Source organism: Equus caballus, chromosome 2, assembly GCF_041296265.1.
Source record: "Equus caballus isolate H_3958 breed thoroughbred chromosome 2, TB-T2T, whole genome shotgun sequence".
Lineage (NCBI taxonomy): Eukaryota > Metazoa > Chordata > Mammalia > Perissodactyla > Equidae > Equus > Equus caballus.
In genome coordinates, this window is record NC_091685.1 from 48,716,984 (window position 1) to 48,856,053 (window position 139,070).

Below are 139,070 nucleotides of genomic sequence, written 5' to 3' on the forward strand. Positions count from 1 at the left end.
AAAGCTGAAACTATGCAGCCTCAAGAAACCGTGCAAGAGGCCGGCCCGGTGGCACAGTGGTTAAATTCGCACGTTCTGCTTCTGCGGCCTGGGGTCCACCGGTTCAGATCCCCGGTGCAGACATGGCACTGCTCAGCAAGACATGCTGTGGCAGATGTCACACATATAAAGTAGAGGAAGATGGGCACAGATGTTAGCTCAGGGCCAGTCTTCCTCAGCAAAAAAAAGGAGGATTGGCAGCAGATGTTAGCTCAGGGCTAATCTTCCTAAAAAAAAAAAAAGGAGCCGTGCAAGGGGGTCCGACCCAGTGGCCTAGTGGGTAAGTTGCCGTGCTCTGCTTGGGTGGCCCGGGGCTATGCCTGGTTCGGATCCTGGGTGCAGACCTAGCAGCACTCGTCAAGCTACACTGAGGCGGCGTCCCACATAGCACAACTAGAAAGACCTACAACTAAAACACATAACTATGTACTTGGAGGCTTGGGGGAGAAGGAGGAAAAATGAAATCTGAAAAAAAAAAAGAAACCGTGCAAGGACATCTCGATGAAACTTTCACGACTTCGGGGCTGGCGGAGTTCTTTAAAAGGATGGAAAAAGCGACCGCTCTGAATGAAATTGTTGACAACTTGGACCGTGTTAAAATTTAAAACTTCTGTTCATCAAAAGGCATCGTTAAGAGAATGAAAAGGCGAGATAGAGGGAGAAAATATTCAATAAAGAATTCTTATCAAGAACGTATAGCAAATGCCCACAAATCAACAAGAAAAAGGCATAGAAAGTGGCAAAAGCAGCGAAGAGACAGACTTCTCACAAAAGAAGTTACCGACGGCCAGCAGCTTGGTTATTATTAAGGAAACATGAATGAAAACTGCAGTGAGATAGAGTCAGCTGGAGCCCCAGACACCTAGAGAAAGAGACGATCGGAGGTGTTGGTGAGGACGCTGGGCACGTGGGAGTCACCCGAGTGAGTCTGGGGAGTGGAGCGGGTGCACGGCCCCTGGGAAGACTGCTGGGCAGAAACTAAAGCTGGGCAAACACACCCTGACCCAAAGGCTCCAGAATCGCATCCATGGGTTTGCCAAAAGAAATCTTCCAGAATGTTCATGACATCACTGTTTGTAGTACCGTTGTCCTCCCTTATCCGCAGGGGTCCATCCCAAAGCCCCCGTGGATGCCTGAAACCGTGATAGTGCTGAACTCCAAATAGACTGTTTTTTCCTATGTATACATACTCACGACAAAGTTTAACTTATAGATTAGGCACAGTAAGAGATTAACAACAATAACTAATAACAAAGTTGGCTTTGGGGCCATTATTAAGTAAAACAAGGGTGACTTGAACACAGCACTGCAACGCTTGACAGTTGATCTGATAACCCAGACATCTACTACGTGACTAACGAGTGGTGGTATCTACGGCTTGGATGCGCTGGACAAAGGGGTGAGTCACGTCCCCGGTGGGCTGGAGCAGGAAGGTGTGAGATTTCATCGTGCTACCCAGAACAGGGCACAATTTAAAACTCATTAATTATTTCTGGAATTTTCCATTTAACCTTTTCAGACAGAGGTTGACCTCGGGGAACTGAAGCCGTGATGAGCGAGACCATGGACGAGGAAGGATGACTGCAGTGCAGAACGGGAGTGACCCAGGTCTTCACCCACAGGAGGCAGCGATGCGCACATTAGCATGGGGACCCTCCGTGCTGAAGCTGGCCACACAGCCCTCAGGCGCCTGGCTCCAGGGCGTGATGAGGAAGGGAGCAGACCGAGATAACAGAAGATACACATTGTGGTCGCTGCCACCGGTTGCTGGCACAGAGCTCCTAAAACCCTTGTAAATCCCTGAGTGACAGGAGCACTCAGAGCATCTTTTGTGCTGATGAGGTGACTCTGGTGGCTCCTGGATTGGGGCTGGTCACCAGAAAGACCATCCATGATTAGAAGCTCTGAATCTTCAGCCCCACCCCCATTCTCCCGAGCAGGGAGAAGGGCTGGACAGGGAATTGATGACCCACCCCGTCTGGGTGTGAAGCCTGCAGGAGCTCCCAACAGTGCCGGCTCAGAGAGCTATGGGCTCTTCACTCCTTCAAAATAAACTGCTAAATGCAAGTAAATGTTCCCCTGAGGCCTGTGAGTCATTCTGGCAAATTACTGAAGGCAAAGTAGGGGAAGGTCATGGGGGCCTCTGGTTTGTAGCCAAGCTCGGAAGTGGTGGTCACCTGGGGACCTGCTACTTGTGATTGGCTTCTGAAGTGGGGCAGACCGTGTCAGCACTGAATTAAAGTGTAAGACGCCCAACCCGTGTCAGAGAATTGCTCGGTGTGGGAAAACCCCACGAATCTGATGCCCATAAGTGTTCTGTGTGTGCAGTGAAGGAGACTCGCAGGAGAAAACACAGGAGGGAAAACTGGGTTTTCTTTATACACAGACGCAGAAAGTGTCGTAGGGCGCAATTCCGGTGGCAGGCCAGGCGGCTGGGGTAGCAGACAGCAGCAGGCCTCGTCCTTCCCCGGGGTCTGGCTCTCTCACCTTGTGTCTATTTTTGCCCTCCCTGCACGCATTACACTGAACAGTTTACCAGGAATTGAAACGCCGTGCCTCATTGTCCTCCTCCACTGTCATCCTCACAGCCTCGGCCCTTGCTCTCCCCCCTGCCGAATCCTGTCCCTCAGATCCTCAGGCCTTTTGGTCCAAGGCCCCTCCCTGGAGAAGTTTCCAGCCCCTTGAGGCTGCCCCCTCTCTCCACTCTCCTTATTTCTTACAATGTGACGCTGTTGGAAATGATATTATTTACCTGTTTATTCAGATATTTGCTATCTCTCTACTCCCTCCTCGTGTCCCCCAGCAGGGAGGCCCAAGAAGTGTGTGTCACAGTGACCTACCCAGGGATGGGCACCACCAGCCCCAAGGTCAGGATGGCCTGGAGCATGGCTAACAGCAGGGGCTTTGAGACCCAACTCTGTCACTTACTGTCTGTGTGCCTGTGCACAAGTCACTCACCCTCTCTGTGCCTCACCAACTTCAACTGTGAAGGAAGGGTCCTCCAGGCACCCTTCTCAGGATGAACGCACTTTTGGAAAAGTGCTCAGGGGAAACGCGTGGGAGGAGCCTGTGAGGAGCTGCTGTTCTTGAGGCCAAGTTGCCCCTGACTGTCTCCTCTGCGTGACAGGTTCACCTCTAGTGGCGGTAGCAGACCCCTTTTCCTGGAGGGACAGACCCTGCATTGGCACCCCCATCTTGGGCCCTGTCCACAGGAGCCCAGGTTGGAGAGGTGGTGGTGGAGAGAGACCCACTTTCCTCCCTGGCCCCTCCCAACCCTTTCCAGAGGCCCAGGGCCCAGCCCCTTTGGGGTGCCCTCCACCGAGAGCCCTCAATGCCCCTACTTGCACCCTAGGCCCCACTGGCAGGCTCAGCAATGCTGCCAGGGAGGGGCTAGTGAGCCCCTTGAGGTCAGACCAGGGAGGTGCAAGGTTGTACCCAGGTTGGCAGCAGCCCACTCCCAAAGGACCTCTAGGGACATTCTGGAACAGTCCTTTCGCAGCTCATCACTCTGTAACTCCCTCTGGTCCCCACAGGCCACAGGGTAAAGTTCTAAGACCCAGAGGGGCTGTTCTGGTCTTGGGGGGCTGCCAGCAGGCAGGTGGCAGTAGCGGTGGGCATGAGGTCTCACAGCGGGTGGGCGGGGCCACTTACAAGGAAAGGGCAGCCGGCGGGGACACGGTGTGCACGGTGGCGAAAGGGAGGCCATGCAGTCCTGACTGCTGGTCAGCATTCTCTGGCAGGCGTCTGACCTGACAGGAAGGCGTCCCTCACATAGCTGGAGGCCCCTCAAATACCATCTATTTGTGGCCTGGACCCTGACGGCTGGCAGGAGCCATGTGACCACAGAGACAAGGTATTTTTGGCAGTGGGGGTGGGGCCCGCGTGGGAGCCCAGCACCATGCCCCTCCGGGACAGGCAGCTTGGATGCCCAGCTCCGCTGCCCCGGCTGGCTGCGGGGTCCCAGGTACGACATGGTCAGCCCCTCTTTCCCACCTTAAGGGGTCCCAAAGGCGGACAGCCCCCATAGGGACCTCCCCAAGGGCCAGGGAGGAAGGCAAAGTTCAGTGGGTCAGGAAGCCACGGTCTCAAGCCATCTCTATGTTAGGACTGGCCTGGCCAGAGTGGCCTCCTACCTCCCTGGGTCCAGCAGTAGCTGACAAAAGGCTGAAGGGCAGCTCCCCATAGGGTCAGCTGTGGCCGCCCTGGTTCAATGAGATGGGAGTGGAGGGGCTTTGCCAGCTGGGCAGGCCAGGGTCAGGGCACAGGTCCCGGGGATAGCCCTGGGGGCCGATGAGAATCAAGAAGGTCATATCTGGTCTGTGACCTCCTGCCGAGGCAGGCAGAGCCAGGCTCTTCCCAGTGACCCCTGAGTGGGCTCTGGTCTGCATCACTGTGACCTTGATGAGCTCAGAGGAAGCCCAGCAGCCTGCCCCAGCCAAGGTTGGTGGAAGGTCATCACCAGAGGCTGGTCATCTGGACACTGTGGCCCCTCCCCCATGGCCAGCTGCCACCTGGGGCATGCTGGGACAGGCCAGGGTTGCCCATTGCCCAGGTGAACTAACTCCTCGTGGGTGGTCCTTGAAATGGGCTTTGCTGTGTAAAGTTGGCCTCAGTACAGACAACTCTGGAGGAAAGTTGGAGGAGGTGAGGCTGACTCAGCAGGACAGAAATGCTCCATGATGTGAAGGAAGCCACTTCTGGGGGCTAAATTCAAGCACAAGAAGGCCTGTTTTGCAGCCTACTTCACTAATCTAAAACCTATCTGATGGTAGGCACGTACAACCTGTCGTTATATAAAGTTATCGCCTGGGGTCGGCTGGAAGCAGGGCCGGTGGGAGGTGCCTTTTCTCTCCTGGAGGAAGAATCAGGTCTGGAAGCAGCACAGCTCCCTCCAGGGTTCTTTCAGGACCAGGTTCTCCAGCTTCTTTCTGCTCCGCTTTCTTTCAGGACAGAGATGAAGTGCCAGCCCCGGAGCCAGGGAGGTGGGGGCACCCAAGGGGGCGGGTGGCAGTGCGTGCTGGCCGATGCCCGGGGCCTGGGTCCGTGAAGGCTGGATGCTCTGCTGCTCAGGTGCCTCTGCTGACCCGAGATGGAGAACTTCCAGTACAGTGTCCAACTGAGCGACCAGGACTGGGCTGAGTTCTCGGCCACTGCCGAAGAGTGTGGCCTCCTGCAGGCCGGCCTGGCCTCTGGGGATGAGCTCTTGTCCAGTGACATTGACCAAGGGGACAGCAGTGGCAGCAGTCCCCCTGGGCCCCCGCCCCTTCTCCAGGGGCAGCCGGCTTCTAGGGAGAGGGGCTGGCCTGGTCTCGAGGAGGAGGACAAAGTGGCCACTCGGCAGCTGGTCAGCAGGTCTTGGCATGAGCCCACCTTGGCCCCGGAGCCCGGTCAGCAGACGCCCAGCACGTCCGCACAGCCAGAAGCTCAGCTGTCCCTCAGCTCTGGTGCCACCCCTCCTGGCCAGAGCGCATCCCTCCTTGGGCCAGAGTCTTCCAGACAGGAGATGCAGAGGCTTCTGCAAGGGCCGGCCCCCCGGGGCCCTGCCCCTAGTCCCCCTGGGGAGCCCCCCCAGAGCCCCGAGTCTCCTGGCCGCAGCACTGCCCCCCAGAGGCCTCCTGGAAGCCCTGGAGCCCCACCCCGCAGCCCCAGCCGAAAGAAGAGGCGCCCTGCAGGCACCAAGGTGGGTGGGCGCTCGGGGGCCGCCGGCTCTGCTCCCACCCAGCCGGGCTGCCTGCTGCTCACGGAGCCCAGGCCTGAGGAGGGTCTCGGCCTGGCTGGGTCCAGGGGGAAGGGTCTCTCAACTGGGATAGCAGAGTGTACAGCAGGAGCTGGGCAGGACGAACTGGGGTCAGAGTCTGCAGGAACCCCTGAGCAGGTGACCAAGCAAGGGCCAGGTTTGGATCTGTCTACACCTGTTCCTACAACTCAGCAAGGTACAGACCTGCTCAGAATGACCCCCAGAGCTGGGGTACACACTGTGACCACATCTGCCCATAAAGCTCGTCTAGACGTCTCAATGGTTAAGTCAGATGTGGCTCTGTCTACACCTGTCTCCAAGCCTCAACCTGACACAACTCTGTCTACATCGGCCTCCAAGCCTCAACCCAAGATGCCTCTGTCTACACCAGCCTCCAAGTCTCAACTAGACACAACTCTGTCTACACTTGCCTCCAAGCCTCAACTCGACATGCCTCTGTCTACACCGGCCTCCAAACTTCAACCTGACACAACTCTGTCTACACCAGCCTCCAAGCCTCAACCTGACACGCCTCTGTCTACACTTGCCTCCAAGCCTAGACTGGATGTGGACCTGCCTACACCAGGTCCAGTGGTCAAGCCAGAGGTGGATTCATCCACACCTGTCTCAAAGGCTATACCATGCACAGCTCTGCCTCCCCTTGTGTCCAAGGCCCAGTGTGATGTGGATGTGTCTATACCTGCTGCCCTTCCCCAGGCTGAGCCTGATGTGGTGGAGGTTGCCCCAGCGGTAGAACTGGGTTTGACCCCTGTTGTGTCTCCAGGAGGGCAGCGAGAGAGGCCCAGAGGGGAGCCTCCAGCAGGTGCCCCTGGACATCGCTCAGGGGAGCCCCCCATAGGGCCTGTCCAAAGCGCCAAAAAGAAGAAAGTGCGATTCTCCATGGCTGTGTCCAGTCCCTCCGAGGAGCCAGGGTTAGGAGAGGCCTTGGGCCCACCCTCACCAGCCACAGCCCGGTCCTCAGCCCCCAGGATGGCAGCTGGGGGCCGCGGGGGGCCTGGAGCCTGGGACGCTGTGGCAGTTGGGCCCCGGCCCCTCCAGCCTCGGGTCCTCAAGCTTCTGCCTCCCCCGGCCTCCTCTGCCTTGGAGTGGCCCGAGCCCAGGAGCTGCTTTGCAGTGACCCTCCCAGAGGCCTATGAGTTCTTTTTTTGTGACACGATTGAGGAAGAGGACGAAGATACTGTAGAGGCAGCAGAGGCTGGCCAGGCTGCAGCTGAAGTCCAGTGGCCGGACGTGTGCGAGTTCTTCTTCCAGGACTTGCAAGCCCAGAGGTCGGAGCACCCAGTGGGGCGCTCCTTGGCCCCACCCCCTCCGGCCAAGCCTATGCCAGCTCCTCCACCTGGAGACCCCATGCCCATCTCCATCCCTGAGGCCTATGATCACTTCCTTGGGGAGGACAGGGTAGACAGCATGCTGGGACCGGCTGCCCTTCTCCAGTTGCAGGCCACAGAGAACCCCAGGTCGGTCCCCCATGGAGTGGGCCCTGGAACCCCACCAGAGCCCTGCCCAGCCACAGCAGAGCAGCTCAACCTGGCAGTCAGGCAAGCAGGTATGTGTGGCATGGGCCCTATGGCCTGTCCAGGTCCTGGGAACACACTGTCCAGAGAGTTCAGCCAGGAGGGCTATTGGGGAAGGGCAGGCCAGGACCCTGGGTCATGAGCCAGTAGGGGGGCCTTGGGGATGCTCTGGGAAGGAACGACCTGCTTCCAGCCATCCCAGGACACAGTCCAGGTGGGGCAGACCAGGCCAGGCATCGTGCCCATTCAGGGGTTTGACTCTGCACTCACCACCACTGTGTTTAGGTCTGATGACAGCAGCACCTGCCCCCAGCCTCTGGCAGGGCAGGTGTCAGGGTGGTTCCTGCTCAGCCTTGCTGCCCGCTGGGTCAGGCAGTCAATAGACTTCATCTTACATTCCCTTTAGAAGATATTTTACAAACGGTGCCCCAGAGGCAATTTGCCGAAGGTGGCCTGACTCAACTATGCCACACATCACCTTGTGTCTTGGGACAGAGTATCATGGGGAAGGGGTGACTCAGACAGCCTGTCCCGGGGCAGGCGTGTCCCAGGATAGACATGTCCTGGGATAGACATGTCCTCAGGCAGGCATGTCCTGGGGCAGCCATGTCCCAGAATAGATGTGTCCCCAGGCAGGCGTGTTCCAAGATAGACACGTCCCGGGATAGATGTGTCCCTGGGCAGGCATGTCGCAGGGCAGCCATGTCCCAGGATAGACATGTCCCCGGGCAGGCATGTCTGAGTGGAGCAGCCGGAGCTCAGGGTGTACTTCTCTTTTCTAGGGGAGCCCTGGGGTCCCCTCACCTCGTTTACCTTCAGCCAGAACGACATGTGCCTAGTGTTTGTGGCCTTTGCTACCTGGGCTGTGCGAACATCGGATCTGCATACCCCAGACGCCTGGAAAACAGGTTTGGGGGCTCTGGGGGAGGAGGGACAGTGGTGTCCAGTCTCACCAGCTGGGCCAGCAGGGATGAGCGTACATGGGGAGGCACAGGTTTCTCTCCGACATTGCTTTCCCATTGCTGACTCCCATGCCCCGCCAATCTCCTCCTGCCCTTTGAGGGCTGGGCCATACGGGTAGAAGGTGGTGACCAGGCTGGAGTGGAGCTGGCACTCAGGGGCCTGTGCTTCTCCTGCAGTCTTGCTGGCCAACATTGGCACCATCTCTGCCATCCGATACTTCCGTGGTCAGGTGCGGAGGGGGCGCCGCAGCCCGAACCGCAGTCGCAGCCCCAGCCCCAGCTCCAGTTCCAGCTCCTAGGACCCAGTCTTGGCCCAGGAAGACGCAGGATGAGGAAACGGCCACAGGTGCTCAGGGCAGGCGCTGCCCTCAGGCCTTGCACTTTGACCTCTGTTCTCCACCATCTAGGAAGGAGCCAGCATCCTTGGTCTTGGCTCCTTTGGACTCCACCGAGGGTCCAGCCAGTGGCTGAGGCCAAGGCTATACCCCACACCCGGAGAGGGGAAGGTTCTGGAAGGCTGGGCGAGAAGGGGCTGAGCAGGGAGCTGGTTAGTAAGGTGGCCAGGGTAGCAAATCAGAGCACAGGATGTCCAGTGATGCCTGAATTTCAGACATGTAGTATTTGAGCCGTATTTACACTAAGATATTTGCGGTTTATCTGAAATCAAATTTGACTGGGTGCCCTGTATTTTACCAGCTTATCTAGTCAGGGGGTGAGGGCAGGGCACTGGAAATTAGGGGGTCAGAGCAGCAGCAAGACCCTGCTGGAGACCTGGGCAGGGGCAAGGGTGATGAGGCTGGGTGGGCTTGAGGCTGGGGGGGCAGGTCCCAGGGACTCTCTGCCCCATTTAGAAGTGGGCTGGACTGGTGAGGGCCTCTGAGGCCTCCCTGGTCCCTGAGCCCCAAGGGCCTGTGGCCAAGGCCTCCTTGGCTCCTGCCTGAGACAGTGAACAGGGGCCTACAGGGGCCTATGGGAAGGGGCTCCAGAGGCCCCTGCAGGGCGGGGGTCTATAGGGCAGAGCCTGGACAAGGTGCAAGGGCAGAGTGCAATGGTGTCAGGTAGAGGGACTGGACCTGGGATTGTCCCGGGGCTGAGAGGAGCCGGAGATGGGGTAGGTAGGTGGGCAGGGGACTGGTGGTGGCAGAGCAGCGGGGGTGCTGGGGGGGCATGCATGGGGTCCTCAGGACGACGGGAGACTCCAGGCTGCTAAGTGGAGAACGCATGGATACAGCACCAATAAATCTCCTTCTCTTTCTTGTTCAGTCTCTTGTCAGTTCCTCCCCACCAGCCCCATCCCACTCGCACACCTAGGCAACTCTCCTGCCTCTCCTGATGATGTCTCAGACCTCGTGGACCTCTGACCCTCAAGCTCTCTGACTTCACATACTCTGACCCTCATTAACCTGATTTTCTCAGCCCTCTGACCTCCTGCTCCTAGGTGAAGCCCCCATCAAGTCCCTTCCCTTATTCCTTCCTGGGGAGCAGGCCAAGGTCCGGCCCCTCTGGGCATCCTTTCCTGATCTGTGGTCCAGTCACTTGGGCCAGGGCATCCTCAGGATGACGCCCTTCTCCTGGCCCATCCAGAGCTCAGGAAAACTCCATGTTCTGGGGACCTTCCACCCTGCTGGGGCCAGAGCCTGATGTGGTACTGGACGGGGGGTTGGTCAGCCTGCGGCCCTGCTGCAGACCCCCGTCCAGGTTGACACTGGCAGATGGTCCCGAGAAGCGGCCTGCCCGGCCATCAGATCCACTGGATGAGCCCCTCCTCAGCCTCAGGCGCCCCGCGGGGCCACCGCCGGTGGGAGGGAGAAGGAACCTTGTCCCAGATGTTGTCATAGCTTCTGGGGGGACGGCCATCTGGTGGGGAGGGCAGACAGACATGTGCCTTCAGGAAGCAATACCCAGGGGTCCCCAGAAAGAGGCAGGAGCCCTCGCTTACCTGGGGGAGGCGGCAGGGGGCCCAGCGACGCTTCTCTTGCAGGGGAGGCCTGGGGACACAACCACAAGTCTGAGAGCCAAGCACCGGGGGCCCCTGAGCCTTCCCTCGTGCCCCCCGCTGCCCCTTCCTGCCCACTGCTCCCTGTCCTTGGCCTGTGCCCACTCCATCCTCCCATTTCCATCTCTCCTGCAGGGTTCCGGGAGGCCCCCCCCGCCATTTTCCCTCCCCCCAAGAAGCCCTGTCCAGGGTGCGGGCTGCTACTCACAAACTGAGGGGAGTCTGGGGGCTGGGACCCCCGGCCCTTGATGGAGCCTCGGTGCCGCTGAGGGGCTCGGGACTGCAGGGCACCCTTCTCAGAGTGTCCAGCACTGGGCTCAGAGACAGGCACGGACACGGGGACAGATGGGAACAGGGCAGAGGGCTCAGGGCCGAGCGAGTTCTGCATCACACTGAGGAACTGTGGGGAAAGTGGTGGTGACCCAGGCCCTGCGCCAGGGCCTCCATGGAGCTGGGGGACCCCCGCTCCAGAGCCCCACAGCCTCTCATCGTGGCCTGAACCAGCCCAGGCTTCGGGCACCTCCAGCCCCTTCTGTCACCCTCATGACTGACCTCGTCCAAGTCCTGGACGTCTGTGATTTTGTGGTGGGAGGTGGCAGGTGGCGTGTAGGGATCAACGTAGAGTGGGGAGTGTGGTGACTCCAGGGGGTGGTCTGGGGCCACAGGGCCGCCCTCCAGGCCCGCTCTGCTCAGCTGCAGGAAAGCAGAGGAGACAGGTTTCCTGGAGCTGCACATGCCGTCCTCCCTTCTCCATGCAAGAGGCTTCTGCATGGCTCCAGGACCACCTGGGCCCAAGACACAGAGGCCAAGGAGGGAGGACGGGAGGGTGAGCCAGGCCCGGAACCGGTTCAGCGCGCTGGGCCCACCTTGGTCAGGTCCAGGTGCAGTGGGGTGGCTGGACTGGGCCCCTCGCCCCGAACCTTGCTCCTGGGTGAGCGGCTGCTGCCGCCCCGTCTCAGCTCTGCCCTCTGTCTGACCATGCTGGTGCAGCTGGGATTGATCTGGTCCTGTAGAGACCAAGAACCTTCCAGAAAGTTCCCTGGGGCCCTCTCCCACACAACCTTCTGAGGCTGCACCAAGCTCCCGCCAGCCTGACTCCCCTCCCCTGAGGACCTAGGGTCCCTCTTGGGATGGGGTGCCATGGGGACCCAGGCTCCCCAGCACAAACTCGCTTCCTGCCCCCGTCCCTTTCCCTCGCCCATTCCCTTCCTCCAGACACTCACGGGTGCAGACTGGGCAGGGCAGCCTGTGGTGGACGGCACTGAGGACTCGGGGAGGGAGTGGCTGGTGCGGGTGGAGGGGGGCACCGGGCACCCAGAGTTCCAGCTGGTCTGTCCATCTGAGGTGAGAGAGCCTCGGCCGCCGCCCATGACCTGGGCAACGCAGAGGTGGGTGAGCAGGATGGCAGGACCCTCTCCACACCTACCCGTGCCCAGACCCACCCTTCTGTCCTCCTGTGGCTACACTGCCTGGAGCCTGAGCTGTGGGGCGGCCCCCTACACTGACCCTCACCTGTGTGGGCGTCTGCAGCCCCAGGAAGCTCTCCAGGCCTGGTGCAGCGGGGGCCGCCTCCCTGCGGGAGATGGCCTGCAGGCAGAGCAGCCAGTGGCTGTAGTCCTCGTAGCTGGCACACAGCACGCGGATGGTGTTGATGAGGCGCCCTGCACACAGATGCTGTGAGGGGCCAGGTGGGCAGGGCGCCCTGGGGAGGCCCCACTGAAGAGCTGGCACCCTCCAGGCTTGTGCCTCCCTCCCAGCCCCGCCACAGCCCACCTTCAATCAGGAAGGAGCGGATCTGCTTCTCTCTCTCCTCCAGGTTGATGTGGACGGCTCTGAGTGGGAGTTCCCCCTGTGAGGAGCAAGCAGCAGGGAGGATGGGGCCTCTGTTCCAGGGGGCAGCCAGGCAGCAGGCCCGCTTGGAGAGACAGGCCCCTCTCAGGGCACTGAGAGCCAGCACACGAGAGCCGCCCAGGAGCGGCCGTGCCCCCGCCACCTGCCCCCGTGATGGTCTGGCTGGTGGCTGAGGACCCTCTGGGATGACACAGGGCACCAGGCAAGGGCCCCTCCTTCCCCACGTCAGAGCTGAGACCAGACTGACCAGGGAAGCGGGCCTGATGGGTGTGGCCAGCATGCCTCTGTTCCAACAGGCCCCGAAATACAGGTTCCTCCTGACCCAATGCCCCCTCCCACCCCCACACATAGGGTGCCTCCCTGGGGCGGGTCCACAGTGGGGAAGACCCACCTTAAAGGAAAGCCCATCTGCTTCCTCAGAGAAAATGGCCAGGGAAGTCGGGTACAGGACCAGCAGCCGGTCCCACTGCTCCTGTGAGGGGGTCAAAGGGCAGAGTGGGGACATCTGCTACCTGCACCCCTCCGCTGCCTCCTCACCCCCATCTTCTCCCCTACCTCCTCACCCCTCCCCTATCTCCTCACCCCCATCTCCTCCCCCATCTCCTTACCCCTCCCCCACCTCCTCACCCCTCCCTCATCTCCTCACCCCTCCCCCACCTTCTCACCCCTCCCCCATCTCCTTACCCCTCCCCCACCTCCTCAACCCTCCCCTATCTCCTCACCTCATCTCCTCCCCCATCTCCTTACCCCTCCCCCACCTCCTCAACCCTCCCCCATCTCCTCCCCCATCTCCTTACCCCTCCTCCACCTCCTCAACCCTCCCCTATCTCCTCACCCCATCTCCTCCCCCAACTCCTCACTCTTGCCCCACCTCCTCACCCCTCCCTCATCTCTTCACCCCTTCTCCATCCCCCCCTCCACCCCCCTGCCCTCACCTTCTCTCACCCCTGTGTCCCGCCCCACCTGTGAGGGCAGATGCTGCAGCTTGACTCTCGAGGCGCAGATGGCGCTGCCTGCCACTTGGCGTCCTGAGGCCGTCCGCAGCTGAGTCAGCCTGCGCTGCAGAGTCCAGGGAAGCTCGTCCTCCGGGGGGTCCTGGTAAAGGGGGGTCAGGGCAGGCTGGAGAGGGTGGGGATGGGAAGGGGGTGGGGTCCCAGCACTGACCTGTGGTGGCGCTGAGTGACAGTGCTGCAGTCCTCCCACAAGGGCCATCTGCTTCTCCAGGTGGTAGAGCCAGCGGCCCAGCTCCGCCTGGCTGGGGCAGAGCACCAGGAGGGGGGCGGGCAGCGGGCCTGCGGGCGGGTGGCAGCAGAGGGGGCTGGGCCAGCAGCCCACAGGCAAGGCCCCTCCCAGGGGCTCCTCCTGACCCCGGACCCAGGTCACACACAGTTCTGGAGATCCCCACCCACTGCCCTCACCCAGTGTGATAAGTGCACGTGTGCCCATTGGAGCCAAGACCCCTAATGCGCTCAGGGTCCTGCCAGTGTCCCAGAGCCTGGCCAGAGGCCAAGGTCACTGAGCAGCCCTGGCTTTCTCACCCTCCCAGGGGCCTGGTCCACTCATGCTGCCCACATACCTGTGATCTGGAAGGCATGCTCTCTGGACCCCTCTAGTGGGCAGACCCTCAGCTCCATCAGTGGTAGCAGCCCCTGCCAGGGCACAGCAAGGAGGGTAGGGCTGGGACACTCTCAGTGGGAGGTGGCCGCTCCCTCTCCTCCCGCCTCCTCCCTGCGCCCATCCCCTCACCTGGAAAGTGAGCCCTTTGGAGCCATGGGCCTGGAAGTAGAGGTGCGAGGGGAACAGCTCCAGGTAGCAGTCGCTGGTGTCCTGGAGGAGAGCAGGCGGCGTCTGAGGGGCTGGGGGCAGGCCTCAGGCTGGTGCCTCAGCACTCCTCACCCGGCCAGCCCCCACCTGGCTGTGCTGAAATCGCAGCTGGACCTTGGCGTAGTGCACAACCTTGCCCAGGTTCCTCACGGGCACCCTCCGCCGTCCTTTCTTGAACACAGTCAGGAACGGCTGCTCCAGGTTTTCTCGCTGGCTCTCCAGGCTTGGGATATCCTGCAGGGAGCAGAACTCAGAGGAGAGGGCCTGACTTGGGGCCGGCAGCCCCGAGCCTGGACATACCTGCCAGTCACACAAGACACAGATTAAGAACACACACACCCCATCATGCATGCCTACGGAACCTACACACTCACGCACGCACGCACACATGCACGGCTTCCCTGCCATCAGAGCGATGTGGTCTGGTGGTGGACACAGTGAGGCGAGGTCTGGACTCCGCGGAGAGTCACCCATGTTTCTGCCACTTCCTGAGCTGTGTCCCCTTGTCCCAGTTACTCAACCTCCCGAGACCCGTGGGCCAGGGGGGTTTCCAGGCCTCTGAGTGAGGCTCGCTCGAAACCCTCGGGTGCCTCGAGCTGCTGGTGGATGTTTAACATCTGGTTCTACAAAAGGAAGGCATACATACTCCCGCCACAGCCCATTTCAAGCTACTGACGTGATGTCAGTGGATGTGGAACTGGGGAGAGATGCAGCGATCGGTTCTCGAGAGTTGGTGCTAGCCCCCAGCCTCACCACGTGCCCTGTGACCTTGCTCACAGTGACGGCCAGGGTCCTGGTGGCCCTCCCCTCACAGCAGGTACACGTCTGTCCTCGCTCTTGTTGTTCCCTCGGCCTGGAACATTCAGCCCAAACTCCCTTCTCACCCTTCGGGGCTTGGCTCAGACCTGACCTCCTCGGTAAGGTCCTGTCTGGGTACCTTCTGACCTCCCACCTTCCCTGAGCCCTCGGCACATGTTTCCTCCTTAGCGACAGCCACATCTAACTTATTATATCTTCCACTTGTCTTGCCATCTGGCTCTGTCACAGGAATGGGAACACAATGAGAACAGGGTCTTTGTCTGTTTTTCCCACTGCTGTGTCCCCAGGGCCTAGAGCAGGCCTGGGATGTCTGCAGAAAGAGGGAGGGTCGGCGCCTGCAAGCCCTTGACCAATCCTGGTCCAGAGAGCCCTCTACAAAGAGGGGCTGAGTCATCAGATTGGAGTCAACAGGGACGGGTGCTGACCTGGGGCTGAGGGGCCGAGGTCGAGGGACTGAGTTGGGGAGAGGGCCACGCTCCCTGTGGGAGCTGGCTCGGGCTACCTCTCGGGCTGCTGTGCTCTGGCCAAGCTTAGCCGCCCCTTGGGCAAGCCCAGGAATGTGAACAGACCGACACACAGCTTCCTGGCCTCCCTGCCTCTGGGTGGGGCCTCCTGTACCCACACCCAGGGCAGGGATGACGCCGGAACGGGACCATGAAAAATAGGCCACGGAGCAGGACAGGCCAAGCAGCTGGCCCTGTGGGCCAGGCTCAGCCTTAGGGAGGAAGGGCCCAGGGAGGGGCCTGCTCAGAGCCGTGGCAGGGCTGGCTCATGTGTGGGTGCAGAACCCTCCATAGGGCAGGGCCCATGAGAGCTGGCTCCTCCCCCGGCCCCACCTCCCAAGGTTCAGCATGTCTGGCACCCCCTCTAGCCACCATGCACTGGCAGGAGAGGACCATCAGGGCCACCATGCCTCAGGGAACCCCACCAAGGTCACATGATATGTCCTGGGCCTGGACAGATGGAGTTGAGGTCTGAGATACGGCCACATGGAAGGAGTGCATCCTGGCCTGGCCAAGCCAGGCCCTGAACGGAAGTGCTCTGTCCATGTCTCTGAGGAAGCATGGTTTCTGAAGCCAGCATTGGCCCACAGGGAACCCTGCGACCTCAGAGAGCAGAAGAAGGGTCAGGCCCACCAGTCCTTCCCAGCCTGATGGGAACACATTGGAAAAGTGGGCTCTGAAGCCCACACCAGCTGCTAGGCCTCAAGAGGAGGGTGTGAGGACCAAGAAATAGAGGGGGGGAAGCCCTGGCCCAAGCTACTGGCACAGAGTCACAGGTGTTCCTCCTCTGTCCTCTCCAGATGCTCCTGGGGTAAGAAATTGGGGGATCATTTCCCTCACATCCTGGGGCCTCCATACATAGTGGAGCCTGGCCTTGATCCAACGCCAGCCATGTTGGGAATAGGGCTGGCTGTCTCTCTCTCAGCTAACCCTTAGCCCCACAGTGAAGGGCAGGGCAGTTGCGTGGTATTCAGCTCAGAGGTGGCCTAGCATGTGCTTGGGAGCCACGTCCTTGCTGTGTGGACTTGGCAAGGAGACATAGCAGATTGCTGTGAGATGAAGCACAGGACATACCAAGGAGACACCACCTGGGAGAAACTGAGGCCTGGAGTACGTGAGAGGCTGGCTCACTGTTTACCTGAGCCTCTCACTCTCTCAGAGTGACAAGGTGGGTGAGGGTTCACAGCCACACTGCCTGCATGACACCAGTGCCCACACAGCAACAACACAGACAGGCGTGTGCCTGGTCCCGGGGATCGGGCAGACACCAGGGCTCATGGCTCACAGGGATGGCTCTGAATGTATGGCTTGGCCATGGCACCCCCTCCGGTGCAATAGAGAGACTCCTGGAGGCCCCGCCCGTGGCCCGCCCCTGCCGGCTGCTCGCTCACCCCACTGACTCAGTGTTGGGTCTCAGTTTCGCTCTCTGCTCAGACTTTCAGCCAGATGAGCTCCCCAGGGCGGGGCAGTGTCTACTTCCTCACCTTGTTCTGGATTTGACTCCCCCCAGCTGCCAGGGGAAGACCTTGAGCTGAGCGAAGACAGGACACACACATGCAGTCACATACAGACCACCGCCACCGCACCCCTGCAAGTGAGCTCGTCACTTGAGCTGGGACACGCCCACCCACCAGCTCACCGTCCCAGGGATGTAGCAGAAGATCTTGTCGGCAGTGGTGTCCCCGTCGGGACCGGCCTCGGTGCCAAACAAGCCAGTCAGCTTCCTCGCGCCATCCTCTCTGGGGACAAGGGAGGGGGGCTCACAGCCTGGCCCCCAAGACAAGTTGAGGGCGACCCTGTGACCCAGAGGCCAAGGCTGAGCCCCTGCCCCCCTCACCTATTTCCCTTCAGTGAAGGCTTTCTGGAGAAGGAGGCCCGGAGCCTCCGAGGTGCCTGAGGGACACAGGGGCTGTTCCCCATGGCGTTGGCGGCAGCAGTGGTGGCTGGCCAAGCTGAACAGGTCGACGTCTGGGTCCCTCTGTTCTGAGCCTCCTGCCCCCGCCTCCCGGGGCGGGGCTCTGGGAAATTGCCCTGTATCCAGGAGCCGGGCAAAGGCGGAGCCTTTCCAAGGAGGGACCTGGCCCTACCTGAGCCGGGTCTTTCAGTTCTTGCCCGAGTCCTCCACACATGCAGTCCAGCCTGGGGGACAGGGGGGAAGTACCCCCCACAGCCCAGTCAAGAGCCCCCCACTCAGCCTCCAGTCTACAGGAGGGCCCTTGAAGGCCTGGCCTGTGAGTGCACTCCCTGCCTACACGTAGGCTGGGGGGTGCCTGGGGCTGGAGGTTGGTGAGCCGAGGGACCCCCTTCCAGGCCTCCCCTATGTGAGGACACATCCTGTTTCCACGTATATGCCAGTCTCTGAGTCACCAGTGACTGTAAGGGGGTGTGCCTGCTCTCAGCCACGGAAGCAGGAGTTTGCAACATCGGGGAAGGGGAAGCCAGGACCCTCTCCCAGTCCTCCCCTGCCCCAGTCCAATCCTCATCTCCAGCTGTCAAGGTCCCCGAGGCCTACCCAGAATCAGGAAGGAGACCACAACCCTCCCAGGTACACCCAGGCCATCACGGTGAGGTGAGAGGATGCTGTGCAGGCCCCCCTCCCCAGAGCCTGAGGTGAGCCAGGGGCCACAGGAGCCTCTCAGGATCAGGCTGACGGTGAACCATGCTCCTGGTTGGCACTTGTTGAGGACGTCGCCAGTTCCGCCCCACCTGGACACGATGGTGCTGCCTCAAAGCGCTCAAATGCCAACGCAGTGCCTGAGCCCAGCTGCAGACCCACCCCCAGGCCGGCCCGCTCCACCCAGACAGCACCCTGAAAGGCAGAGATGGATGCTCAGCCTCAGGCCCACAGAGCCCAAGAAACGTGTTTATTGTTCAAGTCGACTCATATTGCTGTGTGTGGTCTGTGGCACACGTGTGCCCAGCTCAGTGCAGGATCCAGAAAAGACACTACCCCACAGGAAGGAAGCCCAATTTGTGCCCTCCCTGGGAGCGTGCCTGGCTGGGGGAGGAAAAGGCGGTGTGCAAAGTACAGGCTGGGGGGGGTCTGTATCTGATTAGAAAGCCCCCCCACTAACCCTGGCTGCTCTGCATCTGACCCGTGATCCCCCAGACCTGCAGAGGCAGAGTTGGCCCAAATGTCCACCCCCATTGCTCCCTGGAGCCCCCAGCGGATGGTAGGACACCCTGAAGGGCAACTTGCTCCCAGAGACACAGACACTTCGACTAAACGTATAAACTGGGAGCTGCAGCGCTGCTCATCCACCAATAAATAATGAATAAATAAACGAATAAATAAATAAACGGCACACAGAGAAACTAACGCTGAGGAATGAACACAAACGGGTGGCCTCAACAGACAAAGACGTGGACAGACGGTGCAGGACGCCCCAGGTGGGGCCACCCCTTGGGGCTTAAGGCATGTGGAAGGCCGCGGGGTCGGCCTCTGTGCAGTCCCTGCCGTAGGTCAGAGGCTGGTGGACGACACGGACAGCGTGGGCGAAGAGGGCGGCGGGAAGTTGAGCAGCTCAAGCACCGCCACACCCACGCTGCTGCGCCGCGTGAACATGCAGGCGGCAGCCACCCACTTGTTGGTCCTCGGGTTGTACTTCTCAATGGAGTTGAGGCTGGAGCTACCGTCGTTGCCCCCCACGGCGTACAACCAGCCGTCCATGGCCACCAGGTCATGCGTGCTCCTGGAGACGGGTGGTCAGTCGGGCATGAGCCACGGGGCGGGGCCACCAGGGCGTGGGAAGAGTATCTGGGGGCGGGGCCACCAGGCGTGGGCGGAGCCTCTGGGGGCGAGGCCACGGGGAGGGGGGGGCGTGGGGGGAGGAGCCTCTGGGGACCAGAGTTGGGAAAGCCTAGAAGTAGAGGGCAGGGGAGGGAGGTGTGGGCACACCACACAGGGGTGAAGCTGTGGGACACATCTGTCAGTGTGTGTAGAGGGGAACGGCGACAGGGGACACAGCAGGCCAGTGGGGTGGGGACTGGCGCACCTTCGGATGTTCATGGGTGCCACACTCTCCCAGGCACCAGCCTTGGGGCTATATCTCTCCACCGAGTTGAGACAGCTGGTGCCATCATTGCCGCCAGCCACATAGAGGGCCCCCTCCAGCACTGCCACACCCGCGGAGCTGCGCCGGCTCAGCATGGAGGCCACAGGTGTCCACGCGTTCACCTGCAGTCAAGAGCATGGGCTAGGGGCAGACCCATCACAACCTCCCTCCACCTCCACAGTGTAGACCCCTACTCCAGGGTGGGGTGTCTGTGGGACTTGGGTGGCCAGAGTGGTGCCCTCAAGCAGCTCTTGGGAGGCACTGTGATAGTGGTGTGTTTCGCACCTGGGGCTCGTACTTCTCCACGGAGGCCAGGTGTGATGAGCTGTCGTAACCACCTACGGCGTACAGGTTCCCATCTGCAGGGAGGCAACATGCCCATGGTGCACCTGCTGGGGTGGGGTGTCGGGGGGGGCAGGCAGGGGTGGGCACTACATGAAGCAGGCCCTGTCACCCACCGAGCATGGCTACACGCACATATCGTCTCCGGGTGCTCATGGCGGCGATGGATGTCCATGTTCCCGTCAGGGGGTCATAGCGCTCAGCACTGTGGACACCAGGACCGCCGCTGACCTTGAGCTCTGGCAGAAAGGCTGTCCTGGCCCCAAGACCTGCCCTCCCCATGGAATGACTAAAATCCCGCACTGGGCAGTCATGGAGACTGACTTGAGTCCCCCTGGAGCAGGAAGCAGGGCCTACTAGATGGGCACCATCCACCTGGGCCCAGCCCTGGACTGGTGGGAAGGATCCCAGAGAGAAAAAGAGGGGGCAGTAGGGACTCTGGTGACGTGAGTCAGGTGGCATCCCCCTTTGCTCCCCTCAGGTGTGACCTCTGCTGCCCTGATGCAGCCATACCTGTTGCTGAGACAACCCCGAAAGGCCACCCGGCCCTGACCCCAGCCACTACCTGTTGAGGCAGGAGGCCCCATCGTAGCCACCAGCTGCATACAGGAGCCCGTGCAGGGCAGCCACACCCAGGCAGCTGCGCCTTGTGCCCATGCACACCTCTGGCTGCCAGGTGTTGGTCACAGGGTCGTACGACTCTACAGTGGCCAGGTCTGAAGTCCCATCGTAACTAGGGGAGGGATCCGCTGCCGGTCAGGGCTGGCCCAGAGAGAACACGCCAAGCCCCTGACCCAAGACCATCCTCCACGCTTACCCGCCCACAGCGTACAGCCTGTTCCCAACTGCTGCCACGCCCACTCGGGCCCGGCGCGTGGACATGGAAGCCACCACGTGCCAGCGGTCAGTGCGTGTGTCATATGCTTCACAGTCCCCATGGATGGCAAATAGGCTCCCACCACCTAGAGAGGGGGAGGTGACAAGGCAGGAGGAGGGACCCAGGGAGGCAATGGGCTGGTGGGTGTTGGCACAGCTCGAGGTCAAGGGAAAGGGGACTCTAAGGGTGGGTGGGGACAGGGATTGGCAAGTGGGTCACACTGCACAGGGTCCTCCATGGGGGGACAGAGTAGAGGTGTGGGGTGGGTACCAGACGTGACCAGCACAGGGTAGGTGAGCTCTTGCTGGGCTTGCGGAGAAAAAATGCAGGGCAGGGACGTGGGGGAACTGGACGTGAGGGGACAGGACAGGTGGGCGTACCCACAGCAAAGAGCACGGGGCCAGCACCCTCGCAGCGCCGGGGCCGCGTGCGACTCGTGCCCAGGACGCCCCTCTGTTCGGGCAGCAGGTGGAACTTGAGGGCCTCGATGAGCAGGTCCTTGCAGTCAGGGTGGTGCCTCACCAGGCTCTCGGCATCCACGTGGCCCAGTAGGAAGTCCCGGCTCAGCAGGGGCAGGCGCACACACTTCATCAGCTGAGGGGGGGACGGGGGGTGGGCACGGTCAGGCAGCAGGTGGCACCCATGGGCACATGTTGCCCCGGCCTGAGATGACCCTAGGACACCCTGAACCCTCCTTGAGACATGTGCTCATATCACCCCTGTGGGGGGTCTCTGAACACAGAGAGGCCCAGGTGCACCCAGGCCCTCAGCCATGGTATCCCCTCCCGGACACCACAGGCCCCCCAGGGCCTGGCCTCACCCGAGGGACATGCTGCCTCCGAGCATCCACGTCATGCTTGACCCAGCTCAGGACGGCACGGTAGACATCCTCCTCCGAAGGCACGTTCAGGCTGTCACTGGAGACCAGTTCCAGCACCTGGGGGTGGGGACCCTCAGACCTGAGATTTGGGCAGGACCCTGAGGGCCCATGGAGCCCTGAAGGTGCCTGGGAGGGACAGTCCAACAAGGGGCCCAGTGTTTCTATGAGGGAGCCAAGCAGGGTCAGGAGCCTCAGATCTGGTTCTTGGGGGCCTAGTCCAGAGCAGCCCTGGGGACGTGGAACCAGGAATTCAGGGTTGAAAGCAGGGATGTGGTCAGGACAGAATGAGGTCAGGACAGGATGGGGTTAAGAGTCGAAAGTGAAGGCCTGGGTACAGTCAGAAAATAGGGAAAGGGTAGAGGGACCCAGGGGATGGATGGTGGGGCTGGAACATGGGTCAGAGGCTGGGAATAAGGACTGAAGAGCAAAGGGCCAGGTCTTAAGGGCCCAGGGGATGGGGGCCAGGGGCTGAGGGCTGGGTCAGGGTCCAGGCTATGCCCCGGCTGGCACGTTACCTGCTTCAGCGGCAACAGCATGAACTCCTCGGTCTTGGCCACGTCCACGAAGTGCTGCAGCACGTACCTGTGTGCCGCCTTGAGTAGGTCGCTGCACGAGTGTGTGTCGGCGAAGCCCCGGATGCCCAGGCAGTTGGAGGGATCGAGCTGACTGAGCAGGAACTTGCAGCAGGCATCACGGACGCCATTCAGCTGCAAGAGGCTGGCGGCCGGGAGCAGAGTCTGTGGGTCGATGTGCGAAAGAGGGCCAGGGGAGCAGGGACAGAGAAATGTGATATAAGGAACTGAGGGAACAAAGAGAGGCACAGGGGGACGCTAGGGACATAGGGAGAGCTGAGGCACAGGGCCCAGTGGGGAATGGGACTGAGGGACAAGGCAGCTCACCTGCACATTGCCTTCGCCCACCACGATCTCAGCCGTGTATGCAAACTGCACCAGCTGGTCCAAGGCCTGGGGGTCGATGTCATGCAGAGTCACGTGCGTCTGGCGGCTCTCACTCATCTCATCTGTGGGGACAGCGGTCAGGGTGGTGCCCACCTGGGAAATCCGTAGAGCCCCCAAGTGCCCAGACTGGATGGAATGGTACTTGCTTGTGAACATGGCGTGGAAATAGGGGCTGCAGGAGGCCAGCACCACCTTATGCGCCCGGATCTCCTTGGCAGCCACGTGCAGGACGATGTCACACAAAAGGCCGCGCTGCCGCATGCGGCTCATGGCCACGAAGGCATCGTGGTAGTGCCGCTTGGAGTTGTGGGACACAGTGTGGCCCTCGCGGCTCAGCAGCTGCACTGCACCCTCCATGGGGGCAGTGGGCCGGGCCTGCCGCGGACGTGCACGCTCTGCCTCTGGGCTGCAGACAAGCAGTACCAGGTCAGGGTGCACTGTGCAGGGAGCTGCCCACCCACCCTAGACCTTGGGCAGGGCCAGCACTGGTCACCCCTCCCCAGTGGCCCAGACCTGGCTTCAATCAAGGACCAGCTCTCCAGGACCGCCTCTGTCACCTGGGCTCCACCCCAATCTGCTCCTTCTGTGTCCAGGGAGCCTCCCTGGAGTCAAGAAGACTCCTGCAAAAAGCACCTGCTCCCGGCACAAAGCGGGAAGATGCACCTGGTGCCCAGGGTTGGACCTGTACAGCTTCCTCTGCCACTAGCCCTCCCCAGCCGCACACTCCCCTCTGCCCAAGCACCCCCATAAGAGCCAGGCCCCCCTCTGCCTGCGACTCTCATTAAGAACCAGGCTTCCTCTGCCCTCCTCTGTCCATCGCTGGCCACCCTTCCCGCACCCCCGTGGGAGTCCCGTTTCCTCAGCACGGATTGGGCACACAAGAAGTACACGAAGTGAAACTGGTCAGTGCTGTCCCAAGGCTCTGAAAGGGACCCCTAGACCCACCAGCAGAACTGACCTCACTCGACCCTCTGGAGTGGCGCCCCCGCCCCGCCCCCGCCCCCGCCCCCGTCCCCGGCTCATTCTGAAGACAAGCCTCCCGAGCCCTGACCAGAGCAGCCGGGATTCAAGGGCGGCGGGAGGGGGCAGAGCCTCCGAGAGCAGCCGTCTCTGGACACCCTGCCCCGGGTCCGCTGTGTGCGGGGACCAGCGAAGGGGGCTGGACCCTCCACGGGCGGACGGAGCCTGCGGAGCGCCGAGGCTGCCTACTCCGGGCAGCCCGCCAGGGTCGGCGCGCGCCCTCCCTCCCTCCCTCCCTCCCTCCTTCCCGGACCTACTCGGCCCCCGGCCGGGTTCACGGTCCCCAGTCTCCCAGCCCACTCACGCCGGCGGCTGCGGCTGTGGCTGGGGCGGCGGCGGCGGAGGCGCCTCGGGCCCGGGCCCCGGGCTGCCGTGCTCCGGGCTCTGCGTCCTGCCGGCCGGGCGCTCGCTGCGCGGCTGCATGGGCTCGGCCACCGGACCCGCCGCCGCTCCGCGGAGGACGCACAGATGACCGGACGCACGGACGGCTGGAGGGCTGCTCGGCGGTGGCGGCCTGCTCGGCGTCCCCTGCTCCCGCCGCCTGCCCGCAGCCGCTGTTTCTCGGCGCCGCCCGCCCCGCCTCCTGCGCTCCCCCGCGGCTTCGGGGACGCAGCGTAGGCCACGGATCCTCCGCCGGCGCCCCGCCTTTCTCCTCCACCCGGAAGCCCCCGGGTCCCGCCTTCCGACTATCTCCAGAAAGCCTCCAGGACCTGCCGGCCCCGCCAGCTTATTCAGGAAGTGCACCCTCGACACACCGAGAGCCCCGGGGCCTCGCACGTGCTGCCCCTGGGACCTGAGCCAGCCCTGCCTGGGGCCTGAGCCAGCTCCAGGGCCGCAAGCGGCTCTGCCTCTCTGTGGCCCTCGGGCGGGCCCCTTTGCTCTTCGGGCCTTTGCTGGGTTTGCGCCTTGAATCCTACAAGTATAACACCTACAATTACCAGGCCTTGAGCTGGACGCTGGCTGCCGGGGCAGCGGGAAGCACACAGCTTGGGGACCTGCCCAGAGTGTCGCCGGCGCCCTGGGGGCTGTGGGGTCTCCTATTGTGGGTTCAGGCCCGAGGACCCTCGCCCTTAGGCAGGTGGGGCAAGGGAAGTAGGGCATAGGCTGGCTTCCCCACCTCCCTCCTTCCTTCCCCAGGGCAACCTTCCAGCCTCCGGGCCTTTGCACATGCTGGCAGTCCCCACCTAGCCCCGTGTTGTGGACCTAGGCAGATGTGTTCGTAGGTGAATTTCCAAGAGAGGACTCGCTGGACTGAGTATCAAGGATAGCACTTTCAGGCAGCTTTGGCCAAAGTGGCTTCAATATCAGCCCCAGTTTTGCGCGCTGCCTGCCCCCTGCCCCCGCACAGGTGTGGTGGGACCGTCCCGTGACGTGGGGACAGCTCTCGTCTCGCTGACGCTCCTTTGATGGGGCGAGGCCACCTGGCCAGCAGGGCGTCGTTCGTCCTTGGGAACTGCCCACGTGGCCTCGCCATCTGTTTTCTTTGGCGTTTCTTCCTAGACGGCTGGCTTTTTGTTACTGGTCTGCAGAAGCTCCCTGGACAGCAGGCCTGTCTGCTGCATGATCCCCCCCAGAAGCGCGTCGTTCGTCGTCCATGCGCTGATGTCCTCACAGGCACGTGTTTATGGAGGCCGGGGCAGCTGTGGGCCCAGCCTGTCTTCCCCGAGGTCGGTACTGTTATTACTGCCTCTTACAGAGAAGGACACGGATTTGTGAGCGGCAAGTCCTGCCGATGCTCGAACTCTGTCGCCCGGCGCGCAGCAGCGGCGTGCGGGAGCCCGGACAGAAGCCGCCGCGCAGAGGGTGTGAACGCGCCCTCCCGCCTGCATGCCGCCGGGGCCGCGGTGGGAGAACCGCAGAGCCGCCCGGCGGGGCGCGGCGGGGCGGGGCCGGCCCAGAGGAAGTGCGACTGCCGCGCGGCCTTCTGGGACCGGAAGTGCGGCGCACGCTGCGGTCGGCGGGCGAGGCGGCGGGCATGGCGGCGGCGCGGGGCCGCAAGCGGTGAGTGGGGTCTTGGCGGCCGGCCGCTGGCGCGCCGGTGTCCGAGGGGCGCTCGCGCCTTCCCGGGGCCCGGGTGGCGGGGTTCGGCGCACGCGCCGGCGGGGCCGTGACCGCGTCGTGCCCGCAGGCGGCTGGCGGAGCTGACCGTGGACGAGTTCTTGGCCTCGGGCTTTGACTCTGAGTCCGAGTCCGAGTCCGAAGGAACCCCGGACGCGGAGCCACGGGCGGGGCGCGGAGCCGGGCGGAGCCGGGACGGGCCGGGCGGGAGCCCTGCGGCCAGGTGAGCGAGCGTCTCCCGCGCGGCGTGTAAGCCCCCCTCGGCGTCGCGCTCGCCCCACGAGCGTGCCGGCTGCCCTGGGGTTTCGGGACCTCCGACCCTCCCCAGACCCTTCGCGTATCCGGTCGTGGTTCGACGTTTACTGCGCGCCTGCTCTGTGCTGAGTCTTTTCGGCGGGGTGCTCACGTCGGTGAGTGATACGAAGGCCGTTTTCTGGGCTGGGAGAGCTGGCTCGGCCGCGGATGAATCGCAGGGTGTGGTGTCTTAGAAAAGATAGGCGCTGGAGGCAGAAAGGAAAAACAGAAGGGGCTCGAGAACTAGAGGCACAGCTGATGGTCTCTGTTGTGTTCAGTGGAGTGGAGAAGGCGTTCTGGGGAGGTGATAAGTGAGCAAAGGCCTGAGGGAGTCAGTCACGCAGATGGGTGAGGAAGTGTTCTGATGTTTCAGGTGGTGGGAGCCAGCCTTATACAGAGGTGAGTGTGGCTGTGGCAGGAGTGGTGGGGAGAGTAGCAGGAGGTGAACCCGGAGAGGTGATGACGGGGCCAGATCTTATAGACTATAGGCCATTTGTGAGACATCCTAGTACAGCTGGGAGTTATGATGTTCTCTAGCAGTGAATTAAAGTCACGTGGCACATAAGATGAAGGTTATTTGCATTGCTGTGTTGAGAGTAGGTTGGCTGCAGCGATGGAGATAGGAAGAGACCACTATGGTGACTGAGAGAATGGAGCTGTGGTGCTGATTTGAGAGGAGGCGTGAGGGGTTTTGAAAGTGCTGCTGATGCCCATGACACATTGCATGCTGGGTTTGAGAGAGAGGTTCACTTTTCATCTGAGTGTTTGGAGGGGTGGAGTTACCAACAATAGAGCAGAGAGGAGGCAGACCTAGTTTGGGGTTCCCCACATTCAGTGTTGTGTGTGTTGGGTTTGGAATGCACACGTTGAAAGGTGTTTAGAGAGGCTGTTGGACGTGTGAGTGGGGGAGAGAAAGATCTGCTGAAAACCTATCCCCTGGAAATCCCCTTGCCTTGCTTGTTGGTAGCAGTTGTGGAGGGAGCAGACTGAGCCCCATAGCTTCTCTGAGGAGGCCAGCTAGCTGGCGGCGTGAGGGACAGGAAACCTCACACCCCCTCACCTCCCGCTGGTTGTGCCTGTCCATCGGACTTGATGACCTTCACCTTCTCAGCCGGCGTCAAGGCTGTGCATCTGAGCACAAGGACCAGCTCTCTCGGCTGAAGGACAGAGACCCCGAGTTCTACAAGTTCCTGCAGGAGAACGACCAGAGCCTGCTGAACTTTAGCGATTCAGACAGCTCTGAGGACGAAGAGGAGCAGCTCCACTCCCTGCCAGATGTGCTGGAAGTGAGGCCTGAGCAGAGCTGGGCTGGGGCGGGGGGCACACTTGTGGTCTCTCCATCCTGCTCCACCGTGGTCCTCTGTGTGTCTGGTGCAGGAAGCAAGTGAAGAGGGAAACGAGGAGGGTGAGGATGGGTTCCGCAGAGGATCACAGGGGAAGAAGAGGGATTTTGCTCCTGTGACTCTTGCCATGGTTGAGAGATGGAAGCAGGCAGCAAAGGTGAGAAGTGGCATGGAGTGCGCAGTTGGACACACCCCTCCTTTAGGAGTCTACCCTTGCCTCATTTCAGTTACCTGGGGCTGTGCAGGTGGGAGGAGGCAGGTGGCAGGGTATCCTCTCTGAGCACTGGCACTGGAGTTTCCTTTAGAACGAATGAATCTCACTTGGTTTTTCCTGCATGCTAGGAGGATCCAGGGCTGTAAGACTCCTTCAGTAACAGATTCTAGGGTCTCTGTTTGCTCCTTTTTTCTCAGTTTCTCTCTTGGGTTCCCTGCTCCCCCAAGTCTCTTGTGGGGAGGATGTGGCCTCTGTGCCTTTGCTGGTTAGTGGAGTCAGGGCCCTTCTTCTCAGGTCTTGCAGTGGCTTCTTCAGGGAGAGGACAGAAAGAGAGAACTCCAGATATCACCTGGAGCTGGCTATTGTCCAGATCCAGAACCCTCCGCTCCTCCCCCATGGTCCCTGAGCTAGGCTCCCTGTCCTTCCAGGAGGATTCCAGACTCTGTGTTTTTGTTCCCAACACGTGGTGCAGTAACGCTGCCCCCACCTGTGCTCTGTGTCTGAGAATGTGGGCAAGGGGTGCCTTTTTCTCATAGAGCAGGTTCCTGGAGCCCTGGCTGCTCTCGCTCTGTCTAGCACAAGCAACTGCACCCCTAACATTCTGGGTTCTCTTGCCCCTTTAGCAGCACCTTACTCCAAAGTTGTTCCATGAAGTTGTGCAGGCGTTCCGAGCAGCTGTGGCCACCACCCAAGGAGACCAGGAACGTGCTGAGGCCAGCAAATTCCAGGTTACTGACAGTGCCGGTGAGCTTGGGTGAGGGGCCCTGGGATGCAGGCTCTCTGTTGCATTTTCTGTTGTGTGAATGCCATCCGTGGTCCCCTCACTGCAGTGTTCAACGCTCTCGTCACCTTCTGCATCAGAGATCTGTTGAGCTGCCTCCAGAAGCTGCTCTTGGAAAGAGCCCCAAAGGACAACAGCAGGTGAGAGGGAAGGTGAGGTGGCGGCATGGTCAGGGCCCTGTGCTGGGGAAGGCAGAGGCCTGGTGACCTGGCGGCCCCTCTAGACCCAGCCGCACAGAGGGATGTTGAGAGCAGAGCCAGGCTCTTTGTGGGGTCCTGGGAGAGGCTGGGCTCAGGGCTAGTTTGTTTCTGCAAAGGGAAATTCTCTGCCTAGAATGTCTCAGGCCGGAGAGTGTGTGCTTGGCTTTGCTTCCCGGTTGTTCCAGGTCAGCATTCTCTCCATTTTCTTCCTCTTTGGATGACTAAGTCTTGTCCACTCTCTTTGCTCTTTGCTCTGTGGCTGGAATGTGTGTCTCTGGGTACAAGCCTTGTTGGTCTGGGTTTGAGAACTATACCTTCCACATCAGAGGTGGATTGAGCAGAGAAGGCCGTGGAAGGTCTTTAGAAGGGAGAGTAGAGCAGCAGAACTTTGGTAGAAGGGGAGCTGTATTGGGGCTGGGGGGCTGTGCAGCCACGTGGCCTGGAGGCAGTAAGGGCCTGGAGGGTCGCACCCAACCCACACCTTCCAAAGGAATAAAGGAGGCTTCAGGGAGGGGTTCTCCTGTGGGAGGTGGGAGTTCCTGGGCCTGGTGGTGGCATCAGGGCTGCACTAATGGATCAGGGGGTGCAGCCCTGTCTGAAGCGGGCAGGGAAGCTGACAGATGGGTGAGAGTGCAGGGGACTGGCAGTGAGTCAGCGGGCAGCAGACGTGCGCAGGGTGAATGGAGCCGGTGCTGGCCAGGTGTGTGCTCTCGTGTGAAGGGGCTGCTGCACTGGGGACAGCAGTCGTCAGGAAGGGCGGCGGGCCTTGGGAGAGAGTGAACAGCTGCTGCTGGGGCGGGGTGAGCTGGCTGCAGGTGCCTAGCAGCTGGTGTCAGTAGATGGGCAGACTTTCCAGGGCCCCTGCCTTTGTCCTTTCGTGCACGTCAGCAGAGTTTGATGAGCACTGCTGTGTGCTGGGTTCTCTGAACGCTGGGGGCGACGCCTTCGAGAAACTTCCAGGCACATCAGCTGCTATCATCAGCTCTTGCAGTTTTTCAAGAGGTCAGAGTCTGGATTAAGTGGTGAAACTAAGTTGTAAGTTGGATGACTTGGTTTTTTTAAGAAAACCTCCTTGTGACGGTGGTTAGCAGTGCTGGTGTTAGACCTCGGGCTCTGTAGTGCCGACTGAGGAGTGTGGGTGCCTGACAGTATGGGTGCCTGACGTGGGACCAGGAGGAGGTTTATGTCTGAGAGAGGGAGGTGGAGGCGGGGAGTTCTCTGGGGGCTTCCCGGGAAGTGACCTGCCCTGGGCTCAGACAGGGAGGACAGTTGCTCTCGGTCCTCTGGCCAGGATGGATGGCCCGTGGGAGGGCCTGGTGCTGCTCCTCCTCAGGCGTTGATTTAGGCCACCCTTGAGAGGGTCTTGGGGCAACCCTCATGTCAGTCCAACAGTAAGGCGCCCCTGAGTTTTTCGTGGGGAGAGATGGGGGGTCTCCCCAGAGGGCCCATGTGCCCATGTGTCCTGGGCACTGCACGGATGGGACATGGCTCAGGACACACTCCTGCCTCCTTGCGGCCTCATGTCCAAGCTGCAGGGGCTCACTGGATGGGGTGGGTGCGGTCTCTGCAGGGTGCTGCAGCCGTCCAGTAGCCCACTGTGGGGGAAGCTCCGCCTGGACGTCAAGGCTTACCTCAGCTCGGTCATACAGGTGCGGTTCTGAGGGGGAGGGTCATGTCCAGTAGTCCAGCCTTTCCTTGTATCCTGGATGTGAGTGGGTTTTGACCTCACTGAGCTCTCCTTCCTTAGCTGGTGGCCTGCGTGGCAGAGGCAACAGTGGCAGCAGCCGTCCTTCAGCATGTCAGCAGTGCTGTGCCCTACTACCTGACCTTCCCCAAGCAGTGCCGCGTGTTGCTCAAGGTGGGCAGCCCTCACTGTGTTGGCATGATTGGGGTGCACATGGCCACCCCAAACATGTCCCCCTCCTAGCCAGAGTGGAGAGGGAAGGGGAGGCATTTGTGCCCGCCTTGCCCTCAGGACGGCACAGCCGGTCATGTGAGGACAAACTCCCTCGGGCAGACATTTTCTGACGTTTTTGACAAGAGCCACGCTTGTCATCGTCACGTGACGTGCGCTGATGCACGCGCCCATAACGACAGAGCACCGCCCTGCTGGGTGAGGTGTTCTGTCTGGCACTCTGGCTTCTCCCTGAGCGAGTTCTAAGTCTTGCCGCTCCCCCCCACCCCCCGAGGTGCTTTGGGAAGGGCTGCGCTCAGCAGTGACCACAGGAGCCTCGGGGTGGCTTGGGGAGACAGGGACGGGCAGTGACGGCTGCCTTCTGCAGAGGATGGTGGTCTTGTGGAGCACGGGCGAGGAGACACTGCGAGTACTGGCCTTCCTTGTCCTCATCAGAGTCTGCCGGCACAAGAAGGACACCTTCCTGAGCCCCGTCCTCAAGGTAGGTGGGCTGGGGTCCCCTGCCTGTGGTGCCCCCAGGTCTGTGTCTGTCAGAGTCTGGGTCGAAAGTCTCAGCCCGAGGGCCAGCAGGCTGCTTTGTGGTCGGTGCCCCTTGCTGGCTCTGTGGCCCTGAGCAGTCCCAGGCCCTCGTCATGGTTCCTCCCTGAGAAGTGGGGGACAGTGACAGGGATGGGAGCCCTTGACCCCCCTGGGGCTCCATGGGGACTGCTCCACACAGCTCTCCCCTCCATGGGCGAGGACACTGGTTGTGGAGAGAGACAGGGACCCCGCTGCCTGGCCCCAAGCCTGGGGTGGCCTGCCCTGCACAGGGACCCTCTGGAACCCCCTGCATAGGCCTGGCATGCAGCAGGGGCTTCCGACCCCTCCCTCCCAGTCCCTCCAGGGTCTCCTTGACTGTTCCCGAAGTTATTTCTGTGGCAGCTCACCCTTCCCCTGGTACCCAGCCTTCCCTAAGAGATCCCTCTCCTCTGCACTGCAGACTGTGCCCAAGGTTGGGGGGCACACGTTGGGGCTGAGCAGCAGTGGGGGCCAAGGTGCTGGTACCACGCAGGGGGAGGGGGCTGCAGTAGACATGGCCGGGCTGAGGTACTTGCTGAGGCTGCGGCTCCGAGGGGAAGGCCCAGGTGTCTGGCGGTGGTGGTCTATAGGGCCCTGGGAGCTCAGGAGTGGTTCTGACTAGGGTCTTCCTGCAGCAAATGTACATCACGTACGTGAGGAACTGCAAGTTCACCTCCCCCAGCGCCCTGCCCCTTATCAACTTCATGCAGCGGACTCTGACCGAGTTGTTTGCCCTGGACACCAGCGTTGCCTACCAGCATGCCTTCCTCTACATCCGCCAGCTTGCCATCCACCTGCGCAACGCAATGACCACGTGCAAGAAGGTGTGCAGTTGGGCTTGGGGGCAGTGAGCAGCCCAGGAGCCCCACCCGACCAAGGACCTGGGGCCTCCTGGAAGCCCCGTCTCTTGGGAAAGACAACTCAGCACTTTGGTGGGATCAGGGTCATTGCTGGTGGGGGCTGTGGGAGTAGGTGGAGGATGGGGGCAAATCAGAGGACCTTGAGGGGCTGGGGGGGGCGTGGGGGGCACAGTGCTGCTGCTGGCTGGGACCCTGTGCACACGGTGAGTGAGGTGGGCTGAGTCCTCCTGGGACCCCTGGCCTGATCTGTACGTGGACTCCACTTTGTGCCCAGGAGACATACCAGTCAGTGTACAACTGGCAATTTGTGCACTGCCTCTACCTGTGGTGTCGTGCCCTCAGCACCATCTGTCCCAGCGAAGCCCTCCAGCCATTGATCTACCCTCTCTCCCAGGTTGTCATCGGCTGCATCAAGTGAGCAGGGACGGGCGGGGCCACCTGAGGGCTAAAGGAGGTTGGGGCCAGGATCCCACGGGGCTGTCCTGGGGTCAGGGTTAGGGGAGGCCAAAGTTACACAGGAAGCCTCCTGGAGGACCAGGAGGGTCTGGGCAGTGCCTCTGGTGTCTGGGGCCTCCAGGGTTTGGGGTCTGTGACTTGGCAGCATCTGAGGTGAGCAGGGACCTGGAGTGGGGCTGTCTGTGGCCCATGCCCAGCAGGGGGAACGCCCTGCGCTCGTGGGCAGCAGGCTTCTCAGTTGCGTGTGGTGTAAACTCTTCCCCAGCGCCTTGGTCCCAGGACGTGGCACATATACATTCTGGGGATGCTGGGTAGGGGGCCGTGTGCAGTGTGAAGGAATTGGGGTTCTTGGACAGAGTGGGTCTGGTGTGGTGTGCCACATTTTGGGTGTGAATGGTCAGCGTTGTCTCCAGGGGCAGAGAATGCAGGAGCCGCATGTGGTCAGGTTGCTGCCTCTGTTAGCCAGGAGGGGGCACCCCGTCCTCCTGACGGGGGAACCCTGAAAGCTGGGAGCAAGGAGGAAAGAAGGGCTTGACCTAACAACCTTGCCACATTAAATTGAAATTAAGTTACAAGTTGGGAGGGGTGTTCCCTACCCCCAGAAACTGACGAGGAGGCAGGTCCTTCAGCCTGGGACTCCAGTTGGGGCCTTCGTCCTGCCCTGTTCTCTCAGAGGACTCTGATGGGGTGGGTCTGACCCCTGACACAAGTGACAGGGAGGTGCCCTGCTGAGCTTGGAGCCCTGTGGGTAAGGAGGGGTCTCTGAGGCTGGGGCTCTGCTGACTCCTGCCTTCCCGTGCCCCCAGGCTGGTCCCCACTGCCCGCTTCTATCCGCTCCGCATGCACTGTGTGCGCGCCCTGACTCTGCTCTCGGAGAGCACTGGCACCTTTATCCCGGTGCTGCCCTTCATCCTAGAGGTGAGCGGGGTGCATGCCGGGGTGGGTGTCCTGGAAGCACTTCCTGCTGCTCGTGGACCATCGCCCCTTGACACAGGTTGACTCCTGAGTGCTGGCTCCTCATCTTTAGAGCACAGGTTTGGGGAGGGTGTTGCTCTGCTCAGCGCCTTGCTGCCTGCCCAAGCTGGTGGTGCATGTCAGTAGGTGAGAGAGGTGACAAGGATGAGGACAGCTGCCCTGCGGGGCCAGCCTGACAGTGGTAGGGCACAGACTTGAGTTGGTGTTTGCCCAAGATCAGAGTGAGCAGGAGAGCTGGGTCAGAAGCCTAGGTGTGATTCCGAAGCTGTTCTCTGCACCCCTGTTGTGTGTGTGTGTAAATGTGTACGTGTGTGCATCTGTGTGTCTGCACGTGCACGTAGCTCAGGTAGGGAAAGGCTGCCATCTAAAGCCCAGAAATCCACTGGGATTTCACGTCCCCCATTAGAGGGGCTTTAGCCCCCCGACCCTGAACTGCCTAGGGCAGTGTCCCAGCTGACCAGGGCTGAGGTCTGCCCCTTTACCAAGCAGAGGAGGGAGGGGAGACCCAGGGTATTCCAGCTCTGATTACCTGAGGCAGGGACACTGCAGTTTCATGCTCTTACAAACGTCCTTTGGAGACAATCCACTCCCCGGTCGTGTCCTCCGACCCAGGTTTGTGGCCCTTGGCTTGGTGCCCCAATCCCACCCTGCCAGCAGTTCCTGGCATCTGTCTGTCCTCTCTGCCTATGGTCTCAAGGTATCTTGCCCTTTCTTCCTTCATTTTTGTGTGGCCCTCGTCCTGAGCCATGCCTTGGCTTGCTGCAGCTGCACCCCACATATCCCTCTCACCCAGGGGTGCAGGTCTCTCCTCTCTGGAGAAAACAAACCACAGAGGTGGAAGCAAAGCTCTCTGCCTCCGGGAGTCCCTGCCCTTCCCTCTCTGGGTAAGAAAGGGGTTCAGAGCTGCCCTGTGTGGGGTCAGGCCCCCTCGCCATTCCTGGGCTGAGCCAGGCTGGAGAGAGGGCAGTGTCCTCTTGGGAAGCGCTTCTTTGTTGGCTCCATCATGGCTGTTTGTCATCTGGAGCTGGCTGAGCTCAGCTGTGAAGCATCCTCCCCACTCTGCTGGGCCTTCCCTGTTAGGCCTCCCCAGTGTCGGCCACCCATCCACCTCAGGGATGCACCCTGGATCACCCCTGTGTGTAAGTGGTGGGGAGGGGTCCCCTGGCTGAGAGGCCAGACACGGCTCTGGCTCTGCTCCCCCTGGCAGCCCGCAGCCTTCGGACCTAGGGGTCAACTTCTCCGAGTGGCCAAGGCTGATGTGCGCAGCCTGTGGTCTCTCCAGAGAATGCAGGAGGGGGAGCTGCCCAGGCCGTCACCTGAGACCCTGTGTCCCTTGGTCTGTTAGCCCCAGACGTGCAGTCTTGGGGTTGGACCAGGCCGTGGGGACACGACCCTGGGTGAGGATGTTGCAGTGATGGTGGCCCTGTATAGGAAGGACCCCTTGTTTCCAGACACTGGTCCTTAGGGCTTCCTGACCCAGTTTTAGGAGAGGAGGGGATCAGTAGCAGTGCATGTGTGTGCTCTCTTGGTTCTGCCCTTATTGACCAGGGCCCAACTTTGGGACCAAGGGACTTTCTTGGGTGCCAGAGCTCTGGAAGGCAAGCAGACTTACTTGAGGGGTGGGATCTCCGGGGCTGCGGCATTGGCACTGCATCTGGCTGCTTGCCCCTGGTCTCAAGATGGGTCTCCAAGGATCCATGGATGGGGTGTGGGGTGCAGTGGGGTGAGGGGTACAGTGGGGCAGGGGGTACAGTAGGATGTGGGGTGCAGTGGGGCGTGGCCTCCAGCCGGGCGCAGTGGTGGCGGCTGGGCTGACAGTCATGGCCTTGGGGGCAGGTTTTCCAGCAGGTTGACTTCAACAGGAGGCCAGGGCGCATGAGCTCCAAGCCCATCAACTTCGCCGTGATCCTGAAACTGTCCAAGCTTAACCTGCAGGAGAAGGCATACCGGGTGAGGCTGGCCTCCAAGCTTACTGGGAAGGGACTGAAGGGAATGGCCTGAGTGGGATCATGGGCAGGGTCAGAGGGCACTGAGATCAGCATGCTGGGTGACTTGAGGCAGATGAGCATGGACAGGAAGGGGGCTCACCACCCTCTGGAGTTTAAGCATGGACTGGGTCTCCCAGGGCCTCCTTGGTCCCAGCCCTGGTGAGCCTGAGTGTGGCTTCTGGGGAGGTTGTGGCTCACATCCTCTTGGCCCCACCCGTGAGAGCGAGTGTACGTGTCAGAGAGGTGTCTGAGCTCCCCTCCCCTGCTAGTGCCCTGATGCCGCCCCACTTGCTGCCTCAGGATGGCCTGGTGGAACAGCTATACGACCTCACGCTGGAGTACCTGCACAGCCAGGCCCACAGCATCGCGTTCCCTGAGCTGGCGCTGCCCGCCATCCTGCAGGTATGTGCCACTGCCCGGCTCCCCATCCCTGCCCAGATCCCTTGGTGGTGTCTTCCAATGGGTTCAGCTCCCCATTTACACAGGCCAGAGGGAGGCAGCTTTGTCACAGCCACACAGGGCCCACAGCAGAGCCTGGCCAGCATAGGGGTTCTGTGTTGCCACCATCGGGGAGCTAGATCCCTGGGGCCAAGGTATAGGGGGTACGAGCATAGTAGGGTGGAGCCTGAGATGTGGGGCTGTCCTGGGCAACTCAACAAGGACCCCAGGACCTGCCAGGCCCTCCCGAGGCCTGCTACAGCCTGGGGACCAGACCAGCCATGAGGTCTTTCCTGGGGGGAGTCGGGACTGAGCAGGCTCGTCCCAGGCCTGCATCCCTGGATTGGGCTGGTCTCCTGCCTGCATGCTTCCCCAGGTGGTCCTGGGTGTGGGTGGGAGGTAGGGCAGGCTCCCAGTGGCAGGAAACCCTGGCACCCCCACCCCCAGACCTCACCTCACCTTTCTTTCAGGTGGTATGGGGGTCTTTTCTCTCAGGAGTCTGTTCTGGGCCCCTGAGGGGGGTCGATTTGCTTTCAGCCTGGATGTTTCCCATCTCAGGCAGGCCTGTGTCTCTCATGGGTGGAGCGCAGGGGTGGGCACCACCTGGCTCTGTCGGGCCCTAGTGGGCCGATCAGCCCCACCAGTTAGGCCTGCCTGGTGAGGGGGTGGGTGGGGTGCTGCTCACACCTGTGTTGCACCTGGCTCAGAGGCCTATCCAGCAGGTGCATGTGTGTGCACGTGCAAGGCTCTATTTCTGGGCTTAAAGTCCTAGGGATCATGGTCTGAGACAGGTGTCAGCAAATTTTTTTGGTAAAGAGCCAAATGGTGAATATCTTAAGCTTTGCAGTCACATAGTTTCTCTCACAACTCCTTTAGTTTCCTGTCGAAATACGAAAAGACCCCTAGAAATAGGTAAACGAATGAGCACGGCTATGTCAGTACAGCTTTATTTACAGAGACAGGCAACCAGAGGAGTTTGGCCCTGGGAGTAGATCCGTGCTGCTCTACTGCCGCTGCCCCTGTTCCTCCGCCTGGCCCATGGGGCGAGCCCTCCCTAGGCGTGCACCCTGTGTCAGCTCTCCAAGGGCTGGTCATAGAGGCCCTGCAGCGCTCCCCCGCCCCCGTCCCCCAGCCCCAGCCTGTGGACTTGGCTCTGAGCCCGTGGACCCATGACCCTGACCTCCCTGTGGTCACCTGGGTTTCCCAGGCCTGCGCTGATCCTGGGGTGTAGAGCAGCCCTGTGCCTGGAGCTAGGTGGAGCTCCCTTCCTTCTGCAGCTAAAGTCCTTTCTCCGGGAGTGCAAAGTGGCCAACTATTGCCGGCAGGTGCGCCAGCTGCTTGAGAAGGTGCAGGAGAACGTAGAGTTCATCCACAGCCAGCGCCAGAGGGTCTCCTTTGGTGTGTCTGAACAGCACGCAGCGGTCAGTTGGGAGCTGGTGTCTGGGCCCTGGGAGGCAGCACTGCCTGAAGGCACCCATCAGTGTGCGTGTGGGGTTTGGGGGTTTGCACAGGGTGGGGTGTGACCTGAGTTTGCACACAGGATGCCTGGGAGAAGCAGACCCGTGAGGAGGGAACACCACTCACCAAGTACTACAGCCAGTGGCGGAAGCTGAGGGACCGAGAGATCCAGCTGGAGATCAGCGGAAAAGAGCGGGTATGGCTGCGGGAGGTTGGGGCATGGGCATGACTGGCTGGCTTACTCTGAGACTCAGACCTCGCCCCCTGCTCTGCCTTCAAGATTTGGGCAGGGAAGAGGGCTGTTGGGGAGGGTCCAGTCCCAGGGACGATGGCAGCAGGGGTGGCTGGGGCTGTCCCCAGCTGCAGCCTGTCCTGGTGCTACCTCTGCTCTGAGGAGCAGATGTTGTGCAGAACTGGGTGGAATCAGGGGCTTCTCCCATGACCCCCAGGAGGAGAGGCCCGAGGGCTGTGCTGGGGCGCAGAGGCTGCTTCCCCTCCTCAGGCCTGAGGGCTGGGGGCTTCCGGGGAGCGAGTGGCTAGACTGACCTTGTTGCCCAGGCCAGCCTGTGGACACCAGGAGGGCAGGCGGGAAGGGGCAGGAAGCCTAGGTCTGGCCAGTGCTTTCGGGATAGCATGACCCGAGGAGACAGCTTCATGCTGAGTAGCATGCTTGTGACTTTCTGCATCCCTGTCATGGTATCTTTATGGGTCAGTTGTCTGTCCTAGGAGTGATGGCCAAAGATTCAGGAATAGAAAGGTGGCGGTCTGCAGCTGGGCCTCCAGCCAGTGGCTGTGGCGGCACTTAGTGGCCAGTGTGTGGCTGGCAGGGCGGCCATCCAGGAATCCCACCCAGTGGTACTGACCAAGAGTCAGCTAGAGAAAGGGGCCAAGCTGGGCCCTTGCATGGGGCGTGCTAAGAGGCGAGGCCTAAAGTAGGGGAATGGGGTGTTGGTCTGGGTGGAGCCTGTCTTGGGGAAGATGAATGAGGGAAGAGACGCGTCTGCAGTCAGGCCCAGTCAGGCCTGGCTGTAGGGTGGGCCTTGAGGTGGAAGGTGGGCCCTCAGGGCTGCCTGCCCACCCTCACCTGCTCTGGGTCTGGGTCCTTCCAGTTGGAAGACTTGAACTTCCCAGAGATAAAGCGGCGGAAGGTGGGGGACAGGAAGGATGAGGACAGGGAAGAATTCAAGGATCTCTTTGACCTGGACAGTGATGAGGACGATGATACTACGGACTTCTCAGAGAGAGGTGGGGGCCTGCACGTCAGCTGTCCTGTCTGCTGGGCTCCTGTCATGAGCTCCGTCTAACCCTTCCCCTGCCACCTTGCTTGCTTTGGGGGTTGGATTTCCTTTGGGTCCTGGAATGGGAGCCTTGTCTTCCCCACTTCTTTTGGGGCAGTTTTGAACTCTCTCTCCTTGTACAAAGGAGGCTTGAGGGGCGGGTGGGTGCAGGGCTGTGAGCCTGGCTCACTGTCCTGCCTTAGCTGCCCCCACTGTGCATTTGCTGGTGGGCCTGCTCCCATGGGCTCTTCTTGGTCCCCAGGGACGCCTGGGTCCCCAAGACCTCGGCAGAGGGTAGAGGAGGAGGAGGAGGAGGAGGAGGAGGATGGCAGCAGGAGTGGTCCAGAGGAAGCCAGTGACTCAGAGGGTGAGTGGTTCCTGGAGGTGCGGGGGCTCTGAGCCCATGTGTCCGAGAGCCTAAGGCTGTCGTGGGCTCGGGTGGGTGGGCAGGGCCATCAGGAGGATGGCTCTGAGCCAGGTCCACTCCCCTCCCTGGGGATGCCAGGCCAGCTGCTCCACTCCCCCTGGCTCTGGCAGGCAGCAATAGTGGCACCAATAAATTAATTAGTGCTGTGATTAATTAGTGATGAGTAACCTCCAAGGCTGGCTTCTTCCTGATAAAGCAGGATTTATGTAGCCTACGTCTTTCCCTGCAGATGGAGGCCCAGACGCAGAGGCGGGGCTGGACCCCAGGGAGCTGTGGCAACTGGCCCAGGGGCCGGAGGACGAGCTGCAGGATCTTCTGCTCTCCGAGGAGGACTGAGGGCCACCTGGGGCTGCTGTGCAGTGTCCCCGCCTTGCGGGCAGGGCAGTCAGCATGCAGCTTCCTGGCTGGGCTGGCTGGCACTGAGCCCAGAAGCCCTGAGGTCACCGAGTATGCAGGGGGGAAGGGCAGCTGTTGGTGGACGGGGCTTTATTCTTACAACATGAAAGACCATAACATACCGAGCCCTGTGTGGATCTCTGGAGTGGCCGCCGTAGGGTTGGAAACCTGTACTGTAGAGCTTGCCTTCCACTGTACCCCAGAGCTGCTGGTGGGGTACTGTTGCCAACCCTGTGGGGGACCTGGTGACCCCTTGCCTGAAGTCAGGTCACGGAAAACCTCACAGAGCAGTCCCAATGCCAGAGGGAGCCAGCAGGCCTGGCCAGGGCATGACGTGCTGCCTCTGCCTCCTTTGTCTTTGGTTTGTCTGCAGCTGCCCAGGATGCAGAGCTCCTGTGCCCAGGCTCGGGTGCCTAGGCAGTCGGTACTGGGCTCTACAGTCACCCCCAGAAAGCCTTTGGAAAGTCATTTCTTTCAAGTTGCAAGTTTTCACTGTAAAAATTCGTGGTTTTGCATCCAAAATCAAAAGGAAAACAAGTTGTGGAAGGAGGAGGTTGCCGCTGGTGTGGCTGGCACTGAGGGCGGGGATCTGAGTGTCCACCCGGCTCAGCACAGGGGCTGGGAGGGGTCTACAGGCCCTGGGAGCAGAGCCAGGGTTCCATTTTCTTGTTTGGGGGAGGCTCCCGCAGGGGAGTGCTCGCCCCCACAGGGGGAGGGGGCTGTTGCTGGGGACAGGGGCTGTTCCCCAGGCATCAGTTCCTGCTCTGGGGCCCGCAATGGGGGCGGCTGTAGCGGCAAAGCCACTGGGCAGCTGGCCATGTAGAAAACGCGGCCCAGGCGCCTGGCCACCTGTGGAGAGACAAGCCAGGTAGGCCTTAGCCCCTGAGAGCTTGATGCTGCCCCTCCATTGTTTGGGGACCACCACTCCCGTGGGTGCTCACCTGGGCCCGGATCTTGAGAGCAGGCCCCAGCTTCAGCCCCATGGTTGTCAGGAGATGCTCCTCAGTCAGCAGGGGCAGGGTCTCTCCATCAATGCCCTGTTCTCTGAAGACCTGGATGGAGGTGATATGGGCCTGAGGCCAGGAACAGTGCTTGCCCACCTGCTGGGTACCCTGCAGCCCAGGGAAGGCTGGGTGTCCTGGAGTGACTCCAGGCTTTCCAGAGAGCAGGATCAAGGAGCTGTTGGTGCAGCTTACAGGGAAAACATTCAACCAAAAGAAAGATACCTGTTTTGCCAGGCATATACCAGTGTTGAAGGCAGAAACCCTGGTGTGGCAGAGAAGCAGGAGGAGCATGCCCCTGTGTCCGTCCCCTCCCCAGTTTTCAAAGAGAAATCGGGGGTGGGAAGAGGCACTAGGGGAGCTGAAAACCATCTTGGGCAGATGCCCCCTCACCGGTGCGTATTCTCCACAGCCAGACAGGCCCCCCACAAAGCTGCAGACATCCTCCACTGTCCACTTGCTGACATCCTCCGGGGCTGTCGCCTCCCCATCCGTGAAGAGTCCCCCCATGGTGCCTGGCAGGGGATGGGGCTTGTTATTAGGACTCTGACCTGCTCTTTCCTATGCTCCCGCCCTGTCTGCTGACCTCTGCTTGCCCTAATTGCTCAGAAATGTTGGATCAATGACTGAGAGGCATTTTTCTCCCCATGGATGCCCTCCCTAAGACCTGGGGTGGGGCGGGGACAGGGACTGGGTCTCCTTCTACCTCATGGAGGGATCTAAAGCATGGAGTGCGGTGCCCACCTATGTGGAAGTAGGGGCTGACGGCGTAGGGTAAGCCCAGGGGCAGTGGAGGGGGCAGCATGGACCCTGAGAGAAGCCCCTTCCCCTCAGAGCTGGCCCCTCCAGCTGGGGCTTGGCCTGGGGTGGGGCCCCGGCCCCCAGCAGCCACCATCTCAGGATCTTCTCCGTCTGAGTCCTTGGGGGGCTCATCTTCAGAACCATCTGGTGCCCAGAGCCCAGTCCCGGTGGTCTCCTTGGACTCACTGGGCCTGGCTGAGGCAAGGCTGGGGCCCCCCTTCCCAGGGGCCCGGCGGGCAGGCTCCCGGGGCGGGGTGGGGGGCCCGGGGCCTGGGGGGCCCTGGGGGGGCAGGGCCAGCAGCGGCGCGGAGCTGTGTCTCAGCACCAGCATGGCGCCGCGTCGCTGCAGCTCCTCGGTGCCCTCGGGCGGGCGCAGCGAGGCCTCGGGCGCCAGCAGCTGCGGCCGGTGCGCGCTCTCCAGCTCCTTCTGACGCAGCAGCTCCGCCGACATCTCCAGCCTGGCCCGGGGAGAGCGGGCCAAAGAGGGTCAGCCGGCTGGCAGTGCCGCCTCCGCCCCACCGTCCCCGCGGTACCTACCGCGCCAGGTTCTGCTTGCGCAGGAGCTCCTGCTGCCGGGCGAGCATCTCCGCCTGGGCAGGGGGCAGGAAGCCGTAACCTGGTGGGAAGGGGATAGACCACGAGGCCAGGTGGCCGAGTGGTCCAGGGCCACCCAAGCCCACCCTGGCTGGTCCTTGGCTTCAACAGGGGCGGGACGGATCCTCCGGGAGCACTCTTGGATGCAGGGTCGGTCACGGGCAAACCCGGATGGCCCCGTACGAACGGCCCCCCAGGACACAAAGGGCTCGCGCACCCGCCTGCTCCTCACCTGGGGTCTGGCACAGAGCCGAGGGCACCCCCAAAAAGGGGGGCCTGAGGTGGGGGCCCAGGGCGATGTGCGGAGCATTCTGGGGCGACAGCAAGGGGGGCGGTTGCGACAGCTCCCTGCGGGCGGACGGCCGCGCGGTGAGCTGCCCTCCATTCCCGAAACGCCCCGCCCCCGCGCCGCCGCCTCCGCTAATTGCCGCCCCGCGGGCGGTCGATGCGCCGCTGTCACGGCTCCGGGTCGCCCCCCCGCCCCCGCCGGCGGCGCCAATTAATCTCGGCGGCGGCGCGGAGGCGCTGACCCGGCGGGCGGCGGAGACGGCAGCGGTAATTACCGCGCGGCGCCGGGCCCCCTCCCGCCGCCGCCCCGCGGACCCCGCGCGCCGGGGGCGGGCCGCAATTAGCCGCAGGCTGGGGGCGGCGAGGCGGCTGCAAACGCTCCGGGGCGGGGGCGACCGCAGGAGGGCCGCGAGCCGGCGCAGCCCTGCCGGCCTCCCAGCTCGCTCACCCTTCGGCCTGTGCAGGTCGACCAGCCCCCTCCCCTCCTCCGGGTCTCCAACCCGTCTGTGTCGCCATCGGCGCGTATGAATCCGTGCTGCGGCGGTGCCCTCCCCGCCCCCGCTCCTCCGACTTCGGGGTTTTCCGACCTCGCGCTGCTCGCCTCTTCTGCTCTCTCCGCACCACCCTATTCACGGTCTCCCCCAATCTGCCTCAAGCCCCCTCACCTACCTGGTGGAGGAGCAAAGCCCTCAGCTGTCTCAGGGCCACCTGGATTCAAGTGGCCCCACAGTTGCTCAATGGAGACGGGAGTCGCCCTAACACCCCGCCGAAAGGCGGTCACCCCACACATTCCCACCCCAGGAATGTTCTCCTGGACCTCTGCCCAGCTCACTGGGCATGGACGCAGGGCCAAGTACAGTGCCTGGCACACTCCAGTGCTGTACCCACACGGCCTTGTGGCTGTGACTGGGGAGGGCAGTGTGCACCAGTAAAGGTGCCTGATAGGTGTGGAGGTGCAGGCTGTGCACACGGCCTGCAGGAACCAGGTAACAGATCTGCCCACCCCAGCTCTGTGCCCCAGAAACGAGCATAGGGAATATGGGATCCTCTTTGAAATGCAGGCACCCCAGTACCTCTCTGAGAAGGACGGGGCGCCAGCTGGGGTGGTGCCCTCTCGGTGCTGAGCCAGGCCCTGCTTCCGACGCTGACCTGCTGTGGATGAGGGCAGGTGGACTTCCAGGCCACTAGGGCTCCTCACAGCGGCTGCTGCCACCTCCTGCCGGACCCTCAGAAGATCTGCCAGGGTGGGGGGATGACACACAACAACAGTGACCCAGAGGCCAGGCTCCTCCTGGGCTCTCACTCCCTCCATCCTGGTGAGCATAGCACACTGGCCAAGGGAACCAAGACCAAGTGCCGGTGAGCACACATCCTACACCGACCCTGCTGGTTGGTCACCGGGACAAAGATGAGTAGATGGCCAAAGGCAGGGGTGACACAAATCAGTACTGTGCTGGAGAATGCTGGGCATGGGGCTGGGGGACCAGGAAGCATCTGAAAGGGATATGGGGATGGAAGGAAGGAAAAGGATGGAGGAAGGGAAAGGCCCACAGGCAGGGGAGTCTGGTGGGGCAGGAGTGTTGACATTGACTGGAGTTCACAGGGCACCGGAGGGTAGGCTGCAGGAGCCTTGAGGGGAGGGGGTCGTGCTAAGGCCCAAGAGTGGGGCGCAGGCCTGCTCCTGGAGGCAGTGTGACCAAGGTCCAGGGGTTGGAGTGAGTCTTGAACCCTTCCTGACGCTGCCCACATGACCCTCTCCTAGGTAGTCTGCGGTGGGCTCCATGCGTCCAAGGCACTCTGCTCCCCATTCCTTCCCTTCATCCTGCCCAGGGCCGGGCCTCTGAGTCCCCCCGCAGCACCCCACTTGTGCAGGCTCCGCGCCGTGCCTGTTTATAAATTAATTACCCGAAAAGCGGAGGTGGGTCCTGCCCGGGCCGGGTGCCAGCCCGCAGAGCCCAGCCGGCGCGGCCGCCTGCCTCCATCCCCGCGGGGCCCCGCGCCCCCGCCCGCCCGGCGGCCGCGGTTATTTACAGTCGGCTCTGCGGCGGGGGCGGCGGCGCGCGGCCTGATTGACAGCCTGGCTCCCGCGGCTCCTGGCGGCCGGCACCCCCTCCCCCGCGCAGGCCAGCGAGCCGCCCGAGGCAGGGCAGGGAAAGCAATTAAAAGGAAGGTTTTTAAATTATTAACATTTGGTGAATTATTCAGGCTCTCGGTGCCTGACTGCCCTGGGGGACAGTGCCTGGTGTAAGGAGAGGAAGTCCTGCCCCTTCCCAGCACCACCCCCCTCCTGCCGGAAAAGCCGAGCTCCCCTTGCACGAGGGCTGAGGTCTGCGAGGCCAGGGTACAGCCTGGCAGGGCACCAGCGTCTGCCCCAAGTGCTGTGAGAGGTGGCATGGACAGATGTAGGGAGCCTGTCCAGAGGGCGGGGAGTGGGGCGAGGGCTGCTCCTGAGGGCCTAGTGGCCAAATCTCAACTGCTGCCCATCCTGCCTTCTGGACCTTCCCTAGTGGACACGTTCTGGGGCTGATGCTGCCCTCCTCCTGGCCCCTCCCACCTGGAGACCCAGGCTCTCCCGGCCAGGGGCTTGCGGCACACTTGCACAGACGGGTGAGTCACACACTGGGCCCTGATGCAGCTGGGGCCTGGTGCACACACCAGGCATCCATGGGGACCCGTGTGTCCAGGAGAGGGGCAGCAGGGCCTGGTTAGATCCCACCTCCTACCCTCACTTGGGCTCACATGACTCAGTTTCCTCACCTGTGAAAGGACACTGCCCAAATGTGGGCAGTGAGGGGTGGCCTTGCTGGGAAAGTGTGGGAGACGGTTGGGGTGGGGCTGCAGGGGACCTGCTGGTGGGGGACCCTCCAGATCCTCAGGCAGAAGGAAGAGTAGAGTCATGCCTCGTCGCCCACCCACAAGAGGCCCGTGGACCCACATCCAACCCGGCCTTGGTGTCAGCAGCCAAGACCCCAGGGCCTCTTTCCAGATGGAACAGAGGCCTCCAGAGACAGGAAGAGCCCAGCGCATGTGGGTGGACACTGGGTGAGGGGATTGTGCGGGGGTGTTCGTGGGGGCACATACCGTGGCTGGGCAGGCCCAGGTGGTAGAGACGCTGGGGGTCCTCAAAGGTGCTGGCCTCACTCAGGGTGGACACGAGCCGGCGGTAGTGGTCCTCGGGGGCCATGCTGGGCCCTAGTTCTGGCAGCAGCAGAGTCTCTGTGTGGGGGGAACCGTGGTGGGGGGGCTTTTTCTCCAGATATTGCCGAGGGGGAGACACAGGGCCTCTGCTCTTAGAACCTGCCACTGGGGCTGACCTTGCCCTAAACTGTTGCCTTCTCTCCTCCAGTGACTTGTCCCCCCACCCCGGGGTTGGGCTCCCACCTTGGGGGGACTTGCTTCGGGCCTTCTTCTCCAAAGGACAGTCACTGCTGATGTGGGGGGAGCGGCCCAGCCTCTTGCCCAACAAGTCGCCTGGGGGAGGGAAGAGTGAGCTGGACCCTGTGTCTCAGGGCCTGGAGGGGATGCAGGCTGGCAGACACCCAGCCCAGGCCCACCTCAACACCAGCCTCAGTCCCTGCCCAGCCCCAGCTCAGCCCAGAGCCACACCACATTGCTCAGCAGTGCCCATGGGTCCTGGCCAGGGCAAGGCCTTGCGCAGCCGGGGTCCCAGGCCTTCAGCCAGAGGACATCATGCTGCATTTGGAACAGTCCTGACCCAGGGCTCTGGGTCGTGTGTGTGCGCATGCAGATGTGATGGCAGATTGGTGGTAACAGCCTCAGGCGGCAACTCAGGACTCCACAAGTGCCCTCTGCCCTCCCAGCCAAATTAAGAAGCCTCCTCAGTATCCTGCAGGAGAGGAATGAAAGGCTTTTGATTTGACTGGAATGCACCTTCTCTTCCCAGGACAGGGGTGAGGACTAGCAGTCAGGGTCCCATGCCAGGGCACCCCAAACCTCTTCCTGCTCAGGGAAGTCCCCAGGGTGCAAGCCCCCGAGGTCAGGTGCACCTGCCACATCCATCTCTCCTCGGCCTCTCCACCCAGGCTACACCCCTCGCTGTCCCCAGGAGGCCCGAGCCAGCACCCCAGTCTTGCTTCACATACCTGCCCACCTGCCTAGCGGGCTCTGGGCTCCTGAGGGCATCCCTGAACAGCCTCGCCCACTGTTTACAGCCCTGCACACAGCCTGCCATTGCAGTTGGGGACCCAGGCCCCACCCCACCCCTCTCCTGAAGCCCTCTTAGGTCCCACATCCAAACCACACTCAACCGTCTCCCCGAGCCAGCCCCTCTCCATCCCAGCCCCTTGCTCCCCAAAGCCAGGCTCCCTCCTGAGCCCAAGGCCTGGGGGTCCCTACGGAACAGCTCAGCAGTTGTCCTGATCTCCTGGGCCCACCACAGTGCTGGCCTCCAGGCCAGACCCGTTGCCTCTGGGCCCCTATTCTATCCTCACAAGGTCATCTGGGTAGGTGGAGTGAGGGGCCGCCCCCTCTGTGACCCAGGCCCACTCTGACACCTCGGTGAAGGGGGCTCCGGAGAAGCCCTGCCGTCAGCTCCACAGCCTAATTCCTTTTTCTTATTCCCTTAATCTGTCATTTTTATCAGGCCAGGGAAGTGCGGCAGCCGATCAATCTCCACTTTACAGCTGACAGAATGGTGCTAATAACTTATTGATCTCGGCCACCTCGCTGCCACAGGCCTGGGCCCAGCGGCCCAGCCCCAGGCCCTGCCCTGAGAGGGACGAGGTCCCCACTGCCCAGAGACCTGGCAGGAGAGGCAGGGGGCACAACCAGCATGAGGCCCTTGAGGAGTCCAAAGTCGCCCCAACAGCCTCAGGGCATCAGGGCTCAGCCTCTGTGATGCTGGGCTGTGCCAGGCCTGGAGGTGGGTCTGGGCTGGGTCTATGCCTGTTGCCCACGCCCGGACCTGCACGTGCCCCTCAGGATTTAGCAGATAACTCAGGGATCTCCCTGCCCTGCAAGCTGTTTCCCATTTTCTGCAGGGGGACCTCCCTCTCCCCTGGAAGGGGGACCTGAGGGGAGACCCAGCCCTGTGGGAGCAGTGAAGACCTGCCACGGGGTCTGCGTTACCAGTCCCTGATGAGGCCACACTCACTCGCAGACACACCTGGGGCAGCCACAAGCAGACACAGTCATCAGACACCTGCACAGACCACGTGAGCCCCTCAGTCCTCCCTCCTCCCAGGGTTGTGAGAAAAGGACTGATACGTGGCTTCTGGGGAAGGAGGTGACCCAGGACCGACAGGAATGCATGGAAGCCGATGGGGGACTCTGATGGAACCCAGACACAGCACACACGCGACCCTTTGCTGAGCACGTGTGACTCCTGATGTGCCTGCAGGCTGCCCCGCATCTCAGCATAAAGCGCAAGTGAGGGCGCCCAGACACAATGCGCCAGTGAGCCCTGGCCGCGCAGAGGCCCAGATCACGTGGCCTCTGGTGGCAGCTGGGTGCACACGTCTGCTTCCACACGCACACTCGTGCCTGTGTCCCAGGAGGAGGTCCCTGTGTGCAGGCAGCCGGGGCAAGGCCTGCTGGCTCGGAATATCTCAATCACTGCAGGGCTCCCACGGCTCTGCCGATCGATGGGACAATTAGATTTTATCAGCTGCCTGCTCTGCTGCCTCTAACAGGCTCCAGAAGCAGCCCCCCACACCCACCCACACAGGCCTTTCCAGGCATTGGCACACCTGGAGGCACTAATGGGGGTGCTTAGGGGTCCCGGGACAGTAGCCAGTCAGTCCCCAGGCCAGCATTCCTGAGAGCTGCAGCCACTGCCGGAAACTTCCCTGCCCAGGGTCCACAGGACAGGAGGGACCCCCTCCACCAACTCCTTTCGCCCCTGTCCCTTCAGCCAAAGCTCAGCTGTGCCCCACCATATGCAGTGGTGCCTCGTGGCCAAGTCCTCCCAGGACAGCCTGAGTCCCCAGGCTGCCCCCTCCCTCTGAGCTTCTGCTGCCTCCAGGAGCCGCCCCTCTGCAGTGACCCCAGGAGCTCCTGGCCAGCACTCTCCTGCTCCACTCCTGCGGAGGTCCAGTCCTTCTCTCAGGGCATGGACCCCTTCCCTCCTGGAACGCCTTGCTCCGTGGGGTTGGTGGGCACTCCCCTGCACACAGAGCACATCCCTGCCCTCGAGTGAGCCCTGGGTGTGCATTTCTGAGTCTCAGTGAGGCATGCACATCCCTGACCATCCTGCCTTCATCTGCCCCTGTGAAGAAGGGGTGGTAGTGCCCTAGGCCTCTTCAAGCCCACCCCAGCAGCAGCCACCGTGGAGCCACCGCCTCCGCCTCCTGTCTGCCTGGCTGGCCGGGATTAACACAATTACCATCACATGGAGCCCTGGGGGACAGCCGGCCTCGCCACCTCCCGCCTCCTCCACTGGCCTCCCTGGCTGCCCGCCAAGGCTGCTGGGGGTGGCGGCATCCAGAGCCACTGAGCAGAGACATCAGGAGGGTGGCGGGGCGGGCTGTCCTCAGGCTGAGCTGCCACAGCCTGGCAGCCCTGTCATGACCCCCGACCCCCTGATGCCCCTGGCTCCTCACCTGTGGCTCCCAGGCCGACCTCCACGCCACCTCTCTGGAACTCACAGCGGCTCTGATGCTCGGGCATAACGAGCTGGCGGCTTCGGTGCACACTGGATATGAGGGTGGAAAGGTCGCTGTCCTGGCTGCAGCAAAGCAAGACAGGGAAGGTGAGACCTTGTGAGGCCATGTGTTCAGCCCTGGGCACAGCAAGCGCCTGACCACCCTCGAGCTGTGGGCACGCATGGCACCTGGGGACAGCACCTAAGCATGGCAATGCCTTGTGCACATCTCTGCTTGCCAAATGTCTGCTGGCACAGGGGCCTTGCACTCAGACCCACACTGCTCCAGGGAGGGCATGTGTGGACCCAGGGCCTGGCTCAGTCTTGCCATGCTCTCTCCATGGTGGCCAGTGACTGTGTCCCTGCTCCCCACCTCGGAGGGCAGCCAGGCACCCACCAGGGTGGGGTGCCTGCTCCTGGGGGACAGGCGCCCAGAGGACACACTGTCACACGTACCCCACACTTACTACTGCACCAGCCAGCTGCTTCAGTGAGAACATTGCATGCGCTATTTCAATGAACACTTGCAACCACCCATGGACCCCCAATTTCTTTAAATAAGGAAACCGAGGTTCAAAGTCCCACACAAAGAGATGTGCACATGCAGGGACACAAATGCAGGCACACTCAGGGACACACAGGCACACGCAGGGACACACGTGAGCACACTAAAGGACACACATGGGCACACGCAGGGACACAGGCACACGCAGGGACACACACGAGAACACTCAGGGATACACGTGGGCACATGCAGGGACACGTGGGCACACTCAGACACACATGAGCACATGCAGGGACACACGCCAGCACACTAAGGGACATATGTGGGCACATGCAGGGACACGCTCAGGAATACATGTGCAGGAACACATGAGAGCACACTCAGGGACACACATGAGCACACGCAGGCACACACAGGGCCACACATGGGCACATGCAAGCACACTCAGGGACACACAGGTGGGCACACACAAGGAGACGTGCAAGCACAGTTAGGGACACGCGTGAGCACAGTCAGGGACACACATGTGGGCACACATGCCTGGGCACACGCAGCACCTGCAGACGCACAGACACAGACACCGCAGGCTGGGCCTGCTCCCCTGGTGTGCTCATGACACTGTGCTCTCCCCAAGGCTCCCAGGCGCGTGTGGGCCTGGAATAAACATGGACCTAACTCTTTTGTTCCCTCATCTCTCCTCCTGCTCAATCACAGAACCCGAGAGAGAAGGGGGAGGAGAAAACCCCAGAGTGACTGGATATAAACGGACCCCCAAGCATTTGCTCTTGGGGTTCTGAGAGCCTCTCCCTTAGTGGTCACAGAGAAGGGTCACCCGCCACTTTGCAGACCAGTCTGGAGGGACAGGAAATCAGGACAGGACAGAGGAAGAGCAGAGAGGGAGCCGGGAGCCTCACCCTCCCCCCCAGCTCCCTGGCCCACCTGTACACCAGCAGCCTCCCAGCTCAGCTGCTGCATGGGGACCTCCATGGACTGACCTGGGAACTGACCCTCAACCTCACTAAATAGCCCCAGCCCCCCGGCCGGGGTGGCTGGAGCAGGCTAATCCAGGGCTGGTCCCTAAGCAGATCAGTTTCAGCACCAAAGACTCCAGGGCTGGGCTCTAGAGCCTTCTGGGAGACCCAGACGCGGCTCCCTCCCCCTGTCCCCAGAGGAGGGAAGGCACCCCCTGCAAACAGGAAGGCAGGTGGGGTGGCAGTAAGTACTTTACGGGATTAGTCGGCAGCCTCTCTCATCCTCTCTATCATCCTCATCAATGCGGGGCTGTCTGAGAGAACTGCTGTCCTCAGCACCAGGGAGGGCCGGGCCCAAGAGGCAGGGCCACTATGCCGCGGAGCCTCCCTGAGGGGACCCCCCCTCTGCTGTCCCCAGGACTCCCACAGAAGGTGGAGGCAGAGCAGTGAGGACAAGCCCATCAGTCTGCTCCCTGTGACCCTCAGCCTGGTGCCCACAGGGACCTCGTCTGCCCCACGCCCACCACGGCCATCAGCTGTCACTCCCTGGCTGGTCACTGAGGCCCTCGGGTGGTGCTGCAACTGTGGAGGTGACACCTGGTGGGAATCGGGACACCACATGTCCACCACACCTCAGCTCTCTGCCTTGGGGGTTCACCCCACTGGCCCCAAGACAGCCTGGCTCAGCTCTAGAGAACTGGTCCTGGTCACCTGGTCGATCACTGAACAAATTATGCCAGGTTTTATGTAAAGAACAGAAAGAAAGTTTGCACACACCAGACTGAAAAGGCCTGAGCCCCCTGCCTGGCGTCCTAGCGTGAGGTTCTCGCAGCCATGAAAACACCCTCTCCACCCCGCTATGCACAAGGGACGAAGCCCACGAGGGTCTTGCGAGCTCTCTGTGGTGCCATGGAGTGAGAATACAGAACAGGAGGTGAGGGGAGAGCCGGGGGACCAAGGAGACACGAGGCGGCAGGGAAGGGGCTGCATGGAGGAGGGTGTGCTGGGAGGCCAGAGGGAGAGGGCCTGGAACGCTGAGACTGGGCCCTCAGACTCCAGCTCCCCTTGAGGACCCCTGGCCTCCTCCAGGCTCCCTCAGCGACTGTCACTCTGTCCATCTCCTGGCCAGCTCAGGGCCGCAGGAGGGCAGGGACCATGTCTCTTGCCAGCTGCCCGGGGTGCACAAGGCTGAACGGGGAGCTCCATGCAGGCAGGCAGTCCACTGCAGAGCCAGACAGACGGAGGGACAGGGACAAACGGACAGATGGATGATGGACAGATGGATGGACAGACAGATGAAGACTGAGGAATGGAGTCAGACAGACAAATGGAGAATGACAGATGGGGATGGACAGATGGATGGAGAGTGAGAGATGATGACAGACACAGACAGGCACTAGTGGACAGAGAGATGGAGAGACAGAGTGGATAGAAACAACAGGAGGACAGATGGACAGAGCCTGAAGGACAGACAGGAGACTAGAGACAGAAGGACAGACGGACTGGGCCTAAAGGAGCCAGGAAGAGACAAAGAGAGAGCCAGGACGGGGGCAGTGTGAGGCAGCTGGGCTCTGCGCCCCCGCAGCCCTCCCTGGCCAGACGCCAGGGTCTGCTTTGCAGGCAGGGCAGATGGGCTGCCGTCTCCCACTGGTAAAACCCAGGAAATCATGCGGGTGCCTCTCCAGCCCGTGCAGGACCCAAGCAGCCCACTGCACACGGACCTGGCCTCTCACAGGGGCACCTGTGTCTGGACGCCGAGACCCTATCCTCTCCCCACGCTGGGTCAAGGGGTCTGCATGCAGGAGGAGTCACTCCTGGAGCAGAAGAGCAGCCCTGGGCTTCCCGACAGATTGATCCTGTAGCTTCCCAAGTAAAAGGCTCATAAAGTGTCGTCAATGTTCACGACAGTTCATAAAAATGATCAGTTGAGTGGGAGGCTTCAAAATGAGGTGGAAATAAGTTTAAAGATATTTTCATTGTAATTCTGCTCCAGGACGCAAGTGTTCTCAGAGATGTAAACAACACCACACCTGGCACACAGCCAGGGTGGCCCCTCAGCTCTGGCCACAGGAAGCCAGGCCTGCACTGCTGGAGCCCTCCTGTGCCTTCCCCAGAGGCCATGGGGTACCGCTTGACCCCATTGACCGGAAACCACAGCCTGGGCTCCACCCACAGACCGAGCACCCCCTGTCCCTCTGGAACTGAGAACTTAGGTCTCCCCAACACCCCCAAACCCTCATCAAGTTCCCTCACTTTTATCTCCTTCCTACGTCTTGGATTCCCGGCCCCCTCAACCTTCGTCCAGTTTCCACATCCTGAATCGCCATGGACTGGCACAAATGCCCAACCTCCTGGCTGGTGCCTCTAGAGGACCTTTTCAAAACAAAATGTGGTCACTCCCCTGTTCCAGAACTTTTGGTGGCTCCCCACTGCCTGGAGGACAATGACCAAGAGGCTCAGCATTCAATGCCCTTTAGCACCCAGTTGATCCAGACCTGCCAGTGTCCCCTCCTCCTCCCCTTCCACATCCCCTTCCCTCCTTCCTGCATGTCTTTGCAGACATCCCTTTCCCCTAGTGAACTTCCATGCATCCTTCAAGATCCCACTCATTCATCACCACTCTCATATCCTGATGGGTCTCCAGGAGGGTGGGAGGGACAGGTCACGGCCTCATCTTTGGGCAGATGGATTCACATGGCCAGTTCCATGGGGGGGGGTTTGGCTCCAGAGTTGGGCTGCCCAGAACCCACACCTGTGCTACTGCCAAGGCCTGGGCAGTCGACAGATAGACAGACTAGGAGAGGAGGAGGGAGGGAGGCTGGAGAGATTCAGCAGCAGATCCAGCGGAAGCAGAGCCCACAGGTACGCCCCGCCCCGCACCGCCTGTGGGGAGACGCCTGGCGCAGGCCAGCCCTACCTGCAGGACGTCTCCCTGAAGGAGATGTTCACGTCCCAGTGGGTGTGGACTCTGAAAGGAGAGAAGCAGAGGGTCAGTGTGGCCTCCAGGACCTGGTGCCTGGACAGCAGGGCATGTGTGTGGCATGCCCCTCATCTGCCCCAAAGCGCTGGCCCTGAGGGAATGGGTCTGGCTCAGACCTGTCTCCAGCGCCATCTGGTACCAGCTCACCGGCCAGTGGCTGCCACCAGGACAGGCCCTGGGCGGGAGCCAGCTCCTGGCCTCGCCAGACAAATGAGTCGGGAAGGACAGAACTGAGGCTGGTTACAGTGGACCCAGAGGAGCCCCCACGTTGTGCTGGGGGTGGGGGCTGCAGCTTCCTCTGCACATCACTCGCACTGATGGATGCCAATTCCTAGTCACTAGGGCTGCTCCGGAACCAGGTCAGGGAGTGAGGCCTACAGTTGCCATCAGCACCAAGGGTCAGGTGTCAGCCCCTGTGTCCCAGCTACTGCCAGCCTACCTCCCAAAAGTGACCATCACACAACAGAGGCAGGAGGGACACTGGGCTGAGAAGTCAAGCACAGAAGCAGCTCTGCCCTGTGTCCGTGTCCTCACCCACAGCAGAGTCCCCGAAAAGACCCAGGAGCTGAGGGAGGGCGGTCAGAAGCTGTGTGGTGCTTCACATTAGCAAGTGGGGGTGTGGGGGCTGGGAACTGGGGGTCTTGGGGGTACGGGGCGGTTACTTTAGAACAGGAGATATTGGAACACGTTATAAGACTAAGCGGGAAGAGAAAAGACCTAGAAATTGTAGGGATGCAATAACGTGCTGAATGGACAGACCGACAGATGGGCACATAGATGAGCAGATCGATGGAGGGAAGGACAAAGAGGTAAGTGGACAGAGGGAGGGTGGGAGGTCAGGAAGGGTGGCCCTAAGCCTGGAAGGGACAATGAGCAGGCAGGAGAGCTGCCACCTGCCAACAAGAATGAGCACAGTGTCCAGCAGGCCGGTCCCACGTGGGTCTGCCCAGCTCCCCTCTCCCTGCCTGGCTGTGGCAGGACCAGGCTCTTCCTCCCGGGATCCCCGACTGCCCTCTTCCTTGAGTCCCTGGGCTGAGCCCCTTCCTTCCTCATCCCTGGCAGCTCCATCCCTCCTCGGCACCTTCCCCACAGGGAGCCACATCGACCCTTTCCTGGCCCCTCTGGTCTTGGCAGGGCCGCTAGTGGTACCCGCTCCTCAACAATGGTGATCTGGCCCTGGCGCGACCCTCGGTCCCCAAGTGGGGGCAAGGTGTGTACGCACTCTGGTCCTGCAATAGGGAGTGGGCTGGGCCGTCCCCGGAGGTCCAGTTTGTTTCAGCTGTTGGCATCCCCCGAGGCAGGACAAGCTAAACTCAGGCCCACTGCCCCACCAGGCTTTGCCTTCAGCTGCTTGGAGACCCCCGTCTTGCTGTCTCCACTGTGCCAGAGCTCGTGTGGCCCCCACCCCACAGTCGGCAGAAGTACCTTCTCTTCATGATACGGACATGCGGGTCGTCCTCCTGCTTCAGGCCCGGCCGCCGCCCACAGGCCGGGCCACTCCCGTCACTGTCACCATCACTGACCGAGAAGCTGGGGGTCAGCTCCTTCTTTAGGATCCGCACAGGGGATGGAGCAACTGTCCTCTTGTCTGCCAGCCGCCCCCGGTTCTGGGCAGGGTGGGAGGAGAGAAAGGTTAGGCCAAGCCAGGCTCCTCAACCTCCTGGGCGGCTTCCACCCCAATCCCGACTCCCCTGCAGGGCCCAGGTGACAGAAGCCCTTGGAGCAACTGCTAAGACCAAACAGGCGCAGTCACCAGCCATTCATCCCTGCTCGCTTTCCCTGCCTCCAGCCTCCAAGACAGGCCCAGGGTTGGCAGGAGCCACAGCGGCCAGAGGCAGGGAGAGGATGTGCAGGTCAGGGGCCCCTCCACAGACTGCTTTCCTTGCTCCACACCCCCCGGATGGGGCTGAGGTGGGGGTGGCCCTGGCCAGACTGCCATGGGCACGGCCACATCTACATTCTGCACTCCAGTCCAGGCCCCTCCACAGGCACTAGGCCTGAGTGTGGGGACGCCCACCTGGAGGCAGACCCGGGCTTTCCCAGGTCCCGTGAGTCCCAAGGGGCCTGCAGGATGCAGCATGGCTGTGCATCCTGTCCCCGATTCCAAGGCAGTCACTGTGCACTGGTGTCTGCCTGGCCATCCCCCTCAGGTTCTGTGTGGGCCTAATCTGTCAGTGCCAGGCAGAGCTCAGCTAGGGGTGGTTTGAAGGTGGGAGCCTGGGCCTGAGCCTGCTGACCCCTTGCAAACTGCGGGCCTGGGGTCCACAGGTCACCTGGCAAGGAGCCCTGGCCAGCCCAGACCCTTTGTCCCATGGGCCTTGGTGGGCTTGCCCTCTGGGTCAGGAGCTGAGAAATTCAGTTTTTCCAAAGGTCCACCACCCCTTCCCTGTGCTCACAGTGAGGGCAGAGTGTGGGCAATGAGGCAGGGCACACAGGCGGGCAGCTCTGGGACTGAGAAAGGAGAACAGAGAGGGAAGGCGTGTCCCACACACAGACGCGCAGGGCACTGCACACAGAGCTGGTGTGTGCTCAGGGCTCATGCACACACACCGGTGGGCACACTCAGTGCTTGTGTATACAGGCAAGGTTCTCTCTAGTGTGTCCAGGCTTCTCCGCCCAGGGGAGGAGAGAAAGTGATTGATTGTTTTCTGATGGGCATGAGACTTTCTCTCATTTAACGACAGGTTACTGGCTCAGGGAGGTGGCACGGCCTGGGGATTACCTAATTCTCTCTCATCTTTTCAGTTAACTGGGCCTCCTTGGACCCCTCCTCTCCTGTTGCCAGTACAACTTGCCCCCACCACACCCATGAGCTTGAGGAGGAAGGTGTCAGGGAGCGTCTTGCCTCTCCCGGACCACGTCATCCTGGACCCAAAGGGCAGCTGTGCAGCCACCGCAGGCCTGTCTTCCAGAAGAAAGGTCCTTTCAGACTCAGATCACTGTCACCTCCACACGCACAGCCCACTCCAACCCCAAAATTGGGCAGTACCCCCGACGGGGCCAGAGAGCCTTGGTCTTCTTCGCGTCAGGTCTGGGAATCCCAGTCCTGGCCCCACCCTGGGTCTGGGAGCCACAGTCCCTCCCCAGGCTTCAGGAACCATAGGTCCCCCATACCGGCCCTCACGAATGCACCCAGGCCACCCTCTATTTTCCTCCCTGCAACATACACTCAGTGGGATGGAGTGGGCAGCACTGGGGCAGGTGGGGTGTGGTGGGGCAGTGGAGTCTGAGGGCAGGCCTGAGGGGGCCGGCTTTGTGACCCCTTCTAAGACCCTGGCCCTGACCCTGTGCTATTCCAGCAAGAGTAGAGCGTGGCGAGGCTGCAGGTTTGACAGCCCATCTGGTCTCCCTGCCTCTCTGTGCCAGCCAGTGGGCTCTGGGGAGTGTCTCCAGCAGCCCCTGCCCATCTGGAGTGTGCTCTGCTGGGAAGTCTCACTCAGAGCTGCCCTTCTCTAGCCTGCTGTAGCCCAAGCACCGGGATCTTTCTCTTTCCTTTCTGTTTTAATTCAACCATTCTCTTCAGAAGAAAAGGAAACGCTTCTCCCTCTGTTTCTCATCTGTGGGTCGGGGAAGAGGAGAGGGAAATGCCGCTTAGGATGAGGCCAGACCAGCTATATGGCCTGGGCTGGCTCCTGGGGGTGCTCCCGTGGGAGGAGGGGCTGAGGAAGAGGGACCAAGATGGGCAGCCCAGAACCCGGCCAAGGGCAGGGACCACACAGGCCTCCCACGCACACCTGAGACCTCGGCCGCTCAGCCGTGCTCAGCAGCACACAGACTCAAGGGCTGGGTGCTGAGCCCGCCCCGAGCCAAGCTGGCTCCTTGGACAGCAAGGGTGGTACGTGGAGGCCAGCTTGCATGGCTGCATGACCCCTGTGCCATGTGCACACCCCTGGAGTATCTGTGCCATGAAGCGTGCACATACCTGTGGACCTGGCTGTGGGGGGTGGGTGCTGGAAAGACAAGGGTGTCTGTGGGGCTCCTTCCTAAGGGACAGCCCTGGGAGGGACCCGGCTCAGGAGAGGCAGGCCCAGGTCTGAGCCATCCCTCATGCAGGGCAGGGACCTGGGAGCCCCAGACAGCAAGCAGCTCTGGGCTGTGGCCCCATCCCTGTCTGAGCCCCATACCCAAGCAGTGTCCTACAGGGGATGGATGCTAGGCTCAGGCTGCCTGCCTCCCCACTCCTGTGGATGACCTCCAGAACAGGGAGGATTGGGAGAGGCAGGGCCCCTCCCCACCAACAGAAACCCCAGGCCAGCCTAGAGGGTCTAGAGAGTGCCCAGGGGACCCCTCTCTGGCCCCAGCTGCTTGAGAAGGTGCAGAAATGGAGATGGAGCTGGGCCTCCTGCCTAGGAAAGTATGGTGGCAGTGGGCAGGAGACGGCTGTTTGTGCACACACACACACTGTCTGGGAGCCCTTGTGCACAGGCGTGCCTGTGCGTGCGATGAGCTCATGTCAGATGGTGTGTGGAGTGGGCTCATGGGTGAGGTGTGGCTGGATCCCCTTCCCCTGCTCAACTTCATGTCTGTCTTCACAGGTGTGTCTGTGTCTTTCCTCACGGTCCAAGAGGAACCCAGGACACCCTTTCCTGAGCCCTACCACCAGTCCAAAGTAAACAAGCCCAAGGCAGGTGCCTCCAGGCCTCTTAGGCCCAACTGTCCCTCTGCCTCTCCCACCCCTTCTTGTCAGAGGGGGCTGCTGAGTGGTGCCAGGATTAGCAGCAGCAATCCCAACCACCACCAGGAGCCACAGCCCTAATTGGCTCTCCCCCAGGGGCTCAAAATTGGTTGCTCTCAAGATGCAATTTCCTTTTCTGATCAATCCTCCAACCATACTGCGTGGAGGGCAGGCACCCTGATTTCTCCTGCTCCCCTAGGCCAGTGAAGGCGTGAATGGATGTCTACACTGGGTTGGGGGGCCCATACCAGCCTCCAGCTCCAGCTCTTTTTTTTTTTTTCTGCTTTACCTTCCCAACCCCCCCGGTACATAGTTGTATATCTTAGTTGTATATCTAGTTGTGGGATGTGGGACGCTGCCTCAACGTGGCCTGACGAGCGGTGCCATGTCTGCACGCAGGATGCGAACGCTGGGCCACCGCAGCGGAGCGCGCGAACTTAACCACTCGGCCACAGAGCCGGCCCCTCCAGCTCTCTTGATACCAGAGGCTCACACTGCACAGATCCTGCCCCTGACTGTGTTGCATCCCGACACTCCTGGACATCCAGGGCCTCACCTAGCAGGACTCCAGCCTCGGTACCCCACAGACGCACACCACTCTCCTCTGGGCCTGAGACCACCCCAGAACGCACATCCAGGCCAGCCAACCCTGTCAGACCCCAGAATAAGCCTTACCCTAGAACTGGCCCCTCTCCCGAGCTGGGCCCCACGACACGCTGACCCTCAGACCCGTGGCAGGGCAGAGTGACACTGTCCGGAGAGGAGACTTTCACTCCCGGGCTGTTCCCAAGGCTTCAGGAGAAGCAGCTCCAAGGCTCCAGGACGGGAAGACCTGGGCCCGCATCCAAGGGAGAAGAGCTCTGGGTGACCCCGATTCCCACCCAAAGCAAAGTCTCAAATTTGCCCTTCGAGGGCTCCCTGCACCCTGCAGGGTTGAGGTTAGGACTGTGGATCCTGGAAGACACGGACACAAGCTGCCGGGGAACAAGAGGGGCCCCGAAAGCCCAGCTTTCCCGCACATCTCACCACAGGGGAGGATATCCGACAGCCCGGACAGTCGCAGATCGGAGGGTGCACTTGCAGAATCCCCTTGGACATAAGCGTCTTCAGACTTTTCCCTGCGAGGAGAGCGAGGCGGGACCGGTGAGGGAGCAGGGCCGAGCACGCTTCCGGGGCGCAGTCAACTGCAAGGCCGGTCTCCCCTCCTGGCAGGTGTATGAACGCCCACCTCGTCCAACCTCTGAACCCACCACCCGGCCCTGCCGCCCACCCCACCGTCGCGGACGCCGCGGGGATCTGCAGAGCTCTGAAACTCGAGATCCGGGCGAGCGCCCTCCCATGACGACAGGCGGCCTCCTCCCCGCCCCCTGCGCCCCTCCTCCCGCGCTCCACCCTCGCCAAGCCGGTCCGCGGGAATCCGGAGCAGGGCAGAGGAAGGTCGAGCCTGGCCGCAGGTGAGCGGCGCCGTCAGGACCCGGGACTGCGCCTGACCCCGCAGCGGAAAGACGGCAGCCACCGTGGAGCCGCGAACCCCAAAGTCGAGCGCGACTGCATCCCTAACTTTCTAACTACCCCACACCCCCAAGCCTGGCGCTCACCACGCCTCCCCCACGTGCCGGCTCAGGAACCCGCAGGTCGCTCGGGTGTAGCCAGACTCCTGCCGGGGCCCAAGCACGTTGCTCCTAGCCGGGCAGCTGCTCCGGCTCCGCGCGCGCCCCCGCCCTGACGCGCGCCTCCGCGGCCCCCACCTGCTTAGCCTGCCCTACGCCTTCCCCTTCCCTCCAGCAGCCCGCACCCGCACTCCGGCCGCACGTGTGCCCCTCTACTCCCGCCAGAACCGCGCCCGGGGAGGGGAGTGTCCCGCCCAGCTGGCCTCCCGCCTGCTCTCTCTCCCGAGTTCCCGTAAACTTCCTCTCAGCCTCAAGGTCCAGGAATCCCGCAAAGACCTTCCGAGCGGAAGGAGCTGCCAGCTCGTGCGCGGCCGGGAGTCCAGGGCACCGCGGCCCGAGCTAGCGGGATGGTGGAGGTCGAGGGCGGTTTGCCCAGGTCCACCACGACGACCGTGCTGCGGAGGACGGGGGGCGGAGGGGGGTGGTGTTCCCTGTGGTAGTCCCGGAGTCACAGCGCCCTCTCTGGGCGGAAATGGAGTCTCCCAGAAGGCAGAATGAGGGGGGTCCGGACCCACGGGTCCTCGGGGAGCGGAGGGGAGGGACGGTAGCGGCCCGCGCCCCCACCTCGGCCGCACCTTTGTGGCGGATGCTGCGCTTCCAGTCCTTGGCCGTCTCGCGGCCGCTGACGAACTGGAACTCGTTGGGTGTGAGCCACTCGCCGCGGTGGCGGATGGACGGACCCTTGCTGCCCTGGCAGAGTTTGCGCACGTAGAGCAGCGCGCGGTTGGCGCCGCACTCCACCTCGATACACGGCTCCCCGTTGTCCAGCAGCGGCTGGAAATCCGGTGCTGCGGCCGCAGTGGCTGAGAAGCGCTCGAGGGCCAGAGGGTCCCGGGGCAGGTGGAGGTGCGGGGCGGCCTCGTGCAGGCTCAGGTAGGCGCGTGGGGCGCGGAGCGGCGGAGCCAACAGCGCCTCGTAGCCGGCGGTCGCGGCGGGTAGCGAAGCGGCCGGGGGCAGAGCGGCCGCGGCGGGCAGTGGCGTCAGGTAGCCGGGCAGCGGCGGCAGTGGCAGCGCGGCCAGGGTCGGGTGGAAGGTGGCTAGAGCCAGGGCCAGGTCTTCACGACCTGGGAGCTCCTTCTTGACCGCCGGCATGGCGGGCCGGTGGTCCTGCAGCCTGGCTCTCCGCCGCCGGCGCAACTTGTTCTGGCCCCGGCTAGAGTTGGATCTCGAGGGCGGGGGCCCGGGAGGCGCCTGGCCGCACGCCCGCACTACCCGCTACTGCGCCCCAGCGTCCGCCGCCGCGCCGCCCGCCGGGCCACCTCGGACCGCTGCCCGGCCGGCTGGCCGGGCCTCGGCTCCCCGAGACATTGTGCTGCCGGAGCTGCTATCGATCCCCGATCGACCTGCCTAGCGCCGCAGCTCGAGGGCCCGGGGGCTCCACGGGGCGCCGGGCCACCTGCGCCCGCGCCCCCTGGGGCGGCCCCGCGCCCCGCTCGCTGGTCCGCCCGCCGGGCCGAGCCGGGCAGTGAGGAGCCGTGGAGTCTCCGGCCTGGCGCCCCGCCCCGCCCGGGGGTCCCACGCCCGCCCCGCCCCGTCGCCCGGGCCGAGCACCCGCGTAACTGGCGCGCGCCCGCCGGCGGGGACTTGGGAGACTCCCGCCGCCACCGCCGCCGCCACAACTTGGCCCATTTAAACGGCCCCGGCGCGGCGGGCGGGCGGGCGCGGGCTCCGGCAGGGGGTGTGTGACGGCCGACTGGGCTCGCGTGGGGGCGGCGGCGCGGGACTGCACCCTTGCCCTGTTCCAGATAGGAAGAAGGGAGACCCAGTGGGCGGCCGGACTCTAGCGAGACGCGGCGCACGGACTGCGCCATTGTTGAGGGAGTCACTGAGTGCAACTGAGTCCGGGACTCCACATGGGCGTGGGCAGACCCAGGACCAGGAGTGGGCTCCTTGCGGAGGAGGGATCCGGGGTCCGGTGGGCCCATTTTCCTGGTGTGTGTGTGTGTGTGTGTGTGTGTGCACTGGCGGCTTTGGGTGCGTGGTGGGCATCCGCGTCTGGGCTGGCGTGGGTGGCCTCTGCATCCGCAGGGTGTGAGGCTGCGCGTTTGTGGTGTGTGGTCTCAGCACATATGTTAGGGGCGGGGGTCCTGTTCTGTGAATAACAACCAAAACAATTGTGCCATTTATTACCACCTTACTGTGCAGTTTACCCGCCTTAGTTCACCTGGTCGTCCCACTCAGACTTTTTCTTATTATCCCCATTTTATAGATAAAGAAAGTGAGACGGAGAGAGGTCAAGTAACTCTCTCTTTAAAACACACAGGCGTTTCAAATCCAGGCGGTCTGACTCCAGGACAAGCAGTAATCTGAGCCTTGGTGTGGGGCAAGAAGGTGGATTCACCCAGTCTCGGTGAATCCAGGGGAACAGGGGCTATGGCAGGAGGGGTAGCTGAATGCGGGATTGTGCCCTTGAGCACACTTCCGTTCTCTACTGCTAGCAAGACTGGGGAAGAGGGACCTGCTACATCCATGTCCACCTCCATGCCTTGGAGGAGAGGTCAGCCCTGGCCCAGGGCTGGAATGAGGGCAGCTCGTCCCCTGGTGATCAGCCCACACCTCCCTGTACATCAGCATGTGGGCCTTGCTGGGGGTGGAGTTAGGAAGAGAAACTGAGGAATCCAGTGGCTTTGGTTATAGCTGGCAAGACAGGCTTGTCTTTCTGTGGTGTGTCATTTTGGACAAGCTAGAAAGTAGCCTCAGATCCCAGCCCAGAACCCAGACCCCCACCCCTGCGCCTCTGAGATGCACCTGGTAGGGCATCCTTGTGGCATCTCCCTGACCAGGGGTTGGAGCTGGGTCAGAGGAGGGCTTGCGACTTCTGCAAGGGAGGGGCTGGGAGTGAGGGAACACGCCGCCCCACCTACCTCCTTCCAGCACCAGCACCAGCCAGGGATGGGGCTGGCTCTGGCAACCACGGTGTTTTGTCTCGCTGACACACTGCTCACCTCAATCTCAGCCGAGGCGCAGTGGTCTGTTGGGGTTTAAGGGGCCAGCTGGGAATGTGAGCATGAGTGACCCCTCCTTACTTCACCACCCTCAGCCCCATTGTCCCATCCACAGCCTGGACACCTGTGCATACCTAACCCCAGATGTGACAGCTGAGGAGGGAGGGTGCCTCTGTGTCTGGTGGGTGCAGGAGGCTGTCTCTGCCTGAGAGGAAGGCCACGGAAGGGCTGTCACATGAAGCGTGGCCGCAGCTCAGCTGGAAAAGTTCCCAGGGCTCAGCTGGAGGCCCAGTGGGATGGGCCTGTGTGCCCACTGTCTGGCCACCTCCCCTGACCCTGCTGCCGAAAACCATGCCCCTCCACCCACCCTCTCATGGTCAGGGCACCTGTCTGCTGAGCCTCAGGCCTCCGAACCCCTGACCTGCAGACTATGGTGTGGGGGGAGGCTGGTGAAACACATCTCTGGATCTGAGAAGGTGCCACGTGGCTCACGGCCAGGCCTCTCCTCTGACCTCAGCTTGTGGACAGGGCCTTCCTTCCCTTCTGTGGGACCGCCCATCATTCACCCCGGACTCTTCTGTCACTCACATGCCCACAGGGGCAAGGAGGGGCGTGCTGGGCCCCTACTCTGGCTTTCAGGGGAGCGTCCAGCTGGCAAGGATCTCCATGCTGTTATCTGGCTCCACCTCTCTTTGGAGGGCCAGGGTGTCTTCCTGAAAGGTGCCTGACTGGGTCCAAAGCTCTCTGCAGGACCCCCTGTCCTTGGAGGGCCACTCCCTGACTCCCAGGAGACCTCTTTCCAGGGGCTGGCCAGGGTCTTGGCCAAGCAGGGCAGTTCAGTCCCACCCTCCCCCCAACCTGTTTTCTTCTCTTCACGGAAAATAGACACCTCTGCCCACGGCCCACAGAGCCACTTTCCCATGAGGACCAGACATCTGCCTTGATCTGTGGACATCATACCCTTCCCATGAGGATCTGTCCATTTCTTCCCGCCTGTCCACCTGTGTCCTGGTCTGGCGCCCGGGCCCGCATATTCCTCTGCACTTCTCAGACTAGAGCCAGAGACCAGAGGGACATAATTTTGGCGCTAGAATAAGTCCCTGCCTGGCGCTCAGGCCTGGGCTCCTCCGGGGACGCAGCCCCTCCTCCGCCTGCGGAGGCTCCGCCCTCGCCGCCCGCCCGGTTCGGCGGCGGCGGCGGCGGCGGCGCCGTCGCTGCTCGGGGTCCCCCCCTGCTCGGGGCCCTCGCCGCTGGGCCGAGGCCGGAGCCGCCGCCGCCGCTGCCGCCGCCGCCGCCAGGGAGGGGGAGGGGTGGGGTCATAAATAACTGCGGGGCGGCCGCCAGCGTGCAGACGGTGACCCGAGACGTCCCCAGGGAGCGCGGGGGCGGCCCGCAGACCCTGCTGCCCCTGGCCCAGGCTCGGCCAGCCTTGACCGCCCCCGCTGGGGCTGCTCGATCCCGTCCACAACTGACGCTCCTGCCGGAACCCTCCCTCCCATCCTGGAGTGCCTGCCTACCCCTCTCCGGACTTGTGCCTTAGAGCCCCCTTTTCATCCATTCTTTCATCAATCAGTCATTTATGGAGCACCAGATGTGTTATGACCACAGAAAGAGAAATCCAGAGGTGAGGTTGGAAGGAGAGAGTGCAGAGGAAAGTGGTATGTCCCTCAGACCACAGATGCAGAGTCTTCCTGTGCTCACCCAGGGTGGCTGAGGGGTGGGAGAGCAGGCCCAGATGCCCAGACACAGGGACATGTGGGACCCACAGGTGTGGGCACAGCTGACAGCCATGAGGAAGCACACCCATGTGCACACATACGTGTGCCCACATGAGCACAGACAGCAACCCACATGTGTGCTCACACACATACACTCCCACGTGCATACAGCAGCTCCCAAAGCTGCACAGACAGGACAGGTGCACACACAGATGACATCTTCACCACGGATACACATAGACAGTATGTGTGCTAACTTACAGCACAGCCAAGACTAAAGACACCACTGAGACCTGTGCACCACACACACAGGCACACAGGCCTGCAGCAGGAGCACCAGGTGGATGCAGCTGTCATGTCCAAGGCAGCGTGTCTGGGGCAGGGGTCTGATTTGCAGCACTGTTAATGAAGAAGGGTTAACCTGGGTCACAGTTTAGCGGTCAACCAGCGGGGGCTCCCTCAGACACCCCTGAAGGGTGGCCAGAGCCCCCAGGGATGTGTCCGCTCCTGGCTCCAGAACAACACAGGAGGGGCTGCCCTGCTGCCGTGTGCCTTCCTTTTGTTGGCCATGGGCTGACTGTAGGCCATGCCCTCTCTCAGGAGAGGAGAAGGTGTTTCTGAGGCCAGTCTGTTCACTGACCTTAACTTATGCCATTTAAAGGAGCAAAGAGATAGGGCCTGGGATCAACCTCACACCCCTTGTGGGAGTGCAGACTGGGTGCACACACTGCCAGACTAAATTATGTGTGCCATGGTATTCACCTGCTATGTCACACATATGCTGACACACATCTCAGACGCAAGCACAGTGACACACAAGTGCTCAACACCCCACAGGGTGCGCTGGGTGCACTCTGATGCCATCACAGAGGAAGTTGTTGGTCTGGCAACATGAGTAGGAATCTTGGCTGCCACTGGCTCTGCGTGCCTCCGCTCTCCCTGCCCCCCGCCCCCGCCCCGGAGGAGTGAAGATGCTCCTCGCTGGCATCACTGAGGGCAGAGAGCAGCCTCTGCCTCAGGGCAGCCTGCTGGGTGCTATCACCTGTGTGGGCCTGGGCTGTGCTGGAGGAGGCCAAAGAAGGCGGTAGAGAGGGTGCACTTGGCAGAGGCCTGAGACTCAGGTCCTCCTGGCTGGCCTCTGTCCTTCTCGGGACCGTGGTTTCCCCATCTGAAAATGAGAGAGGGGCTCAAAAATCTGTGGAGTCCCTTTGGTCTAGAGCAGAGCAGTCAGCGTGCAGTGTAGCTGCAGGTGCCCTGGTCAGTACAGTGAGGTGAAACTGGCACATCTTCCATGTTTCCTCCATAAATGGGTTCAGAGTGCAGGAGCTGCAGGGTTCCCTCCTCAAGGTGGGGAGAAGCAAAGGGAAGGAATAAGGTCTTCCAGGGCCCCTGGGAGCAAGAGAATCTGTCCCAATGAATGGGCATGAGGGCTGGTCCCACCCCTTCCTCTCCCTGCAGACACTGCCGTCCTGTGACCTGGACCTGGCCTGGGGTGTGGGGGAGAGGCTCAGGGGATGGGAGGACCCCTGGATGCAACTGCTGCCCTGCTGGGTGGACGTGGTGCCAAGGGCCTGTGCAGTCCTCATTCCTCATGGCACAAGCCACCGCAGCACCGCCATCACCCCGCCTTTCAGGCGGCAGGTCAAGGAGATGAGCAGAGCTGAGTAGCAGAGCTGGGGCCCAGCACGCAGCTTCGGGCTTCAGTCCCATTACAAACCCTGTCCCAGCAACGTGCCAGCAGGGTCTGAGGGTGCGGGAAGAGCAGATCCTGACCTGGATGGAAGGATGTGCGCTCACATGTGCCCATGATGTGTACCCATGACAAGCGTGCACACACATGCCTGTGACCTGCTCCCTTGCATGTGCCCGTGACGTGTGCTCACATGTGCCTGTGACATGTTGAAGGGATGCCCGTGTGCTCTTGCGGGTCTGTATTTTCCTCCTCCTGAGACCACAGTCCTGCTGTCTGTATCGGCTCACACTCAGTGCAGACCTCACACAAAGGCCTCTGGACCATGCTCCTCACTGTGGGGTCTGGGCCCTGGAGGGTCACTCTCAACCGTGCTGGTCACGTGCTCATTCTGTATGTTTACCTGTCATGACCTGGGCAGACCTGTGAGCACTCAGAACCCATCACAGACCCTCAAGAAACACCAGGCTATGCTGTCCTCGGAGCTGCAGGGCAGCGCTCAGGCCCCCATGGGGCAGTGGGAGTGGGTGTTGGGGAGCAGTGGGCTCAGGCGGTCTCTCTGCCAGGACCGTGAGGTGGAAGTTGAAGGAGAAGAGGGGACACCCAGGAGGGGACCTTGGAGGCAGAGCGAAGCTGGAGCTGAGGGGCTGGTTGGGGAGGGCTGGGGGTAAGGGGTGTAAGGAGTCCAGACTGGCCCTGGAAGTGACTGTTTATAAGTGGGACTTCCTGCCAAATGTGAGCCCCCTGCAAGCTGGATTTCTGTTTGTTCCCTGACATACTCTCCTGTCAGCATTTGAGGGCTGCACATGGGAGGCCATCCCAGTGCCGCCCACTCTCAGCCCAGCTTGGCCTCCCTGGCCTGGGGCAGCTCCATCCCTGCTCGCCTCTTTTCCCTGTATCTGTCCACTGGGCTTCCCTCCCATCCCCAGAAACTTCTTAAGAATTTGGCCACAGGCATCCTCTTCATTAGAGAGAGAGAGAGAGTTCAGGAGCCTGGGAGAATCTCCTGGCAGGGCCCAGCGTGGGCGTCCTTGATTCTAGCAGGTGTTGCCCAGACTGAGGTGAGGCTGGAGTCCAAGGACAGTTGTGGTCTTCTGCTCTGAGGTCCCTGCTGGTGACACAAGGGTAGTACAGGGGACCCGTGATGGATCCCATGGGGCCGGGGACAGGCAGGGCTTGCACCTGCTCCTGCAGGAAGAAGTGGGGACAGACCCGTAGAGAGGCCTCCAAGATGCTGTACCCAGTACAGGCCATGCCTGCCGAGGCCTCCTGACACCCATCCCATGTTCCTCCATGAAGTGCCTTCTCTGTGTCACACAGGGGTCTTGGGGCATTTTGTTCTCCGGGGCCTTGGAGAGCAGAACTCAGTCACAGAGGGGGCCAATGTGAAGCCTTGAAATAAAAACAGCCAGAGTTCCCTGGAAGCAGCCTCTGCTCTCTTCTGGGTAGTGAGCTCCTTGTCCAGAACCCGCCCTGGAGGGCCTGACACTGATGGCGAGGGTGCAGCGGCCCAGGCGCGGGTCCCAGCGCACACCTGGAGCCCAGCACACATGCACTTGCGCCTGCCCCGCTGTGGAACAGCAACGTGCACACAGCACAATGGGAACATGCACATGGGTGGATGACATGGAACATAGCCTTCACACATGCCCCTGGCTGTTCCTCAGGGCTCCTCACGGCCAGTGAGGGGGCCAGGGGTCCTGAGGAGCCTCACGTGAACCCCAGTTGCTCTGGATTCTCGTCCATTTTTCCTTATTTAATGAAACTTGCGCCCTGACAGAATTCACAGGGTTCCACTGTGCAGGTGGCTGTGTGTTTTAGGGTCTCATGCACCATACCCCAGGAGGATTGCGGCTCTGTACCTGCCTGCTCCCAGGGGAGGGGAGGGTGGTCTGGGTCTCCCTCACAGAGTCCCACCATCAGGGTCACTTTGTCAGCATTGATTTATGATGTCAGGGATTTTCAGAAGTAGCCAACTGAAGTGGACAATGAGTTTTATTGTTTCCTACCACAATTCTGGCCCAGACTGGCTTTCTGAGGTCATAGACTTAGCCTGACCCCATCCAATACCAAGTCCTAGACTCCCATTGCCAATGGGCCCATCCCTCTGAGGGCAGGTTGAGTCAGCAACATCCCTATGGGGTGCACTGACATTTTTGTGGGTGTTGTCTGGGTGTGACAGTTCCTTTACTACTATGACTGGCTCAGCCCTCCGTGGGGCCATCTAGTCTTCTGTACTGCTGTCTGTGGTGTCACAATAGGACTGCCCTGTATGTTGTGCTGTGAAAGCAGGAACTCTGTGATGCACAAACCTCTGGAGTTGTGCACGGTGCCCCAGCTGCAGCCCCAGAAGTGGGGGGCTGAAGGGCACAGCCTGGTATTGGTTGGGACCCTGAGTGGAGCCCATGTGCAGAGGCTGGACCTGAACCTGCACCAGCAGGGGAGGGCAGCAGTTCCAGGGCTCTGTCCAAGGCCATAACCTGGTGCTTTCCCCAGGGCATTTAACAAAGTCCCGGGTTGGCCCTGGGGGACTTCCCACTTGCAGACTGGGGAACTGTGCAGACTGCTTGGAGGCCCCTGAGAAGTGGGAGAAGAGGCAGCTCACAGGACTGGGGCTGGTCTAAGGGTATTTCTACCTCTGCATAGAGGAGTGTGGGCATCCTCAAATGTGGGGTCCTCATGCCCTGAACAGGACAAGATCCGACCTTTGGTGCTCTGTGTACACGCAGATGCCAAGAGATGTCAGCGTGCTACAGACTCTCCTCAAAGAAGAACATACAGACCATCCCCCTGGACTTGTAGTCTTGCCAAAATCTGAGAGTTTGCCCCATGTCAGCAGCTGAGTAACTATGTCAGAGGCCCAGGGTGTATGTGTGGGCTCCTGAGCCCCAGAGGCCTCAGAGACATGACAGGTTGATTTGTAACTGGTAAAGGGCAAAGCTAGGGCTCAGGCTGGGTCATCTCATCTTCCATCCAGGAACATGGCCCTCAGCAAACTTGTCAGCTTCTGCTTGATGCTGATGTTCTGCTTCCTATTTCTGTCCTAGTCTGGCCTCGACACATTGAGATTTTTCTTAGTGCTTCCAGTTGGTGCCTTTCTGTATATTAGATGAGCTGCACCCACGGGCACATGCCCTGAGACCCTCTTCTCGGATCAGCTTCCCATTCCCTTACTTGTCAGTCCTTCCTTCAGGATCCTCTTCTGTCTCACCCATCCCTCAAGCATAGGCTGGCTGGATAGGGCATGGGTGGGTGGATGGGTGGGTTCCACCCTAGGCACTCTTCTTTTTGTGTGTACTTCTGTGGTTTTCTTTACAGATTGTGACCCCGAATCTCTAGCTTGAAGGGTCTACAGCCTGCTGTGTGTGTCTACCTCACAGTCCTTGGACCCCTTTTCTCACCACATTGTCATCGCCATCTGGCTTTCAGTCACCCAGAGAGTTGGGACTGCCCTAGACTCCTCCCCATTAACCAGGCAGCAAGCTCATCTGTGCTCCCTCCTAGATCCTCTCACTCCTGTGATGTCACCCACCATGACTTCCGTGACATCCCCAGACTCTGCCCCTGCTCACCAGAGCCTGCTTGCACGGCTGGCCTCCCTGTTCTCCAGGGGCTCCTTGGGGACCGTCCAGGCCCTCTGCCCTCCAGGCCCTGCGTCTGCCCCAGGGCCAACATTTGATCTCCCTGTCCTCCCTCAGTGTCTATGCGTAGCCCAATGGTTGCCTCTGCCCAGGAGTCCTGCCCACTGTTAGGTTCCGTGGCTGCCCAGGCCCATTGCCACTCGGGTGGCACCTCCTGCCCTTGTGGGCCCCTTCTTCCATTAAAAATTTTGAAATTACATTTTACAACTATGTTGGTATGGCATGAATATAATCAATACTAGATTCATTATTTGTTATTATTATATTCTTTTTTCCTTCTGATTTTAAAGGATATTAAAATCAGGGGGTCCAGGTGCTGTGCCTGCCACTCAGGTTGGCCCTGCTGCCACCTACCTATCTTCAAGACTCACAGCAGCATCACCCTTTCAAGAAGCCTCCCAGGATCTCCCTCCTTTCCTGTAGGGCCCCCTGTGCCCCCAGAACCTCAGCTCATACCCTGGCCCCATGGGTGTCCTGCTGTGCTGCCAAGGCCCTGGGCAGGCCAGTGTGCTCAGAGACGCTCCAGTTGAACTGAACTCCGTGTGGGTGTGGAAGAGGGCACTGGTTCAGAGGGGCCAGGCAGACCCCACTCAGAGGGTGGCTTCCCTGAGAGGCAATGCCTGCAGACTGTTCTGGAAGTGGGGCTGGAAGTGTGGTCAGCAGGTGAAGGTGGTCTTGATAAAGATTAAGTTTTTGAAGAGAGACTTGACCTCCAGGGAGGGGCGGCAAGACCTGCGGGCATGTTCTGTGAGGGTGGCAGGAGCTCCACCCCGTGTGGCCTGTAGCTGCCAAGACCTCCCGTGTCTGCTTTGGGGACTCTGAGGGGAGGTCTGCACCGCCAAGTAGAGCTGGACCAGGCTACCGCATCTCTGGAGCTCCCTCCCTCTGGGCCCCTCTCCTTGAGCCCTTTGGTCCCAGAATTCTCAGGCAGGTCCAACTGCTTCCCCCCAACCCCTGAATCCCACAGTCCTGTCCAGCCCTGTCCAGGCTCCCAAAGGTCCACCACGGAGGGAGGGGCATCCATGGACACACATCTGGGTGCACACAGGGTCTTTGTCTTGATCCTTGAGTGCCTAGCATGGGGGTCCAGCTATGGCTGCTTACTCTGGTGCTGTGGGGATGGGGCTCTAGGGGCAGTTACAGCCCAGGGCCAGGGGATGCCCAGGTACCTGGGGCCTGCCCATGATGATGGGGGGGATTCAGATCCCTGGGCCCCATCAGGCCCCTCTGAACAGTACAGGAGGATCCGGCGCAGAGACCTCCCCCAGCCCCGCACTGCCTGCAGCACTGAGGCCAGGACCTAATAAAACACCCACCTCATGGGAGACAGCTTTATCTTGTTGATCGGAAGTCTGCCAGTCCAATTTATGATGGAACATAAGCTCTCCAAATCTGAATTTATGCGCTGTAGTATAACGAGAGGTCAATGAGATTAAAAGTGGGCTCATGAGAGGACCATAGCAGCCCACTCCTCAGCTCTGCCACGGGAAACCTCCCTGCCCAAGTCCCTGGGCCCAAGGGAGGCCACGACACAGCCCAGCAGCAGGACAGGAGAAGGGAAGGCAGGGGAGAGCAGCCTGTGAGGCAGGGACAGGAGGGTGGCAGAAGCAGAGGGAGTGGGGCAGGGGCCAGGCCTTGGGCAGCTGGCCTGAACCATCGGCTGCAGGAGGCGGATGCCTGGGGAGAAGAACGAGGACAGGGAGGCAGCAGAGTTTTCCCTCAGGGACAAGGGGCTTTCTCCCACCTCCCAAGCCCTAGGCCAGCCCCTGGCTCTGAGAACAGGACCCGTTGTCTAATGAGGTTGCAGTGGGCACACATAGACCCAGGTCTTCCAGCTCAGCCCACCTCCCTGGCCCCCCCGACCCAACCCCCCTGTCTTCATCACCTGCTGGAGTCCTGGGGGAAGGGGAGGGGGGGGTTGTGCTCTGTCCAGGTGGGGGCCTGGGCACCTGGTCAGCTTGAGGCTGGCTGTCTAAGCTTACGCTAGACCCTGACTTCAGAATTTATACAAATAAACGAAATGAAAAGTGCTGGCAGCCCTGATCTGATTACAGAGTCATTCATTCTCTGGTCGTTAATAATTTGTGCAATGAGGGATTGCAGCCATTGGAGTGAGGAGGAGGCTGTGGCCCAGCCTTCCCTCGGCGCCGGGGCGCGGGAGCTGGAAACATAAATTATTAGTTTCTTATCGCTCAGCATGCCATCGCTCATGCTGCCAGGGGCTTGGCAGGAGCCGGCGGCAATCCTGCCGCCTACCTGGGCCTGGCTCTCGGCTGCTGCTTGTTGTGGGGACTCTGGGTGAGGCCCCTCATTGTCCCTACCCCAGCCCTTCAGTGGCAGGACACCCGGAACCTCAGCCTCAGCTGGTGCTGAGGCCAGTTCTGGTGCTGGGGAACTTTGGGGCCTTAGCTTTTGTGCTCTGAGCCTCAGACCCTCTCCCTCCGGACCCCCCCCCCCCATAAGTGAAGCCAAACCACTGGAGGTTGGTAAGGAACCGCATATGCTTGACCCATGGTACTTGCTCAATAAGGGCAGCAGTCATTATCATCAACACAACAGAGGCCCACAGACCGCTCCAGCCCAAACCCTTTACCAGGGGAAAGGAAAGGTCTCTGTCTGGGTTTGTGTCAACTCCTCCGCGTGTGTCTTTGCCTCCCTGGGTGGGACTCAGAGCAAGCACCTGTACCTCAGTGTACACACCAGCAGGCACGGCACCCATTCCCTGGCTCACTCTGTCTTCCTGCATCCAGCACTGGGCTCCTGGTCCGGTGGGCAGGCATCCAGCAAACAGGCTAGACATGGGGTTGGTGCTGACAGAGGTGCCCAGTGCCCGAGCTGCAGCAGGTGGGGCTGGGTGAGAGTGGCTGGGAGCATGTGCTGTCGCCCCAGGCTGTGCACCTGCACCCCCAGGTGGGGGCTGAACACAAAGGCCCAGAGCCCAAGTGGTGATTAAGCACTTACAATAATTACAGAAATGAGCACCCTCAGGCAGGGCTCCTGCCCTGCCTGCCCCACCCCAAACTGGGCAGGCCAAGGCCAGGTTGAGAAATTGGGGTGGGGGCTCTAGACTGTCCTGGACGGAGGATGCAGAAGGAAGCAGGGCACTGGCGCTGGTCTCTGCCTCCTCCAGCCAGCGTTGTTGGACCCGAGCTCTCTGAGGTGCCTCCCAGTCTCAGCTTCCTTCCTGGGGCACTGGGGTTACCCTCAGCCTACCTTGAACCCCGCAAGTTGGTGAGACCTGGTGCTCAGGGGTGTGCAGCAAGAGTGTTTAAGGCCGCATGCCCAGGGCACTGCACCCACCACTTCATGGCTGTGTGGCTTTGGGAAGACCTTTAACCCCTCTGAGCCTCAATCTATAAAATGGGAATGAGAATTAAAGACAAAACTAATATGAACTGAGCCCCACTGGGTGCCGGGTCTGTGTAGGATGGGATGGAGATGGCTCATCTCACAGCTGCATGTGTGCTGGCACCTCTGCAGGCCTGGGTCTGAGCCCTAGCCCTCTGCTCAGAGGGGTCGCTCTCTGTCCGCATCAAGCTTTCCGCCTTCTTCCTGTGACTGACTGCTTCTCAGCAGCACTCATCTTTGTGCAGAATGCCCCTGCCTAACACATTCGATCTGTCCTCTGGCTTCTTGAGCTCCTAAGCACAGCAGGACTGAATGCACCCACCTCACCTCCCAGTCATTTCTGGGTCAGCATCAATTGACCCATTTCCTTCCCATTATAGGTTGTATTTTCCTCCTTCCTCGTATGCCTGGTGACTTTCCAATGGGTGAACAAGACTGTGAGCCTTTTTGGGTGCCGAATATTTTCCTAAACTTTCTCCCACTTTGCTCTGGACCCAAGAAGGCACTGGGAAAGCAGTTCAGTTGCATCAGGTCTTGCTGGGAGGACCGGAGCAGCGTTTAGTGGAGGCTGATTTTGTCCACTTCACTGTGGCAAGACCCACTTGTGCTCTGCCACAGTGAGGTAAGTCTCCCGCCTGGCTGTTGGCCAGCATTGTCACAGCCCTGTGTAAGCTTGGGACAGGACTCCCTCCCATCCTCTTGGGGGTCCTTCCCCGGCCTTCAGCATGTTCCTCGCACACACGTGCTGATCCATGCACCACAGATCCCGGGGCTCTGTCCTCTCTGATGCTCTGTCCTACGAACTCCAGCCGCCTTGGCTTCCCAGGACGCCCAGCTCCGTCTCTCCCCTCGGGGGGCCCCTCAACCCGCCTGGGTCCCCTGGCTGCACCACAGCTGGAAACTCTTGAGGCAGTGAGCTGGGGCCATCTGAGGGCTCCCCGTCCTTCGTCACCTGACGTCCAGCGTCTTGAGGACTGTTGTCTCCTGGATCTTGTCTGGGGTTTGTTTCTGGCGGGAGGGTAAGTCTGGCTGCTGTGTCCTGTCAGAGCATCTGTCCCACGAGTGTACTCGCGATGTGCCTGCACCTGGTGCAGGGCATAAAGGAGGCTCTCGGCCCATGTTTTCTGAGCATGCCTGGGCTGCTCTTGTGACCTGGGCCCTGCAGACTGTACAACCTGCTGCACAACAGATGCTTGGCCCCGTCACTTGCCATTCCACTGCAGCCTAGTGCAGGCTGGGACATTCTGAAATTCAGCCTGGGGAGGGGGCATCAGAGGGGCCTCCATGGCCTGGGAGCTACAGCTCCTTGTTGCACCCCCAGCCTGGCCTACACTGGCCACTTCCACCTCCAGGACCTCAGGCCAATCCCTGCTGCCCAGGGCGGCTGGTTGCTTTACTGTGGGACCAACAGATCAGGGAAGGGGGGGTGGGCCACAGCACATCGTCTGTGGAGGTACCCCCCATGCCGGGAGCAACAGGAGCTGGGAGAGGAGGCTGATCCACTCTGGGGAGAGCCTGGTGGGTCCTGGACCAGAGGTCCATCCCTCAGCAGAGAAGGCTTTGTTACCAGAGCCCCAGTGAGAGGATGCTGCCCCTGGAAGAGGCAATTTAATCTTGGAAAACCCTTGGGAGAGGAGCGAGGGCATAAAGATGCTGGGTGTGTTTTATTACCTGGACATGCACTCCGCAGACTGTGTGAGCAGCAACCTTGGTCCTACGTACACATGTGTGTGCCACACAAGGGCACACATTTGCTAACATGTGTGCACACGTGAGACACAGGCAGGCTTGGCAGCATCTGGCTTTGGCTTGGAGTGGACATTGTCTGAAACATAGGTGGATTCAGATCTCGGCCTGTCACTGCCCAGGGGTTCCAAAGATAGAGTGTTGTTGACGTGGGGAGCTCGGGGGAACACTCCAGGGCTGGCCCTCTGGCCAAAGGAGCAGCCTGGGCGTGGTACTTGGAGGAGGCAGACATCTGACCTGCAGACAGACTGGTGCCTTGGCTCCCAGCTCTGCAGATGGATGGGCAGATGGTGTCAGGAATGGGGTGTCCCAGCGCAGGGTGGAGGGGCAGGAGGCAGATGGAGTGGAGGGGAGTGAGGGCACCAGAGTCTTGGTCTCGAATTGGGCTGTTTCTTCTGTTTGGGGGACAGGTGGGAGCCAGGCATTCTTTGTGTGGCAGCTGAAACTTTTTCCCAGAGAGGACCTGGGAAAAGGGCCAGTTCAGAATGGCACCCACCTTGAGTACAGCCAGCAGCAGGGAAGAGCCTCTGGGAACCCCAGCTGGAGGCCCATTTCGGGGAAGATGCACCCCCCAGACACCCCTAGGGGGCTTGGAGGCCAGTGTTACTCCTGGGGGGTGGCCTCCCTCTCCACCAGGCACTGTCCTCAAAGGCAGCGGTTTTGGGAACCTCAGTGCCCAAATAACACAGACGCCACAGACGCTGGACCCTGGCATTCTCTCAGGCCCCGTGCTGTTTCTTAGGTGAGCCCCCACCCCTGTCCCATGCTTGCTCTCCTGTTAGAGTCTCAGGCCTCCCTCAACCTGACTGGCCACAGCCCTCCTGCTGTTTCTCCACTGGCCTCTCCTGCACTGCCCAGGCATCTGACCTGTCATTTCCCGACTCGTTAACTCCATGGCTCAGCTGCCCACGGTGGGGAGCACATATTCATCATTTCTCCCTGATTCATTCAACTGCGCCAGGCACAGTGTGGCACATCCAGGGACAAAGGCGAGTGGTTCACGCAGCCCTTCCTTCCTGGTGTGGGAGTCAGAAAGGGAAGCTCCAACCATCCACCTGGAACAGCAGACCCAGCTTCTGTCACAGCTTCCTGCAGGACACAGCCCAGGAGCGGCTGGACCACCCAACATGCCAGGAGAGTACCTTGACACCAGAGCCCTGCATGTAATCTTACTCATGCTCTGATGATGATTTATTTCAAATGTCACTTCCTCCATGAAGCTCTCCAGTCAGAATGAGTCCATGGTCCCTTGAGCTTCTGCACACACAAACCTGCATGTCCACAACCTTGGGTCTGGCTCTCACAGGAGTCCAACGCTCCTACCGGGACTGAGAGCCCCAGAGGGGTCTCATCTCTGCCCCAGGGCCTTGGAAATCGTGTCTCAGTGATTCAGCACTTCACAAGCACAGTCTCTGGTGCCCTAGGAGCAACCTGGGAGGCAGGTGCTCTTTTTACCTCCTTTCACAGGTGACAGCTGGCAGGTGGCAGAGTAGCTTTGAGGCCTGGTCCTGTGCACCTTTGTGCCTTAATCAAATGAGCCCACAGCTGCTCCTGAGCTCCTCACTTAGATTATTAATTAACCCCTTAGTTATCAGTCAAGGACTTCTCAGGGATTCTTGGGCTGAAAGCAGAAGAAAGTGGGAGATCCAGTAGAATCCAGAGGAACCATCGGGTGTCATCCTGCTGCCCCGGGCTGGTCCTGAGTTTCTTGACCTCTGGATCCCTCAAGTCTAGAGGCTCCAGTGTGGAGGGGCAGGGGCTCACCTGATCCCTGAAGCTGCTGGTGGCTGCTTTGCCATGTCATCTGCAGACACAAGTCACCTGCCAAACTGCCTGTACACCTGTGAGCTGCCTGCTCCCCTCCCTCGGCATCCCCTGGGCTTCCAGTCCCTCCTCCTGTCTGCCCCAGCACATCACTCCATGGCTCACCCCACTTTCCTGATTCCTCCAGCCGCTTCCTCCAGGGATGTAGCCTCTGCGGCCCTATCCAACACCCACCTGGCTGCCATGCCTGGAGTGGGATCCTGGCTGGCCTGCCTCCAAGGCTCAGCCGGCCCTGCCCCCCCCACAGCCCCCCGCCACAGGGCAGACAAGTTGGCTCAGAGCACACACAGAATCCCATGCACATGTCTTTTTTTTACCAACCAGAGTACACCTTAGGGCACGCAAATCCCTAACTTGGCCCTTGCCAGGCTGTGCATTAACACAGAGACACAATTCACACGGATTCCCTCACGAAGGCCCAGAAACACCGAATGGGGTGCCCTACCCCCACCCGTGTGGTCGCCTTTAGACTGACTTCATTTATCACTGGTCGGGGATGAGTAATTTTATCGTGAAACGCAGTTCAGGGTGATAGATGAGGGAGCGGGGGCAGGTGATTGCCTCCCTGCCTCCTCCCCTTGAGAGGCAGGCTGGAAGGAGATGTGGCCCTTTCACAAAAGGAGAGAACTGGGAGGAGGAGGGAAGAGCTGCAGAGAGGGTGACTGGCAAGGCCAGGGTGGGAGTGGGGTGCAGAAGGCAGGGGCACAGACCAGGGTCAGATCCCCATGAGGGACACGTGGAAAGGCCCAAGCAGGGGAGCAGACGCATCCTTCCTCCCAGATCTTGTTCAGGGCTGAGGTCTAGAGGGTCTTGCATAGGGGTGGGGGTGGGGGGAGGCAGGTGAGCTGCTCCAGTGTCCGGACAGAAAAATCATGGAGAAACTTTCCTGAAAACCACCAGAGTCCTCCAGGATTCTTAACCTCATCCTTTATTTGCAATGAAATTCTCTATGAGTTGATATATTGTACAACCATGCCCATCCTACTGGCGTGAGCAGACTGACGCTTTTCAAAATGACAACTGAGACTATCAACGTTTGCCATGGCCAGTGGAGCTTCTTCTAGGTGCTCCAGTTAGGATTCTAGTCCAAAAGGCTGCCAATGGGTGTGTGGTGGTGGTACTGGCTTGCCCATCCACCACCAAGGTCCCAGCCACAGTGGAGTGGCTGAGGGCTCTGCAGGAGGGTGCTGGCAGGCACAGGGGGCCCAGAGAACAAGCTCACCCCTCTCTGTTATCGTCTATGAGGTCCCTGGGGTCTGGCAGGGGGATGAGAGCCTCCAGACCCATCCCTCCCCCAGGTCAGCCAAAGTGAAGGCACACCACTACCCCAGCTCATGGGACCAGGCTGGTTTCCTCATGGCTGGACATCGGGCAGACAGGTTCAGCCCCACAGGTGACCTGGGCCCTGTGCCCTTCTGGGAGGGTAGAGGTGCCTCTGGCTGGTGGGCCTGCCGCGGAGGCGCTGACAGCTGTGCTGTCACTGCAGCTGATGAGCACTGAGAGAGACAGTCCTCACCGTCCCCAATCAGGGCGGGAGTCTGGGAGGGCTGGCGCAGGAGCAGAGCTGTCCCCAGGCCGCCGGGCAGCGCGTCCCCGGAGGCCGCCGGCGGCGCAGCGGAGGCGCCAGGCGCGTCCGGGAAGTCTGGGCGGCCGCCCGCCCGCAGCTGCCCCCGGGTTCTGCGCCCGAGCCAATCGTGGCGACTCGCTGGCGGCGTCAACCCCCCCCTACCGCAGCGGCGGTTAACCCTTCCCTCCCTGGCCGCTGTGGGCTGTGACCTTCGGACCCTGTGCGGCTCAGGGGACCCAGCCTGCAGGCTGGAGCCCAGCCTGGGGGATCCCCGCCTGAGTCTGGCCTGTGGAACTTGGGGTGTTCCTGGGGCCTGGTTACACCGCCCAGACAGAGATCTTGGGGGGCATCCCGAGGGGTCTTCACACACGGGTCCTCTGGCCTCCATCAGTGCCTTCTCCTGGTCTCTGAGGAAACTGTCCCTCCCTGCCGTGGTCCCACACTCCACCCAGCCCCCTTGCTCCACCCTTCAAGTTCCCTGCAGCCACATCTGCCCTCCTGTCCTTCCAAGATCGCAGGTATAACAACCATGAAGTACCAGCAACAATGACTATTTCTACTAGCAGTATTAGAACAGCGGCCACAGAGCTGTTCACACAGGTCAAGGAGCTCAGGATCACTGGACGGCCCCAGGTTACAGATGAGGAAACTGAGGCCCAGAGAGGCCAAGGACTTGACTACAGTCACAGCTAAGGAAGCTGAGCAGGATCCTGCTCCTGCCTCAAGGATAATGTTCCCCCCCTCCCTCCTGCACTTCCTCTTCCTCCCTCCTGCACCTTCCTCTCCCTCCCCTCCTGCACCTTCCTCTCCCTCCCCTCCTGCACCTTCCTCCTCCTGCACCTTCCTCTCCCTCCTCCTGCACCTTCCTCTCCCTCCTCCTGCACCTTCCTCCTCCTGCACCTTCCTCTCCCTCCCCTCCTGCACTTCCTCTCCCTCCCCTCCTGCACCTTCCTCTCCCTCCCTTCCCTCTTGCACCTTCCTCTCCCCATCTGTAGACTTTTCTTTCTTTGCAGCTGCTTCCACCCAGCCCCACAGCCTCACCACAACATCACAACTCAGACGCTTGTTCCAAGACCAGCTTTTCTTTCCACCTCCCACCTCTCCGGTCAGGAAACCAGTCTGTCAGACGTTGCCAGGCAACACCCCCGCCCCCCCCGCCCCCCCTCCATGTTCTAGCCACTCTCAGCATCAGTGTTGGGTCCCCTACTCTCTTCTGCACCCCCTCTGACCCTCCTTTTCCTCTACACCTACTGCCATGTAGCTTTAGCAGCCCATATGCTGATGACCAGGTTTTACTGAGCTCCTGTTGTATGTAGGGCTCTGCTAGGTACTGGGAAGTCCCTGCTGCTTGGAGCTTGTATTCCACTGGGGAGTGGGGCAAATAATGAACAAATAGACTGATGAATAAATAAGAGAAATACGGGACAGTCCTACATGGAGAGTGAAGACAGAGTCATTGTAACAGGGTAAGTGCCTCTGAGATGGTTTTTGACTGAGAGTGCCCTGAATGTTGACAGTGAGCTGAGACTTAGCCACAGGGAGCCCTCTTCAGGTGGAAGGAGAGGCTCTGGGAAGTTCTGAGGCTAAACGAGCTTGGTGGGCTGGAGATGCGGGGACCGTGGGTGGTCTCCACCCTGGGGATGGCTGCACTCCCATGGCTGGTTGCTGGTCAGGATGGAGGGTATGTGTAGGATTTCTCACCACCCAGGAAAGAGAGCTGGCCTGGGAGCTTCTTGGTTCTCCCAGCAGACTGTGTGAGAGGGGATGCGGCCCATGGGTAGGCAGATCACAAGATTCCCAGGGCTCATGAGGAGGGTCTGCAGGCAGTGAATACCTAGTGGTGGGAGTGGGTGTGTCTGTGGGTCCCATGAGAGGAAGGGGCAGCTCCAAACACTCACTGAGCCCAGAGAATATGGATTCCTGAAGCTGTAATCAGGGGAGACCTTCGCCCCTTACCTCTCCTCCTTGATCCTCCCAGAGCTGAGGAATTGCACAGTGAACCAAGTCCCTTCTGCCCACTGCAAGAGGCCAGCTTGAATGCTTACACAGCATTGGGCATTCCAACTGAAATGAGACTCTTAAAAATGACTTTGAGGAACAGAAGACTTCAATTACTGAAGAACGGCAGAAAAGTCTTGGGACTTACCTTAGATTTCATCTAGGATGGGGAAGATGAGTTGCCACAAAGTGGGGCTCCCTGGAGTTGTTTCTGTGGGCCCGGCTTCTTTACATGGTGACACACGTAACCTGTGCTCCCCAAGACTTCAGGCTGGGTGTCTGGGCACAAAAACTGTAGAATGAGTGTGTTTAACAGGGAGATGGCTGCAGACTCAGGAGGCACTGGGCCATCTGTCTGTAGATAAGAGGAGAGATCTGAGCATAGATGCCGCATGCAGGTTGTGGCACAGAGGCCAGCTGACCCTAAAAGTCTGCCTCCGCTCCCATAGAGAAGTGTGCTGCAGGGAGCCAGGCTGGCCCCACGTCTTTCTGGCCACTGTTTTAGGTGAGGAATGGCTGGACCTAATAGTCTCTCCTTTGATCATGATCCTGGAGGCCACAGATGGAGGCGAGGGGATGAAGTGGCTCTCCCAGGTCACAGCTTAGAGAGCTGCCTAGGGGATCCTTATACAACTTGGCTGAACCAGGAAGGACCTCAGTGATGGTGAGGTGAGCCTCAGATTCTGGGTTATGTGTCCCCAAAAGTCTGCCCATCCTGATAAATACAAGGCAACTATTTGTGGGCACCCCTCAGGGGTAGACCGCAAAGAGGAGGGGTCCAAGACAACTCTGAGAACACTCCTTCTCATTTAAGGAGTGGGAGAAGGAGGGCTCAGAGGAAGCCAAGAGAGCTGTGAAGGGGCAAGAGTGAAGTTAACGAGGAGGGGAGTTGTCAATTCCAAGAAGACAGTACAGCAATGTGCTCCTTGGAGTTGCCACTGTGAAGACATGGTGGGGCTGGTGAGGTTTGGGATGTGGCAGGACACAGAGTGACTGGAGAAACATGTGTGAACTACTCTCCCTAGAGGCTTGACCAGCTGCATCAGAGAGAAGACCAAGAGGAGAGGGAAATTAGAGTCATGGAAAACTGACCCTTCTGCCTGTAATCAGGGAGACCAAGTGTTAAAGAGCCAAGGATCTGCCTTAGAGGCAGGAGTTGAAGACCCAGGAGGAGTTCGCCACAGGGGCAAAATCAGCTTAGACAGGAGGAGGGACCCCCAGCATCAGGCTGTGGGCGGGAGGGCCTGAAAGGTGGGGGTCTTCAAGGCCAGGTCAGGGCTGGTGAGGGAGGAGGAAGGGCAGGCCTAGAGGCAGCTGCTAGGCAACTGAAATTGGGGTGTGGGTTCTGGAAGTGGGGTAGTCATGGGTGTCATATGGGGTGGATGAAGCAAGGGAGACAGAAGACATGAAGCAGGTGGAGGGTGGAGGGCCTGGGTGAGGGCAGGTGAGGTGGAGAGGAAGGTGCCATCAGGGACATAGAGGGGGCCTGTGGGTGCCAGATCTAAGAGCAGCAGACTGTAGGGCTAGTGTCCCAGGGGACAGCTGGGCTCCCATTAGTCCAGGCACAGCTGGATGACCAAGTGCATTGGGCACATGAGGCTGGCTTGGCTCATTTATTTATTTTATCGAGGTGACATTCACAAATGTAAAATTAACTGTGTTAAAGGGAACACTTCAGTGGCGTTTAGCGCATTTGTACTGTGCAACCAATATTATTGTTTAGTTCCCATCTTCATCATCCAAAAAGGAACCCGTGGACCCATTAAGCACCCATTCTGTTACCCTCCCCCTCCAACCCCTGCAATCATTCATCTGCTTTCTGTCTCTGTGGATTTGCCTTTTCTGGGTATTCATACAATATGTGACTTTTTGTGTCTAACTTCTTTCATGCAGCATGTTGTTTTCAAGATTTATCCATGTTGTAGCATGTGTCAGTGCTTCATTTCTTTTATGGTTGAATAATATTCCATTAGCCAGCCCTGATGTTCTAGTGGTTAAGATTGGCGCTCTCACCACTGCGGCCTGGGTTCATTTTCCCACTCAGGGAACCATACCACCTGTCTATTGATTGTCATACTGTGGTGGCTGTGTGTTGCTGTGATGCTGAAAGCTCTGCCACCAGGATTTCAAATACCAGCAGGGTCACCTGTGGCGGACAGGTTTCAGTGGAGCTTCCAGACTTGGATAGTCCAGGAAGAAGGACCTGGCCACCCACTTCTGAAAAATTGGCCATGAAAACCCTATGAATAGCAGCAGCGCATTGTGTGATATAGTGCTGGAAGGTGAGGATGGCACAAAAAGATGAGGCAGGGTTCCCTCTGCTGTCCACTGGGTCACTATGAGTCAGAACGGACTCAACAGCACCACCACCAACAAAATATTCCATTGTGTGGATATGCTCATTTGTTTATCCATTCATCAGTTGATGGATGTTTAGGCTGTTTCCACTTTTTGACGATTGCATGTAGTGCTTCAGTGAACATGTGTGTGCATGCATATTGATATGAGTTTTCGATTCTTTGGGGTACACGCCTAGAAGTGGAAGTGCTGGATCATATGGCCATTCTGTGTTTAACTTTCGCAGAAAGGACTACCCTGCTTTCCTCAGCGGCTGCACCATTTTACATTCCTCCCAGCAGTGTGCAAGGGTTCTAACTTCTGCACATTCTCACCAACACTTGCTTTTTTAGTTTTTATATATATGTTTATCATAGCCATTCTAGTGGTTGGCTATAGTTTATTTTATGTACTCTTTTTCTCAGTTGAACAGTGGTTTCAAAAGGCTGCATTTACCAGCGGGGGGATGGGGGGTGAGAGGGTCAAACCGCCTGGAGGGGGCGGCAACTGCACACACTGCTCTGAGGGTTCCAACACCCCTTCCGGGAGGCACTATCGTCTCCAGGGCCAAATAGCCTCTGAGAGGCTGGGTGACTTGCTCAGGGACGTGCAGCTTCTTGTGGGGAGAGAATTGGCTGATTCCAAAGCCCCTCCTGCCCTATTTAATTCCCTGCTGTCCCCACGAGACTCAGTCTTGGGAACTAGGCTGGTCCCCACGAGCCCAAAGGCCACGCCTGCACCGGGCAAGAGTCCCGCCCGCGGCCACGCGGAAGCGGGGAGTTGGGCCGACGTCAGAACCAACTTTCTAGCAGTACGTCATTCCCGGAGCAGGAGGCTCTCTCCGTGAATTCGGCGTCCAGGAGAAGACTGCTTTGGGCCACTGCCATGCAGATGACTTTTCTGCGTAGGCTTTCCGTTCACACGCCCCTGTTCTGGCGGCGCCGCCCCCCGTCTGCAAAGTCCGGAGTTTCTAGGAGGCGCAGCGCCTCCTGGTGGCGGCGCGGCGCCCCTGCGGAGGACCGGCCGAGCTCCCGCCGGGACAGCGGTGAAGGCGTGCTGATCCCGCGGCAGCTAGGGACAGGACAGGGATGCAAAGGGGGCAGGAGGGCACAGCAGCTCCGTCATCCAGGTAATGGAGGAGGGAAGACCCAGGTACAGGCGGCCACATGGGCCCAGTACCCCAAGCCCCAGGGATTCTCTTAAGGGGGTGAGCAGAAGAAAGGGACTTGACTCTCCACATTTCTTTGACACAAGGCGCGTGATGGGAAGGGGTATCAGGTGGCCCTGGTGCCTCACCTAACTCCTGGGAGCAGGGGCCTCTTTGGACCTCACAGATTTGAGGGTGGGAAGGGATCTCCATACTCTTATTCTCAAGGCCCTGACTCTAGAGCAGAGAATCTGGGTTCAGAGAGGAAGTGACATGGTGCAGGCCCTACCAGTCTCCTGCTGCTCTTCCCAGTGCTTCACCGGGAGCCTTAGGAGAGCCTGCCACACGGCAGATGAGGCTCAGAGGGGCGAAGGCCTTGCTTCAAATCACAAAACCGTAAGGCCAGAGTTCAGTGGGACTCACACAGTCCTGTGTGGCTGGCATAATACTCACCTGTGAGCCCCGGTGGCTTTGTGTGGCTCAGTTATTCTTACTGCTTGGGTGACATTGCAGTGACAGAGGGAATGCAGGCTGTGGCTGTCTAACCCAGAGCCACATCTGTCTTGTTGAGAGACCCCTTACTTGGGCTGAATTCTGTGTTGCTACAGCCCAGATCCATGCTCTTTCTTGGGCCTGGTCACTGGCGACACTGTCTGCAGCTTGCTGGTGCCCCCTCTGGTGCCAGCTCTTTCCTTGACAGCAGAGGAGAAAGGTTGGGACATCCCTCTCCCTGGACCTCCAGCTCCAGCTGTCTCTCAAGTCCCCCTGCACAAGCCCAGCATTCAATCTTGTCTTTGGCATTTTAGAAATGTTTTTCCAGCTAAAAGTTCAACCTTTATGAGTTATCTTCCTCAATAGTATGCATTTACATAAATTAGCATAAACTTAATGTAGGGCCTAGTGAGGAGCTGAGCTGGTGTCCAAAGAGTATCAGCCTCTGGACCACTTCCAGTGCCAGGGGCCCTGGGGTCTTTGGGATGGGGTGTCATCTGCACCTTGAAGTTGAATTGATGACCTTTAGGTGGGGTGGGAGTGGGGGGAACAATCTAGAGGAAGGAGATGAACATATGTTAGCAGATGTGCACAGATGTGGGGTGTTCATTCATTCTCAACTCCTAAGTGCCCAGCAAGTATAGCTGTTGGGAGCAGCTCAGAGGCAGTGCTTAGAGTAGAGCATGAAAGAAGATGAGAGCCTGTGAAAGCCCCTAGTGAGCCCCTCATGGTGCCCATGCTCTGTTAATGGCAGAAATGATGGATCTTCACTTCTGAGATTAGAGTATAAAAAGACTTGGTGAGAGGAATGGATGAACACAGTGAGAACTTCAACAAAGAGACAGAAAGTATAAGAAAGTAAGAATAGAAGTCACAGAGGTGAAGAATACAATAACTGAACTGAAGAGTACGTGGGAGGGGCTCAATAGCAGACTAGGCGAAGCAGGAGAAAGGACCAGTGAAATCGAAGACAAGGCAGCGGAACTCACCCAATCAGAGCACCAAAAGGAAAAAAGAATGAAAAAAAGTGAAGCCAGCTTCAGGGACTTATGGGACAACATCAAACAGACTAACACTTGCATTATAGGAGTCCCAGAAGGAGAAGAGAGAGAGAAAGGGGCAGAAAACTTATTTGAAGAAATAATGGCTGAAAACTTCCCTAATCTGGGGAAGGAAATAGACATCCAGATCTAGGGAGCCCAGAGAGTTTCAAAAGATGAACCCAAAAAGACCCACACCAAGACAATTATAATTAAAGAGTCAAAAATTAAAGACAAGGGGCCAGCCTGGTGGCGCAGTGGTTAAGTGGGCATGTTCTGCTTTGGTGGCCCAGGGTTCACTGGTTCGGATTCCGGGTGTGGACGTGGCACCACTCAGCAAGCCATGCTGTGGCAGGTGTCCCACGTATAAAGTAGAGGAAGACGGGCATGGATGTTAGCTCAGGGCCAGTCTTCCTCAGCAAAAAGAGGAGGATTGGCAGCAGATGTTAGCTCAGGGCTAATCTTCCTCAAAAAAAGAAAAAAAGACAAGAAAACCTTAAAAGCAGCAAGAGAACAACTTGTTATGTACAAGTGAACCCCCGTAAGACTATCAGCAGGTTTTTTTTTAAGATTGGCACCTGAGCTAACATCTGTTGCTAAACTTCTGTTTTTTTCCTTTCTTCTTCTTCTCCTCAAAGCTGCCCCCCAGTACATAGCTGTATATTCTAGTTGTAAGTGCCTCTGGTTGTGCTATGTGGGATGATGCCTCACCATTACTTGATGAGTGGTGCCATGTCCACGCCCAGGATCCAAACTGGCAAAAGTCTGGGCCACTGAAGCAGAGTCTGCTAACTTAACCACTTGGCCACGGGGCCAGCCCCTATCAGCAGATTATTCAGCAGGAACTCTGCAGGCCAGAGGGGAGTGGCATGATCTATTCAAAGAACTGAAAGAAAAACACTTCCAACCAAGAATACCCTACCTGACAATGTTTTCACTCAGAACTGAAGGAGAGAGAAATAGTTTTCCAGACAAGCAAAAACTAAAGGAGCTCATCCCCACTAAACTGGCCTTATAAGAAATGTTAAAGGGACTTCTTTAAGTTGAAAAGAAAAGGTGCTAATTAGTAGCAAGAGCACATGTGAAAGAATAAATTTCACTAGTAAAGGTAAATATATAGTAAAGATAGTGGACTAGTCACTTATAAAGCTAGTATGAAGGTTAAAAGACAAATGTAGTAAAAATAACTATGATTACAATAATTAGTTAAGGGATACACAAGATAAAAAGATGTAAAGTGTGACATCAAAAACATAAAATGTGGGGGTAGAGAGTAACAGTGTAGAGCTTTAGCATGCATTCAAACTTACGTTGTTATCAACTTAAAATAGACTGTTACTAACCCTAACTCAGGGCCGGCCCCATGGCTGAGTGGTTAAGTTTGCGTGCTCCGCTGCAGGCTGCCCAGTGTTTCGTCAGTTCAAATCCTGGGCGCAGACATGGCACTGCTCATCAAACCACGCTGAGGCAGCATCCCACACGCCACAACTAGAAAGACCCACAATGAAAAATATACAACTATGTACTGGGGGGCTTTGGGGAGAAAAAGGAAAAAAATAAAATCTTTAAAAAAAAATAGACTGTTACAAATACAAGTTGTTATGTAAAATTTTCATGGTAGCCACAAAGCAAAAACCTATAGTAGATGCACAAAATATAATAAGAAAAGAATACAAGCATACCACTAAAGAAAGTCATCAAACTGCAGAGGAAGAGAGCAAGAGAAGAAAGGAACAGAGAGGAACTACAAAACTGCTAGAAAAAAATTAACAAAATGGAAATAAGAACATACTTATTAATCATTACTTTAGGGCCTGGCCTGGTGGTGTTGTGGTTAAGTTCACACTTTCTGCTTCAGTGGCCCAGGGTTTGCACGTTCAGATCCCAGGTGCAGACTTGGCACTGCTCATCAAGCCATGCTGTGGTGGCATCCCACATAAAATAGAGGAAGAGTGGCACAGATGTTAGCTCAGGGCCAATCTTCCTCACCCCCCCTCCAATTACTTTATATGTAAATGGGCTAAATTTTCCAATCAAAAGACACAGAGTGGTGAATGGATAAAAAACGAGACCCATCTACATGTTGCCTACAAGAGACTGACTTTAGATGTAAGAACACACACAGACTGAAAGTGAAAGAATGGAAAAAGATATTCTATGTAAATGGAAACCAAAAAAAAAAAAAAAAAAAAAAAGCAGGAGTAGCTATACTTATATCAGACAATTTCAACTTTAAAACAAAGACTACAATAATAGACAAAGAAGGACATTACATAATGATAAAGGGGTCAATCCAACAAGAGGATATAACATTTATAAATATTTGTTCACCCAACATAGGAGCACCTAAATATATAAAGCAAATATTAACAGACCTAACTGGAGAAATAGACAGCAATACAATAATATTAGGGGACTTGAATACCCTACTTACATCAATGGACAGATCATCCAGACAGAAAATCAATACGGAAACATCAGCCTTAAATGACATGTTAGACCAGATGAACTTAACAGATATTTACAGAACATTCCATCCAAAAGCAACAGAATACACATTCCTCTCAAGTGCATGTGGAACATTCTCCAGGATAGATTGTACATTAGGTCACAAAACAAGTGTTAATAAATTTAAGAAGATTGAAATCATATCAAGCATCTTTTCTGACCGCAATGGTATGAAACTAGAAATCAATTACAAGAAGAAAACTGGAAAATTCAGAAATATGTGGAGATTAAACAACATGCTACTGAACAACCAATGGGTCATAGAAGAAATCAAAAGAAAAATTAAAAAGTACATTGAGACAAATGAAAATGGCAATACAACATATCAAAACTTATGGGATGCAGCAAAAGCAGGTCTAAGAGGGAAATTCATGGTGATAAATGCATACATCAAGAAACAAGAAAAACCTCAAGCAAACAACCTAACTTTACACCTGAAGGAACTAGAAAAAGAAGAACAAATGAAGCCCAAAGTTAGTAGAAGGAAGGAAATAACAAACATCAGGGTGGCAATACATGAAACTGAGGCTAAAAAGACAATGGAAGAGATCAATGAAACTAAGATCTATTTCTTTGAAAAGATAAACAAATTGACAAACCTTCAGTTAGACTCACCAACAAAAAAGAGAGAGAGATACTCAAATAAATAAAATCAGAAACTAAAGAGGAGACATTACAATTGACACCACAGAAACACAAAGGATCATGAGACTACTAGGAACAATTATATGCCAACAAATTGGACAACCTAGAAGAAATGGATAAATTCCTAGAACATACAACCTACCAAGACTGAATCATGAAGAAATAGAAAATTTGAACAGACTGATTGCTAGTAAGGCGACTGAATCAAAATAATCAAAAGCCTCCCAACAAACAAAAGTCCAAGACCAGGTGGCTTCACTGGTGAATTTTACCAAACATTTAAAGAAGAATATGTACCAATTCTTCTCAAACTCTCCCAAAAAATAGGAGAGGAGGGAACACTTTTGAACTCATTTTGTGAGAGTAGAATTACCCTGATACCAAAACCAGACAAGGATACCACAAGAAAGGAATATTACAGGCCAATATCCCTGATGAACACAGATGCAAAAATCCTGAATAAAATATTAGCAAGTCAAATACAACAATACATTAAAAGGATCATACACCATGATCAAGTGGGATTTATTCCAGGGATGTAAGGATGGTTCAACATCCACAAATCAATCAATATGATACACCAAATTAGCAAAATGAAGGATAAAAATCATATGATCATCTTGATAGATGCAGAAAAAGCACTTGACAAAATTTAACATCCATTTAGGATAAAAACTCTCAATAAAGTGAGTATAGAGGGAACATAACTCGACATAATAAAGGCCATATATGACAAACCCACAGCTAACATTATACTAAATGGTGAAAAGCTGAAAGCTTTCCTCTAAGATCAGGAACAAGACAAGGATGCCCACTCCTGCCACTTTAGTCAGCACAGCACTGGAAGTCCTAGCCAGAGCAATTAGGCAAGAAACAGAAATAAAAGGCATCAAAATGGAAAGGAAGGAGTAAAACTGTCACTATCTGAAGATGAAATGATATTGTATATAGAAAACCCTAAGACTCCACCAAAAAACTGTTAGAACTAATAAACAAATTCAGTAAAGTTGCAGGATACAAAATCAATAAACAAAAATCTGGTGCATTTCTATACACTACTAATGAACTATCAGAAAGAGAAATTAAGAAAACAATCCCATTTACAATTGCATCAAAAAGAATAAAATACCTAGGAAGAAATTTAATTAAGGATGTGAAAGGCCAGTACACTGAAAATTATAAGACATTAATGAAAGAAATTAAAGAAAATACACATAAATGGAGAGATATTCTGTGCTCATGGGTTGGAAGAATTAATGTTATAATATCCATACTACCCAAAGCAATCTACAGATTCAATGCAATCCCTATCAAAATTCCAATGACGTTTTTCACAGAAATAGAAAAAACAATCCTAAAATTTTTAAAACCACAAAAGACCCTGAATAGCCAAAGCAATTTTGAGAAGAACAAAGCTGGAGGCATCACACTTCCTGATTTCAAAGGGTATTACAAAGTTATAGTATGGTATTGGCATAAAAACAGACACATAGGTCAATGGGACAGAATAGAAAGCCCTGAAATAAACCCATGCATATATGGTCAATTAATTTATGATAAAGGAGCTAAGAATATACAATGGGGAAAGGACAGACTCTTCAATAAATGGGAAGATGTTGGGAAAAGTGAGCAGCCACAGGCAAAAGAATGAAACTGGACCCCTGTATTACACTATGCACAAAAATTAACTCAAAATGGGTTAAAGACTTGAATGTAAGACCTGATACCATAAAGCTCCTAGAAGAAAACATAGGCAGTAAGTTCCTTGACATGGGTCTTGGCAATGACCTTTTGGATTTGACACCAAAGGCAAAGGCAACAAAAGCAAAAATAAACAAGTGGGGCTACATCAAACTAAAAAGCTTCTGCACATCAACAAAATGAAAAGACAACCTATCAAATGGGTGAAAATATTTGCAAATTGTATATCTGATAAGGGGCTAATATCCAAAATATGTAAAGAATATATGCAAATCAGTAGCAAAAAACCAAACAATCTAATTAAAAAATGGGCAGAAGACCTGAATAAACATTTTTCCAAAGAAGACATACAGGTGGCCAACAGGTACATGAAAAGGTGCTCAACATCACTAATCATCAGGGAAATGCAAATCAAAACCACAATGAGATATCACCTCACATCTGTTAGAGTCGTTATTATTATCAAAAAGATAAGAAGTGCTTGTGAGGATGTGGAGAAAGGGAACACTTGTGCACTGTTGGGAACATAAATTGGTTCAGCCACTGTGGAAAACAGTATGGAGGTTCCTCAAAAAGTGAAAAGGAGAACTACCATATGATCCAGCATTTCCACTTCTGGGTATTTATCTGAAGAAAACGAAAATGATAATTTGAAAAGATATAAGCATGCATGTTCATTGTAGCATTATTTACAACAGCCAAGACATGGGAATAACCTAAGTGCCCAAGAATGGATGAATGGATAAAGAAGATGTGTGGGCTGGCCTGGTGGTGCAGCGGTTAAGTTCACACATTCTGCTTCTCGGCGGCCTGTGGTTCGCTGCTTTGGATCCTGGGTGCAGACAGGGCACTGCCTGGCAAAAGCCATGCTGTGGTAGGCGTCCCACATATAAAGTAGAGGAAGATGGGCATGGATGTTAGCTCAGGGCCAGTCTTCCTCAGCAAAAAGAGGAGCATTGGCAGTAATTAGCTCAGGGCTACTCTTCCTCCAAAAAAAAAAAAAAAAAAAGAAGATGTATATATATGTAAAGGAATACTACTCAGCCATAAAAAGGAATGACATCTTGCCATTTGCTACAACATGGATGGACCTTGAGGGAACTATGCTAAGTGAAATAAGTCAGAGAAACACAAATACCATATGATCTCACTTATATTTGGAATCTAAAAAATAAAAACAACTGAGTTAATAGATACAGAGTACAGATTGGTGGTTGCCAGAGGCTGGGGGTGGGGGGTGGGCAATATGGGTGAAGTGTGTCAAAAGGTACAAATTTCCAGCTATAAAATAAGTGAGTCATGAGAATGTACTGTACAGCATGGTGACTATAGTTAATAATACTGTATTGCATATTTGAAAGTTGGTAAGAGAGTAGATCTTAAAAGTTTTCATGACAAGAAAAAAAATTTGTAACTGTGTGGTAATGGATGTTAAGTAGACTTATCGTGATGACCATTTTGCAATATATACAAGTATTGAATAATTATGTTGTACATTTGAAGTAATATAATGTTATATGTCAATTGTACTTCAATTAAAGAAAAACTATGGCTCCATCTTGGCCCCATGCTAAGTTAAGTAGTTACCATGTAGTGAGGCAGCCCCATGAGGAAGCCCAAGTGACAAGGGACCGGGCCTGACCACAACCTCATGAATGAGTTTGGAAGTGGTGGTCTTCAGATCAAGCCTTCAGATGAGACCATAACCCTCTGTCTGGCCAACAGCTTGACCGAGATTCAAGACAGAACTTGAACCTGAGGTATCCAGTTAAGTCACACCTAGATTTCTGATCCACAGAAACTGTGAGGTAATGAATGTTTGCTGTGTTAAGATTTGGAGTAATTGGAAAGGCTTTGCTGAGGACGTGGGCGTTTGAGCTGAGACTCAGAGATGGGAAGGAGCAGCCACAGGGCCGGCTGCAGAGGGAGCAGTGAGTGCAGAGACCCTGCATCAGGACAAGCCTGGTGTTTTCCAGGGCTGAGAGAAGGGCAGGGTGGCTGGAGCGTAGTGAGTGGGAGAGAGACAGCTCTTGGGCCAGGGAAGGGAAGCTGCATGGAGCAGCTCGCAGCCTGACTTGAGAGTGAAGCTCGGGGCCCCCAGAGGTCCAGTGATTGGCTAGAAGCGCTCAGACTCAGAAAAGCCGTGATACTCAAGGTGAGGGTTGATTACAGTGAGAGGATATGAACTAAACTCAGCCCTTGGACAGCACTTATTTCTCCATTCTGCTTCCGAGGACACCCACGTGTAGGTGCTAAGCGGGCAATTGAACATGTGCGTCTGGAGTTTAGAAAGCAAATCTGGGATACAGATGCATATTTGGGGGGTATCAGCAAATTGAACCCACAAGTGATTGAGGCCATGGGCACATTCTCCAGGGAGTGTGTGGGGTGTGAGGATGAAGCTGGAAGGTAACCAACTTCTACAGGCAGAAAAGAGGGTCTGGAGAGGAAACAGGCAGCCCCTAGGATGGAAGGACGTTGGGAGGGCATCCCACAGGCTGCCCAGAGGTCAGGGAGGAGAAGGCTGAAGAGTGTCCTGGACCGGTTCCATGGAGGCTACTAATAACCACCCGGAGCTTGACCACAGGGGATGCAGACAGAGGAGGTGAAGGAATGGAAGCCCCCCTCCAAGAAAGGGGTGCATGAAACAGGCTGCTGGAAAGGCACTGGGCCCCCTCGGTCCTGAACACATTGGCCATGGCGGGAAGTCTGCTGGTCTGCTGAGTGGAATGCTGGAAGGCAGAGACCACACAGAACGGCCTCAGGATGGGGTCGGTGGGGCCCGTGGATGAGAGGGCTCCAGCGCGGGAGTCCCCAGGTACTCCTGGAAGGTCCCCAAGTCTCCTCTCCAGGTCACACTCTCAACACCTCGGCTGTGCAGCACGGCACAGCCACCTTGGCTGATGGGCCTCACGGCTGCCCTTGTCAGGGGCAGAGTCATGAGGGGCTCATTGCCCCAGACCTGGAGCACCTCGCTTGTGCCCAGAGCCTCTGCCCAGGGTCACACACAAAGACTGACCTCTTCCTTGGCCACATGAGGACACCTCCACACCCACACTTCTCAGTAAATAGAATTGGCTGATTGGCCACCACCCCACTCAGGGCCACATGTGCTGACCCCCTAGAGACCTCGCACACACAGATCCTTACACATGGCTGCACACACACAGCACCCCCCACGTATGGATAACCCTTCACCCTCACAGACTTCTCTGGCCCCAACACTCAGCCCACGTGGACCCCACCCCATTCACGGGTTACAAACGCAGAAGATGCCCCTCACACAGGCACTCACACCCCCTGCACCTCACCCCCCCATCCCTGGTGGCCTGTGAAGATTCCCCCACCACAAAGACCCTTCTCCACCCACACACCTAGAGGGAAGGGAGGGGTTTTCCGGGAGGGTCTCTTTTCCCTAGGACGCCTTCAAGAGACTCCAGGCCAGGGAGGGTGGACAAGTGCTCTTTGTGGTGGCATTTCCTTTACAGAAAACAGTCCTGACCCCTCCCCACTGTGCCAGGAGCCTCGGGGACCTTGTTTCTCCCACGTGCCACGTAGACAGCAGCTGTGATGGGGGAGGCAGCTCAGGACCCTGCTGTCAGCACCTGCCCCTACCCCCTTACTGACCTCCTGCCTCGGCCTGGGTCAGAGTCTCGCCTGGGAAGGGCATACCTGATGTCCTTTGAGAAGGCGTCTTCAGAAACATATTTTATATTTAGAAAATAAAAAACAAACCCTAGTGTGTGTTTGCTTGTTAACACGAATGTGGAACAGAGAGAGCCATGATTGGCAGGCCTCGCAGAGACTGTGTGGGAGGGAGGGTCATCATCCTGCTGGCAGCCCCGTCTAGGCCACCTTCCCGGAGGGCCTCATCCCTCTCATCCCAGGGACAACAGCAGGAAGAGAGGGCAGTTGAGGCCAGACCACAGACATTCCAAATCTGGGCTGCTGAGCACCTGGAGGGTCCAGGACGCCAGGGGGCTTTCACCCTTTATTAACACCCTGCTCTCCTAGTCAACAATTCTTTACACTAGAAGTTCCCCCTTTAAGTTCCTGGTATGGCTTTTGTGTCCTGACTGGACTCCTACGGATGCCACTGCAAGTTGCTGAGTTTTTGAGCTTGTTTCTTACTCAGAGTAACCCAGAGAAAGCTGACAGATACAGGTGTTGCATGAGAGCAGCTGTTAAAACCAAGGGGCCCTCTGCACTCAGGCCTCCCCGTCCCAGCCCCCAGAGCCGCTGCTGTGAGGTCACGGGGACCTCCGCATGGGCCAACATGGCACGCTGTGGAGGCTACCATGCCTCCTCAGTCACAGTGTTTCATGGGGCTTTTAGGTTTTTCTCCTCTCTCCTCGGTCACAGTTTCTCAGTCTCTTCCAGGTTCTTCCTCCTCTTGTGGACCTCTAGAAACTGGAGGGCCCAGTGGCTCTGTCCTTGGGCCTCTTCTCTTCTCAAACGGCACTCTTGGTGATGACCTTACCTGGTTTTGTGGCTTCACGTGTGATCCTGCCCTCCCTCTCACATGGACTTGCATAGCTCCCTGCTTGCACCTCCACTGATGTGGGAGCAGATGTGGTCAGAGCTGGCTTACCTCTCCACACTCACCTACAGCTTTTGTCTGCAAGCTCCTCCACTCCACCAGGGCTTTCTCTGCTCACAGGAATGCACAGGCCCAGGCCAAAGTGCCGGAGGATCCATGCCCTAGAAGCAGCCTTCTGACAGAGACGGACGGGGGTCCGTGACCAAGTCCCAGCCACCTATGCCAGGGTGCAAATCAGAGGCGTGTTCTAGTCTCCCTGAGGCCCTGGAAGGACTGAGTCCAGCTGCCCAGCGATAACCTGCTTGCCCACCCCCTCCCTGTGCTTCCTAGGACCTCCCCTGCCCAATGAACCACTTACACCCAAATACTTTTCTCAGGGTCTGATTGTGAAGAAACTCACCCTAAAAAGCATTCTCAATCCTAGGTTTCTCAGCCACGATCTGTTTCTCTTACATCTTCCTGTCATAGACTGAATGTTGCTCAGGGCAAACTGTTGGCCTTATCACTGTCTTCTCTCTTGTCACACTCTAGACCCCTCTGCCTTGCTTTGTCCATGGTCACTGCCCTGGGAGAGCAGGTAGAAGAGGTGTCTGCCGCATCTCTTCTATCTGCTCTCCCTCTTCCACCTTCACCCTATCCAAGGTTAGCTCGCAGCTCAGCTCAGGTTGCCCTCTTTCCATCTCACACCTGCCCAGCCCTCCTGCCCCGCTGTGCGCACAGCCCACCTTCTCACTCCCTCCCCCTCTTCATTCAAACATCCCGTCTCAAGGCAGGCTTCGTTGGCCACCCACAACCTGAGACCGCCCCCTGCGCTGCCTTATTTTCTCTTTAGAATTTGTCCTTCCCTCTCTGCGCAGCAACGCAAACCACTTCGAGGGCAGGGGTTTTGTCTGTTATTTATGACGAACAGCGCCAGACAAAACAGACGCTTGATAAATATCCGTTGAACGCTCCTCCCGTAGCCCCGGCCCCTCCGCTATCCCGCTGACCAGCTCTGCTCGCAGGTTGGACCCGTTCCCCGCCTTTGTCCCACGAGTTGCTCAGCTCCGCGGGTCCCTGGACTACAAGCCCCAGAATACCCCACGCCCTCCCGTCGTTTGCGCCCCTTCCGAAGCTGCGGTGCGCCTTCTGGGAAGTGTAGTCCATGATCCTCCACCTCCTTTGCGGAGCCATCAGGAAATCTAGGCGGTCCTCTCCTTTTTGCGTCGGTTCACTTCTGCTAGCGATGTACCTACTCGCGAAACAGACTTTCCACCTTCTTCGCCTGGTCAGAGGCAAGCCGTTTGAGTCCCTCCCTCCCAAGGTGCGCCAAGGCCCCGTGTGTCCCCTTATCTCTGCGCCTTCGGGTATGGGAGTATTTACTGCGTGGCTCACCTGTTTCCTCAGAGGCCGGCAGTTCTTTTAGGTGGGGCCTGCGTTTATCCGCCTCGGTGTCGACAGCCCCGCGCGCCATTGCATGCATCCAACAGTTCTGCCCGCCTGCTGCATCCCAGGCTCCGAGTGCGGAGGATGCCACGGCCTGAAAACGTCGCCACCGTCGCTGACACGACATCAGGGGCGGGGTTCCGACAACACACATGCGTGACTGGATGTGTCCCAAGTGCGACGAGTGCCAATTAGAAAAACGAACCTGGGAGGGAGTTGGCGTGGGGCTGGGTATTATTTTAGAGGATGCTCTGAGAAGCCCTGAGGACACCAGGACGCAAATGTTGAGCCCGCGCGTATCTGGGAAGACTGTGGGGACCCCACAGAGGAAGGCGGCAACGAGAGGGTGTGAGCGCTGGGTAGAGTGGGAAATAGGTCAGGGTGGAGGGGGTGGCGCTGGGTCCTGTAGGGCTTTGGCTTTTCCCCCACTGAAGTGGGAAGCCATTGGAAAGTTATGAGCAGAGGCATGACGATCCCGGATGTGTTTTTCAGTGGCTCACTCCGGTGACTGTATTTAAAAGAGACTTTAGAGGGGCGAGTGCTGAAGCGGGGCACCCGTTAAGAGGCTCCTAGCTGTGAGACCTTGGGCAAGCCAGTTAACACCTCTATGACACAGTCTCCTCATTTGTAAGCTGAGTTTAATAATAGTATCTACCTCATGGAGTCAATATAAAAGTTAAGTGAGTTGATGCCCAGGAAGTATTTAAACAGTGCCCATCAGAGGGAAGGATCCATGCATGTATTAGCAATTCTCATTATTAAAATAAATGCCACAGCCCAGGTGAGAGGTGATAGGCCAGGTGGGAGCAATGGAGCTTGTGAGAGATAGTCACAGTCTGGACCTGGTTTTAAGGTGGAGCCTATGCATTTTGCTGAAAAATTGGATGAAGGGTGTGACACAAAGAAAAGAATCAAGAGTTTTGACCTTAACAACTGAGAGGGTGGAGTTGTCATTTCCTGAGATGAAGGAGACTGTGGGAGAGTCGGTTTTTAGGGAGCATCAGTAATTGCGGTTTGGATATATGAAGTTTGAGACGCCTATTAGACACTCAACACAAATGCTGAGTAGACAGTTGAATGTGAGACTGAAATTTAGGGGATAAGTCCAGGCTGCAGGTACATATCCAGGAGTCACTGGCATATAAATGGCATTTGAAGCCACTCGGCTGAATGAGGTTGTTGAGGGAGTGAGTGAGACAGAGAAGCAGCTGGGATCTGAGCCAATGGGCAAGTTGGCAGAGGGGAGTCTGTCCGGAGGTCCTGGTTGGGGAAGCAACAAGGATTGTAGTGCAGCCTGGGTAAGGATCCAGCTCTGCCATTTGGGAGCTCTGTGACTTCAGGCAAGTCAGCTAACCTCCCTGAGCCTCAGCTTGCTCACCTGGGGAAGAAATAGGAATGGCCATATTTAGTTTGCAGGATTGTGTGGGGATTAAAGTAAATAATGCAGCTGAAGGGCCCAGCAGGAGGCCTGGCTGCAGTTAGTGCTTGGAGCAGCCGTGAGCCTGGAGTTACAGATGCCTCACTCCTACCTCTTACCCTTTCCCCATGGATTTCTACCAAGGGGCAGACACACAAGACCAGTTGCTCAAAGAGAGAAACCTGCAAATGTCAGGCATCAGACATGCCTCCTCTTAGCTCAGAGCTGGCTTGCTGGTTCTGCCTTCTCTAGTCAGAATGGATGGCCTTGGGGCCTACTCCAAGTCCAGAGAGAGGGCTCAGAGCCAGCATGCGGGCAGGAGAGAAAGAGGCCCCTTCCATGGCTCTCTTCCTGTCTTAGTCCAAATACCACGGACTATGAAACCCAGGATGAAGGAGCTAAAATTTCCCTGGATGAGAGTGAAACCCTGCCTTGTACCCAGGAGGTTAACGTGGGAAACAAGTAACCAAAGTTTCTGAGCTCACCTTGCAGAACAGCAGGATGACGCAGATAAGAGAGCAGCTTGCTGACAGCCCCTGCCTGACTAAGCATGGCACAGGAGCATTGAGAAGCTACAATGACTGACCATAAACTTTAGACATCACTGACTAAAAATCCACTTCACACAACACATACAACCCCCACCCCCCCACCAACGAATTTGCAGATGCAACTCATGAAGAAATGCGAAAGACAGTTGTGCCTGTACAGAGGATTCTTAAAACTTCAGTTCCCAAGGCCACATGCTCCCCCACCCTTACCTAAAACACCAGATAAAAACCCCTACCTTTTTCCCTTCCAGGAGGTGGATCTGAATTTTAATTCCCATTCCCTCGTTTGGCTGCCTTTTGAGAATAAACCTCTTTCCTTGCCACATGCCTGGTGTTCCAGATATTGACCCTCCTGTGTGGTGGGTGAATGAACCTGTGTTTGTGTTCAGTAACAACTGGGCAGCTTATAAACAGCAGAAACTTAATTCTTACAGTTCTGGAGGCTGGAAGTTTGAGATCAGGGTGCCAGCATAGCGCCAGGATGACGGCCTTCTTCCTGGTTCCTAGCTGGTGCCTTCTTTCTGTGCCCTCCTGTGGTGGAATGGGCAAGGGAGCTCTGTGGAGTCTCTTTTATAACAGCACTAATCCCATTCATGGGGGCTCCACCCTCATGACCTAATCGCCCGCAAAGGCCCCACCTTCTAACATCATCACATTGGGTGTTAGGATTTCAACCCATGAATTTTGGGGAAACATGATCATTTAGATCACAGCACCTCCTGACTAGTTGAACAGGACCAAAGTGTTCTGTGGTGGGAGCCTAGTTCAGTGTTCTGAGCTGTGAGTGGCCCCCGAGGGCTTGGCTTGTCCACAAGAGGTGGCCCAGGGCTGTGTGTTGTCCAGGGCGTGCTGACTGGTGACAGGCATCAACCCTTGGCTCTGAGGTTTCTCTTAGATAAAACTGTTGTTGATTTTGCCTTGTTGGTTACATATCATTTTCCCAGGCAGACAAATTTGTATAGTTTTGATTAAATTGCTGTTCTCTTTAAACTGGCGTTGCTCTGTCCTGAGTGTATTTCTGGTCATGTTTATTTGATATATTGTATCCTGGCCTCTCAATTAGATTTTTTATTAAATTTGATTTTGATTTTTTATTAAATTTGCTAGACTCTTCAGATTTCTTGGTAAAGATGCAGGGAATGCCCTGGTCCCATAAGTCATCCAGACCTCTCAGGATGGACTACTGTGTGGTGGCTGCAGTGGGCAGAGTTATGTCAACGCTTCTATTCACCAGAGGGATATCTCATAATTATTTCTGACTGTCATCAGGAAAGTGTAAATTATGTCTGCTCTTTTCTCTTTTCTAATGAAGAGATTCTTACTCATACGAGCCTCACTGATGTCACGTGGGTCTGGGTGGCCAGAACAAGGGAGGCCTCAGCAGTGATCAGGAAGAGGAAGAAAGTGGAGATGATTTCAGGATTCACTGTTTTATTTCCCTTCTCTCGGGGTTAGGGCCCTGCCCTGCCTGCTTTCCAGTGTCTGTAAGCAATTGTTTCTATTTTGTCCAGTTTCTAGTTGCTTACATGGTTCAAAGTCAAACCAGCATGAGCAGATGGGCTCACAGACGTCTTGCTTCCATGCCTCCCTCAGACTGCTCTCCTGCTCTCCATACACAGCACATTTCATTAGTTTCTGGTTTATCCTTATTTTGGAAGCAAACTATGAACTGTCTGCACGTTCATTCCTATTCGCTCTCCTTCTTTCAGAGGATAGATCCTGTGAGGACTGCTTGGCACTTTGCTTGTATCCTGGGGATCACTGTACCTGTCCACGTAGGGACCCTGCTCCCTGTCATGGTACGTGGTGCTGTGTTACGTGGACGTGCCACGGTTCATTCCACCAGCCCCGCTGACAGCTATTTGGGTTGTTTCTAATATTTTGCTTTGACAGATATCGTTTGAAGTGAAAATCTTGTGCATATGTTATTTTGACCTGTGGAAGTATATCTTCAGGATAGATTCCTAGATGTGAGACGCCAGGTCAGAGGCAAATATATCTCAACTTTGTTAGGTATAGCCAGACTCCTCTCATTGGTAACGTACTATTTTGTGTTGCCAACATGCATGGAGTGCTTATTCTTCCACAGCTTCACCAACAGAGCATTTTGTCAAAATTTTGGATTTTTGTCAATTTGATAGATGAGAAATAAGTCATGATAAGTTGGTGTAATATAATTTGCATTCCTCTTATTATGAGGAAATTGGACATCTTTTTTTTCTTCCCCTGAGGAAGATTAGCCCTGAGCTAACATCTGTGCCAGTCTTCCTCCACTTTATATGTGGGTCACCCCCACAGCGTGGCTGACCAGTGGTGTAAGTCCGCCCTCGGGATCTGAACCCATCAACCTGGGCCACCAAAGTGGAGCATGCTGAACTTAACCACTACACTGCGTGGCGGCCCCGAGCATCTTTTTATATGTTCAAGGGCTGTTTGCACAGACTTCTCTGTGAAGTCTGTTCATGTATTTTGTGTATTTTTTGTGGGGTTTTGAGTCTTTTTCTTCTTTATTTTAAAAGCTCTTTGTGTATCAGGAATATTCATAATTTGTATGTTTTCTCTACCAGCCATTTTAATTCTGTCCTTGCTCGTGGGACCACAGCTCCTTCCTGACCTTCGTCTGCCCTTGGCCTCTGCTTCACTCTGACTTTCTGGCTGCTGTTCTTCTGAGACCTTCCCCCCTGCCTGTCAGTGTTGGTGTCATGTGCTCTGTGCCCTCTTCTCTGCCTGCACCCTCTTTCTGGATGATCTGGGTCATAACCGAGGCCTCAGTGAATATCTCTGTGCGGGTGTCCCAGTCTGCACCCCTAGCTGGGCTCCCATCGGAGACTCCACCCCTCTACCCCATCACTGTTTGACCCTCCACTCAGATGTCTGCCAGGCATCGTGGGTCCAGACCGGACTCAGACATGCTCTTTCCCTTGTGACCCCTCTCCTGGACGTGGCACCCCTCTCCCAAGCAGAAGTCTTCTGGACCCATAACTCCAAGCTTCCCTACTTCATACTTACTGTTTACTGCTCAGATTCTCAGTGGGGAAATGTCTCCTTTTTGTGTAAACTGTCTGATATTCTGAGAAGTTCATGATGTCCTGGTCCAGCGAGATCTTGAGGGGCCCACTGTACAGGCCTACCCCACCGCAGGGGCTTGCTGGCACTGCCATTTAGTATCTGCTTCCTTTGACTTGCCCTTGACATTTATGTCATCCTCCCTATGCTCGGGGAAGGCATCTTGGTTTACACAAATAGGAGCTTCCTCTCAGGCATCTTTCCTCACCCACTTGTGTTGCTCTTCAACCTCCAGGCCATGCTGCAGTGAGCAAATGCTTCTACCCTTGGAAGGTTGTGGTGCCCCAGGAGGCTCTGGTCCTGGAAATGCAGGACCACATGGGCCAGCTGGGCAGTGAGTTTTTCACCTAAGTACGGATGTGTCCAGGCTGGGCGTAACTGGATGGTGATTGCAACAGGGCACAGGGGGTTTCAAATTCCTAAATGGTTCTCACTGTGAGGAGACTTAAACACCTCTCTTGGCCCCAGAAAAAACACTGTCTAATTGGCTCTTTCTAGAGCAGAATTTGCAGTGCTGTGACGGTCCTTAGTGCACACCTAAAACTTAATGTGACCACAATGGCACTCAGGTTCTTCATCTGAAACTTGTCCTGTGTCAGTATCCCCTATCTCAGCCATCAGGACCAGGACCTACTCACTTGATCTAGATCTTATCTTCAGTTTCTCCCTTGCTCTCACTCCCCACACCTGTTCAGGCACCCCCCCCCCCCGCCCCCACCAGCTTTCATGTGCACACCTTCTTATCCACCCTGCATTCTGATTTGTTCGGCCAGCATCATCTCTTGCCTGAGACTCTACCAGCTCCCACCTGGTCTTGCCCCAAAACGAATGAGAACCAGTTGTTCCCCTCTGCAGCCAGAATGAACTTGTCATTTGCTCCATCTGACCACTTTGGCCTGTCCTTTGTGGCCTCAAAACTCATGACCCCAAGCAGCAGCAACCTCAGGGGCCTGCAGGGCTGGACTTGTGGTGTGGAGTGAGTGAGGCTGCCCAGGTGGACAGAGCTGGATGGGAGAGCAGATGTACCTAGGCAGCCCTTCCGGATTGTTGCTGTGAGGTGGCACAGCCCATTGTTGCTACATCTTGATTTTTTCAGGAGAAGCTAGAGTTCTGGCTTCAAAAACTGTGAACTCTTTTTTGCCTTCTCCTTCACAATCATCCGAGCACGCCTGTGTCCTCCCTGGTTTCTATTTTATTTTCCCCTCCATTTCCCACCCTCTCTAATGTCCCCCACTGTTTTTAGACGCATGAGCTCATGTGTCGGGGGCATGTCCTTAGTGCCGTATGCACCCTTGGGAGACACACTATGTTCTGTGTGTACATGCCGTTGGTTTATGCACATGTCATGGATGCTGAATGTGGTGCTTGTGCCTCTCGCACAGTACTGGGTCAGTGTTGATCTATGGACACGATATCTGAGCACTGCAGAGGGTTCCATGCAAGCACCTACTCGTTTTGGCTCATCTATCCCCTGTGATGGGCCAGAAGGTGCCTCCAACTCCATGAAAAGCTGGAATAGCACCTCACAGGTGTCTGCCCACAGGCCCAGGGGGCGGCCTGAGCACATGTGCATTTGCCCCACTGAGTGCTGATGGGTTGCCTCCGGAACACTCCATCGGTGCACCCCCCGCAGCAGCACCCTCAGCTTGGCACCCACCAAGGGTAAGGTGAGTATGCGATTTTTGCTTTAATTCACTCAGTTTCAACAGTACTCAAAATAGCCTTGTAAACAAACCCTTTCATAAGAAAAATGTTGCACAAGGAAAGGGAAATTTTTTATGCATTGTCATTGCTTGCATCCATGGCTATCCTGTAGAAAGTCGAGACATGTGGACCTTTCATAACTTCTGTGATAGTAAATGGAGCTGTTATATTTCTCTTACTGCGATAGATTTCATCTTGGCATTTGAAATCTTGTTTAAAATTGTGGAATCAGAAAAGATATTCAAACAGCTATTTGAGTAGAAAGACTGATAATGTAATATAGTGTGGAAGGCTATTTTAACTTCTGCTCTGATTATTTTGTCTTCTTCACCTGAATCTCTCTTAATAAAAAATTTGTTATTTTGTCACTTTCTTTGGTAATAGTTGATGAAATCATCCATTTCTTATGCTTAGCTGTTTTATAACTGACTTTCATCATTTTCCATATTGAAGAAACAATTGCATATTGCACAAAGAGCTCCAAAAAGATTTTTCCCTCATTTAGCAAATGTCCACCTATTGGAAAACTAATCACAAAATTTACACTTGTCTTTTGGCATTTTGGGGTCCAAATAAACACAAATAAAAATAGGTAATAGCAACCACTGGCAGAATGGAAAATAATAAATTGATAATCTCATGACTGCATCAGTGTGTCTGTCACTAACCACGAACAGCGTTTAACTGTTGAAAGGATTGTGAATTTGCAAACTAAAAATATGTTAACTCAATATCTGATGCAAAAACGTGCACTCCCTCTCTGTCTCAAGGGAGAGCTGTATGTGTAAGCACAGGGCAGCACCGGACCCAGAGCTGGCCTGACACAAGCTCTGGGAAGCCTGGCATCCTGGGACTGGGGGACTTTCAGTTGTGCTCCTGTGCTCACCACCAGCTGCCTTCAGAAGCTCTGTCACTGCAGGTGGCGCTTGCTGATTGGCTGTTGTCTAAAAGCTGGGCTGTCACCAGCTGGCTCGCCTTCAGAGGCTGGTGTGTCATTCTTTGACTTGCTGACTTTCAGAAGCATCCTTCCTGGAGTGAGGCTGCTGGTGGTGGGCTGATTTCAGAGCATGTCTGGATTTCAGATTTCAGAGTGCTGTTTGGAAGGCATCTCTGATTGACGGTGGTTACCTGTTCATGACTTGGGGACCTGGGTCAAAGAACAGTCTTTTCCTTTCTTGAATATGAAAAATAAGTGCCTTTTTGAGGCATAATTAACAAATAAAATTGTAAGATATTTAAAGTGTACATCATGAGGATTTGACATATGTATATATTGTGAAAGGAGTCCTCCCGTCTGGTTAATTAACACATTTGTCATTATATATATGACCATTTAAGTTCTACTCTCTGAGCAAATTTCAGTTATATAACACAGTGTTATCAACTATAACCACCATGTTATAAACTAGATCCTCAGAACTTGTTCATCTTATAGGTGAAAGTTTGTACCCTTTTACTAACTTCTCCCTATTTCTCCCATCCCCCAGTCCCTACTTTTCTACGAGTTTGACTTTTTTGTTTTAGATTCCACATGTAAGTGATACCATGCAGTATTTGTTTTTCTCTGTCTGGCTTATTTCACTTAGTATAATGCCCTCAAGGTCCATCCATGTTGTCCTAAATGGCAGGACTTCCTTCTTTCTCATGGCTGAATAATACTCCATTGTGTGTGTATATATGTGTATACCACATCTTCTCTATCCATTCATCCTTTGCTGGACTCTCAGGTTGTTTCTGTATTTTGGTTATTGTGAATGATGCTGCAATGAACATGGGAGTGCAGATCTCTCTTCAATATCCTGTTTTAATTTCCTTTGGGTATATACCCAGAAGTGGGATTGCTGGATCATATGGTAGTTCTATTTTTCATTTTTTGAGGAAGCTCCATACTGTTTCCCACAGTGGTTGCACCAATTTACACTTCCATCAACAGTGCACAGGGCTCCCTCTTCTCCACATCCTTACCAACATTTGTTATTTCTTGTCTTTTTGATGATGGGCATTCTAACAGGTGTGAGGAGATATCTCATTGTGATTTTGATTTGCATTTCCCTGATGATTAGTGATGTTGAGCACTTTTCCATGTGTCTGTTAGCCATCTGTACGTCTTCTTTGGAAAAATGTCTTTTCAGGTCCTCTGCCCACTTTTTAATTGGATTTTTTCTTTCTTTTTTTTGCTATTGAGTTGTATGTTTTTTTTTGGTATATTTTAGATATTATTTGCTTATAAGATATACGATTTGCAAATATTTTCTCCCATCACATAGGTTGCCTTTTCATTTTGTTGGTGGTTTCCTTTGCCGTGCAGAAGATTTTTAGGTGGATGTAGTCTCACTTGTTTATTTTGCTTTTGTTGTCTTTGCTTTTGGTGTCAAATCCGAAAAGTCATTGCCAAGACCCATGTCAAGGAACTTACTCCCTATGTTTTCTTCTAGGAGTTTTACAGTTTTACGTCTTAAATTTCAGTCTTTAATCCATTTTAAGTTGAATTTTGTTTATGGTTAAGATAGTAGTTCAGTTTCATTCTTTCACATGTGGCTGTCCAGTTTTCTTAACATCATTTATTGGAGACTGTCCTTTCCTTGTTGTATATTCTTGGCTCCTTTGTCATAAATTAATCCACCATCTATGTGTGGGTTTATTTCTGGGCTCTATATTCTGTTCCATTGACCTGCATCTGTTTTTATGCCCAAACCATAATATTTTGATTACTATAGCTTTGTAATGCAGTTTGAAATCAGGAAGTGTGATGCCTCCAGCTTTGTTGTTTTTTCTTGAGATTGCTTTAGATATGTGAGGTCTTTTATGGTTCCATGCAAATTCTGGGGCTGTTTTTTTCTATCTCTGTGAAATATGTCATGGGAAAAATGAATACTTTTAACAATCAATGCTCCTTTTGGTTTTCTTCAGCGAAACTTGCAGAAGAGACCATAGGGGTCATCCAGTTCGTCATCTGCGGCGGTGTGGCTTCCAGCTCATGTTTTAAGTGGTTTAAGCGCCAATTCCTGTGGCAGAAAACAGCTCTAACTGCTGAATTTTTATAATTTATTCAAACAAGCTGAAAAAGGACATTAAGGTCACATTGTCCTGACTAACTCAACACAGGATGCAGTACAAAATCATCACGTACAGGATACGTCCTGTTCCCACAAACTCAGGCACGTACACCTGTACTGAGCGCCCTCATTCCACGCACACTTCGAACATTCCGGAATCGTCAAGGCGGGGCCGAGATCCAGCGCGTCCTCCCAGCCTCTCCCCCTTTTATTTATTTATTTATTTATTTATTGAGTTAATGATCTTGTGAAATTTCAGTTGTACATTAATGTTTGTCAGTCATCTTGTAGGTGCACCACTTCACCCTTTGTGCCCACCCCCCACCCCACCTTTCCCCTGGTAGCCACTAAACTGTTCTTAGTCCATGATTTTAAATTCCTCATACGAGTGGAGTCATACACAGATTGTCCTTCTCTCGCTGGCTTATTTCACTTAACGTAATTCCCTCAAGTTCCATCCATGTTATTGCAAATGGAATGATTTTGTTCTGTTTTGCAGCTGAGTAGTATTCCATTGTATATATGTACCACATCTTCTTTATCCATTCGTCTGTTGCTGGACACTTAGGTTGCTTCCACGTCTTGGCTATTGTAAACAGTGCTGCAGTGAACATAGGACTTTTGGGATTGCTGACTTCAAGCTCTTTGGATAAATACCCAGTAATGGGATGGCTGGATCGTATGGTAGTTCTATTTTTAATTTTTTGAGGAATCCCCATACTGTTTTCCATAGTGGCTGCACCAGTTTGCATTCCCACCAGCAGTGTATGAGGGGTCCTTTTTCTCCACAACCTCTCCAACATTTGTTGCTATTAGTTTTAGATATTTTTGTCATTCTAACGGGTGTAAGGTGATATCTTAGTGTAGTTTTGATTTGCATTTCCCTGATGATCAGCGATGATGAGCATCTTTTCATGTGCCTATTGGCCATCAGTATATCTTCTTTGGAGAAATGTCTGTTCATGTCTCCAGCCCATTTTTTGATTGGGTTGTTTGATGTTTTGTTGTTGAGTTGCGAGAGTTCTTTATATATTATGGATATTAAGCCTTTGTCAGATATATGACTTGCAAATATTTTTTCCCAGTTAGTGGGTTGTTTTTTTGTTTCAATCCTGTTTTCATTTGCCTTGAAGAAGCTCTTTAATCTGATGAAGTCCCATTTGTTTATTCTTTCTATTGTTTCCCTTCTCTGAGAAGGCATGGTGTCCAAAAAGATCCTTTTAATACTGATGTCAAAGAGTGTACTGCCTACGTTTTCTTCCAGAAGCCTTATGGTTTCAGGTCTCGCCTTTAGGTCTTTGATCCATTTTGAGTTTAATTTTGGTGAATGGTGAAAAAGAATGGTCAATTTTCATTCTTTTACATGTGGCTTTCCAGTTTTCCCAGCACCATTTGTTGAAAAGACTTTCTTTTCTCCATTGTATGCCCTCAGCTCCTTTGTCAAAGATAAGCTGTCCATAGATGTGTGGTTTTATTTCTGGGCTTTCAATTCTGTTCCATTGATCTGTGCACCTGTTTTTGTACCAGTACCATGCTGTTTTGATTACTGTAGCTTTGTAGTATGTTTTGAAGTCAGGGATTGTGATGCCTCCCGTTTTGTTCTTTTTTCTCAGGATTGCTTTAGAAATTCGGGGTCTTTTGTTGCCCCATATGAATTTTAGGATTCTTTGTTCTAATTCTGTAAAGAATGTCATTGGGATTCTGATTGGGATGGCATTGAATCTGTAGATTGCTTTAGGTAGAACGGACATTTTAACTATGTTTATTCTTCCAATCCATGTACATGGAATGTCTTTCCATCTCCTTATGTCATCATCCAATTCTCTCAGAAAGGCCTTGCAATTTTCATTATATAGGTCCTTCACTTCCTTAGTTAAATTTACCCCAAGGTATTTTATTCTTGTTGTTGCGATTGTGAATGGTATTGTATTCTTGAGTTCTTTTTCTGTTGGTTCATTACTGGAGTATAGAAATGTTACTGATTTATGCAAATTGATTTTATACCCTGCAACTTTGCTGTAGTTGTTGATTACTTCTAAGAGTTTTCCAATGGATTCTTTGGGGTTTTCTATATATAAGATCATGTCGTCTGCAAACAGCGAGAGTTTCACTTCTTCCCTCCCTATTTGGATTCCTTTTATTCCTTTTTCTTGCCTGATTGCTCTGGCCAGGACCTCCAGCACTATGTTAAATAAGAGTGGTGATAGAGGGCATCCTTGTCTCATTCCTGTTTTCAGGGGGATGGCGTTCAGTTTTTGCCCATTGAGTATGATGTTGGCTATGGGTTTGTTGTATATGGCCTTTATTATGTTGAGGTAGTTTCCTTCTATGCCCATTTTGTTCAGAGTTTTTATCGTAAATGGCTGTTGGATGTTGTCAAATGCCTTCTCTGCATCTATTGAGATGATCATGTGGTTTTTATTCCTCAGTTTGTTGATGTGGTGTATCACGTTGATTGATTTGTGGATGTTGAACCATCCCTGTGTCCCTGGTATGAATCCCACCTGATCATGATGTATGATTCTTTTGATGAATTGCTGAATTCTGGTTGCCAAAATTTTGTGTAGAATTTTTGCATCTATGTTCATCAGTGATATTGGCCTGTACTTCTCCTTTTTTGTGGTGTCCTTGTCAGGTTTTGGTATCAGCGTGATGTTGGCCTGATAGAATGTGTTAGGAAGTGTTCCATCTTCCCTAATTTTTTGGAATAGCTTGAAAAGGATAGGTATTAAATCCTCTCTGAAAGTTTGGTAGAATTCCCCAGGAAAGCCATCTGGTCCTGGGGTTTTATTCCTTGGGAATCTCTTTCCTTGTGATTGGTCTGTTCAAATTGTCTGCCTCTTCTTGAGTGAACTTTGGGAGATTGCAGGAGTCCAAGAATTTATCCATTTCCTCTAGGTTATCCATTCTGTTGGCATATAGTTTTTTGTAGTATTCTCTTATAATCTGTTGTATTTCTGCAGAGTCTGTTGTTATTTCTCCTCACTCATTTCTGATTTTGTTTATTTGAGCTTTCTCCCTTTTTTTCTTTGTAAGTCTGGCTAGTGGTTTGTCAATTTTATTTATCTTCTCAAAAAACCAGCTCTTTGTCTCATTGATCCTTTCTACTGCCTTTTTCGTTTCAATAGTATTTATTTCTGCTCTGATTTTTATTATTTATCTCCTTCTGCTGCCTTTGGGCTTCATTTGTTCTTTTTTCTCTAGTTCAGTTAGGTGTGCTTTAAGGTTGCTTATTTGGGATTTTTCTTGTTTGTTAAGATGTGCCTGTATTGCGATGAATTTTCCTCTTAATACAGCTTTTGCTATATCCCATATGAGTTGGTATGGCATGCTATCATTTTCATTTGTGTCCAGGTATTTTTTTATTTCTTCTTTAATTTCTTCAATGATCCATTGCTTGTTCAGTAGTATGTTGTTTAGTCTCCACATCTTTGTGCCTTTCTCAGCTTTTTTCTTGTAATTAATTTCTAGCCTTATAGCACTATGATCTGAGAAGATGCTTGTTATTATTTCAATTTTTTTAAATTTGTAGAGGCTTGCCTTGTTGCCCAACATGTGGTCTATCCTAGAGAATGTTCCATGTGCACTTGAGAAGAATGTGTATTCAGCTCTTTCAGGGTGGAGTGATCTATATATGTCTATTAAGTCCAATTGTTTTAGTTTTTCATTTAGCTCCACTATTTCCTTGTTGATTTTCTGTCTGGATGATCTGTCCATTGATGTGAGTGGGGTGTTGAGGTCCCCTACTATTATTGTGTTGTTTTTAACATCTTCCTTTAGGTCTGTTAATAGTTGCTTTATGAATCTTGGTGCTCCTGTGTTGGGTGCATAGATATTTATAAGCGTTATTTCTTCTTGATGAAGTGTCCCTTTGATCATTATATATTGTCCCTCTGTGTCTCTCTTTGCCTGTCTTATTTTGAAATCCACTTGGTCTGATATAAGAATTGCGACACCTGCCTTTTTTTCCTTGCTATTTGCTTGAAGTATTGTCCTCCACCCCTTCACCCTGAGTCTGTGTTTGTCCTTGGGGCTGAGGTGTGTTTCCTGGAGGCAACAAATTGTTGGATTGTGTTCTTTAATCCATTTTGCCACTCTGTGTCTTTTTATTGGAGAGTTCAATCCGTTCACATTGAGAGTGATTATTGATGCATGTGGACTTAATGCTGTCAATCTGTCACTCATTATCTTGTTTTCCTGCGTTTCTTTTCCTGTTTGCTTTAGACTACCCATTTAATACTGCAATTTCTTATGCTGGGTTTCTTAGATTTTTCCTTATTTATGATTTGTGACTCTGTTCTGTACTTTATTTTAGTGTCTACCTTGAAGTTTGTATTTAGAATCTTGTGTATAATATAGTCTATTCTCTGGTGGTCTCTTACTTACTTGACCAATACTGATTTAGACCTTTGCTCTTCCCCTCCTAAATAATTATTCTCATTTTTTATTCCAACTCGTCTTATTAATTGGTAGTTAGAGTGCTAAGATCGTCCTTGTTTTGGTAGTTTCCTTACCTTTACCCTAATGCTATAATTGAATATTTGCTATCCTGTTCTAGTTCTATCCATCGGTCTCCCTAGTCTGTGAATTGTGTCCCCTTTCTCCCTTTTTTCTTTTTTCAGGTATGAGAGCCTTCTTGAGGATTTCTTGTAATGGAGGGCTTTTAGTTACAAATTCCCTTAACTTTTGTTTGTCTGGAAAAGATTTAATTTCTCCCTCATATCTGAAGGAAATTCTTGCTGGATAGAGTATTCTTGGCTGAAGATTTTTATCCTTTAAAGCTTTGAATATGTCACTCCATTCTCTCCTAGCCTGTAGGGTTTCTGTAGAGAAATCCGCTGACAGTCTGATAGGGGCTCCTTTATAGGTTATTCTCTTTTATTTCCTTACTTCCCTGAGTATTCTTTCCTTATCATTCCTTTTTGCCAACTTTACTACTATGTGCTGTGGGGTAGCTCTTTTTACATTGACAAAGTCTAGGAGATCTAAAACCCTCCTCTACACACATTTGTCTGTCGATCCCTAGATTTGGGAAGTTCTCTTCAATAATTTTGTTAAGCACAGTTTCTGCTCCATTTTCCTTTTCCATATTCTCGGGAATTCCTATGATCCTTATGTTCTTACTCCTCATTGAATCCATTATCTCTCAGAGATTTTCCTCATTTTTTTTGATTCTTAGTTCTCTTTCTTCCTCTGTCTGGCGCCATTCAGCCTGTCTATCTTCGATTATGCTAATTTTCTCCTCTATGTTGTCTACACGGGCATTCAGGGAATCCGTATTCTGTTTTATCTGGTCCATTGTGTTTTTCATCTCAAGTAATTCTGTTTGATTCTTCTTTATGATTTCAATCTCTTTTGTGAAGTAACTCCAGAACTCGGCTTGTTTCTCTATCTTTCTCTCTACCTCATTGAGTTTTTTGATTATAGCTGCTCTGAACTCATTATCACTTAGTTTACCTAATTCCAAGTCCTCAGGACTTAATTCTATGTTTTTATTGTTTTCCTTCTGGTCTGGGGCTTTTATAAATTGCTGGATGGTAGAGGAGTAGTTTTTTCGCATGGTGGTAGAATTCTGTTGCAGTTACAGCCTGTCACCACTAGATGAGGGTCGAGAGCGGTGTGTTAGCTCTCCGCCTTCGGGCAAGATGGCTGTGCCCACTGGCTTTGCTGTGGGGGAGGGGCTGTTACTCACACGCGCCGGTCTGGGTTCAGATCAGTTCTGTTCTCTGGTCTCCCAAGGCCCTTGGTTTATGGGGTCCCTGCGGAGGGAAGCTTTCCCCCCGTCAGCGGGTCTCCACTGAATCAGCGGCAGGAGTCCTGGATGATCCCCCGGTCGCGCAGCCCCTCCCCCGCTCCTTCCCGACCTGCGCCGCAGCGATCGCAGACTCTAGGGGAGGGAGGGATGTTCTCTCCTACCGTTCCAGCGCCTCCGAAGGTGTAAGCAAAGTTTATGATCTCCGCCTTCTTGGTATTGTAGGTCTCTAATGAGCAGCATTATGTTTATTCTCTGAAATTCAGTTCTTCCAATCTTTTGTTGTATTTTGGAGGGGAGAGAATCCCGGGTCACCTCACCCCACCATTTTGCCCCTCTCCCCCTTTTAGACACTAGCGCAGGTGCTGCAGAGCCTGGCCGCCACCATTACAAGACATAATGGGAGATCTTCGCAGGCGTCATGACCCTTCCTGGATGTCGCCCCACCCCAGCGACGGGGCGTGGACACGGCCCCGGAGAGGACAGGCCCTGAAGTGCCCAAGAGGAAAGGGAACTGCTGTTGCCTCGCAGCTGGCTGCGGCCGAACTACGTTTCCCAGAAGGCTTTGAGAGCCGCCCCTTTCATAGTAGGCCATGCGGACATCCAGAGATTCTGGGGACTGAAGTCTGGATGCTGCTGCACAAGCACAATCACCATCCCGTCGATTCTCCACTACTAGGCCCTTGGCGGGCAGCCTCCTGGAGCTCTTCTCTGCTCTCATCCCAGAAGTGCCTGTGGGGCCCGCTGAGTCTGGGAAAGAGCGTTGGCAGCTGCAGACCTGAGATCCCAAGCGAGCCCGGGGAGCGAATGTGCATGCGTGAGTGTAAATACGAGTTGGTGCGTGCGCAGGTGCGATCGTGAGCTCAGGTCGGCGCCTGTGCATGTGAGAGTGTAAATGTGGACCTGCGCGCATGCAGGTGCGATCGTGATCACTGGTCGGGTGCACATGTGTGGGTGCAATACTGTTCTTTTTCTATTCTGTCTATTTTTTCTATTCTTTTTGTCCTTTTCCTGTTTGTTCCTTAGTATTAGCTCACGTCTTCTATGTCAGTTCAGTTTTCAGCCACGAATATACCATTTCTTGATTTATCTAATTTATTGATAAGCCTTGTTATCTACCTTTTAGCTATTTCTGCTGTTTCTTTTATTGTTTGGCGTTTGAGCTCTTTTGTCAAATTATTTTCATTAAAGTCTTCTGTAGATTGAAGCACTTGTGGAAAAATGTCTTCTATTCCTTGTATTGCTTTATTTTGGACTAGACTCTTCCTCTGCCACTTGTGAAACTGGCAGAGAGTTAGCCATTGATGATTAAGTAGCTAGGAACTAGAGTTTTTCTCCTTTTTTGCAATTACTGATTATAGCTTTTAGCTGTTTAACTCACCCATCCTTAACTGTGCTGCTTACGCAATATACTATCTGACTCCTGCTAGGCTCCTATAGATAACATTTCCCTGGAGCCTGGGTCACTGTGGTAATGGGTGTGTGAGCTGTTTTTCAGGAATTAGAGCTCCTTGTCCACTTCAGGCCAGTTGAAGCCATCAACTGGGCCCATACAGATGTCCGATTGGCAACCTTTTGACATCAAGAGGCTGAAAACTCCACCCTCAGATCATGCTAACACCACCATTTTGTGAGCATGGGTCCTGTGAAGAGGCATGAAGTCTGACTATGCTTGCACAGATCATCACTTACCTCACCTCTCCTCACCTCCAATCACCTGACTCCACATTTCAGACCACTTTGCCTTCTACCCCATAAATATCCCTGAGTCCCTATTTTCGGGGAAGTGAATTTGAGGCCCCTGCTCTCGCTTCCTTGGCTACCTTGTGAGTAAACTCTCTGCTGCAATCTTGTTGTCTTGGTGTTTGGCTTTCTGGGTGGTGGGCAAAAATGAACCTGGTTCAGTTACACTTGCTTGGCTCCTGCTTCCTCTTCTCGGCTGTGGTGTGTATCCTGGTCATGCCGGCTCCGCCTTGCTCATGTGCAGTGCTGCTCAGACCTTCTCTTTGCTCTGATATCCAGTGGGTAAACTGCCCTTTATAACCGTCACCCTTTCTTTGAGATGTCTGCCTTTATAAGGTACAGTTTAAGGACTGTGTACTTTTTTTTTGTTTTTAAAGATTGGCACCTGAGCTAACAACTGTGGCCAATCCTTTTTTTTTTTTCTGCTTTGTCTCCCCCAATCCCCCCTGGTACAGGTCCTTCTAGTTGTGGCATATGGGACGCTGCCTCAACATGGCCTGATGAGCGGTGCCATGTCCACACCCAGGATCCAAACCCTGGGCCACCGCAGCGGAGTGCACGAACTTAAGCACTCAGCCACGGGGCCGGCCCCAGGACTGTGTTCTTAACACAGGTTGCTGCAGAGGTTTGTGTCACAGTTCAGTTGTCGTGTATGGTCCCTATATTTAGTCATTGTCCCTTTGCATATTCAGGTTCTCTGTTCCCCCTTTTGTTCATTCTTGCTTGCAACAGGTTGACCAATTCAGGGGAAGTTGGTGATCCAGAGCTTCACCACCTGGAGATTGTTCAGTTGGCTTCATAGTCAACTGCTGTGCAAGATCTTGACCCTTCTCTTGTTGTATCATTGTGGTGATCATCTGATGAGAGAGTGACTGTGTAGAGGCATCTAAAACTGGATCTAGGGGACCAGCAGCATGACCACTATGACAAAGCAACAACAGCAACAAAGGATAATTAATACAGATATACCTCATTTTATTGTGCTTTGTGGATACTGCGTTTTTTACAAGACCCTCTGCCAGCAAAAAGATTAAGACTTGCTGAAGGCTTAGATGATGGTTAGCATTTTTTAGCAATAAAGTATTTTTAAACTAAGATATGTACCTTCTTTTTTTAGACATAATGTTATTGTAGTCAATAGACTACAGTATAGTGTAAACATAACTTTTATATGCACTGGGAAGCCAAAAAATTGGTGTGACTCTTTATTGTGATAGTCACTTTATTGCAGTGGTCTGGAACCGATCTCACGGTATCTCCATGGTGTGCCTGTAGTCCCTCGAAGGTCCTTTGGAACCAGGAATCTTGGTTGCCCAACCCAGGCTAAGAGGATAAATCCCATAAGCTGTGAAGATCAACTTAGAGAGTTAAGTAACTTTTTCCTTAAGGTGATGAAAAGCCTGCTCTACCTCAACTGTGTCATTAATCCAAACACAGCAGGAAGTATTAGCAATGAAACAGACACCACCCTCCCTGGTGTTAGGGGCTGAATCATGTTCTCCTGGAATTCATATGTCAAATTCCTAGTCCCCAGCACCTCAGAATAGGGTGTTATTTGACAATAGGATCATTGCATATTTAATTAGTGAAGATGATTAGGATGGGCCCCTAGTCCAGCGTAACATGTGTACTTATAAAAAGGGGAAATTTGCACACAGAACACACAGGGCGAACACCATGTGAAGATGAAGGCAGAGACTGAGGTGATGCCTCTGCAAACCAAGGAATGCTAAAGATTGCCAGCAAAGCACCAGAAGCCAGGAGAGAGGTGTGGAACAGATTCTTCCTCACAGCCTCAGAAGGAACCAACCCTGCCGACACCTTGATATCAGACTTGTAGCCTCGAGAACTGTGGGACAATAAATTTCTGTTAAGTCACCCAGTTTGTGATACTTTGTTGTGGCAGCTGTATCAGATGAATATGGTTCCTTAAGTCTTTTCTATTTGTACAATTCATACCATTGGGAACACTGATCTGACTGCGTAAAGGGTCCATAATCCCCCAGGCATGATCAAGAGTGGGCTCATTTTGGAACTCCCATCTGACTCTAAGTTTCCAGTCTTGATGATTTCTAGATTTAGGGCCTCTGTGTACAGACAAGTCTCTGAATGCTCTTCCTAAAGTGCATGAGGTGTCTGTTGAGGCAAACAGGACCAGGTTCGTGACTGCAAAGGAAGTCGTATCTGGTAGAGGTATGTGGGGCTCTAGCAAAAGGGAGTTGTTCCCAGCATGAGGTCGGAACCAAGGCCGTGCCTCAGCTGGATTACTATTAGTCTGGTGATTATTAGTCTTTTACAGCTGGCAAACATTTCGCCCATTGTCCTATGTAGGCCAGTGAATTCAAATTTAGAATTACCTAGGTTCTGATCAATAGATTGCTCACAGGTATTTTTCATGGGGTCAAGTGATCATTGGTAAATTAGAGGGCAGTGGTCACTGTTTGGGATAGTCTAAGAATGGCGTTAGAATGAATATGTTTCTGTCCAAACAAATGCAATAAGGAGGAAAGAAAAGAGGAAAAGGGCCATTATGTGTGGATGCCAATCATGGGTCTGCATAAAATGAGAAAAATGATTATCATCAGGCAGATGGAAAACAAAACAGGTATTATCAGAGGCTTTGCGGGACATCTTGGGCAGAAGCTCACCACTATCTGAGGTTATCTGCTTCTTCCAAAGGCCTTGGCTGCTTCCAGAGTATTGCAGAATTCTCAGTTTGAGGTCCCTGGATGCTTCTTTATTTATGAGGGGTTAGGGTTAAGGTTTAGAGTTAAGGTTAGGGTATGGGTTCTGGTTCTGGTTCGGGTTCGGGTTCGGGTTAGGGTTTGGGTTCGGGTTAGGGTTTGGGTTAGGGTTAGGGTTAGGGGGTTAGTGTTAGGATTCGGGTTCTGGTTCGGGTTCGGGTTAGGGTTCGGGTTCTTGTTAGGGTTTAGTGTTAGGGTTTGGGTTCTTGTTAGTGTTTAGTGTTAGGGTCTGGGTTAGGGTTAGGGTTCGGGCTAGGGGTCAGGTTGGTGTTCGGGTTCGGGTTCGGGTTAGGGCTAGGGTTAGGGCTAGGGCAAGGGTTAGGGTTAGGGTTAGGGCTAGGATTAGGGTTAGGGCTAGGGTTAGGCTTAATGCTAGGGCTAGGGTTATGGCTAGGGTTAGGGCTAGGGTTAGGCTTAATGCTAGGGCTAGGGTTATGGCTAGGGTTATGGCTAGGGTTAGGGTTATGTCTAGGGTTATGGCTAGGGTTAGGGCTAGGGTTAGGGTTAGGGTTATGGCTAGGTTTATGGCTAGGGTTAGGGTTAAGGGCTAGGGTTAAGGGCTAGGGTTAGGGTTTAGGGTTAGGGTTAGGGTTAGGGTTAGGGGTTAGGGTTAGGGTTAGGGTTGGGGTTAGGGTTAGTGTTAGGGTTAGGGTTGTGGTTGGGGTTGGGGTTAGGGTTAGGGTTAGGGTTAGGGGTTATGGTTAGGGGTTATGGTTAGGGTTAGGGTTAGGGTTAGGGTTAGGGGTTATGGTTAGGGGTTATGGTTAGGGTTAGGGTTAGGGTTAGGGTTAGGGCTAGGGTTAGGGCTAGGGTTAGGGTTAGGGTTAGGGTTAGGGTTAGGGTTAGGGTTAGGGCTAGGGTTAGGGCTAGGGCTAGGGCTAGGGCTAGGGCTAGGGTTAGGGCTAGGCCTAGGGCTAGGGCTAGGGCTAGGGTTAGGGTTAGGGTTAGGGTTAGGGCTAGGGCTAGGGCTAGGTTTAGGGTTAGGGTTAGGGTTAGGGTTAGGGTTAGAATAACCTGCCAGTGACGCCACAACCACTTGGTGGACACCGAGGAATCACCTGCTGGGCACGCCCGAAGCACCTCACAGATGTGCCAGGACCACGTGCCGGCCATGCTGGAACCAGCTCCCGGACAGACCAGAAGCACCTGCCGGACACGCCGGAACCACTTTCCGAGCATGCAGGAACCACCTGCTCGACACGCAGGACCCACCTTCTGGACATGCCAAAATCACCTACCGGCTCCACCAGAACCACTTGGTGGACACTCTGGAATCTCCTGCGGGCATGCATGAACCACCTCTCAAACTTGCCGCAACCACATTCCTGACACGCCGGAACCACCCCACAAAAACACCAGAAGCACATGCCGAGCACACCGGAATAACCTGCTCAACTCGTTGGAACCATGTGCCGGACACGCCATAATCACCTGCTGGCTATGCCAGAACAACATGGCAGATACTCCGAAATCACCTGCCAGCCTTGCCGGAACCGCATCTCAGACGTCCCAGAACCATGTGCCGGACACGCAGGAACCATGTCCTGGACAGACTGGAACCACCTGCAGGACACCCCTGAACCAAGAGCCGAGCATGCCGGAACCACCGGCTCGACTCGCAGGACCCCCCTAACGGACACGCCAAAATCACCTGCGTGCTGCGCCAGAACCACTTGTTGGACACTCTGGAATCACCTGCAGTGCATGCCAGAACCACCTCTCCGAAGTGCCAGAACCACATGTCGGACACTACGGAATCACCTGCCGGGCATGCCGGAACCACCTGTGAGACGTGCCACAACCACGTGCTGGAGAGACCGGAAGCACCTGCCTGACATGCCAAACTCACGTTCCGGCGACGCCAAAACCACTTGGTGGACACTCCAAAATCAACTTCCGGGCATGCTGGAACCACGTCATGGACAGACTGCAAACACCTGCCGGACTGGCCTGAACCACCTGCCGAGCACGCCGGAAACACCTCCTGGTACGCCAGAATCACTTGCCGGACACTCCGGAATCACCTGTTGGGCATTCTGGAACTACCTCTCAGACGTGCCAGAACCACGTGTAACAGACACCGGATGCACCTTCTGAGCACGCTGGAACCTCCTACTCGACTTGCCGGGACCAACTGCCGGAGACACCAGAATCACCTGCCGGCTAGGCCAGAACCACGTGGAGGACTCTATGGAATCACCTGCCGGGCATGCCGGAACCACCTATCAGATGTGCCTGAAGCACATGCTGGACACACCGGAACCACCTACTGGACAGACCGGAACCACCTGCCGGACCCGCCTGAACCACCTGCTGAGCACGCCGAAAAAACCTGCTCGACTCGCTGGAGCCACCTGCTGGACACGCCAAAATCACCAGCCGGCTATGCCAGAAGCACTTGCCAGACACTCTGGAATCACCTGCAGGGCATGCCGGAACCACCTCTCAGACGTGCCAGAACCACATGCCGCAGACTCCGGAATCACCTGCCGGTCATGCCACAACCACCCCTCTGACGTGCCACAACCACGTGCCGGAGAGACAGGAGGCACCTGCCGAGCTCGCCGGAACCACCTGCTGGACACGCCAGCACCACCTGCCTGAGACGCCAAAATCACGTGCCAGCTATGCCAAAACCACTTGGTGGACACTCCAGAATCACCTTCCGGGCATGCCGGAAGCACCTCTCCGATGTGCCAGAACCACGTGGCGGACAGTCCGGAATCACCTGCTGGGCATGCGGGAACCACCTCTCAGACGTACTAGAACCACGTGTGGCACACGCAGTAACTCACTGCCGGACAGGCCGAAACCACCTGCGGGAAATGCCAGAATCACCTGCCGAGAACGCCGGAACCACCTGAACAGCTCGCCAGAAACACCTGCCGGACACGCCAACATCACCTGCCGGACACGCCAAAATCACCTGCCGGCTATGCCAAACTACTTGGCGGACACCCCAGAACCACCTGCCGGACAGGCCAGAACCACCTGCTGTACCCCCCGGAACCACCTCCCGGACAGACAGGAACAACCTGTCAGACACACGTGAACGACCAGCCCAGCTCGCCGGGACCACCTGCTCGAATCACCGGAACCACCTGCTGGACGTGCCAAAATCACCTGCCAGGTATGCCAGAACCACGTTGGGGACAGTCTGGGATCCCCTGCCGGGCATGCCAGAGCCAACTCTCAGACATGGCAGAACCATGTGCGGGACACGCCGAAAACACCTATAGGAAAGACTGGAACCACCTGCCCAAAACGCCTGAACCACCTGCTGAGCCCGCCAGAACCACAAGCTCGACTTGCTGGAAGCACCAGCCCAACACGCCCAAGTCACCAGCCGGCTATGCCAGAACCACTTGTTGGATACTCCGGAATCACCTGCCGGGCATGCCGGAACCACCTCTCAGACAGGCCAAACCATGTGCCAAACACACCGGAAGCACCTCCTGCGCAGACGGGACCACCTGCTCATCTCGCCTGAACCACTTGTTGGACACGCCAAAATCACCTGCCGGTTACGCCAGAACCACTTGGCGGACTCTCTGGAATCACATGCTGGGCATGCCAGAACCACTTCTCCTACGTGCCAGAACCACGTGCCTTACATGCCGGAACCACCTCCCGGACAGACCGGCACCACCTGCCGGACATGCCTGAACCACCTGCCGAGCACGCCGGAACCACCTGCCGGACATGCCAAAATCACCTGTGGGCTATGCCAGAACAACTTGGAGGACTCTCCGGGATCAGCTGCCAGACATGCCGGAACCAGCTCTCGGACACACCAGAACCACGTGCCGGAGACGCCGGAAGCACCTGCCGAGCATGCCGCAGCAACCTGCTCGACTCGCCAGAAACACCTGCCGGACACGCCAAAATCACCTGCCGCGCATGCCGGAACCACCTCTCAGACAAGCCAGAAGCACGTTCCGGACACGCCAGAAACACCTACCAGACAGACTGGAACCACCTGCCGAGCATGACGGATCCACCTGCTCGACTCGCCAGACCACCTACCTGACATGCCAAAATCACCTGCCGGCTATGCCAGAACCACTTGGTGGACACTCCGGAATCATCTGCTGGACATGCCAGAACCAGCTCTCAGACACACCAGAACCATGTGCCAGAGATGCCGGAAGCACCTGCCGAGCATGCCGGAGCAACCTGCTCGACTCGCGAGAAACACCTGCCGGACACACCAAAATTACCTGCCGCGTACGCCAGAACCACCTGGCGGACACTCAGGAATCACCTGCCTCGCATGCTGGAATCACCTCTCAGACATGCTGGAAGCAGGTGCTGAACGCACCGGAAACACCTACCAGACAGACCGGACCCACCTGCCAGACATGCCGGAACCAGCTGCCGAGCACGCCGGAACCACCTGCTGTACTTGCAGGAACCATGTGCCAGACATGCCAAAAGGAACTGGGGCTACACCAGAACCACTTACCCGACACTCCGGTATCACCTGCCTGGCATGCAAGAACCACCTCTCAGACGTGCCAGAAGCATGTGCCGGACATGCCGGAACGAACTATCGGGCAGAACGGAACCACCTGCCAGACACGCCGGAGCCACCTGCTCGACTCACCGGTACCACCTGCCGGACCAGCCACACTCAACAGCTGTCTATACAGGAACCACCTGGCAGACAGTCCGGAATCACCTACCGCGCATGCCAGAACCACCTATCAGATGTGCCGGAAGCACGTGCCGGACAGGTCGGAACGACCTACAGGACAGACCGGAACCACATGCCGGACCCGCCTGAACCACCTGCTGAGCACGCCGGAACAACCTAGTCGACTCGTTGGAGCCACCTGCTGGACACGCCAACAGCACCAGCCGGCAATGCCAGAACCACTTGCCAGACACTCTAGAATCACCTGCAGGGCATGCCGGAACCACCTCTCAGAAGTGCCAGAACCACATGTCGGACACTACGGAATCACCTGCCGGGCATGCCGAAACAACCTGTCACATGTGCCAGAAACACGTGCCGGAGATGCCGGAAGCACCTGCCGAGCAGGCCAGAACCACCTGCTCGACTCGCCAGAACCACCTGCCGGACACGCAAAAATCACCTGCCGGCTACGCCACAACCAGTTGGTGAACACTTCCCAATCACCTGCCGGGCTTGCTGGAACCACCTGCCGGTCATGCCAAAATCACCTGCCAACTACGCCAGAACCACTTGGTGGACACTGCAGAAACACCTGTCGGGCCGGCCGGAACCACCTCTCAGACGTGCCAGAACCATGTGCATGAGATGCCGGAACCACACCCCGAACAGACCGAAACCACCTGCCAGACCCGCTTGAACGACCTGCCTAGCACGCTGGAACCACCTACCTGACATGCCAAAACCACCTGCCGGGTATGCTAGAACCACTTGGCGGACACTCCGGAATCATCTGCTGGACATGCCGGAACCAGCTCGCAGACACACCAGAACCACGTGCCGGAGACGCCAGAAGCACCCGCCGAGCTTGCCAGAGACACCTGCTCGACTCACCAGAATCACCTGCCGGACATGCCAAAATCACCTGCCGGGTATGCCAGAACCACTTGGCGGACACTCCGGAATCACCTGTCCGGCATGCCGGAACCACCTCTCAGACTTGCCAGCGCCATGTTCTGGACACGCCGGTACAACCTGCCGAGTATGCCGGAACCACCTGATCCACTAACCAGAACCAGCTGCTGGACACGCCAAAATCACCTGCTGGCTACGTCAGAACCACTCGGCAGACACTCCGGAATCACATGCAGGGCATGATGGAACCACCTCTCAGAGGTGCCAGAAACACTCGGCAGACACTCCGGAATCACCTGCCGGGCCTGCCGGAACCACCTCTCAGAGGTGCCAGAACCACATGCCGGAGACTCCGGAATCACCTGCCGGGCATGCCGGAACCATCTCTCAGATGTGCCACAACCACATGCCGGAGAGACCGCAAGCACCTGCCGAACTCGCCGGAACCACCTGCTGGACATGCCGGAACCACCTGCCTCACAGGCCAAAATCATATGCCGGCTACGCCAAAGCCAATTGGTGGACACTCCAGAATCACCTTGCGGGCATGCCAGAACCACTTCATGGACAGACTGCAAATACCTGCTGGACCTGCCTGAACCACGTGCCGAGCACACTGGAACGACCTGCTCGACTCACCAGAGCCACCTGCCGGACACAGCAGAAACACCTGCGGGGTACGCGAGAACCACTTGGAGGACTCTCCGGGATCACGTGACAGGCATGCCGGAACCACCTCTCAGACGTGCCAGAACCATGTGCCGGACACGCCGGAACCACCTGCCGAGTATGCCGGAACCACCTGATCCACTCCCCAGAACCATCTGCTGGACACGCCAAAATCACCTTCCGGCTACGCCAGAAACGCTCGGCAGACACTCCGGAACCACCTCCAGGACAGACCGGAACCCCCTGCTGGACACGCCGGGACCACCTGCTTGACTCACCAGAACCACCTGCCGGACACGCCAAAATCACCAGCCGGCTACGCCACAATCACTTGTCAGACACTCCGGAATCACCTGCCGGGCATGCTGGAACCACCTCTCAGAGGTGCCACAACCACATGCCGGAGATGCTGGAAGCACCTGCCGAGAATGCTGGAAGTTCCTGATCCACTCCACAGAACCACCAGCCGGAAACGCCAAAATCACCTGCCTGCTACACCAGAACCACTTGGCAGGCAAGCCAAAATCACGTGAAGGGCATGCCGACACAACCTCTCTGACGTGCCAGAACCTCGTGCTGGACACCCCAGAACCACCTGCCGGACACACTGGAGCCATCTGCCGGACACGCCGGAACCACCGGCTCGACTCGCCGGAACCACTGCTGGACATGCAAAATCACCTGCCAGCTACGCCAGAACCAATTGGCGGACACTCCAGAAACACCTGTCAGGCCGGCCGGAACCACCTGCACGACTCCCCAGAACCAGCTGCCGGACATGCCAAAATCACTTGCCGGCTACACCACAACCAGTTGGTGGACACTTCGGAATCACCAGCCGGGCTGGCTGGAACCACCTGCCGGTCACGCCCACATCACCTGTCAGCTCCGCCAGAACCACTTGGCGGACACTCCGGAAACACCTGTCGGGCCGGCCGGAACCACCTCTCAGACGTGCCAGAACCATGTGCCTGAGATGCCGGAACCACACCCCGAACAGACCGAAGCCACCTGCCACACCCGCCTGAACCACCTGCCGAGCACGCCGGGACCACCTGCACGACTCGCCGGAACCAACTACCTGACACGCCAAAATCACCTGCCGGCTATGCAAGAACCACTTGGTGAACACTCCGGAATCACCAGCCGGGCATGCCGGAACCACCTCTCAGACATGCCGGAATCACATACCAATGACACTGGAAGGACCTGCCGAGCATGCCGGAACCACCTGCTCGACTCTCCAGAACCCCCTGCCGGACACGCCAAAATCACCTTCCGGGTATGCCAGAACCACTTGGAGGACACTCCAGGATCACCTTTCGGGCATGCCAGAACCACTTCTCAGACTTGCCAGAACCATGTTCCGGACACGCCGGTACCACCTGCCGAGTATGCCGGAACCACCTGATACACTCTGCAGAACCACCTGCTTTGCATGCCAAAATCACCTGCCAGCTACGCCAGAACCACTCTGCAGACACTCCGGAACCATCTCCAAGATAGACCGGAACCACCTGCCTGACACGCCGGGACCACCTGTTTGACTCGCCAGAACCACCTGCCAGACACGCCAAAATCACCAGCCGGCTACGCCACAACCACTTGTCGGACACTCCGGAATCACCTGCCGGGCATGCTGGAACCACCTCTCAGAGGTGCCACAACCACATGCCGGAGACGGCGGAAGCACCTGCCGAGAATGCCGGAAGTTCCTGATCCATTCCACAGAACCGCCTGCCGGACACGCCAAAATCACCGGCCGGCTACGCCAGAACCACTTGGCGGACACTCCAGAATCACCTGCCGGGCATGCCAGCACAGCCTCTCTGAAGTGCCAGAAGCACGTGCCGGACAGGCCGGAACCATCTCCCGGAAAGACCGGAACCAAAGGAAACACTCGCCGGAGCAACCTGCTTGACTCACCAGTCCCACCTGCCTGACATGCCAATATCACCTGCCCGCTACAGGAGAATCACTTGGGGGACAAGCCGGAATCACGTGAAGGGCATGCCAACACAACCTCTCAGACGTGCCAGAGCCTCGTGGCGGACACCACAGAACCACCTGCCGGACACACCGGAACCACCTGCCGGACACGCCGGAACCACTTGGCGAACACTGCAGAATCACCTGTTGGGCATGCCGGAACCACCTCTCAGACTTGCCAGAACCATGTAGCAGACAGGCCGGTACCACCTGCCGAGTATGCTGGAACCACCTGATCCACTCCCCAGAAACACCTGCTGGACACGCCAAAATCACTTGCCAGCTACACCACAACCAGTTGGTGGAAACTTCGGAATCACCTGCAGGGCTGGCTGGAACCACCTGCCGGTCATGCCCACATCACCTGTCAGCTCCGCAAGAACCACTTGGCGGACACTCCGGAAACACATGTCGGGCCGGCCGGAACGACCTCTCAGACGTGCCAGAACCATGTGCCTGAGATGCCGGAACCACACCCCAACAGACCGAAACCACCTGCCAGTCCCGCCTGAACCACCTGCCGAGCACGCTGGAACCACCTGCTCGACTCGCCGGAACCACCTACCTGACACGCCAAAATCACCTGCCGGGCATGCCGGAACCACCTCTCAGACATGCCAGAACCACATGCCAATGACACCGGAAGGACCTGCCGAGCACTCCGCAACCACCTCCAGGACATACCGGAACCACCTTCCGGACACGCTGGGACCTCCTGCTTGACTCGCCAGAACCACCTGCCAGACACGCCAAAATCACCAGCCGGCTACGCCACAACCACTTGTCGGACACTCCGGAATCACCTGCCGGGCATGCTGGAACCACCTCTCAGAGGTGCCAGAACCACATGCCAGAGACTCCGGAATCACCTGCTGGGCATGCCAGAACCATCTCTCAAACGTGCCACAACCACGTGCCGGAGAGACCGGAAGCACCTGCCGAACTCGCCAGAACCACCTGCGTGACAGGCCAAAATCATATGTTGGCTACGCCCAAACCACTTGGTGGACACTCCAGAATCACCTTGCGGGCATCCCAGAACCACATCATGGACAGACTGCAAACACCTACCGAACCTGACTGAACCACCTGCCGAGCTGGCCGGAACCACCTGCAGGTCACGCCAACATCACCTGCCAGCTACACCAGAATCACTTGGCGGACACTCTGGAATCACCTGCCGGGCATGCAGGAACCACCTCTCAGAAGTGCCACAAACACATGCCGGAGACGGCGTAAGCACCTGCCGAGAATCCCTGAAGTTCATGATCCATTCCACAGAACCACCAGACGGACACACCAAAATCACGTGCCGGCTACCCCAGAACCACTTGGCGGACACTCCAGAATCACCTGCCGGGCATGCCAGCACAACCTCTCAGAAGTGCCAGAAGCACGTGCCGGACAAGCTGGAACCATCTCCCGGACAGACCGGAACCACGGGAAACACTCGCCGGAACCACCTGCTTGACTCACCGGTCCCACCTGCCTGACACACCAAAATCAGCTGCCGGGTATGCCTGAACCACTTGGTGGACACTCCGGAATCATCTGCCGGACATGCCAGAACCAGTTCTCAGACACACCAGAATCACGTGCCGGACATGCTGGAAGCACCTGCTGCGCATGCCTGAGCTACCTGCTCGTCTCGCAAGAAACACCTGCCGGACACGCCAAAATCACCTGCCAGGTAAGCCAGAACCACTCGGTGGACACTCCGGAATCACCTATCGGGCATGCCGGAACCACCTCTCAGAGGTGCCAGAACCACATCCCGGACACTCCAGAATCACCTGTCGGGCATGCCGGAACCACCTCTCAGACTTGCCAGAACCATGTTCCGGACATGCCAGTACCACCTGCCGAGTATGCCGGAACCACCTTATCCACTCCCCAGAACCACCTGCTGGACATGCCATAATCACCTGCCGGCTACGCCAGAACCACTCGTCAGACACTCCGCAACCACCTCTAGGACAGACCGGAACCACCTGCCAGACACACCGGAACCACTGGCTCGACTCTCCGGAACCACTGCCGGACATGCAAAATCACCTGCCGGCTACGCCAGAACCACTTGGCGAACACTCCGGAATCACCTGTCTGGCATGCCGGAACCACCTCTCAGACATGCCAGAACCATGTTCCGGACACGCCGGTACCACATGCCCAGTATGCCGGAACCACCTGATCCACACCCCAGGAACACCTGCTGGACACGCCAAAATCACCTGTCGGCTACGCCAGAACCACTCGGCAGACACTCCGCAACCACCTCCAGGAGAGACCGGAATCACCTGCCGGACACGCCGGGACGACCTGCTTGACTTGCCAGAACCACCTGCCGGACACGCCAAAATCAGCAGCCGGCTATGCCACAACCACTTGTCGGACACTCCGAATCACATGTCGGGCATGCTGGAACCACCTCTCAGAGGTGCCACAACTACATGCTGGAGACGGCGGAAGCACCTGCCGAGAATGCCGGAAGTTGCTTATCCACTCCACAGAACCACCAGCCGGACACGCCAAAATCACCTGCCGGCTACGCCAGAACCACTTGGCGGACACTCCAGAATCACCTGCCGGGCATGCCAGCACAACCTCTCAGAAGTGACAGAAGCACGTGCCGGACAGGCCGGAACCATCTCCGGGACAGACAGGAACCACAGGAAACACTCGCCGGAACCGCCTACTTGACTCACCGGTCCCACCTGCCAGGCACACCAAAATCACCTGCCTGCTACACCAGCACCACTTGGGGGACAAACTGGAATCACGTGAAGGGCATGCCGGCACAACCTCTCAGACGTGCCAGAATCATGTGCCATAAAGACCAGAACCACATGCCTAGTATACCGGAAGCACCTGATCCACTCCCCAGAACCACCTGCCAGACACGCCCACATCACATGCCAGCCACACCAGTACCACTTGGCGGACTCTCTGCAATCACCTGCTGGGCATGCCGGAACCAACTCTCAGATGTGCCGCAGCCACGTGCCAGACACACCAGAACCACCTCACGGAGAGACAGGAATGACCTGCCGGACCCGACTGAACCACCAGCCGAGCATGCCAGAACCACCTGCTTGACTCGCCAGAACCACCTACCGGACACGCCAAAATCACCTGCCTGCTAGGCCAGAACCACTTGTCGGACTCTCCGGGATCACCTGGTGGGCATGCCGAAACCATGTCTCAGACGTGCCAGAACCAAGTGCCGGACACGCCAGAACCACCTGCCGACCAGGCTGGAACCACCAGCCGAACACGCCAAAATCACCTGCCGGTAATGCCAGAATCACTTGGAGGACTCTCCGGGATCACCGGCCGGGCATGCCGGAACCACCTCTGAGACGTACCAGAAGCACGTGCCAGACACGCCGGAACCACATCCTGGACAGACTGGAGCCACCGGCGGGACATGCACGAACCTCCTGCCGAGAATGCCAGAAACACCTGCTCGGCTCCCGGGAAAAACCTATGGGGAAACTGTCATAGAAATGAAGGTCAAACGGCCTTTCTTGCCAGGCCTTACCTCGCCACTTTAGAACTTCTGCTTCTGCCACAATTCCACCTTGCCAACCCGGCTCAGACGAAATGCCTACAGATTCCCCTTGAGCAATGGGGACGAGGCCTGGATGATTGTGGTTCCACATGCTGAGGAGGAGAGAGACAGTAGGCTCTTAACTAACCACCAAGTGCAATGGTTGAGAGAGTGTCAGAAAGCACCAATGGCAGAAAGACCCCTTTACTCTCAGCCGTGCCCTCCATTGCTCTAGAGCTGGAAGGCACAAAGGACTGCCTCAATCCTTCAATGCGAAACAAGCCATAAACTGTCTTGCCTCCAGCTCTTTAGGAAGCTGACGAACAACTCGCTTTCCACAGTCCCCTTACAGCATACCAGGAACCTCTCATACAAAGGCAGCTCAAACGCCATTTCTTCCCAGTGCTTAACTTGCAGCTTTAGGACTTCTGCTTCTGCCGCAATTCCACCTTGCCAATCCGGCTCAGACGAAATGCCTACATCTTCCACTGAAGCAACTGGGCTGTGTCCCAAATGATTGAGCGTCCACGTGCTTAGGAGGCGATAGACTGCACGCCTTTTTCCAACCACCAATGTGCACTGCTGGAGAGATTTTCGTAAAGAAGCTATGTCAGAAAGGCCCCTTTGCTCACAGCCGTGCCCTTCATTGCTCTACAGGTGGAAGGCACAAGGCACTGGCTCTGGATCCACCCCTCAATAGGAGACAAACAACATCTTGTCCTGCTTCTAGCTCTGTAGGAAGCTGAGAAAAAACTCCCTTTCCACAGTGCCCTTACAGCGTCCTGGGAACATCTCATACAAAGGAGGCTGAACACCGTTTCCTTCATCACTTCACTCCCCAGTCTGGGACTTCTGCATCCTGCACATTTCCACCTTGGCAACCTGGCTCAGACGAAATGCCTACATCTTCCCCTTCAGCAACGGGCACGAGGCCCAGATGATTCTGCTTCCACATGCTTAGCAGGAGCAGACAATAGGCTTTTTACAAACCGCCATTGTGCACTGGTGCAGAGAGTGTCAGAGCGCACCTATGTCAGAAAGGGCCCTTTGCTCTCAGCCATGCCCTCCATTGCTCCAGAGGTGGAAGGCACAAAGCACTGTCTCCATCCTTCAATTGGAGACAAGCCATCAACTGTCCTGCTTCCAGCTCTGTAGGAAGCTGGGAAAGCACTCGCTTTCCACAGTCTTCTTACAGTGTCCTGAGAACATCTCATACAAAGGCAGCTGAACACCGTGTCTTTTCAGCCCTTAACTCACCAATCTGCAACATCCGCTTCTGCCGCATTTCCACCTTGCCCACGCGGCTCAGACGAAATGCCTACATCTGCCCCTTGAGCAATGGGGACAAGGCCCGGATGATTGGGGTTCCACATGCTGAGGAGGAGACAGACAATAGGCTTTTAGCCTACCGCCCTTGAGCACTGGTTGGGGGAGTGTCAGAAACCACCAATGTCAGAAAGTCCCTTTACTCTCAGTCGTGCCCTCCATTCCTCTAGAGGTAGGAGGCACAAGGCACTGGCACCACCCCTGAAGGGTATCAGAAAGCACCAATGGCAGAATGTCCCCTTGGCTCTCAGCCATGCCCTCCATTGCTGTAGAGGTGGAAGGCACAAAGAACTGCCTCTTTCCTTCAATGGGAGACAAGCCATAAACTGTCTTGTCTCCAGTTCTTTAGGAATCTGAGAAAGATCTCGCTTTCCACAGTGCTGTTACAGCATACGAGGAAACTCTCATACAAAGTCAGCTCAAACGCCATTTCTTCCCAGCACTTAACTTGCCGCTTTAGGACTTCTGCCTCTGCCGCAATTCTACCTTGCCAACCTTGCCCAGATGAAATGCCTACATCTTCCCCTGAAGCAACTGGGCTGAGTCCCAAATGATTTAGCATCCACCTGCTCAGGAGGCGATAGACTGTAAACCTTTTTCCAACCACCATTGTGCACTGGTGGAGAGAGTGTCAGAATGCAGCTATGTCAGAAAGACCCTTTTGCTCTCAACCATGCCCTCCATTGCTCTAGACGTGGAATGCACAATGCATTGGCTCCACCCCTCAAGGGGCCACAAGCCACAGACCATCTTTCTTCCATCTCTTTAGGAAGCTGAGAACAAACTCACCTGACGTATAAAAAGGAATCATGCCCTTTATGTGCCAGAAAACCCCGGGAGACATGCCAAAAACACTCTCCGCACACTCTCAAAAAGCCACACATTCATGCCTGTACGACCCAACAGGCATACCAGAAGCACCCACGTTGCATGCCAGAACCACCTGTAACCACCTGCCGGACACAGTGGAACAACGATTCTGAGACTGCAGAACCATCTCTTCAACATGCCAGCCGCACACAATGACATGACAGAACCTGATTCCAAACACAGCACAACGACATGCCAGACACATTGTAAACACCTGTTGGATATGCCGCAAACATGTGCCAGAAACACTGAAACCAGCTGAGGAGTATGTAAGAACGGGGGCCAGAAATGCCACAAGCACCTGTCTTACAAGCCAGAGCCACGAGCCCAAAAAGCAGGAAAGATCTCCCGGACACACCAAAATAACCTGCCTGTGACCCCAGAACCACTTGGCGGACACCCAGGGATCACCTGCCGGGCACGCCCGAAGCACCTCACAGACGTGCCAGAACAACATGCCAGCCATGCCGGAACCAGCTCCCAGACAGACCAGAAGCACCTGCCGGACACGCCGGAACCACTTGCCGAGCATGCAGGAACCACCTGCTCGACACGCAGGACCCGCCTGCTGGACCTGCCAAAATCACCTGCCAGCTCCACCAGAACCACTTGGCGGACACTCCGGAATCATGTGCCGGACATGGCGGAACCAGCTCTCAGACACACCAGAACCACGTGCCGGAGACACCGGAAGCACCTGCCGAGCATGCCGGATCCACCTGCTTGACTCACCAGAAACACCTGTCGGACACGCCAAAATCACCTGCCGTGTACGCCAGAACCACCTGGCGGACACTCCAGAATCACCTGCCGCGCACGGCGGAACCACCTCTCAGACGTGCTGGAAGCACGTGCCGGACACGCTGGAAACACCTACCGGACAGACCGGAACCACCTGCTGAGCACGCCGGAGCCACCTGCTCGACTCGCCGGAACCACCTACCGGACAGTCCAAAATCAACAGCTGGCTATGCGGGAACCACCTGGCGGACAGTCCGGAATCACCTGCCGGGCATGCAGGAACCACTTCTCAGACGTAACAGAACCACGTGCCGGACATGCTGGAACCACGTCCTGGACAGACTGCAACCACCTGCCGGACACGCCTGGACCACCTGCCGAGCACGCCGGAACCACCTGCTCGACTTGCAGGACCCACGTGCCGGACACGCCAAAATGATCTGCCAGATACACCAGAACCACTTACCCGACACTCCGGAATCACCTGCCCTGCATGTCAGAACCACCTCTCAGACGTGCCAGAAGCACGTGCCGGACATGCCGGAACGACCTATCGGACAGAACGGAACCACATGCCAGACACGCCAGAACCACCTGCCGAACACGCCACAGCCACCTGCTCGACTCGCTGGAACCACCTGCCGGACTGGCCAATATCAACTGCTGGCTATGCCAGAACCACCTGGGGGACAGTCCGGAATCACCTGCCAGCCATGGCAGAACCACCTCTCAGACATACCTGAACCATGTGCCGGACAAGCTGGAAACACCTCATGGACAGACTGGAACCACCTGCCGGCCACGCCTGAACCACCTGCCGAGCACGGCGGAACCACATGCTCGACTCACTGCAACCACATGCCGGAAACGGCAAAATCACCGGCCGGCTACGCCAGAACCACTTGGCGGACACTCCAGAATCACCTGCGGGGCATGCCAGCACAACCTCTCAGAAGTGCCAGAAGCACGTGCCGGACAGGCCGGAACCATCTCCCCGACAGACCGGAACCACAGGAAACACTCCCCGGAACCACCTGCTTGACTCACCGGTCCCACCTGCCGGACACGCCAAAATCACCTGCCTGCTACACCAGAACCACTTGCGGGACAAGCCGGAATCACGTGAGGGGCATGCTGGCACAGCCTCTCAGATGTGCCAGAACCTCATGCCGGACACCCCAGAACCACCTGCCGGACAGTCAGCAACCACCTCCCGGGCACGCCAGATCCACGGGCTCGACTTGCCTGAACCACCACCGGACATGCAAAATCACCTGCCGGCTACACCAGAACCACTTAGCGAACACTCCGGAATCACCTGCCGGGCATGCCGGAACCACCTCTCAGACGTGCCAGAAGCACTTGCCGCACAAGCTGGAAACACCTACCGGACAGACCAGAACAAACTGCCGAGCACGCCGGAGCCACGTGCTCGACTCGCTGCAACCACATGCTGGACATGGCAAAATCACCTGCGGGCTACGCCAGAACCACTTGGAGGAATCTCTGGGATGACCTGCTGGGCATGCTGGAACCACCTCTCAGACGTGCCAGAACCACATGGCGGACAGTCCGGAATCACCTGTTGGGCATGCGCAACCACCTCTGAGACCTACCAGAACCACGTGCCGTGCACGCCGGAACGACCTACCGGACAGACCGGAATCACCTTTCGGGCATGCCGGAACCACCTGTCAGATGTGCCCGAAACACGTGCCGGAGACTCCGGAAGCACCTGCCGTGCACGTCGGAACCACCTGCTCAACTCGCCTGAAGCACGTGCCGGACACACCAGAACCACCTCCAGGACAGACCGGAACAACCTGCCGGACATGCCTGAACCAACTCTCGAGCACGCCGGAACCACATGCTCGAGTCGCCGCAACCACATGCCGGACATGGCAAAATCACCTGCTGGCTATGCCACAAACACTTGGCAGACACTCCGGAACCACCTGCCGGGCATGCCAGCACAACCTCTCAGAAGTGTCAGAAGCACGTGCCAGACAGGCCGGAACCATCTCCCGGACAGACCGGAACCACAGGAAACACTCGCCGGAACCACCTGCTTGATTCACCGGTCCCGCCTGACGGACACGCCAAAGTCATCTGCCAACTACGCCAGAACTGCTTGGCGGACACTGCGGAAACACCTGTCGGGCCGGCCAGAATAACATCTCAGACGTGCCAGAACCATGTGCATGAGATGCCGGAACCACACCCCGAACAGACGGGAACCACCTGGCAGACCCGCCTTAACCACCTGCCGAGCACGCCGGAACGACCTGATCGACTCGCCGGAACCACCGACCTGACACGCCAAAATCACCTACCGGGTATGCCAGAACCACTTGGCCTACACTCGGGAACCATCTGCCGGACATGCGGGAACCAGCTCTCAGACACACCAGAACCACGTGCCGGAGACGCCGCAAGCACCTGCTGAGCATGCCGGAGCCACCTGCTCGACTCGACAGAAACAACTGCCGGACACGCCAAAATCACCTGCCCGCTACACCAGAACCACTTGGCGGACAAGCCGGAATCACGTGAAGGGCATGCCGGCACAACATCTCAAACGTGCCAGAATCATGTGCCAGAAAGGCCAGAACCACATGCCTAGTACACCGGAAGCACCTGATCCACTCCCCAGAACCACCTGCCAGACACGCCCACATCACATGCCGGCCACGCCAGTACCACTTGGCAGACTCTCTGCAATCACCTGCTGGGCATGGCGGAGCCAACTCTCAGATGTGCCGCAACCACGTAGCAGACACGCCAGAACCACCTCACGGAGAGACAGGAATGACCTGCCGGACCCGACTGAACCACCAGCCGAGCATGCCAGAACCACCAGCTTCACTCGCCAGAACCACCTACCGGACACGCCAAAATCACCTGCCTGCTAGGCCAGAACCACTTGTCGGACTCTCCGGGATCACCTGGTGGGCATGCCGAAACCATGTCTCAGACGTGACTGAACCAAGTGCCGGACATGCCAGAACCACCTGCCGACCAGGCTGGAACCACCAGCTGAACACGCCAAAATCACCTGCCGATTATGACAGAATCACTTGCAGGAATCTCCGGGATCACCGGCCGGGCATGCCGGAACCACCTCTGAGACGTACCAGAAGCAGGTGCCAGACACGCCGGAACCACCTCTCAGACATGCCAGAACCACATGTCAATGGCACCAGAAGCACCTGCCAAGCACGCCGGAACCACCTGCTCGACTCACCGGAACCACCTACCTGACACGAAAAAATCACCTGCCGGCTATGCCAGAACAACTTGGCGAACACTCCGGAATCACCGGCCGGGCATGCAGGAACCACCTCTCAGACATGCCAGAACCACATGCCAATGACACCGGAAGGACCTGCCGAGCACTCCGCAACCAACTCCAGGACATACCGGAACCACCTACAGGACACGCCGGGACCACCTGCTTGACGCGTCAGAACCACGTGCCGGAAACGCCAAAATCACCAGCCGGCTACGCCAGAACCACTTGGCGGACACTCCAGAATCACCTGCCGGGCATGCCAGCACAAACTCTCAAAAGTGCCAGAAGCACGTGCCGGACAGGCCGGAACCATCTCCCGGACAGACCGGAAACACAGGAAACACTCGCCAGAACCACCTGCTTGACTCACGGGTCCCACCTGCCAGACACGCCAAAATCACCTGCCCAGTACACCAGAAACACTTGGCGGACAAGCCAGAATCACGTGAAGGGCATGCTGACACAACCTCTCAGACGTGCCAGAACTATGTTCCGGACACGCTGGATCCACCTGCCGAGTATGCCAGAACCACCTGATCCACTCCCCAAAACGACCTGCTGGACACACCAAAATCACCTGCCGGCTATGCCAGAACCACTCGGCAGACACTCCGGAAACAACTCCAGGACAGACCGGAACCACCTGCTGGACACGCCGGAACCACCGGCTCGACTCGCCGGAACCACCGCCGGATATGCAAAATCACCTGCCGGCTACGCCAGAAAGACTTGGCGATCACTCCGGAATCACATGCCGGGCATGGCGAAAGCACCTCTCAGACATGCCAGAACCCCATGTCAATGGCACCGGAAGCACCTGCCGAGCACGCCAGAACCACCTGCTCGACTTGCCAGAACCACCTGCCAGACATGCCAAAATCACGTGCTGGCTACGCCACAACCAGTTGGTGAACACTTCGGAATCACCTGCCGGGCTGGCTGGAAACACCTGCCGGTCACACCCACATCACCTGTCAGCTACGCCAGAACCACTTGGCGGACACTCCGGAAACTCCTGTCGGGCCGGCCGGAACCACCTCTCAGACGTGCCAGAACCATGTGCCTGAGATGCCGGAAGCACACCACAACAGACGGAAACCACCTGCCAGACCCACCAGACCACCTGCCAAGCATGCCGGAACCACCTGCTCGACTCGCCGGAACCACTTACCTGACACGCCAAAATCACCTGCCGGCTACACCAGAACCACTAGATGGACAAGCCGGAATCACGTGAAGGGCATGCCGACACAACCTCTCAGACGTGGCAGAAACTCGTGCCATACACCCCAGAACCACCTGCCGGACACACCGGAACCACCTGCCCGACACGCCGGAACCACCGGCTCGACTCGCGGGAACCACCGCCGGACATGCAAAATCACCTGCCGGCTACGCCAGAACCATTTGGCGAACACTCCAGAATCACCTGCCGGGCATGCCGGAACCACCTCTCAGACATGCCAGAACCACATGCCAATGACACCGGAAGCACCTGCCGAGCACGCTGGAACCACCTGCTCGACTCGCCAGAACCACCTGCCAGACACGCCAAAATCACCTGCCGGCTAGGCCACAATCAGTTGGTGAATACTTCGGAATCACCTGCCGGTCACGCCAACATCACCTGCCAGCTACGCCAGAACCACTTGGCGGACACTCCGGAAACACCTGTCAGGCCGAAGGGAAACAACTCTCAGACGAGCCAGAACCATGTGCCTGAGATGCCGGAATCACACCCCGAACAGACCGAAACCACATGCCAGACCCGCCTGAACCACCTGCTGAGCACGCCGGAACGACCTCCTTGACTCGCCGGAACCACCTACCTGACACGCCAAAATCAACTGCTGGGTATGCCAGAACCACTTGGTGGAAACTCCGGAATCATCTGCCGGACATGCAAGAACCAGCTCTCAGACACGCCAGAATCACGTGCCCGACACGCCGGAAGCACCTGCTGCGCATGCCTGAGCCACCTGCTCGACTCGCAAGAAACACCTGCCGGACACGCCAAAATCACCTACCAGGTATGCCAGAACCACTCGGCGGACACTCCAGAATCACGTGTCTGGTATGCCGGAACCACCTCTCAGAGGTGCCAGAACCACATCCTGGACACGCCGGAATCACCTGTCGGGCATGCCGGAACCACCTCTCAGACTTGCCAGAACCATGTTCCGGACATACCGGTACCACCTGCCGAGTATGCCGGAATCACCTTATCCACTCCCCAGAACCACCTGCTGGACACGCCATAATCACCTGCCGGCTACGCCAGAAACACTCGTCAGACACTCCAGCCACCTCTAGGACAGACCAGAACCACCTGCAGGACACGCCGGAACCACTGGCTCGAATCTCCGGAACCACTGCCGGACATGCAAAATCACCTGCCGGCTACGCCAGAACCACTTGGCGAACACTCCGGAATCACCTGCCGGGCATGCCGGAACCACCTCTCAGACATGCCATAACCACATGCCAATGACACCGGAAACACCTGCCGAGCAGGCTGGAACCACCTGCTCGACTCGCCACAGCCACCTGACGGACACGCCAAAATCACCTGCCAGCTACACCAGAACCAATCGGCAGGCATTCCGCAACCACCTCCAGGACAGACCGGAACCACCTTCCGGACAGACCGGAACCACTGGAAACACTCGCAGGAACAACCTGCTTGACTCACCGGTCCCACCTGCCGGACACACCAAAATCACCTGCTCGCTACACCAGAACCACTTGGCGGACAAGCTGGAATCACATGAAGGGCATGCCGACACAATCTCTCAGACGTGCGAGAACCTCGTGCCGGACACCCCAGAACCACCTGCCGGACAGACCGGAACCACCTGCCGGACACACCGGAACCACTGGCTCAACTCTCCGGAACCAACGCTGGACATGCAAAATCACCTGCCGGCTACGCCAGAACCACTTGGTGAACACTCCGGAATCACCTGTCGGGCATGCCGGAACAACCTCTCAGACATGCCAGAAGCACATGCCAATGACACTGTAAGCACCTGCCAAGCACACCGGAACCACCTGCTTGACTCGTAAGAACCACCTGCCGAGCACGCCAAAATCACCTGCCGGGTACGCCAGAACCAATTGGCGGACACTCCGGAATCACCTGTCGGGCATGCCGGAACCAACTCTCAGAATTGCCGGAACCATGTTCCGGACACGCCGGTACCACCTGCCGAGTATGCCGGAACCACCTGATCCACTCCCAAGAACCACATGCTGGACATGCCGGAACCACCTGCCTGACAGGCCAAAATCATATGACACTCCAGAATCACCTGCAGGGCAGGCCAGCAGAACCTCTCAGAAGTGCCAGAAGCACGTGCCGGACAGCCCGGAACCATCTGCTGGACAGACCGGAAAGACAGGAAACACTTGCTGGAACCACCTGCTTGACTCACTGGTCCCACCTGCCGAACATGCAAAATCACCTGCCGGCTACGCCAGAACCACTTGGCGAACAGTCTGGAATCACCTGCCGGACATGCTGGAACCACGTGCCAATGACACCGGAAGCACCTGCCGAGCACACCGGAACCACCTGCTCGAATTGCCAGAACCACCTTTTGGACACGCCAAAATAACCAGCAGGCTATGCCACAACGACTTGTTGGACATTCCGGAATCACCTGACGGTCATGCTGGAACCACCTCTCAGAGGTACCACAAACACATGCCAGAGACGGCGGAAGCACGTGCCGAGAATGCCAGAAGTTCCAGCTCCACTCCACAGAACCGCCTGCCGGACACGCCAAAATCTCGTGCCGGCTACGCCAGAACCACTTGGCGGACACTCCAGAATCACCTGCCGGCATGCCAGCACAACCTCTCAGAAGTGCCAGAAGCACGTGCCGGACAGGCCGTAACCATCTCCCGGAGAGACCGGAACAACAGGAAACACTCGCCGGAACCACCTGCTTGACTCACCGGTCCCACCTGCCGGACATGCCAAAATCACCTGCCCGATACACCAGAACCACTTGGTGGACAAGCTTGAATCACGTGAAGGGCATGCTGACACAACCTCTCAGACGTGCCACAACCTCGTGCCGGACACCCCAGAACCACCTGCCGGAAAGACGGGAACCACCTGCCGGACACCCCGGAACCACCGGCTCAAGTCGCCGGAACCACCGCGGGACATGCAAAATCACCTGCCGGCTACGCCAGAACCATTTGCCGAACACTCCGGAATCACCTGCCGGGCATGACGGAACCACCTCTCAGACATGCCAGAACCACATGCCAATGACACCGGAAGCACCTGCCGAGCACGCCAGAACCACCTGCTCGACATGCCACAGCCACCTGCCGGACACGCCAAAATCACCTGCCGGCTACACCTGAACCACTTGGCGGACACTTCAGAATCACCTGCCGGGCATGCCAGCACAACCTCTCAGAAGTGCCAGAAGCACATGCCGGACAGGCCGGAACCATCTCCCAGACAGACCGGAACCACGGGAAACACTCGCCGGAACCACCTGCTTGACTCACCGGTCCCACCTGCCGGACACGCCAAAATCACCTGCCCGCTACACCAGAACCACTTGGCGGACAAGCCGGAATCACGTGAAGGACATGCACACACAACCTCTCAGACGTGCCAGAACCTCGTGCCGGACACCCCAGAACCACCTGCCGGACACACTGGAACCACCTGCTGGACACACCGGAACCACCGGCTCGACTCGCTGGAACCACCTACCTGACACGCCAAAATGACCTGCCGGGTATGCCAGAACCACTTGGTGGACACTCTGGAATCATCTGCCGGACATCCCAGAACCAGCTCTCAGACAGACCAGAATCACGTGCCGGACATGCCGGAAGCACCTGCTGCGCATGCCTGAGCCACCTGCTCGCCTCGCAAGAAACGCCTGCTGGACACGCCAAAATCACCTGCCAGGTACGCCTCAACCACTCAGCGGACACTCCGGAATCACCTGTCGGGCATGCCGGAACCACCTCTCAGAGGTGCCAGAACCACATCCCGGACACTCCGGAATCACCTGTCGGGCATGCCGGAACCACCTCTCAGACTTGCCAGAACCATGTTCCGGACACGCCGGGACCACCTGCCGAGTATGCCAGAACCACCTGCTCCACTCCACAGAACCGCCTGCGGGACATGCCAAAATCACCTGTCGGCTATGCCAGAACCACACGGCAGACACTCCGGAAACACCTCCACGACAGACCAGAACCACCTGCCGGATACGCCGGAACCACCGGCTCGATTCGCAGGAACCCCCGCAGGACAAGCAAAATCAGCTGCCGGCTATGCCAGAACCACTCTGTGAACAATCCCGAATCACCTTCCGGGCATGCCGGAACCACCTCTCAGACATGCCAGAACCACATGCCAATGACACTGGAAGAACCTGCCGAGCACGCCAGAACCACCTGCCCGACTCGCCAGAACCACCTGACAGACACGCCAAAATCACCTGCCGGCTACGCCACAACCAGTTGGTGAACACTTCGGAATCACCTGCCGGGCTGGCTGGAACCACCTGCTGGTCACGCCCACATCACCTGTCAGCTACGCCAGAACCACTTGGCGTACACTCCGGAAACA

The 139,070-nt window shown here is 56.6% G+C and overlaps 5 protein-coding genes and 1 long non-coding RNA gene across 17 annotated transcripts; 2 read left to right on the forward strand and 4 right to left on the reverse strand.

Annotated features, from left to right (window-relative positions):
• Positions 1 to 816: 816 nt before the first annotated feature.
• Positions 817 to 3,786, reverse strand: LOC138921525 (uncharacterized). Its single transcript, XR_011434156.1, has 2 exons — positions 3,691 to 3,786; positions 817 to 3,200 (listed from the first exon to the last, which is right to left on the reverse strand). It is a non-coding gene; the product is annotated as an uncharacterized lncRNA (long non-coding RNA).
• PERM1 (PPARGC1 and ESRR induced regulator, muscle 1) lies at positions 3,684 to 9,535 on the forward strand. 2 transcript variants are annotated; one of them, XM_005607607.4, is made up of 4 exons: positions 3,684 to 4,003; positions 4,987 to 7,343; positions 8,094 to 8,219; positions 8,451 to 9,535. In XM_005607607.4, exons 2-4 carry the CDS (start codon positions 5,129 to 5,131, stop codon positions 8,570 to 8,572), a joined length of 2,463 nt encoding a protein of 820 aa, XP_005607664.1. In that variant the 5' UTR covers positions 3,684 to 4,003; positions 4,987 to 5,128; the 3' UTR covers positions 8,573 to 9,535. The 2 variants fall into 2 exon arrangements, with proteins under 2 accessions (XP_005607664.1, XP_001496745.1); XM_001496695.5 differs by having other exon boundaries at positions 3,685 to 3,892.
• On the reverse strand, positions 8,862 to 18,095 carry PLEKHN1 (pleckstrin homology domain containing N1). Of its 5 annotated transcripts, XM_023636098.2 has the most exons (16): positions 17,104 to 18,095; positions 16,906 to 17,005; positions 14,032 to 14,178; positions 13,867 to 13,947; positions 13,697 to 13,769; positions 13,285 to 13,412; positions 13,084 to 13,215; positions 12,512 to 12,592; positions 12,043 to 12,118; positions 11,782 to 11,930; positions 11,493 to 11,642; positions 11,136 to 11,276; positions 10,822 to 10,962; positions 10,478 to 10,669; positions 10,213 to 10,261; positions 8,862 to 10,130 (listed from the first exon to the last, which is right to left on the reverse strand). In XM_023636098.2, the coding sequence occupies exons 1-16, from the start codon at positions 17,184 to 17,186 to the stop codon at positions 10,015 to 10,017; spliced, it is 1,839 nt and encodes a 612-aa protein (XP_023491866.1). In that variant the 5' UTR covers positions 17,187 to 18,095; the 3' UTR covers positions 8,862 to 10,014. The 5 variants fall into 5 exon arrangements, with proteins under 5 accessions (XP_023491866.1, XP_023491867.1, XP_070111818.1 ...); XM_023636099.2 differs by lacking the exon at positions 10,478 to 10,669; XM_070255717.1 differs by having other exon boundaries at positions 13,084 to 13,412.
• Positions 18,090 to 24,607, reverse strand: KLHL17 (kelch like family member 17). 3 transcript variants are annotated; one of them, XR_011434130.1, is made up of 12 exons: positions 23,704 to 24,607; positions 22,526 to 22,785; positions 22,320 to 22,441; positions 21,936 to 22,157; positions 21,361 to 21,477; positions 20,921 to 21,134; positions 20,481 to 20,625; positions 20,229 to 20,396; positions 19,799 to 19,868; positions 19,607 to 19,680; positions 19,262 to 19,443; positions 18,090 to 18,958 (listed from the first exon to the last, which is right to left on the reverse strand). XR_011434130.1 is itself a non-coding variant. In XM_023636090.2 (12 exons), the coding sequence occupies exons 1-12, from the start codon at positions 24,498 to 24,500 to the stop codon at positions 18,730 to 18,732; spliced, it is 2,619 nt and encodes an 872-aa protein (XP_023491858.1). In that variant the 5' UTR covers positions 24,501 to 24,597; the 3' UTR covers positions 18,090 to 18,729. The 3 variants fall into 3 exon arrangements, 1 of the variants encoding a protein (XP_023491858.1); XM_023636090.2 differs by having other exon boundaries at positions 19,780 to 19,868; positions 23,704 to 24,597; XR_002806374.2 differs by lacking the exon at positions 19,799 to 19,868 and having other exon boundaries at positions 23,704 to 24,604.
• Positions 24,608 to 25,191: 584 nt separating this feature from the next.
• Positions 25,192 to 39,162, forward strand: NOC2L (NOC2 like nucleolar associated transcriptional repressor). Of its 5 annotated transcripts, none has more exons than XM_023636092.2 (19): positions 25,245 to 25,400; positions 25,528 to 25,680; positions 26,863 to 27,037; positions 27,129 to 27,251; positions 27,932 to 28,052; positions 28,139 to 28,229; positions 29,860 to 29,938; positions 30,037 to 30,147; positions 30,572 to 30,685; positions 31,398 to 31,586; positions 31,897 to 32,036; positions 32,885 to 32,996; positions 34,890 to 35,003; positions 35,342 to 35,443; positions 36,757 to 36,900; positions 37,020 to 37,133; positions 38,047 to 38,182; positions 38,477 to 38,581; positions 38,871 to 39,162. In XM_023636092.2, exons 1-19 carry the CDS (start codon positions 25,375 to 25,377, stop codon positions 38,975 to 38,977), a joined length of 2,256 nt encoding a protein of 751 aa, XP_023491860.1. In that variant the 5' UTR covers positions 25,245 to 25,374; the 3' UTR covers positions 38,978 to 39,162. The 5 variants fall into 5 exon arrangements, with proteins under 5 accessions (XP_070111778.1, XP_023491860.1, XP_023491861.1 ...); XM_023636093.2 differs by having other exon boundaries at positions 27,935 to 28,052; XM_070255688.1 differs by having other exon boundaries at positions 25,340 to 25,400; positions 25,528 to 25,867.
• On the reverse strand, positions 39,111 to 60,369 carry SAMD11 (sterile alpha motif domain containing 11). The gene is made up of 14 exons (XM_067053889.2): positions 59,699 to 60,369; positions 58,480 to 58,571; positions 54,204 to 54,385; positions 52,716 to 52,766; positions 48,282 to 48,406; positions 45,103 to 45,192; positions 44,803 to 44,937; positions 42,795 to 42,957; positions 41,666 to 41,781; positions 41,377 to 41,455; positions 40,783 to 41,297; positions 40,432 to 40,553; positions 39,979 to 40,089; positions 39,111 to 39,886 (listed from the first exon to the last, which is right to left on the reverse strand). The coding sequence occupies exons 1-14, from the start codon at positions 60,213 to 60,215 to the stop codon at positions 39,644 to 39,646; spliced, it is 2,541 nt and encodes an 846-aa protein (XP_066909990.2). The 5' UTR covers positions 60,216 to 60,369; the 3' UTR covers positions 39,111 to 39,643.
• Between the last annotated feature and the right edge of the window lie 78,701 nt (positions 60,370 to 139,070).

Bases quoted from the DNA above. Each gene is read 5' to 3' on its own strand.
- PLEKHN1 (XM_070255717.1), bottom strand. From the start codon at position 17,186: ATGGGGAACAGCCCCTGTGTCCCTCAGGCACCTCGGAGGCTCCGGGCC. The intron at 12,119-12,511 runs GTGGGTCTTCCC...TGCTCCTCACAG, and splicing joins CAGATGGGCTTTCCTTTAAG to GGGGAACTCCCACTCAGAGC. The intron at 10,670-10,821 runs GTCAGTCATGAG...CTTTCCCCACAG, and splicing joins ACGTCCAGGACTTGGACGAG to TTCCTCAGTGTGATGCAGAA.
- PERM1 (XM_005607607.4), top strand. From the start codon at position 5,129: ATGGAGAACTTCCAGTACAGTGTCCAACTGAGCGACCAGGACTGGGCT. The intron at 7,344-8,093 runs GTATGTGTGGCA...TCTCTTTTCTAG, and splicing joins CCTGGCAGTCAGGCAAGCAG to GGGAGCCCTGGGGTCCCCTC. The intron at 8,220-8,450 runs GTTTGGGGGCTC...CTTCTCCTGCAG, and splicing joins CCCAGACGCCTGGAAAACAG to TCTTGCTGGCCAACATTGGC.
- SAMD11 (XM_067053889.2), bottom strand. From the start codon at position 60,215: ATGCCGGCGGTCAAGAAGGAGCTCCCAGGTCGTGAAGACCTGGCCCTG. The intron at 44,938-45,102 runs GTGGGAGCCCAA...CCCCCCACACAG, and splicing joins CCGAAGCAAGTCCCCCCAAG to AGACTCTGCTGCTGCCAGAA. The intron at 40,554-40,782 runs GTGGGCACCGCA...ATCCCCTGCCAG, and splicing joins CAGCCCCTACTTCCACATAG to GCACCATGGGGGGACTCTTC.
- NOC2L (XM_023636092.2), top strand. From the start codon at position 25,375: ATGGCGGCGGCGCGGGGCCGCAAGCG. The intron at 32,037-32,884 runs GTGAGCAGGGAC...CCGTGCCCCCAG, and splicing joins GTTGTCATCGGCTGCATCAA to GCTGGTCCCCACTGCCCGCT. The intron at 36,901-37,019 runs GTCAGTTGGGAG...GTTTGCACACAG, and splicing joins TGTCTGAACAGCACGCAGCG to GATGCCTGGGAGAAGCAGAC.
- KLHL17 (XM_023636090.2), bottom strand. From the start codon at position 24,500: ATGCCCTACTTCCCTTGCCCCACCTGCCTAAGGGCGAGGGTCCTCGGG. The intron at 21,135-21,360 runs GTGAGGCCAGGC...TCCCCCCCTCAG, and splicing joins GGAGGCAGCATGTCCCTCGG to CTGATGAAGTGTGTGCGCCT. The intron at 20,397-20,480 runs GTAAGCGTGGAG...TCCCTCCCCTAG, and splicing joins AGGCTGTACGCTGTGGGCGG to TTACGATGGGACTTCAGACC.